This window comes from Humulus lupulus, chromosome 7, assembly GCF_963169125.1.
Source record: "Humulus lupulus chromosome 7, drHumLupu1.1, whole genome shotgun sequence".
In the NCBI taxonomy this organism is placed as follows: domain Eukaryota; kingdom Viridiplantae; phylum Streptophyta; class Magnoliopsida; order Rosales; family Cannabaceae; genus Humulus; species Humulus lupulus.
The window spans coordinates 208,554,904-208,699,082 of NC_084799.1; the positions used below are offsets into that span (position 1 = coordinate 208,554,904).

At 35.5% G+C, this 144,179-nt stretch overlaps 10 protein-coding genes, 2 long non-coding RNA genes and 1 pseudogene across 13 annotated transcripts; 7 read left to right on the forward strand and 6 right to left on the reverse strand.

Annotated features, from left to right (window-relative positions):
• Positions 1 to 14,001: 14,001 nt before the first annotated feature.
• On the reverse strand, positions 14,002 to 16,604 carry LOC133789340 (glutamate decarboxylase 5-like). The gene is made up of 5 exons (XM_062227195.1): positions 16,203 to 16,604; positions 15,623 to 15,826; positions 14,989 to 15,457; positions 14,809 to 14,861; positions 14,002 to 14,670 (listed from the first exon to the last, which is right to left on the reverse strand). The coding sequence occupies exons 1-5, from the start codon at positions 16,497 to 16,499 to the stop codon at positions 14,305 to 14,307; spliced, it is 1,389 nt and encodes a 462-aa protein (XP_062083179.1). The 5' UTR covers positions 16,500 to 16,604; the 3' UTR covers positions 14,002 to 14,304.
• A 2,618-nt stretch (positions 16,605 to 19,222) lies between these two features.
• On the reverse strand, positions 19,223 to 28,284 carry LOC133790182 (mannose/glucose-specific lectin-like). Its single transcript, XM_062227716.1, has 3 exons — positions 28,175 to 28,284; positions 28,016 to 28,094; positions 19,223 to 19,732 (listed from the first exon to the last, which is right to left on the reverse strand). The coding sequence occupies exons 1-3, from the start codon at positions 28,175 to 28,177 to the stop codon at positions 19,254 to 19,256; spliced, it is 561 nt and encodes a 186-aa protein (XP_062083700.1). The 5' UTR covers positions 28,178 to 28,284; the 3' UTR covers positions 19,223 to 19,253.
• Positions 20,418 to 22,139, forward strand: LOC133790181 (uncharacterized). The gene is made up of 3 exons (XR_009873944.1): positions 20,418 to 20,531; positions 21,127 to 21,878; positions 21,969 to 22,139. It is a non-coding gene; the product is annotated as an uncharacterized LOC133790181 (long non-coding RNA).
• Positions 28,285 to 38,259: 9,975 nt separating the features above from the next.
• On the forward strand, positions 38,260 to 41,881 carry LOC133790183 (ribonuclease 1-like). The gene is made up of 4 exons (XM_062227717.1): positions 38,260 to 38,409; positions 38,543 to 38,671; positions 40,233 to 40,425; positions 41,473 to 41,881. The coding sequence occupies exons 1-4, from the start codon at positions 38,305 to 38,307 to the stop codon at positions 41,871 to 41,873; spliced, it is 828 nt and encodes a 275-aa protein (XP_062083701.1). The 5' UTR covers positions 38,260 to 38,304; the 3' UTR covers positions 41,874 to 41,881.
• Positions 41,882 to 47,884: 6,003 nt separating this feature from the next.
• LOC133789341 (ribosome-inactivating protein gelonin-like) lies at positions 47,885 to 50,431 on the reverse strand. The gene is made up of 2 exons (XM_062227196.1): positions 50,324 to 50,431; positions 47,885 to 48,866 (listed from the first exon to the last, which is right to left on the reverse strand). Exon 2 carries the CDS (start codon positions 48,839 to 48,841, stop codon positions 48,050 to 48,052), a length of 792 nt encoding a protein of 263 aa, XP_062083180.1. The 5' UTR covers positions 48,842 to 48,866; positions 50,324 to 50,431; the 3' UTR covers positions 47,885 to 48,049.
• A 4,023-nt stretch (positions 50,432 to 54,454) lies between these two features.
• On the forward strand, positions 54,455 to 55,396 carry LOC133792695 (ribosome-inactivating protein gelonin-like). The gene has a single exon (XM_062230599.1). It carries the CDS (start codon positions 54,455 to 54,457, stop codon positions 55,394 to 55,396), a length of 942 nt encoding a protein of 313 aa, XP_062086583.1.
• A 1,540-nt stretch (positions 55,397 to 56,936) lies between these two features.
• On the forward strand, positions 56,937 to 58,115 carry LOC133790185 (kinesin-like protein KIN-UC). Of its 2 annotated transcripts, none has more exons than XM_062227719.1 (2): positions 56,937 to 57,183; positions 57,709 to 58,115. In XM_062227719.1, exons 1-2 carry the CDS (start codon positions 57,088 to 57,090, stop codon positions 57,868 to 57,870), a joined length of 258 nt encoding a protein of 85 aa, XP_062083703.1. In that variant the 5' UTR covers positions 56,937 to 57,087; the 3' UTR covers positions 57,871 to 58,115. The 2 variants fall into 2 exon arrangements, with proteins under 2 accessions (XP_062083703.1, XP_062083702.1); XM_062227718.1 differs by lacking the exon at positions 56,937 to 57,183 and adding an exon at positions 57,191 to 57,419 and having other exon boundaries at positions 57,709 to 57,885.
• A 19,957-nt stretch (positions 58,116 to 78,072) lies between these two features.
• LOC133792696 (uncharacterized) lies at positions 78,073 to 79,670 on the reverse strand. The gene is made up of 4 exons (XM_062230600.1): positions 79,140 to 79,670; positions 78,845 to 79,060; positions 78,680 to 78,772; positions 78,073 to 78,594 (listed from the first exon to the last, which is right to left on the reverse strand). The coding sequence occupies exons 2-4, from the start codon at positions 78,893 to 78,895 to the stop codon at positions 78,073 to 78,075; spliced, it is 666 nt and encodes a 221-aa protein (XP_062086584.1). The 5' UTR covers positions 78,896 to 79,060; positions 79,140 to 79,670.
• A 3,100-nt stretch (positions 79,671 to 82,770) lies between these two features.
• LOC133792697 (psbP domain-containing protein 3, chloroplastic-like) lies at positions 82,771 to 84,049 on the forward strand (annotated as a pseudogene).
• A 466-nt stretch (positions 84,050 to 84,515) lies between these two features.
• On the forward strand, positions 84,516 to 85,067 carry LOC133790186 (uncharacterized). Its single transcript, XR_009873945.1, has 3 exons — positions 84,516 to 84,678; positions 84,764 to 84,863; positions 84,945 to 85,067. It is a non-coding gene; the product is annotated as an uncharacterized LOC133790186 (long non-coding RNA).
• Positions 85,068 to 90,778: 5,711 nt separating this feature from the next.
• On the forward strand, positions 90,779 to 98,772 carry LOC133792698 (probable linoleate 9S-lipoxygenase 5). The gene is made up of 8 exons (XM_062230601.1): positions 90,779 to 90,793; positions 95,630 to 95,870; positions 96,124 to 96,489; positions 96,577 to 96,662; positions 96,749 to 96,856; positions 96,967 to 97,358; positions 97,461 to 97,724; positions 97,893 to 98,772. The coding sequence occupies exons 1-8, from the start codon at positions 90,779 to 90,781 to the stop codon at positions 98,644 to 98,646; spliced, it is 2,226 nt and encodes a 741-aa protein (XP_062086585.1). The 3' UTR covers positions 98,647 to 98,772.
• Positions 98,773 to 104,998: 6,226 nt separating this feature from the next.
• Positions 104,999 to 106,165, reverse strand: LOC133792699 (uncharacterized). Its single transcript, XM_062230602.1, has one exon. The coding sequence runs from the start codon at positions 106,163 to 106,165 to the stop codon at positions 104,999 to 105,001; it is 1,167 nt and encodes a 388-aa protein (XP_062086586.1).
• A 6,839-nt stretch (positions 106,166 to 113,004) lies between these two features.
• LOC133789342 (agglutinin-1-like) lies at positions 113,005 to 115,306 on the reverse strand. Its single transcript, XM_062227197.1, has 2 exons — positions 115,224 to 115,306; positions 113,005 to 113,983 (listed from the first exon to the last, which is right to left on the reverse strand). The coding sequence occupies exon 2, from the start codon at positions 113,956 to 113,958 to the stop codon at positions 113,167 to 113,169; it is 792 nt and encodes a 263-aa protein (XP_062083181.1). The 5' UTR covers positions 113,959 to 113,983; positions 115,224 to 115,306; the 3' UTR covers positions 113,005 to 113,166.
• Between the last annotated feature and the right edge of the window lie 28,873 nt (positions 115,307 to 144,179).

Consider the following 144,179-nt stretch of genomic DNA (forward strand, 5'->3'; position numbering starts at 1 on the left):
TCACCTATCAACATTAACATTGAAAGTTAGTTTTGGATTGATTAAGTGGGGTTTCATAAAAGAATTGACTAATATACATACTCTTTCTTTGAACCACTGTGGAAAATCAGTTTCTTGTTAAACTTCAAGATTTGAGCCCCCCCGTCTTCTTAATTCATCCATATGCTCACTACAAATGAACAAAAAAAATTATGATTTTGGCATTTACTCGGTATATAAATCAAACATCATTATTGAAAAAATACTAGAAAACACACCGAAGGTACTCCTTAATTTCGGCACAATTGTTCAAGATATACCACTCAGCCTTTTGCTTTAACTGCGGATTGAGGAGCATACTTGATTTCTTACCAAATGGACGACCAACATCCTTATAAATAGAATATTCCCGATTTGGTTGGGATTCAACGCGATCGTCATTCCTCTCAGGTCGATTGAATCGAGTCTCAACCCCCCGCAGGTACATTGAGCAAAAGGTTAAAGCCTCGTTCACCACCTAAGCTTCTGCGATTGAACCTTCCGGACGTGCACGATTTCTTACATACTGTTTATAAACTCCCATCGAACGTTCAATGGGATACATCCACCTAAAGTGCACGGGACCGCCAAGAATTGCCTCTTTCGGAAGATGCAAAACCAAATGCACCATAATGTCGAAAAATGCAGGAGGAAATATCATTTCCAACTTGCATAAAATGGTGATAATGTCTGTCTCCATCTTCTCAAGGTCTTTCACATTCAAAGTCCGTGCACAAAGTTTTTTGAAAAAACCGCACAACTCAATAATTGGCTTCCGAACTTTCGGAACCAAAAACGACCTAATTGCTACGGGCAACAATTGCTGAAACAACACGTGGCAATCGTGTGATTTCAACCCAGTTATCTTGCCATCATTGACATTGACATTCTTCGAAAGGTTTGCAGCAAAACCGTCCGGGAATTCAACTGACTTCACAAATTCACAGAAAACTCGACGCTCCGGGACACTGAGGGTGTAACTGGCGTGCAGTTTCTTCCACTTGTTTCCCTCTTTGCGGAGGTGGAGTTTTTCCCTAATTTTCATGTCTGCTAGATCAAGTCTTGCCTTGTCAGTGTCTTTAGATTTTCCCTCTAAGTTCAACAAAGTTCCCAAGAAACTGTCGCAAACATTCTTCTCAATGTGCATTACGTCCAAATTATGCCTCAACAATAACTCCTTCCAATAATCAAGCTCGAAAAATATGCTCTTCTTCGACCAATTAAGTTCAATCGGAGCCCTTTTGCATTTCACACCACCAAATTCTTTGTGTTTCCCAGGATGTCTAATCAGCAAATTCTCTAATTGCTTCAACACATCATCACCGTAGTAATGTTTTGGTGGTGGCCTGAGTTCCTTGTTACCGTCGAATAGTGCTCGTTTGCTCCTCCATTCATGATCCATATCAAGAAATATCCTATGGCCAATGTATGCAATTTTACTTCTAATCCCTACAGAGGGAGTTTCTTCATTGCATGTGGGACACGCCTTGTACCCTTTTGTGCTCCACCCAGACATCATAGCATAAGCTGGGTAGTCGTTAATGGTCCACAAGATTGCTGCACGCATATTGAACAAGGTACTATTGTATGCATCTCTTGTCTCGACACCATTCATCCATAACTCCTTCAAATCGTCACCCAAATGTCTCATATAGACATCGATATCTTTTCGAGGCGAAGAAGGACCTGGAATAAGAATAGACAACATTAATGGCTGTGGTTTCATGCACTTCCACGGCGGCAAGTTGTATGGGACAAGTATCACAGGCCACATGCTGTAAGAGTTGCTCATGTTCCCAAAAGGATTGAAACCATCTGTAGCCAACCCAAGCCTAACATTTCGAGGTTCGGCTGCGAAAGATGGGTACAACTCATCAAGGTGCTTCCACGCCTTACTGTCAGCGGGGTGCCTCATCACACCATCTTCCCTTGGCCTTTTAGAATAGTGCCATCTCATATCCTCTGCAGTATATCTGGAACTGTACAGCCTTTTCAATCTCGGCGTCAACGGAAAGTACCGCATGACCTTATGGGCCACTTTCTTCCCGTTCCCACGATTATCTTGCCAGCGACACTCACCACAAACTGGACAGAATTCCAAATTCACATTCTCCTTCCAAAACAGTACACAGTCATGCTTGCAAGCATCGATGGACTCATATCCCAATACAATACTCGGCAACTTTGCCTTCGCCTCATAGTTAGACTTAGGTAAAATTGTTCCGTCAGGCATAGCGTCGACTAACAATTCCAGCAAACCATCAAAGTAATGATTGCTGCACTTGTCAATTACTTTGAGATGCATCAGCTTCACCAAGAAGTTCAACGCGGAATACTTTCGGCAACCCGGGTACATTTCACTTGACATCTCCTTAAATAAATTTTCATACTTGTCGCGATGTTGAGGACCATCTTGGGGAGGATCATTATAGTTTCCAGCGGGAACGTCATCTTCAGCGTAAACATCCTCCAGGATATCCGCTATCTCATCTCTATCATGATCTCGTACCACAGCTGGTGGCGACGGCAGCGCCTCTCCATGGTAATGCCACACTTTGTAGGACTGTACGATGCCATTGTTGAATAAATGCATCGAAATTGCATTTATAGGCTGGAACTTAACATTTCCACATTTCTTGCAAGGACATCGAACCAAACCCCGATCGTTCAACTAATTTTTGGCGATATCGAAGAACTCCTTAACACCATTTCTATACTCCAGAGACCAACGATTCCTCGCACTCATCCAGCTCCTGTAGCTCGCCATCTTTAAGCGAAATAATTAAGAAAATATTAATGATTGTCTTAAAATGAGGGAAATGATAGTCAAAGTATTTCATGACTGTTTATCTCCCTAATTATCACTAACTGATAATAATATCCTATCTCTGGAAAAAATAATTATTTATAGAGATATTTCCGGCTAAATTACTCAAACTTACAACTTACTAACACTTAAATGACACGTGGCACCACATGATTGGTACACATTATTATTATTTGAAATAATTTTTCATAAAAAAATGATTTTATATTTTTTAAAAAATCCAATTTATTGTTTTCCAATTTAAAGGTAACAAAAAATAATTTTTTTTTTCATTTTTTACAAAAAAAAAAAAATCAAATTTGCTGCTTTTAGTCAATTATTTAGGATTAAGTAAAAAAAATATTTAATCTTAAATTATTGCTTAGATTTTAAACAAAATTACTTAATCTTTAATTGCAAACAAGTAGACAAAATGATAAACAGGAAGATTTTAATAATAATAATAATAATAATAATAATAAATTAAAAAATTTGAGGATATTAACAATATAAAATTAAATTTAAAAAAAAAATGTATTTTTCATACTTAATCTTAAGTTGAAAAAAATTTTGAATTTTTTTTTAAAAAATGTAAATTTTATTTTTTTGTTAAATTAAAAAATATTTTAAGAATAATAACAATGTAGATCAATCATGTACTGTCACGTGTCCGTTGACTAGTCTACTTTAACATTTACTTATTTATTACTTTTAATTTAAAATTAATTTAATTATACATTATTCTTCATTTTGTAATTTTTTATTAAATTCTTCAATTTGTATTGGATTATTTACTTAATCAATAATAATTTTATTATATTTATATTTTATTAAATCATTTATATTTTTAACTTTTTCAATTACAAAACATCTAATATTAATGTTAAAATTAATTATTAATTATTATGATTGGTAATTTTATTTTATTTAAATTATAGTTAAAAATTATTTTTTTGATGAATTTTAATTATACTTAAATTTTTATTTAATTAATTATTAAACTTTTATTAATTTTACTAACTCCAACAAAATTTGGGCAGCATAACGACTATATTTCAAACTATCCCAAAAATTGAAAAACCTACAAATTAAACACATATATAACCAGAATATTCCCAGAGCAATATACAGAACATTCTCATAACATGCACAACATAAACCAAGATTAATAACATATATCAAATCTTTTTATATCATTTTATATCAGTAACATCAAAACAATTTATTTAATAAATATTTATAAACAAGTAATATTTAATATAAAAAATATAATATATATTTTTTTAATATACATAATCTAATCTATTTTTTAATATACATAAGCATTAAAATTAAAATATATACATACTCAAATCAAATTTTTTTTAATAAATACTAAAATCATATTTTCTTTTTCATTATTAATCTCATTTTTATAAAACTACACATATTTATTTATTTTTTTAACAGAAAAATATAATTATAATACCAAATATCACACACATACATTTATATTAATCAATTTTCTAAAAAAATTTAACATTAAATAAACATATATACACACACATTTACACATATACATAAACATATATACACACATATTTACACATATACATAAACATATATACACACATATACTGAAATGCATATATATATATTCGGATATATAAATATATACATATACTCGGATATATAAATATAAACATATACTCATATATATAAATATATACATGTATATATAAACTGATAAATATAAATTAATATATATATAATCAGATATATATAAATATATATATATAAAACGAAATAAATATATATATAAACCGAAATATATATATAAACATATATAAATATATATATAAACTAACCATTTTAGACTTGTTTTACCGAGAGTAGTTACACACCTGTTTATATAGGGAGAGAATAACAAAAAAAAATACAATTACAAAACAAAATATAGAGAAAAAAATCCAAAAATGTTAAAAAATCCCGAATACTAACTTGAGAGAGAAGCTTCACTAACCTTGAGAGAGAAGCTACGGTGGGATAATGGCTCACGGTGGTCGGAGAGTATATCACATAGGAGAGAGAGAGAGAGAAGCTTTGATTTTTAGAGAGAGAACTGAAATGAGGAAGAAGGAGGATCGGGCGGCTGGGTATATCGTTATAACTTTTTCCGGCGCGTTTCGTTGCGCCGGCAAAAGTATTTTACTAAACCCTACACTCAAACGACGTCGTTTTAATTATTTCAACTTTTGCCGGCGCAACTAAACGCGCCGAAAAAAGTATACTCACCTACCTTCTTTGAAACGTGTGAAAATTTAAAAAAAACATGTTTGACTTTTGCCAGTGCGTTAGGTGAAATGCGCCGGCAAAAGTTTGTATGTTTATTTTAAAAATCTGGTGGTACTTTTGCCGACGCAATTCGAGGTTGCGCCGGCAAAAGTGATTACATTTTTTAACACGATACCTTTGCCGGCGCAACCCCGAATTGCGCCGGCAAAAGTCACCTTTCCCGGCGTAAAATTGCGCCGATAAATGGGTTGATTTTTGCCGGCGCAATTCACGAATTGCGCCGGCAAAGACCTTATTTCTTGTAGTGATAGCTGCGATATATCAACATACGCTGATATTTCATACACGATTTTGCACATTTCAGGATAATTTGAAATTGATTAAAATTACTTTGACTAAGTAAAACGTGATCCTAACAGATAATGGAATGTTCTATAGCTTCTAAATCTTTCTTTTAATTAATTTAATCTTCCAAAAATACTTAAATCCTTAATAAACATGCTTGTGACAAGTGTCACATCCTTATTTAATCTATCGAAACCTTAGGTTATATATAATATTTCTAAAACCAGCAATATTAATAAAATATTATGTTATGGCTTTGACTAAAATTCTACTACTGTCTAGCTAAGTAAAATTCCGTCCTCAAATTCAGGGATCATGACAACCATGCATATTTCGAGCTTACACCTAACGTGCCCAGATTTCGGGATCATAACTTCTCATGTTCGAAATCTAGGTGTAACATTCACAATGAACATATTATTAATCAAATTCAAATACTAACACATCATACAATTTTATACACACATTCGCAATCATAACACTAAAAGTTATACTAAACAACAGTATTTAAATATTCTTTTAAAAAATATTGAATGTGTTAAAAAATTACTTTGTAAAGAAATAATAATACATGGTAGAAAACCCACTTTCTACTTCGGTTTTTACATAATAACCAAAGTAGAAACCCCCCCTTTTTTTAATAATTATTTCTAATTATTTTTAAATGACCCAATTCTATTTTTATATATAATTTTTTGCCCTAATTTTTTTAAATAGTCTAATTATATGAATTTATAGTTATATATATATTTTTACAATTCTAATTGGTTTATTTTCATTTAATTTATAACAGAAATAAAAATCACAAAATTTATACACTTAGAATTAAAATTCTTATAAAATTAAATATTTATACATTCACATAATTGTTAAGTAGAATGACCTAATCATTCATATATACATCCACATAATTGTAATTAAGTAAAATAGCCTAAACATTTATATATACATTCACATAAAACTAAAGGTATGTATAAACAAAATAGCCTTACTAATAAATTTAAGTCATCAGTCGGCTTAACTATTCTTGTTGCATTGGCAAGATGTCCTCCCGACCCTTGGCGACAATTTGGCTACTAGTAACTTTGTCATTTAGTTCATTCTACGAAACAAGCCAATGATAGATTAAATTAGTAACTTATAACAACACTTAAAAAAAATTCCTACTTTGCTTTAAATCACTTACAACTCTTTCTTCAATTTTTTTGTCCAAATTATCTTCGACAAGAGTCTTCTTCGTTTCTCGCACTCTTATCTAAATTTCATATCCCTCTACATCTTCCACTCCTAGTTCTTTTTTCTAGGACATCCAACATAATTGAAGTTTAATTATTAAATTTTCCTATGTCTAACAAAATTTCGGCAGCATAACAACTGCATTTTAACATCTCCAAAAATTTAAAAACATGTAAATAACACACAAAATATCTCGACATAGTGTGTGAGTCGAAAAAGGGAAACAATTAATAATATCTATAAAAAATTGGTAGAGTTTCCTTTTTTTTTTGTAACATATCCCAATTTTATAATTATATATAAATTCAACACAAACAAACAGAAAATTAACACACATAATTCCATCCTTATATCACCGCCAACAACAAATTTCCCAAAACCTCTACTTCACTAAAGTAAAACAAATATTTTATAAATAAATATTGCAATAGTAATAAATAAAATTTAAAGATTACTCACCTCCAATATTACTCTTGAAGTCACCCAAAATCAATACCAAATTGACAACTAAATCAACAACCCTACTAAAAAGCTTAAACAAAAACAAATAAAAATCAATTACATAATTAATTAAACCAGTTACATAATCATCAGACAACATATCAAGCTAGCTAGTTATAGAAAATAAAAAACAAATGTCACTATTAATCCAAACATTTCAAGTTCTGACATTGGCAAACAATATTACCTATCGAAGCTATGTTTAGAAATTTAAATAGCATGTCACAACAATTTTTAAATTTTACTAATATATATAATTAATAACATTATATAAAATAACAAAATAAATAAAAAAATATAACACAAATATACTAAAAAATAATTATTAAATTTGGAATAATATAAAAAAAAAATTAACACAAACAAAGTTTTAAGGTAACAAGCCTTCTTTGATGCTCAAAATAACCTCTAAATAAATATTAGCAGCTCTAAAACCTATATATAATAAACACATATCTATAAGAAAAAAGAATCTTAAAATAATATAGAAAATAAAAAAAATCATACAAACAAAGATTTAGTGATTCATACATTTTTCGAAGCTCAAGAACACATTTTAATGTAAGAAAACCAGTCAAAGTCTAATAACAATATCCATTTTCGAATCCTAAAAATACCCACACCCAAAGTCTTTATTTTCTCCCTCAAAAATAAAAATGGAACTAATATTTCTGTTTTTAAGTAAGAAAAATGGTTTCAAATTAACTATAATAAACTTTAGGGTTATTTAATATATTTTAGGACTAATCACGAGTTTGTGATTTATTATTTCAAACGGATTATTGTCTTTCTTCAATCTATATCTTTCAATATATTTATATATGTGTCAGTAAATTTATATTTGAAGTTGCAATATTTTGGGTATATATAAAGACGTAACAAATAAAACAATCAATCTCACATTGCATCACATAAACTCAGATATATCATCAGTCAGTATAAACAAGTATTCCACATGCTAGGCATATCAGTTCATAACATACACAGTTCACAAATGATAACTAGGGCTAGCGCCCTCGGGCTGCTCCCTCTGTTATCTCGTTGTTCTTGGCTACCAATGGCCAATCTGCGCCCTGTGCGCTAATATCATGTACGGTACTCTTAGACCGCTTTTACATATCCCATGGCATAATACCAACATTGACATGACACAATTCCCGGGAGCACTTAGTCCCATCTCAATCATACAACCGGGTGCAGTTTTCTTACCTTTCAATACACTAGTTTCTGATGCCACGAAGCCGCGAGCACGGTCCTCTACCCCAAGCCTCTCCAAAGACCTAGTCACAATGCAAATGAAACATCCTTTGTCACTAATCAATCCAAAACTACTTCCCGGAATCAATCCCACACTCTCGAAACTCCCAAATCCCTAAAACAATGCACCAAAGGCATCCCCCGAACCCCCGGAGCAAAGGCTCAAAATTGCAAAATCCCATGTCCTGAAATAGGCTTAGCGCCGCGTCGCCCAGCAAGTCAGAGAGCTTGCTCTGCCCAGAAACAACCTCGCGTCGCGGCGCCCAAGAACAGGGCCGCGACGCTCCTTCGCGAACCCAGATTTCTGGGTTTTCCCTTACGTTTTTCTCGAACCCAAATCATTCCAAACCATCCTAAATTCATACCTAAGCCCCAAAACCAACTCAAAACCCCTAGTAGACCACACAACAACCTAAAAACGTCATCCCCTAGCTCAATTACACAATTATTCCTAAAATTCACTCTTGAGTTCCATGCCTTAGTAACTCAAACCAGAAAGTTGAAAGCTTAAAACTAAACTCAAACCACACTTCAAATTCCCTAATTCACAACAGAAATAAGCTTTACAATTACACAGAATCCTTACCTTGAATGGAGATTCCAACCTCTAGCTTCAAACCACCTTCTCTTTTGATTATTCCAACTCTGAATTCATACAAAACCAGCCACCAACTTGTTTCAATTCATGCTTATCCTCTATAAACCAGACTTGAAACTTAAACAAATCTTTGATAAATCCTTACCTCTAAGTATTCTTGGCCTAGGCTTGATTTAATAACTCTAAACCCCTTGATTCTCCTTCCAAGAGCCAAATTCAGCTTCCTTCTTCTCTTTTTCTCTTACTCTATCTCTAGGTCTCCAAAATTCAGCATAAACCAATTTTCCCAAAGTGTTAGAAGTAATTGTATTTTCCTTCAGCTGAAACTCACCTATTCACTGCCAAACGACCACTATATCCCTTTCTAACTAAACCTCAAGGGCACACTTGTCCTTTTACTAACATTACAATTCTACCACTTTTCCAATAAAACCTGTTACTCTCTATGGTTACTAATAGTTACGCAGGTTACCAAATCACCAGTTACCATTATCTAGCTTTCTAGGACCGTCTCAGCACGTGCACCACACTGATACCACCACACCCACGTGGTACAAATCACATAGCATAATTATCACATAACATAATACACATAGTCATATAACATGCTTAAAATCATAATCATGCATCTTAATCATTAAAACCACACATAATTCCCATTATGCCCTCCAGGCACACACCCGCCTCTAATAATTTATTATTACCGGCGGACAGTAGCGGCCGAGCCCGCCGCTAATACTTGTATCAAAACCCACATTATTAGTCGCGGGGTCCGCCGCTAATAATATTTTTATTATATATTTTTAAATAACTTAATATTTATTAAATTTAAATCTTTTTAAAAATATAATTCATAATAAATTTGAACAAAATAACCAATTAATTAATTTAAACATAACTAACATTAAAATTAATATTTATCAAACTTACTAATATTGCTATTGCCATTAAAAGTAAATACACTATTAATTTAATCAAAATACATAAATTAATAACTAAATATTATCATTAAGGTCAATATTGTAATTATCCTCATCTTCAACATTTTGATGTGGGAGTGACAGTTGCGGTGGTTGTGTCTATGGCGGTGACCACCCATACATACTAAAGGTAGAAATATATATCTTTCATAGGTACTTGTTTGTTATTATTATTAATTTGTAATAAAAAATTGAAGAAGACATTTCGATATTATTTTAATACAACAATATTGAAATAAATGGTGTCCACTTCCTTGTGCAAGAATAGCCAAAAGGACACGTGTCCAACACTCTATTAATATAAAGATTTATAGGGATGACAATTTTACACAGAAACACATTTACCCGTGGGTATACTTCCTGATGCACAGGGAATTATCGGATAAATTTGGGTTTAGGGTATGGTGAGGATATGAAAGCATATATCTGGTACGGGTTTAGGGTAAGTACAGGTATAGGAGTACCCAACTTACCTTACCCTACCCGATTAAATATATATATTTTGGCTTAATTTGCATGTATATTTAAATATATTCATTTGAGTATGTTTTTAATGTATTATATTTCTTAAAATTTATATGGTAAATTAAAAGATATATACGAATATTAGTATATCTTTCACAGAAAAAATAATTATTATACATACTAAAGGAAGCAACCGCAAGAGCAGAAGTATGGTCAGTTTGTGAGTTCGTCGCAGCAGCAGCAGAGATATAGTCAGTTTGAGAGTTTATTACATCAGTCTCCCTCAACATGGCCACATACTCGACAATTTGTGGACTCGTATGGATCATCTTCAAAGCAATCTCCACAAGCTTATTACCCTTCACCACTAGCACCACAGTTTGCTTCACCACCATTTTCGCGCCCTAACATTGGTGAAGATATTGACCTGAATGTGAATGAATATTTCTCTCCCGGTAGGCTCGGTCCAAACAATAATAATTATGTTACGTCTTTTTATTAAATTAAGACAATTAATATTTTATTATGTTTATTTTATGATTAGCTTATTTGAAATTTTGTTTGATGAATATTAATTGTGTCATTAATAATTAATATTAATATATGTTAAATTTTATTATCTTTAAATAATTATTATATATTTATTTATTATTAAATAAATTCAAACGAATGATTATATTTTTAAAAAATTATTAATTAATTACCGGCGGATTATTAAGAGCGGGACTCGCGCAGTATTAAATGAGTCAAATACGATGTTGACTACTTCATACACCTATGAAGTTTGCCCCTAATAATCCGCCGGTATTAATATATTACCGGCAGGGTGTTAGTCCGCCGGTAATAATTAACCATAATTATCGACCTACTATTACCAGTGTGGTCCCGCCGGTAATGGTCATTGCCGGCGAATTCTAGTATTATTACCGGCGGAAGGCTCCGCTGGTCATAACCTGTTTTGTTGTTGAGCTTTATATAAGAATTTTTTTTTGGCAAGTATATGATTCACTTGTTAAAGTATATCATTATCAAGGGCGACTATTACAATGTCGCCCCTAATATTTTTTTAGAATATTAAGGGTGATTATTGATGTGTCACCCCTGATTTCTTGAATATTAGAGGCGACACATAGTCGTCCCTGATAAAGTCGTCTCTAAAACCATTATTTCTGGTAGTGTGACTCAAGTCCAAAGGCTACATGTTGTAAAACCTAATTACCGGCAAGATTCTCATTAGTTGTAATGTAGAGCTCGATGAAGAAGATTCTTGGGATTGGAACACACAAGAAGACAAGTATAATTTTCTTCCTTACTTTGAGGAAGAAGAAGAAGTGGAACAACCAAGGATGAAAGAAGAACCTCAAGAGCGTACTACTCCACTGATCTCACAAACCGGAAACTTACATGAAGATTAATTAGGAGAATGTTCGAATGAGAAGACACCACACTTCAGAAGACTACAAGAGCTTTACGCGGTAACTAAAATCGAAAATGACATCTCTCTTATGTGTCTATTTGGTGATTGTGAACCTCTAAGCTACCAAGAAGCATCAGAAAGAAAGAAGTGGAGAGACTTCATGGATGAAGAAATCAATTTAATCATGAAGAACAACACATTGGAGCTATACAAGCTTCCACAAAGACACAAGGCGATTAGAGTAAAATGGGTGTACAAGACAAAAAGGAACACCAAGGGAGACGTGGAAAGATAAAAAGCAAGATTGATTGCAAAAGAGTATAGTCAAAGAGAAGGCATTAACTATGATGAGATATTTGCTCCTGTTGCTCATCTTGAAACTGTTAGATTAATTATTTCCTTTGCAGCCCAAAATAGATGGAAGATATACCAAATGGATGTAAAGTCTGATTTCTTGAATGGTTTCCTCGAAGAAGAAGTCTACATTGAGCAACCATTGGGCTATGAAGTAAACGGACATGAAGATAAAGTATTGAAGTTAAAGAAGGCTTTGTATTGACTAAAGCAAGCGTCGAGAGCCTGGAATACACGAATTGACAAGTACTTTCAAGACAAGAATTTTTTAAAATGTCCATATTGTATGCTTGTATGCAGATGACTTGATCTTTACAGGTAGCAACCCGAGTATGTTTGAGGATTTCAAGAAAGACATGAGGAAAGAGTTTGAGATGACAGACATTGGGCTAATGTCTTATTACCTCGGCATTGAAGTGAAGCAAGAAGACAAATGCATTTTCATCACTCAAGAAGACTATGCTAGAGAAGTGCTTAATAAATTCAAGATGGATGACTCTAATCCAGTTGGCACACCGATGGAATGTGGAATCAAGTTGTCAAAGCATGACGAAGGAGAAAAGGTGGATCAAACTCTCTACAAAAGCCTTGTTGGAAGTTTGCGCTACCTAACTTGTATGAGGCCGGATATTCTCTATGTTGTTGGAATCATTAGTCGCTATATGGAAGCTCCAACAACTCATTTCAAGATTGCAAAAAGAGAATGCTTCGGTATATCAAAGGTACAACCAACCATGGCTTGTTTTATTCATCTTCTAATAATTATGAGATAGTTGGAAATAGTGATAGCGATTTGACTGGAGACTTGGATGATAGAAAGTGCACCACCGGATTTGTGTTTTTCACGGGAAACACTGCTTTTACTTGGATGTCAAAGAATCAACCAATCGTCACGCTATCAACTTGTGAAGCTGAATATGTTGCTGCAACTTCATGTGTTTGCAATGCTATTTGGCTAAGAAACTTGCTGAAAGATTTGAATGTGCCACAAAAGGAGCCTATCGAGATTCGTGTTGACAGCAAATCAGCACTTGCACTAGCAAAGAATCGTCTTTCACGAAAGAAGCAAGCACATCGACAAACGTTATGATTATATACGAGAATGCATTGGAAGAAAAGAAGTGAGGTTGGAGTATGTGAAGTCTCAAGATCAAGTGGCAGACATCTTCACCAAGCCACTCAAGGGAGAAATGTTCGCCAAGTTATGAAGCATTCTTGGAGTCACAAATCAAGTTTAAGGGAGGATGTTGAAATATTAAACTTTATTTATTATATTGTTAGTTTCTAGAATTTTCATGAATTTAGAGTTTATAGAGTTTCCATGTATTTATTAGAGTTTCTAGTGTCTTCATGTATTTACTAGAGGTTGTTGAGTCTTTAGCATTCTAGAACTCTCATTTCTTAGTTAGTAGATGAGAATTATCTAGAATAATCTACTGGCTAATAATTTAATTGTGTTTCTAGAAAAGTCCATAGAATCTATGAATAGAGATGCAGTCCCACCATTTTAGATCAAACCAAAAACACAAGTTGTGTTCTATAAAATAAAAAAAATTAAAAAAAAACCCCCCTTCCATCGTAATATTACCTCCCATATAAACATTATAGTTTTCACCCAATTTTTAAAGAATTCTTCCAAATTCATCTTAATTTTCACCATATATATCATTTCCTATTAAGATTGGGGTTGTCCATTTCTATGTTCAGCACACATGTATATAAAAATTCCAATAACAAACAATACAACTACTAACACACAATACAAACACATATATATTGACAATCCCATAATTTATACACACTGGTACCATATCATATGGGGTTTGAGTAGTTCTCAATTCAAAATATGGTAACACCACACACTCAGCTTTTTTTTTTTTCTTTGGGTTCGTCTTATTTCATTTTATTTTATTTCTCTCATTACGTATTTCTATTGCATTCGTGTACTACACACAATGCACAAACACACACATACACACATTAAAAATCCCATAGTACCATATCATATGATTTTAGTACGTAGTTCTTTCTTAGCACTAATAGTTTTGGAAGCTTAGCATACTCCCGTAGAACACAACGCAGGGTCATCAATTCTCCCGTTCAATTTATTCAAGACTTCTTTAAGGTCAGAGATAAACTTGTCAACCAAGCCGCGGCTGAAGTCCTCCCTGATCACCAACCGAAGAACCTTGATGGTTTCCAAATCTCCCGGCATAGCGTAGGCTGGCACAATCCATCCAAACATTCTCAAGTTGTCGGATATGTCGGATTCCGTGTATTCTCTTGCCACACTAAGGGAGAATGCCACCAAGGGCACCCCTATGTCCCTTGAGAGTGTGAAAAAGTGCCCTGTTTCTTCTATTTCTGTTCTGAGTGCTCTTGCATTATCCATACAGTTTGTCATTACTTTCGTGTAGCCCTTTTGAGATTATAACATGTTTAGTGTTAGGACATATGAAACTTTGTGACAGAAGGAGACAATAAGTACATAGAATAAGGCTTTTAATAATGCTCAACAAAAGGATATTTTAGATTTTCTTGAACAAGAAAAGCCTACCTCAATCCCTAACCGCATGAACTGATAGTACTGAGCAATTATTTGACTAGAGCCTGCCAATAAAATATTAGAAAATAACACAGCAGTTATCAATGTTGAGAATAATCCATTTAAATTTGGATTATGAAAGTTGTGTGATGATAAGTTCATTGGTTTGCTTATTTGGATTATGAATAGTACCTTTGGAGAAGTTAAGGGTGAAAGAAGGTTGTTTAGTTCCAAGGTAATTGACCTCGAAGATAAGATCTGTAGGTAAGTCATTCTGAGTCCTCCACACAACCCATCCAACACCAGGATACACAAGTCCATACTTATGGCCACTCACATTGATACTTTTCACCAGAGGCAATTTGAAATCCCACTCAATATCTGGATAAAGGAACGGCGCAACGAACCCGCCACTGGCAGCATCAACATGAATTGGGGTGTCCCAGCCTGTCTTCTTGTTCTTCTCAGTGAGGAGCTCATTGAGACTCCTTACATCCTCAAACTCACCGGTCAATGTGGAGCCGAGAATCGCTACAACACAAATGGTGTTCTGATCCACCATCTCAACTGCCCGCTTAGGATCCATCACATAATATCCCACTTTTAGGTCAACCTTTCTAAGTTCAACCTCAAAGTAATTTGCAAACTTCTCCCAACATACCTATTCATTCTCCCACCACCTCAATCAGTCAGCAACATGCCAAAAAGAAAAGGGGAGAGAGAGAGAGAGAGAGAGAGAGAGAGAGAGAGTATTTTATAATAAGTGTTACTAACAACACCGTTTTTAGACAGTTGGTTGATTATTGAGATTGGAGAATGAGATCACCTGAAGGTTGGCACCAATGACTATATTAGGTTTTCCATTTCCTTCTCCCTTGTGCTGCCATTTTCTCTTGAAAGCTAGACCAGCCAGCATTGCGGCCTCTGATGATCCAATGGTTCCCACGCCAGCAGCAGGCTCTGTATTATTACCTTCTTCCACAACACTAGGAGCGTTGAAAAGGCGGGCAATCATGTTCACACAACGTTCCTAATTAAACAATCATCAGTTAGTGATAATTATTAAAAAGAGAAGGTACCAAGTGAGAATTTTGACGAAACAAAATAGGAAGAGGAGAAGAAGAAGAAGAAGAAGATGATGATGATGATGATAGTTAACATTCAATTTCCCCTTGAGAAAAAAATAATGAAGATTTCATTTTAATTATTACTCTAAAATTTTATTATTAATACTAATAGTGTATAATAGGTTCTGAGTAAAGAAATAAGATTGTTTCTCAATAAATAAATAAATAAATAAGATTGTTATTAATATATATATATATATATAGACAGTTGGTTGATATTTATAACGATCATAAAGATAGTAACTAAGAGCTGATGAAAAGAAAAAGATGATGGGAGACCTGGAGTTCGGTGGTGACAGGATTCTGAATCATGTTGACGAAGTTCATGTTGAGGGAGGCCATGATGAGTTTATCGCACTCAGGCTCCATCGAAGTGTTGATAAAGGAGCCCACGTCGAGGAGTGGAGTGCCGTCCAACTTGAGCTCGTCACTTATGAACTGGTACACCACTTCCTTTGGCATAGTCTCATCCGGAATCCTCCACTTCGGTAGCTGCCGCAGGTCGTACCGAGACGCGTATGGCACATCCATGAGATCGTCCATGCCATCACCACTCTGTGTTATTGATAGCACCATCCTGATATCTCTGTATTCTTTTCTTAGATATTTTCTATATGATGATAATTATACATATATCACACATCTATATATACCCGCACAAATGATAAATGAGATAAATGATTATTTTTACGTAGAGTGTGAAAAAAAGTACTATAGTAATTGGCCTGGTCATTGATGGTCTTTTGTCCCAACAGGAACATGTGTTTTGTATCGATAGGGTGACCACCCCTACATACTAAAGGTAGAAATATTTATCTTTCGTAGGTACTTGTTAGTTATTATTATTTATTTGTAATAAAAAAAAATGAAGAAGACATTTCGATATTATTTTAATACAACAATATTGAAATAAATGGTGTCCGCTTCCTTGTCCAAGAATAGCCAAAATGAAATAAATGACATTTCGAACTTAATTTGACTATATATTTATATATATATATAAATATATATTCATTTGAGTATGTTTTAAATTTATTCTATTTTTTCAAATTTATATGATAAATTAAAAGATATATACGAATATTAGTATATCTTTTACACAAAAAATAATTATTATACGTTTTGAATTATAAATTATAAACTAAAAAGTAAATACTTCTGAACTTAACATGGCCCTCAACACGGCCACATACTCGACAATTTGTGGACTCATTTGGATCATCTTCGTAGGAGTCTCTACAAACTTATTACCCTTCGCCACCAGCACCACAGTTTGCTTCACCACCATTTTTTCGCGCCCAAACAATAATAATTACGTTGCGTTTTTTAATTAAATTAAAACAACTGATATTTTATTATGTTTATTTTATGATTAGTTTATATGTAATTTTGTTTGATGAATATTAATTGTGTCATTAATAATTAATTTTAATTTACGTTAAATTTTATTATCTTTAAATAATTATTATATATTTATTTATTATTAAATAAATTCAAACAAATTATTATATTTATTTAAAAATTATTAATTAATTACCGACGGATTATTAAGGACGGGACTCGCACGGTATTAAATGAGTCAAATACAATATTGACTACTTCATACACCAATGAAGTTTTCCCCTAAGAATTCGTTGGTATTAATATATTATCGGCAGGGTGTCAGTCCGCCAGTAATAATTAACCATAATTATCGACCTACTATTACCGGTGGGGTCCCGCCGGCAATGGTCCTTACCGGCGAATTCCAGTGTTATTACCGGCCAATGGCTCCGCCGATCATAACTTGTTTTGTTGTTGTGCTTTATATAAGCAATTTTTTTGGCAAGTATATGCATAGGAGTAAGACTTAATATACTCCATGTATAAGTTAATATATATATATATTAAGTAGCGTTGAAACTAAAAACAACAAACTCCTCGTAAAATAAGTCGTAGATTTGAAAGAAAAAATTTCTGAATATACATTAATAAAAAAAACTTTAAATGTGCGTATGTATGATATGTATGAAAAAAAAACTGTCATAAATATAATAATGAAAAAAGCCCTATAATTAAGTATGCAACTAAGTAGATCGAAATGGTGACTTCATCCATGCAAAACACATGTTCACAAAATACAATTATTCTATTGTTAATTTTTTATTTCTAGGGATCATGTAATAATTAATGTCACTGATAGATGGCGATGTGCGATGTGCATGTTCCAAGATATGAAACGTTGAGAAATATTTTCTTTTTGTTCACATTGCAAAACACGACATTTTAAGAGTCTATATCCTAAATTTAATTTTTGAAAATTAATCTTCCATCCAGGCCCGGCTTAAGGGTAGGGCAAGAGAGGGGCATAAGCCCAAGGCCCTCAGCTTGAGGAGGCCCCAAAATTAATATATATATATTCAATAAAATTAAAAAATATATAATATATAATTATTTAGTCGTCTAAATACCATTATAGTTAAGTCAGCACAAATGGTGAGAAGAGTATTCTTTCTATACGCACATACAAGGTTCGGCCTGTAAATGTCAATAATTATTTAGTCATTTTGTATATTTTTTTATTTAATGAAATAGTATATATATATTTAGTTAATTAAATAACACTTAACTAGTTAGTGTAAGTGTCGAGAAAAGTTCTATTTTGCACATACATTATGGATTCGAACCATTATTGAGTTTAAATTTTCGTTATGTTAAATCTTTTTTCTTAAAAAAGTCCTATTTTTTAATTTTGCCCCAGGCCCCATGTAGATAGATTTGTGCCTTTCTAGTTGTCACTGTCCATTTTATTAATTACAACCAAAAATAAAATACAATGATTTTATTAATTACTTTTTAATAAATAAATACTTTCTATCATGACTAAGTCATCAATTTGGGACTAAAAAATATTCTTATCTTTTCTGGAATTTTAGTAAAAAAAAATTAGATTATGACTAAAGCTACATTAACTAATGACAATTTGTTATAAATATTATTTTTTTAGTCACAAGTAAATTTTTGTTCAGGCTGAAAAATTATCGCAAAATAATATTTTTCATGTAGTACCTAACGTACGTGATATTTAACAATCATATTTGAAAGATCTCGTTAATAATAGTATGTGTAGTGAAAATGAAAATTTGAAGAATTGAATAAAGGAAAATATATTGATTTAAGTGACATGCCTTGCAAAAAAAAAAAAAAGAAAACAGATTATTCCTAATATGTACTCAATTTGATGGCGCAAATGTGTGTATTTTATAAAATTCATGATAAGTTTAACAGTTAATTATATATCTTTCGTTGTATACAAGATGTAGGAGTAGCAAATGTACAAGGAAGTGATTCTTATTTAATGATGTTTCTGTCTACAAATGTGATAAACTTACCTACAACAAGATTGGGCAACACATATATACCAATAGCATCAAGATAGTCTGTTTCGGAGGTGGCGAAAGGCGTACCAACAGCTGTTCCAAAAGGTCCATATACTTGGAAATTTGTGGTAAAAGAGATTGAAGTGATAACATCAGGCGCCCCATTGTAGTTACCATACGTTCCACTTATTGCAGTTAAATACTCCAAAGGCCAATTGATAGGAATCTTCAATACATATATTGAGATTTGAGATGAGAAAAAAAAAGAGGAATAATCAATTAAGTAGTTGGTACGTACATTATTAATTATAAAAGAATAAGTTACCTTTATCTCACGACCAATTTCCGTAGGATCAGGGCTCCTGCCACCGAATGTCCCAGAGATGACGCCATCAACGTCCTTGAAGGAAATGGACTTGATATTACCACCTACATTGATGGTTATCTCACCTATGGGAAACATCATTGTTAAAATTGGTAAAAATGCTCAAGACTTAAGTGGCTAATCTTTTTGGACAAATAACAGAAATAACAGTTTTTCTGTTATTTTCAGTTGGTACTCGACTTATCTTTAGAGGTCTTTCTTCTTGGTACACCAAGCTATATATAAGGCTTCATTTCCTCATCTCATTATTCTATTCAATTCACACTACAACAAATTTGATATACAATGACTCCCTACAATGTCTTACACCATTGGTGTAAGACATTAAAACTTATCAGGGGTTTTAAATGTCTAATGGTGTAAGACATTGAAAGTTTTTATTAGTGACTACAATTGGAAGACATTAAAAATGGTGGAAGACGTTGGAAATAGATTGAGAAGTGGCCAGGGGGACATCTAATGTCTCCCACTGGGAGACGTGGGACACGTGGCACGTCTCCCACTGGAAGACATTGAATGTATAGAGGGGTACATCCAACGTCTCCCACTGGGAGACGTGGGACACGTGGCACGTCTCCTACTGGGAGACATTGAATGTATAGAGGGGTACATCCAACGTCTCCCACTGGGAGACGTGGGACACGTGGCACGTCTCCCAATGGGAGACGTTGGATGTACCCCTCTATACATTCAATGTCTCCCAGTGGGAGACGTGCCACGTGTCCCACGTCTCCCAGTGGGAGACGTTGGATGTTCCCCTGGCCATTTAATGAATTTTGGGTCTTCTTCTTCCTCATAACACCAAACAGAGAGAGCACACCAAACAGAGAGCACGAAAGGGGCTGCGATTTTAGGGTTTTCAAGGTTAGTTTTTTTTAATTTTTATGAATTTTAGTTAATTATTTTGATAAAAAATCATAGGTTTAGCATTAGGATGAGTAATATACATGATTTTGTGTTAGTTTTACATTTTTATGCTTTTTTTTCTATACATTGTTAGATTTATTTGTTTTTCCATGGAGGTTTTTTATAGATTTAAGATTTCATAGTTTTTTTTAATTTAACCTATCACATTGTATATATTTCATTATAATATATATGTTCATGATTTTTTTTAATTTTTATCATTATTTATTTCGAAATTTAGATATATTTTTGTATGTATATTTAAACTTTTTTTTTTTTAAATTCTAATTATTTTGTTATATATATATATAGTTATTATGTAAAAATAAATTTATTAAATAATTTTAAAAATATAAATATATAAAAAAAATTTATGTTTTTGTTGATTATTGAGATTTTAGGTTATGAAATTTTTTATTGATTTTTTGTTTAGGTTATAATTAGTGGCTCATTGGAGTTTTTTTTTTTATTTGTATACCAATCAATTACTTATTAGGAATTTAGTGATATTTGTTTAGTAATGTTTAACATATTAATTAATTTAATTTCGTAGGTTGTGATTTTGGTGGTGAGATTTTAGAGAGTACTTTGCATCAAAACTTCTATATCTATCAATCACACATTTGAGGTAATTAAGTTTCTAAAATTATAATAATAAGTTATATATTGCTAGATATTTAGTGATATTTTATTTATTATTTATTAATTTATTTAAATTGGTTTGTGGATTTAATAGCGAATTCGATTACTACTTGAAGTAATTTTGCTAGCTTTTGAATTATTAATTGCAAGAGGTAAATATATATTCTCTTACTTCTACTTTTAATATTATTAAACAAATGTTAGAAGAGTTTGAATATCTTAAATATTCATCCATAGTGAAGTAGGTTCTGAGATTAAAATTGTGTGCTGCGGTGATAACGGAAGGTTGAGAACTTGTGTGTATTAGTGAAGTAGGTTCTGAGAAATTTGACTGTGTGCTGCGGAGCTATAAGGAAGAAACTTATTGTATGTTGTTTGAATTGTTTGTTTTGCTATTCACATGTAGATGGTTAGGTCACTATTATAGGGGAAATGCTGCCCGATTTTATCTAGGATAATAAACAATTAATTTTATGTAGGCATTCTATAAGGAAGAAACTTATTGTATGTTGTTTGAATTGTTTGTTTTGTTATTCACAAGCAGATGGTTAGGTCACTATTATAGGGGAAATGCTGCCCGATATTATTTAGGATAATAAACGATTAGTTGAGAACGGGCATTACTTGATTGAACATGCGAGTCCCGGGCATTACTTGAGAACGGTATTATTAATTAAAATTTACAAATTATTTTTGAAACTATAAATGTAATCAAATAATTAATTAATATATTTTATTTTATATTTCTTGCAGCTAACAAGCACATCATATACAGAGGCACAAATTGATGAGTTGCGACAAGAATCGGCGACATATATGTTGCCGATAATCCAAAGTTACCGACCTCGTTGATAGGTTTTTTTTTTAATTTTTTAACTCTTTCTTTATACACAATGCAATATTTGTTCATTTTGAATATTTCTAACAAATATTGTATTTCTTGTATATATCTAACAAATATATTTTTTTCTTTCAATTTAAATTAATATTATTTCAATTTAATTAATTTAAATTTAGATTAAAATAATTTCAATTTAAATTAATATTATTTCAATTTAATTAATTATTAAATTAATTTCAATTTAGATTAAAATAATTTCAATTTAAATTAAAATAATTTCAATTTAAATTAATATTATCTCAATTTAATTAATTATTAAATCAAATTAAAATAATATTAATTATAAATTTATTTAATTTATTTTTTTTAAATGTGGGAGACTTTCAATGTCTCCCATTGGGAGAGGTGGGAGACTTCCCACGTCTCCCAATGGGAGAGGTGGAAAGTCAAACGTTGACTTTCCACCTCTCCCATTGGGAGACGTGGGAAGTGACTCACCTCTCCCAATGGGAGACGTGGGATGTCTCCTAGGGACTTCATACGTCTCCCATTGGGAGATGTAAGTCACTTCCCACGTCTCCCAATGGGAGAGGTGGAAAGTCAACGTTTGACTTTCCACCTCTCCCAGTGGGAGACGTGGGAAGTGAGGCACGTCTCCCAATGGGAGACGTGGGATATATACCTACAATGACCCTAGCAACAACGTCTCACTAAGTGGAAGACATTGTAGACTTCCAATGTCTCCCAATTAAAGTCATAAAACCTCTATTTTGTTGTAGTGTCAATTCTTTTCTTACTGTAAATACTAGTGAGAGAAACAGAGAGAGAGCCTTCTTGAGTGAACTTTGTACCATCATTGAGATTGTAATGGAGCTAGTCTCCTCAGTTGTACAGACTTGAAATTCAGTTTCAATAACAGAGATCTAAAAGCCCTTGTGGCTGGTTTGGCCGTGGAGTAGAGTAGTGTCTAGCCAACACTATCTTGAACCACGTATGTGAATTGTGTTATTGTTATTTTCATTTTCTGTTTTTGTGAATTATATTGCATCCTTGGTTGAACCAGATTAAGTTTTATGCTTATTGATTAGATTCTAATCACTAGTGCTCTGGTTTTGTGTGTTGTGTTCTGTTCTTGTTTGAGGTTGTTCTACAACAAGTGGCATCAGAGCCAGGTTCCGAGGGACATCAAGAACAGCACCAAGGATTCAAGAAAGATCAAGATTTGATCTCAAATGGCTTCCGCGAAGTTTGAAGTGGACAAGTTCACAGGAGCTAATGACTTTGGCCTATGGAGAATTAAAATGAAGGCTTTGCTTGTTCATCAAGGGATTTCTGAAGCAATTGACAGAGAAGAGCTGAAGGGTCTCGGGGATGACAAGAAGAAGATGAAGGAAACAGAATCAAAGGCACACAGTGCCATACTTCTCAGTCTTGGAGATGAAGTCTTGAGAGAAGTATCGAGTGAAGAAACTGCTGTTGGACTTTGGGAGAAATTGGCAGAAATTTATATGAAGAAATCGCTTGCCAATAAACTGTATCTCAAGAAGAAACTCTACACCCTCAAGATGGATGAAAGCAAGGAACTCAGAAAGCATCTAGACGAATTCAACAAGATCATCCTGGATCTCAATAACATTGGGGTCAAGATTGAAGATGAGGATCAAGGTATTCTCTTACTCAGTTCTTTACCAAAAGCTTATGAACATTTTGTAGATACTATATTGTATGGAAAAGATACATTAACAATGTCAGAGGTAAAAGCTGCTCTGAATTCTAAAGAAATTCAGAAAAGATCAGAGGTTAAGAATGAGGGTAGTGGTGAAGGTTTGTTCGCTCGAGGCAGATCAGAAAACAGAGACTCAAAGTCTGGTGGGAACAAGAGCAACAGTGGAAACTACAAAGGGAATAACAACAGCAAGAACAGTCATCATGGACAGAAGTCCAAACCAAAATCCAAGGCAGGAAAACAGTGTTACTATTGCAAGAAAGAGGGTCACTTCAGGGATGAATGCAGGGCATTGCAGGCAAAACTGAAAAGAGATAAAGGGAAAGAAAAAGGAGATGCTGGTGTTGCATCAGATGGTTACGATTCAGCTGACGTTTTAGTGGTCTCAAGTCAAGAAACTGGCCAAGAATGGATCCTTGACTCAGGGTGTTCTTTCCATATGACTCCTCACAGGGAATTCTTTTGTGAATTCAAGGCTCAGACTGGTGGTTCAGTACTGCTTGGAGATAACAAAGCTTGCAGGGTTGAAGGCATGGGATCAGTGGTGATCAGAATGCATGATGGAGTGTCCAGAATAGTCACAGATGTCAGATATGTACCTGCTCTTAAGAGAAATCTGTTATCTGTTGGGGTTTTAATTTCAAAAGGCTGTTCTATTAAGATTGAAAGCTCACTCAAGGTTCTGAAGGGTTCTATGGTTGTCATGAAAGGTGAGCTTAAGAATGGTATTTACGTTCTGGTTGGAAAGACAGATAGCAGCAAGACTGCAAACACTGCAGAAGGCAGTGTTGATTCTGTAGTTGGAAGAGCTGGTGTTGACAACACTAAGCTTTGGCACATGAGGTTGGGTCATGTTAGTGAGAGAGGTCTGATTGAATTAAATAAGCAAGGTCTCTTGAAAGAGAAATTGGATGGCAAACTCAAATTTTGTGAAGAATGTGTCATGGGGAAAAGCTGCAGGGTAAAATTTTCTGTTGGAATGCACACAACCAAGGAACCATTGGCCTATGTACATTCAGATCTATGGGGTGCTTCAAGAGTACAATCTCTAGGTGGTGCTAGCTACTTCTTAAGCATTATAGATGACTTTTCAAGAAAAGTTTGGGTGTTTTTATTAAAAACAAAAGATGAGGCTTTTGAAACTTTTGTAAAATGGAAGAAACTTGTTGAGACTCAAACAGGCAAGAAGGTCAAAAAATTAAGAACAGATAATGGTCTTGAATTCTGTTCTGGTTTATTCAATGCTTACTGTGACAAGAAGGGTATTGCAAGACACAAAACAGTCCCTAAAACCCCTCAGCAAAATGGCCTTGCTGAGAGGATGAACAGAACACTTATTGAGAGGGTCAGGTGCTTGCTGAAGGGTGCTAATTTGGAGAGAAAATACTGGGGTGAAGCAGTTAAGACAGCCTGTTATCTCATAAACAGGTGTCCATCCACTGCAATTAATCTGAAAACACCACAAGAATTGTGGACAGGAAGTGCACCTAAGCTTGACCATCTAAGAGTATTTGGTTGTCTTGCCTATGTTCACATAAGGCAAGACAAACTCCAACCAAGGGCTCTGAAATGCATGTTTTTGGGTTATCCTGATGGAGTCAAGGGATACAGATTATGGTGTTTAGAAGAGGGACACAAGAAGTGTATCATTAGCAGGGATGTTGTATTCAAAGAGGATCAGATGGCCATGCTACCAGTGAATACAACAAGCGTTGACAAGACTAGTGACACCAGGGTACAGGAAAACTTACCAATACAGCTTGAAGACGCCACTGCAACAGGTCACACAGAAGAAAATGAAGATGAAGATCAGATTGTCACTAGTGAAGACACAGGTCAGACTGAGCTAGACAGCTACCAATTGGCTAGAGACAGAGCCAGAAGAGAGATTAGACCTCCAGACAGATTTGGATATGCAGATTACACAGCGTTTGCCTTGAACACTGCAGAAGAAATTTTAGGTGCTGAACCAGCTACCTTCCAAGAGGCTATGAACAGCAGTGATAGTGACAAATGGAATCAAGCTGTCAATGAAGAAATGGCATCATTGATTAAGAACGAAACATGGGTCAAAGTGAGAAAACCACCAGGACAGAAATTGATAGGGTGTAAATGGATTTTCAGGCACAAAGAGGGACTACCAGGAGAACCAATCAGGTACAAGGCAAGGCTTGTTGCCAAGGGGTTCAATCAGAGAGAAGGTATAGACTTCACAGATATTTTCTCACCAGTTGTGAAACAAACATCCATTCGAGTTATAATGGCCAAGGTTGCCAAGTATGATCTAGAGATGGATCAAATGGATGTCAAGACAGCCTTCTTGCATGGAAGGCTTGAGGAGAAAATATACATGGCTGAACGAGAAGGGTTCAAAAGCAAGAGTTCAAATCAGGTGTGCCTTTTGCAAAAATCCTTGTATGGTCTCAAGCAAGCACCAAGACAATGGAACCTAAGGTTCAATGAGTTTATGACTCACATAGGCTATACAAGGAGCAATTATGATCCATGTGTCTACTATAACAGTTTCCTATACCTACTGTTATATGTAGATGACATTTTGATCATAGGCAAAGATAGATCAGAAATTGACAAACTCAAAGGACAATTGAGTTCAGAATTTGAGATGAAAGATTTAGGTGTTGCAAAGAGAATTCTGGGAATTGAAATTATAAGATCAAGACCAAGGCACTTATTCTTATCTCAGAAAAATTACCTTGAAAAGGTACTGAATAGATTCAATATGACAGATGCGAAAACAGTTACAACACCTTTAGCACCACACTTCAAGCTCTCACAACAACAGGCACCTAATACTGAAGAAGACAGAGAAGAAATGGACAAGATACCCTATGCTTCATGTGTTGGAAGTTTAATGTACTCAATGGTCTGCACGAGACCAGATTTGGCATATGCACTTAGTATAACAAGCAGATTCATCTCAGACCCTGGAATTGAACATTGGAAGGCACTGAAATGGATAATGAGGTATGTAAAGGGGACCCTGGATCTTGGACTAATGTATAGTGCAGATACAAGTTACAGAACAGAGATAGAAGGGTATGTGGACTCAGATTTTGCAGGGAGTTTGGACACAAGGAGATCCTTGACAGGTTATGCATTTACAGCATTAGGTGGATGCATTAGTTGGAAATCAAATCTCCAAAAGGTGGTGGCATTGTCAAGCACAGAGGCAGAGTATATGGCTGCTACAGAAGCGATAAAAGAAGCCATATGGTTAAGAGGATTCTCTGGAGAATTGGGATATAATTCAGAGGACATCACTGTGCTTTGTGACAATCAGAGTGCCTTGCACTTAATGAAAAATCCTATGTTCCATGAAAGGTCGAAACACATAGACATCAAACTTCATTTCATTAGAGATATCATTGGAAGAAATGAAGTTCAGGTGAAGAAGGTGGGAACAAAGGATAATGCAGCAGATATGTTAACTAAGTATGTTCCCTACAGCAAGTTCAGACACTGCCTAAGCTTGCTGAACATACTCAGCTGCTGATTTGCCAAATGAAAACCAGCTCAAGGTGATGATCTCAAGCATATTTACCAAGGTGGATGATTGTTAAAATTGGTAAAAATGCTCAAGACTTAAGTGGCTAATCTTTTTGGACAAATAACAGAAATAACAGTTTTTCTGTTATTTTCAGTTGGTACTCGACTTATCTTTAGAGGTCCTTCTTCTTGGTACACCAAGCTATATATAAGGCTTCATTTCCTCATCTCATTATTCTATTCAATTCAATTCTTTTCTTACTGTAAATACTAGTGAGAGAAACAGAGAGAGAGCCTTCTTGAGTGAACTTTGTACCATCATTGAGATTGTAATGGAGCTAGTCTCCTCAGTTGTACAGACTTGAAATTCAGTTTCAATAACAGAGATCTAAAAGCCCTTGTGGCTGGTTTGGCCGTGGAGTAGAGTAGTGTCTAGCCAACACTATCTTGAACCACGTATGTGAATTGTGTTATTGTTATTTTCATTTTCTGTTTTTGTGAATTATATTGCATCCTTGGTTGAACCAGATTAAGTTTTATGCTTATTGATTAGATTCTAATCACTAGTGCTCTGGTTTTGTGTGTTGTGTTCTGTTCTTGTTTGAGGTTGTTCTACAACAATCATTAAATAAGAATCACTTCCTTGTACATTTGTAGACAGAAACATCATTAAATAAGAATCACTTCCTTGTACATTTGCTACTCCTACATCTTGTATATACCCACCTATGGGAAAGGTGGGTATGTAGCTCCAAGGATCGCCGCCTGTATCACTCCCCCATTGTCGCAACGGAATGATTTTCGCCTAGATCAGCAGATACGAATAAACATTATATATATATATATCATATACTTATCATATAGTACTTGAGATTATTGTCATACCATTTGCTTCGATCGATATGATAGATTTGTTGAATGGTGATGACAAAAGATAAGCTCCCTTATACACAATCAGCTGTGGTAATCGTGAAGGTTTATATATACATATAATATAAGGGGTTTCTACTAATAAAGAAAGACTCTTCTTAATATTCTTTGTCATGGCTTTTAATTATGCATTTATTTGCTGATCCATTTGTCTTCTTCTTTCCTCTCCTAATAAACACCCAACTACATTGACAATATGCAACACACATATCATTACCATGCAAAACACATTGTCAAGAATAGTAAACATGAGTAGTTAATATATGTGGGGATACAAAAACAGATGAGAGATGAGTTTTGTCTCGAAGTGACAATGTGTTTTGCATGGTACTGAGGTGGCCAAATGTGTTTTGAAATAGTGATTCCCATTGTAAAATAGGTTAATCTTAAGCTTTTAATGACCCTTACACGTCGGAAGTTCGAGTAGAGTAATGCGGGATTTGTCTTATATAAGAGGTCAACTATGTGAGGGAGAGAAGTGGGGCCGCTTCGAAGGCGAATTGTAGGGGCTCAATTCTCTAAAACCTTTCACAGATGTTCACGACCAAAATGAACAAAACCATGAGAGCTGAAACTATGCTAGAAAGATATATGTGTGAGATATATCATCGTTTACACAAATGACTGAACAGTTCAAAGACACCGCGTCTATTGATCAGTTAGTAAAGTAAATATATTCTCACAAGAGAAGGTTCAAAGGTTAACACCCACCTATCCTACACATGTTTCAATCATAGAACTCCATCACCTTGTTGTGTTATGTTGTGTCGAGTCATTGTTTCTTAATGTTGATCAATTTCATTCATGTGGGGGATTGTTAGAAAAATTGAATAAATGGGAAATTGATGCCTAAAATGGTAACGATTAAGCAGATCACTTTGATTAAAGATGAGATTATTATAATACTGTGTGATTTATTCTTATTGGTTTTAGCAAATAGCTTTGTCAAAACTGAGATTATCAGAATATTGTGTGATTAATTCTTATTGATTTTCAGAAAATCACTTTGGGTAACAACTGATATTACTAGAATAAGTGTGATTAATTCTAATTGATTTTTCAGAAATTATGATCCCAGATTTGTGGGATATTTGAGCATTAATAACTTGATTCACACATATTTTCAACTCTCCATGAAGCCTATAAAAAGGAGGTTTCTCCTCTCATTTTAGGACACACAGATACAGAGTATCACACACAATAGTCTTGGTCTCTTTCTCTCTTTTCTATTTGTAGTATTTTCTCGTGATAGATGAAAGGTTTGTTTCGAGTTCGCATAAGTAGACGCAGTGGTGTTTTCCTCCTGCTTGATAGCTATTGTATCCTGGACAGTGGTTGCTCACGAATCCTCTAGCACCGTTCAAGTAAAGGTAGCAAATGTGCTTTAAGGAAAGTATGCTTTGCGTGTCTTTGCTTTGGTTTATTATTTGTGCTGTATTTTTGTGTTTTTATACTTTAATTAAATATATATCTTGTTCTTCTCCACTATATTATTCAATCAGAAATTTCTATCAAAATTGATGAATAAGATTTGGATTTCTAGAACTAGTAAATCTGATAAATGAAGTATGGTTTTCCTATCATGTGTTGTTTGCATTTTATTGACAAAATATTATATTTTGTGACTAGTAAAAAAAGAATGTAACTAATGTTGTCCCCATATCAGGGAGTTTGTGGGCTAAAGTAATTTGTTCATGAAAATCCATATCTAAATCGAAAACATGCAAATATAGTTTGTACGCCCTGATTTTCCCACGGGCTGATTAGCAAGCCGAGCTACGGACTAATAATGATTATCTCATGGACGCCCCCAAGACCGGAGCTTCTGTCGTAAGGTCGTGCCTTATTAGCTCGAGGAAGCCCCAATGGCTCACATTCATTGCCCAAGACTGGAGCAGGGACTCTGAAGGCCGAAGGTAAAGTTAAGTATGAAGCTCGTGGTACGAGCTGGATATGGAGGCTATGACCCCTTTTGTGAAGTCAACACACGCAAGGTAAACGTGCATATATAAGACATCATGTGTCTGATATCCCCCTGACTTCTCGGACACGCAGCAGGAACGTGCGTATTTAGACACCCACAACTGGGTTGGGCCGTGCAGCCCATTATCTCCTTACCTATCGATTTGACCACACTTATGTGTCAGGTTTAGGAATTAATCATGAATGTCGCAGAATGGATATGACAAGTTAGAAGGTCACGGGATGACCTTCTTACCAACTTCCAGGTGCCTTCTCCTATAAATATGGAGACCCTGGGAATTGATAAGGGGTTGGTTGAATGATCTCTTGTAAGAAATACTCTGTAATCAAATACCCAGTATATATCAATAATATTGACTAGTGGAGTAGAAGGATTTTAACCTTTGAACCACTTAAAAAACGTGTCTTGGGTCACCTCTTTCATTCTCTAAGATCATATATCTGTTACGGTTATACATTTAGCACGAATCCATTTCTCTTCTTCTCTTAATTACCTGTTGGCGAAGAACAGCGTCAACATAGTTGATGTATATGTTTAGAGACGTAAATTCCCCATTAATGGAGTTAACTGCACTTACTGTATATATTAACAACATCTTCATGATTTTGATTTAGATATGGATTTTCATGATCAAATTTACTTTAGCCCACTTGCTCCCTGATACGGGAACAAAACTAATTACATTAATGATAGGATGTTGGCAGATAGATAATAAAGTTATATTTTATATGCTGTTATATTAAAAATTTATAAGTTAGGTTTTCAAATAATGTTATATTGGAATTCGAGATACGTTCTTTTTATTGTACAGACTGAGGTGATCGAGCGTCGAGCATCGCAAAGTACGGCCCCTGTATCATCTGCTGCTTCTTGTGTTGGCGATAATGTCGACGGTCAGTTCCCGCCTGATATGGATATTGTCACGGATGTCCTTGGACCCCGCTTGCGTTATAAGAAATGGTTTGGGGAGTTTCCTAGGTTGAAGGCAATTGGCGCAAAGAGGGCAGCATCTTCGTCAACTTCTCAAATGTCCGGGCAATTGCCACCTGAAGTGGACACCATTTTGCAGCAAAATCAGGACAATATGCTAGAAAATCATAACCTAAAAAAGCATACGACTAAACTTTAGAGTCGTCAACGACGTCAAGATTTCCTGCTCAGTGCTTTGTTGAAGCAGGTTAGTGAATTGGCTCCTGGTTTTACTGTCGACTTACCAGAACAGGATCCGGACGAGGACGATGATGCTGACGGGGGCAGGGATGATGAGGCGGGCAGTACTCATTTCTAGAACTTTTATTTATTTATTTAAAGTTTAATTTATTAGACATTTAATTTACTAAACTACTTTTATATTTTCATGTTTGGCGGAGACAATAAATATTAATAGTTGTAATTTTTTTTTAATATAATTTTAATTTTATTTCTAATTAAATAATATTACTAAAATATAAAATAATTATTAATTTATTAAAATCAAAATTTAATAATTAATATTAATATATTGAAAATAAAATTAGTAATATAATCAAAAAAAATTATTTAAAAAATACTTTTACCGGAGCAAAATTACGTCGGCAAAAGTCTCAACCCTCACTACATATATACACCTTTCTCGGCGCAAAAACGCTCCACTAAAAGAGTCATATTTTGCCAGTGCATTTTTGCACCACTAAAAGTGTTTTCCACAACAACGCGACAAAAATTTTTACCGGCGCATTTTTTCGTCGCCGAAAGATACCATTGCCGGCGCATTATGTTATGCGTCGGCAAAATTTCAATTAGCGATGGGGTACGTCGCGGACTTTTGACGGCACAAATTTGCTTCGGCAAAAGCCATAGGGCTTTTGCCAATGCAAATTTGCGCCAGCAAAACCTTACTTTTGTCAGTGCAAATTTGCGCTAGCAAAAGTTAGGTATTTTGTAGTGTGATATCACCGTTTGAATGTACCGATGCCATGAGTGAAAGAATGGATTGGTCGGAGTTGGTTGTGGAAGGGAACCGTTGAGGAACGCTTCTTTGTTCTTTGCCCCAATCGAGATGATGAAATCACGCTGCCATTGTTGAAAGTACTTATCCGTAAGTGGAGGGGACGCAAGAATGAGGCCTAGGTGATCTGCTGTGCCTTAAAAATAGGGATTGTTGTCATCTTGGGCAGGTTGATCTGAAGGGGCGAATGAATCTAATCGATTGACATAGGGATGCTGCTACGGTCGCCGGTTTGGTGCAGTGGAGTTTCCTCTAGCTATACAATCACCTCGAAAAAAGTTCTTGACTTTGTGGTGAAGAATATAATTTGCATATATGGAATACCAAGGAAGACAGTCTTGAACAATAGTATCCAGTTCTACAGCGAGCTCTTCACACAATTTTGCGAGAAGAACAAGATTATCAAAAGCTTATCTTCAGTGCCCATCCACAAGCAAATGGTTAGGTCAAAGTCGTAAACAAAACCCTCAAGAGTTCTACAAAGAAAAGGCTCAAAGAGGCTAAAGGTAGATGGCCAGAAGAATTACCACAAGTCTTTCGGGCTTACAGAATTACCAAGACATCATGATAAAGTCATCAATTTATTGTGACTAAAAATTATTCTAAAGAATGTGGCTAAAAGTATTATTGGCAACCAATTACAACTCTAATTTGTGACTAATACTTGTTGTGACTAAATGTAATTTTAGTTGCAATTTTTTGTGATTAAATGGAATTTTTGTAAAAATAAATTTTAGGTTATAACTAAAGCTACATCAACTAATGATAATTTGTGATCAAATATTATTTTTTTTAGTCACAAGCAATCTTTTGTTGTGACTGAAAAATTGTCTCAATATAATAGTTTTCTTGTAGTAACTAACGAGATATTTAACAATCACATTTGAAAGAATTCGTTAATAATAGTATGCGTAGTGAAAATGAAATTTTTGAGGACTTGAATGAAGAATTTTTATTTTTAGATTTAAGTGACATGTCTTATAAAAAAATAAATTAAGTAGAAGATTATTCCTGATATATACTCAATTTGATTATACAAATGTGTGTTATTCATGAAATTCGTGATAATTTAAACAGTTAATTATATCCTTTTGAAGAAACCAAAAAAAAAAAAACAATTGACTTTATACAAGAGCTAGGAGTAAGGTGTTTCTGTCTCTACGGAGATAAGGTGTTCTGCATGGGTGTGTGTGACCATCTGTACTAAAAGTAAAAATATTTATTTCTATATTACATTCTGTTCTACATATTAAATTGGATCTTTAGAAAAAGAACAAGACTATTCCATAAACTTAATGCAAGGTCACTATATAGCATTGTTATAGTGATAGTAGTGAATATGAATTAGTTTTTTTCTCAAGACTTGATCTTTCTAAAAGTCTAGTCTTCCTTCACACATTGGATCTTTGGGTGAAATTATTACGGTTATGTTGACAACTCAACTAATATGATACCGACTTTGTTCTCATCACCAGTCATCAATTCTACTAATAAATTTTCCAAACAAACTTCAGTACAGTTTTATAAATAAAAAGTGATATTTTAGCACAAATATTCTTATAACACCGTTTTCCTTAATATATCAAAAAGTGTTATGGTATATATTTGATAATACTTTTTCGGTCTTCTTAAAAGTATTTTTTCTTGTAGTGGTTACATTTACCATGCAAAACACATTGTCAAGACAAAATTCATCTCATCTGTTTTTGTAAACCCACAAGTATTAGCTACTTATAATGTTTAATATTCTTAAATTCTTTTATTTAAATTTTCTAATACACCGTCTAATTACATTATGTATACCTAATACTAATTAATATAAATTTTGATATTATATTTGAAAGTTCCAATATTTTAATTTAATAATCTTAATACATATCGATACTAAAGAGTATAAATAAATGGCCGAATAAAACAGAGGAGGATAAAAAAAATTGATATATCTTATTTTATTTACTCAAAATATTTATAATGACTATTTAGTTAATTTCCGAAACTAATTTTAATATCAATGACAGATAAAAAGTCTTGAAATAATTCATTTTTATATTCTATATATATATATATATATATAGAAATAGATATCAAATATATATTTTACTTATCTAATTCTTTAAGTAATTAATAACACAATCTTTCTCATAATTATATAGTTTTCAGAAACTTAATTGTATCCTATAATATTAGTACTGTCTTTTACTCTGTGTAGTACTTATATAGTAAGATGCTAAAATTCAAATTCATTGTTTCTTTACTAATATCAGAATTTAAGGTACAATTAATTCTTAACAGATTTTCTCTATTATATAGTACGTAAGAAATTGTTATATCTATTTTTCGACCTAATTTCAGATATTCAGATGAAAAGCGAGGATTCCTCATTAGTTGAGATTGATAAATGTCTCGAATTAGTAGATGCTTTTTATAACACTTTGAAAATTGTAGGCCTCTTTTATATTAAGATTATTAAATTAAATATTAGAACTTTCACATATAGTTATAATTTATATTAATATTAGGTATGCATAGAGTAATTAGAGGGTGTATAAGAAAAGTCATATAAAAGAATTTATGAATATTAAACATGAGCAGTTAATATTTGTGGGGGGACAAATACAGATGAGAGATGAGTTTTGTCTCGAAGTGACAATGTGTTTTGCATGGTACTGAGGTGGCCAAATATTGAACTATCGATATGTCTTACATAATGTCTATATGTGTGTAGTTGGGTGTTTATTACCAAAGGAAAGAAGAAGACATTTCAATCAAAAAGGGATGGCAAAAAAATCCGGTGAATCAGGGTGGGTTGGAGCCCCGACCTGATAAGGCGACCTATGATCCAGATAGAAGTGGGTTGGGTCGAATCTCGACCCACCCCAGATGTTGTTATTTTTTTTTTTTTTTGTAATAAAGAAATTTTTTAAACAACTATTTAAGGTGATCCACAATCTAAATATATATATATAAGACAAATTATATTTAGGAGAGATAGTGGAGAAAATTGATGTTTGGCTATGAAGTACATTAAATTTTATTTTATTTTAGTATGCAAGATCATTTATAAAAAATATTTAGCCAACTCATTTATGTCTAGTAGGACATATTTTTTTGCCATTTATTTTTATATTGTAACATTTAAAAAAAATAGTATTTCTTTTATTATTAAAGAAAAAAAAAAACTAACTGGGTCAGGTCTAACTCGCTCCATCACATCCGGGGCGGGTCTGACCTGACCAGTATCAAGAGCCTTAACGGGGCGGTCGGGTCGGGTCAGGGCAGAAGCTTAGCGGGTCGAGTCAGATCTTTAGCGGGGCGGGGCCGACTCTCCCTATTTACATCCCTAAATCAAATAAATGCATGGGTCATCCATAATATGTATATGTAGATATAATGATATTGAAGTATATATTTATTTATAGCATTTCATAATCAAAATGTCATCCTTAAGAATTGTAATTGTAAGAATTGAATGACATCTATATTTAACAACATGGGAAGGGCATTAATTAATTTTTCCATATTGTTCAAAATTCTCTGTTTATTTTAAGAATCAATTTATTTTTACAAAGAGACTATATATAGAGTAGGAATTTCTATTATTATCATTATTATTACTCGATAAAGAAGTTAAATTTAACTTTTTAATATGCATACCCTATGATGATTAGAGACTCAATGATGAATTTTGATATCAATACAAGATGGTGATTGACGATTAAATCATCGAGATAAGGGATAATAAATGAATGAATTGAAATAATAACTACTTTCCTCCAAACACATTAATTCTATATGTTAAATCATATATATGACCTTGAAAAAGGCAAAACATAAAAGAAAAAAATTGTTATCATACAAGGCCAAAGGTTCACAGTCATGCCATGAGCAACACAGTAATTAAAAACCACAAACTACAATATCATCACACTAAAGCCACAACTAGATTGCCTTCAATTCTGCTTTGGATTATAACCGAACTTGTTGTATGTGAATATATATACGCAGAAAATATTGCTTAGTTAAATATATAGTATAACAACTGTATTAAACAAACAAAATAATCTATCAACTTATATAGATGATATTTTATATTATATATATGATAAAAATTTGTGCATTTAAATATAATCTATCACAAGAAGAGGTACTAACCCAGCCGTTGTCCGAGACCAGACCCGAGAACCCCCAGCCGCAAGCCCAGCCTTTGCGCTGTCGAGCCCAAACCTGAGACCCCCTCACCCGTCGTCGAGCCCTAACCTCAAGCCACCAGTTGTTGCCGTTGAGCCCAGCCCCAACCCCCTGCCGTCGTACATCCCAGACCCGAGACCCCCCACCAGCTGTCGAGCCCAGCCCCTTAGCCACCAGCTGTTGCCGTCGAGCCCAGCCTCGAATCCCCTGCTGCCGTCAACCACCATGTTCTGAGCCCTTGCCGCCGTACAACCTTGAGCTTTCTCCCTTTCTTCATCTTGTGGTTTTGTGCGGCTGAGAAAATGAAACCTAATTAGGATTGATAAGCTACCTGGGGTCAAGGAAAAAAAATAAAATTGGCATACCTATATAAATATTTTTATATTCATTAGTTGTTCAATAAGGTGTGTTGGTGTAGTGTTAGAGAGTACTTAACTTGATTTGGAGGGTGGGGTTCTAAACTAATTTGGAGGGTGTGTTGGTGTTCATTTTTATATTGCTTGAAATATCCCCTCCAGATCAGACTTTCGATCTCAAATTTTAATTTCCTGCATTCATCTTGTATGTTCCCTCGAGATCAGACCTTCGATCTCACCCCGCGAACGTCTCCCTTCATTGTCAAAGTACATATACCAAGGACATGGTCTCGGTGTTTTGTCCTCGGTACTACCTGCTTTTTTTGTAGTGTTGTCATTTTTAATTCCCTCAAGCTTGCAAGTTATAAATAAATCAATTTGGCACATCACACCAACAACACGTGACATTGAATAATGGGCCAGGGAAGAGAACTTTGGTAACATATAGAATAAAATATATTGATCTACCGATAGTGTATATGGTAGTGTCATTGATGAACTCAAGTCAACCAATGTATATGTTTGCTCATAAACATCGAGAGGAAGCAAGCAAAACATTATCATGTTTCCACTAATAAGTAAAAAGTTGTATGCTTTATGTCATCCCTAAAAAATAGCTTGGTTTCATGTCACTTTATTATAAAAGAACAATGATTTTTTATGTGATTCAGTAGTTAAATTTACCTAGTCCACGAGTCACTTTTATCCAGATAGTCTGGGTTAGAGCTTTGAAAGTAATTTCACTGAGTTTGAGTACAAAATTTGTGTATGTCCCATAAATGACTATGATTCAAGCTATTTATAGACATGGTTTACAATAAAATACTATTGATTACAATCATTATTCAATTATGAAATATACTTTCTAATTGTGTAAAATTCAATTAGATTTTTTAATCAATTAATGTGAACGGACAAAATCTGTTTAGAATAAGTAAGATACATAGATGCCTAAAACTTATTAATTAGTTGGATATATGGGCCTCCTATTAACATATATATTTTCCATGCACTTAGTATCACAACGATTTATAACTATACTAATAGTGACTGATATATATATATCCCTCTTTTGTCCTCAACAATTAATAAGATTCATTATTTTGAGTATTGTGTGTTACACGTGAATGTGTGTATGGAGGTTGATATCTTTTCACTCAAATGTCCGTTTTAGATAATTTTTTTAAAAAAAATTTGGTATATTTTTTAGATTTATAAGATTAGATCATGTGAAATCTTAAAATTTATATGTGGAATATACAATTTAGATAGAGAAATGGAGGATGTTATAGGAGGGGCAATCAATTCCAATAATTATAATTAAAATGACATATTTTGGAAATAGGTAATTATAGGGCATATATAATAATTATTAGTAGGTATTATTATGCATAATATGTGATATTTTCCAAATATTAATTCCTCTGATTGCTAAGGTTTTAATAGTGTGGACCCCTTCCATTTTTCACTATAAATAGAACTATACTCTAGCAGAACCACATGTAGACCTTAGAAAAAATATTAGGAGAGTTTAAGTTATATATATATATATATATATATTGAGATAATAATGAAGTCCTATAGTTTTATTTTATTCAAGCTTCTCGTACTACTGGGACATCTGTCACTTGCTACTGCTTGTGCCTGTTACGACTTCTTCTACTTTGTACAAACGGTACCTATAATGGATTTTATCTCTCATTTATTTGGGATTTTTTTTTCATTGCCAAATTGTTATTATTTTGTTTTTTTGTTATCTCTTCACATGTTCATTATATTATTTTATGTTTTATTTGAAAATATTACAGTGGCCGGGTTCATTTCCATTTCAAAAGAATGAGGCCGAAGAAAACTTTGGGATTCATGGTCTTTGGCCTATGCGCAACGATGGCTCCTACCCCTCTGATTGTTGTAATGACGAGTTAGATATGACAACTGTTAGTATTCATCTGCATATATATATATATATATAAATATATATATATATATTATAAATATGAGTTTAAATTTAATTAACACTTTTTTTAGTTATTTTCTAATGTCATTAATTGTAAAGTTAGTAAATAAATTAACAAAAAAAAAGTAATAAAATCATTTAAATAAGGTAAATAAATTGAAAATAAATTAATAATAAATGAGCCATAATAATACATATTTTATAATTTTATATAAATATATTTAAATTACTTTTATAATTATGTTCTCAAAACTATAACTGAAAAGTATTTATGTGTTTAAATTTATTATTTTCTTCCTTTTATTAATTATTTAATTTGTCATTTGATTTATTTTGATTTTCGAAACATATATGTAATAATAAATTAATACATAAATAACTCTAGAATGCACCATATATTCATCTCTTCTATATAATAAGTGTGTAGATAACGAACTTTTTTTGTTTTAATGGTTTTTTTATTTTTTTAATGTTAATTTTAATGGAATATTTTTATATTTAACGGTAGTTTGTAAATTCTTAAACTTAAATAAAATAAAATAAATAATCAAAAAAAATTAAAATATGATATTTTTGAGATATTTTACAATAATAATTATTTAAAAATAATAAATAATTAAACAAATTAAAATATGATATTTTTCAGATATTTTACAATGATAATTATTTTAAAATAATAAATAATTAAAAAAAATTAAAATATGATATTTTTCAGATATTTTACAATAATAATTATTTTAAAATAATAAATAATTAAACAAATTAAAATATGATATTTTTTAGACATTTTACAATAATAATTATTTTAAAATAACAAAATCATATATTTTATAACTTAAATAAAATTTAATTAAACTTAAACTCACTTATTAGAATAATATCATATTAAACATATAATATAATTTACTGTGAATTATCAACTAATTATTTAAAAAAAATAGCAAGAAACTTAAATTTAAAATCTACATATAATATTTAATATTATATTAAATATATAATATATAATCTCTTGTTGTCACCCCCAAATTCAAAAACTAGAACAAACATAAACTTAAATTAAAATAAATAACTAACTTAATTAAAATAGGATATTTATTTTAAAATTTATATGACATTAATATAAATTTAATAAAAAATTAATAAATTTTATAAATAAAACTAAGCAAACGTACATATTGCACGTTGCTTGTATCTAGTATATAAAAAAATGTGTTTCTAACAAATTCTTGGTTTAACAAACACGTCAGAATATTTAGTATATCACCAATATATTAAGAATTTTATCATTTTTCTTTAATGTGTATGTTTTTTTAATAATTAATTAATGTTATATGTTTGTATGTAATAATGACACGTGTTAATTTATATAGATTGACAGTTACATATATTAACAATTAGATTTTTATTCTATAATTATGAATGAAAGAGATTAATTTTGATAACATATTTTATAAATTGCAAGAACTCAACATATGAAATTAATAATGAGATGGCATTAATTTTTTTTTTTAAAAAGAAGGCAATCACCTTTATATGTGTAGATACAAGAACTGAAGGAGAAATTGGACAAGGAGTGGCCAGCACTAAGCAGTCTTACAAACGAGGCTTTCTGGAATCACGAGTGGAAGAAACATGGAACTTGCTCAAAGAAAGAACTTGGCCGATTTAAATATTTTGATACATGTCTTAGGCTAAAAGACCAAACCAATATTCTCAAAAAACTTGAATTAAAAAGTATGTCCTTTAATTTTATTTTTGGATAGTTAGTTTTTTATTAATTATTTTTATTAAATTTGTATCATTAATATATAAATTGAGAATAAATAAACAATATTATATATAAAAGAATGACATAAACATATTAAATAAAAAATTAAACGAAAACATTATTTATAATTTTTTTTAAATATATATAATATGATATGTTTTAATTATATATAAATAATAATTTTTTTAATAAAAATTAAGATTACGTATTATATATTATAATTATAATGATATTTTATAATATGTAAATTTATATTAATATAAGTATTGAATATCAAGTCTTGTATTATATAATATAATTTTATAATACAAAACTAGATATTTAATAATTATATAAATTTAAATTTAAATGTTGTATAATTTTATTATTATAATAAGATTTAATACAAATAATTATATTAATATAAATTCAAACGTTATAAGATTTTATTATAATAATATATAATACATAATACTATTTTTTTATTAAAAAACTTATATTTAAAAACAAAGCATCTTACTTTTTTTTATTACTTAATCTAGGTTATATATATATTTATATTAAATAACAACAAATATTATAAATATATTATATATAAGTGTTGTGTGTACAAATAATATGGTTGTGTTACTACATAAGTAACTAGAATAACATTTCTTCTATTAAAGATCGTTGAAGTGTGATTTGGATAATATCATGAATGTTTTATACATCGATTAGGATAGTTTGTGATCTAAAAAATTATCATATTATTATATTTTAAAAAAAAATCATCGACAATGTTTTAATTTAAAAAAATATATATATATGTTTATGTTATTATTTTATATATAATATTATGTATTTATTTAAAATTTATATGGCAACATAAAAACATAATAATAATTAATAATTTTTTTAATAAAAAGACTTAGTACGCGCATTGTACTTTACTTGAGCTGGTTATCATTAAAGATGTGAGTTCTTTTTTATTTGATTATGTTATTGTTGTGAATGGATTTTTATATATTTTTAAATTGCATCTAATAATACAGATATTATAGCTAATGGGAGTGAATACAAAAAAAATGACATTGAAAAAGCTCTACGGCAGGGTGACGCGATTCCACAACTGAAATGCAATAATGCTGCTGGTTATGTTCAACTTGAAGAGGTTATGTTCTGTGTGAGCAAGAAAAAACGAAAGCTCATTCACTGTCCAATCAAAATAGAGGAGACCAACATAACTGGCGAGATTAAGATTCCATGCACAAAAGATATTAAGTTCCCACCTTATACACAGAAGAAACCTCCTAATAATGAGAATATTATTATAAGTATCATATTAAGTGGTAAAGTATATGTTGTGTTAGCTGTGCTTATGTTTTACATTATTATTCGTCTCTATAGGACTCCCAGAACCCAAGACTCTCGATCAAATAAAAAAATTAATTAAAATTATTAAAAATATATATGTATTTTATGTAAGTTTGTTAGTGTATTTGTACGGTTCAATATATGCATATCATATGTATGTTATTTTAAAAGTTTTTAACATCATTACTTTCTAAGTTATGTGTCCATTTGTCACACTACAACAATAATATAAGATTTCTATGACTTTATTCGGAAGATATTAAAAGTCTACAATGTACCTACACATCTCACGTCTTCCAGTGAAAGGCATTGAAAGGTGTCAAAAAACGAAGACTTTCAATATCTCCTACTGCCAGGAGACGTGGGATGCCTCTCACTTCTCTTAGTGGGAACATTAATCAAAGTCCATGCAGGAAGACTTTTCTATCAACATTTATATTAATCGGTTTATTTTTATTTAAAAAATTATATATGTTCTATCGACCAAATCCTGATTATTAATTTCTTCCTTTAGTGCAATGGAAAAATTAATAAATTCTATAAATAAAAAAAACATGAAGTATCTAATATATATCGGTAAATTTATATTTGAAGTTGCAATATTTTGGCTATGTATAAATACGTAACAAACAAAACAAAGAATACATTAATAAGTGAATCATAAACTAGTGGGCCTCGTCCTAGCATATATATTTTTCATTCTGTTAGCTAGTGTGTCATCAAAAAGTATTTATTATCCTATTTATTATATACCTATTCTAATAGTGACATTTGATAAGATTCATTTGGAGTACTGTTGTGTTGCACATGGAAGTATAGCTTTGGTTATCTGCACACAAAGTCTATGAATTCACACTTAAGACATATATAAATACCCAAGTTACCTACCGTACGCAATCGGCCCAGCTGTACCGTTCGTACGAAAAAGTGATGGCTTATTGTCAAATTGGTAAAAAATATGTTCTCTTTTTGATTAATTCACCCTTAGGGTAACATATACAACCTTATGTAATAAGATTAAGCCTAAGCCCATATTAAACATACACAAAATTAGCCCATATACAAGAATTTCCTAATACTCCCTCAAGTAGAGCATGGAGATCACAAATGCACAACTTATGAAGTAAATACAAAAAATTGTGCTTGCCTAAAGCTTTTCGTGAGGATGTCGGGAAGCTAATCATTAATGGAAACATGTGTGGTAGAAATAATGCCATCACGAACATAATGACTATCAACTTTAATATGCTTCGTGTGCTCATGAAAGACAGGATTCTGAGTAATGTATAGGGCTGATTGACTATCATAGTATAAGAGCTTGGATGGCGGATGTGTGACACCCAGACTCGCAAGCAAGACTTTGAGCCACTTTAACTCTGAAGTGACACCCGCCATAGAACGGTATTCGACCTAAGCAGAAGACTGAGAAACCGTATGTTGTTTCTTAGTCTTTTCCAAGAAATCAGGGAAAAGCCAAGAAACACAATCCAACCAGTAAGAGACCGACAATTCAAATGACAGGTGACCTAATTAGAATCACACCAACCTGTCAGAAATAACTCACAATTAGTGCGAAGAAGCATTCCTTGACCCGGACGCCCTTTTAAGTAGCGAATTTACGAAGCACCGCATCCCAATGATCTTGACGAGGTTTTTGCAACTACAACAAAAAAGGTCACTTGCGTCAGTTTTAACTGCCATAATTGGGTTTTTGCGTCATTTTTATATGTGATGCGGAATCCTATGATGCAAACCAGGTTGGTGTTTGCATCAGTGGGGCACTGCTACAAATGTCAATTTGTGACAGTGCCCACCTGACGCAAATGCTAGCATGGCTTGCATCAGTGAGGCATTGCCACAAATGTTAGAAAACAAGTATTTTTTGCGTCAGTTGGGAATTGTCACATAAATTATTAACTAGGAAAATTGCAAATGTTTATGCCAATTTTCCTGACCTATTTTGTTAAAAGAAAAACAACAACGAAAACAAAAAATAGCAGCAGAAACCGAAAAATAGCAGTATAATAGAAAAACAACAGTATATATTTTTTAAAACATTTATCTAAAGTTAACATTTATGATCAAACCTACAAAAGTAATTCATATTTCAAAGTTAATCTATGTATATAGGTACTCTTGTGTTCTAAAATTTCTAAGTATTAAACTCACTTAAACTAAAATTTCTTCACCAACTTGCTCATTTGCCAACTGAGATACGCCATAATTGATTCAGTCCACTTATCCTGTATCTCGTTGATTTCGTGAATCGAATATGGTGTCGTATTTGTAAACTAATTATAAAATATTTAAAATTATAAGTTAGAAATCATCTAAATAAAATCATGCACAATAGTGTAAATTAAAATTAAAAGGTAAAACAATACCTCATTTTTTAAGTAGGTTTTTGGTCTAGGCTGTGAAACCAACTCTCTAGCAAACTTCATAATGTAAAAGCCACACTCGGTTGGCCCATTTTGTTTATGACACTATTACAACATAGTTATCCAAATTTAAGTATTATATTTAGCAAGTTATTATAATATGACAAAAACTTTAATACGATAAGTAATATAATTTACTTACCTTAGGAACACAAACTTTTAGATTGATTGAATCTTTTTATCTTCGGTGTGTATCATATTGATCCAATGCCGTGTAGAAAATATTAATATTTACCCAGTTATGAGTTTGAAATGAAATCGTAAATTAATTAAGTAATATGTATAACTTACATGATAATCATCTCCTTGATTTTCGGACGAAAATGTGAGTTTACAGGATCCAAAAAAGCTACTGAATGACTGTGTGGCTAAATTATTATTAACATCCAATGATAGCTACAATAAAAAAACTTGTGTAAGATATTTATCAATAAATAAAATATATGAATATAAAATTAAATTGATTTGACTTGTTGTTCCAAGGACAAATTAGAAACTGTGTCTCTAGCTTCATCTGTAGAAACCGATCGAAGAGATTTTTAGCACGTATAGACTTCGTGACAGGATTACCACGAATGAATAAGCAACATGACTTAGCTTGGGTTGTGGTAGATAGACTCGCCAAGTCAGCTCACTTCCTGCTTGTCAAGACTACGTACACTACAGACCAGTACGCAAACATTTATGTTCAAGAAATAGTACGACTGCATGGAATCCCTAAGACCATAGTATCTGATAGAGGATCAGTGTTTGCTCAACTGAAATGCAATAATGCTGGTCCATCCAAGAAAAAAAAAAGGATGTCCAACTTGAGGAGATTATGTTCTGTATGAGCAAGACAACACAAGAGTTCATTCACTGTCCAATCAAAATAGAGGAGACCGACATAACCGGCAAGATTAAGATTCCATGCACAAAAGAAATTAGGTTCCCACCTTATGAAAAGTAGACACCTCCTAATGAGATTATTATTATAAGTAGCATATTAAGTGGTAAAGTATATGTTATGTTAGCTGGGTTTATGTTTTACATTATTATTCGTCTCTATAGGACTCCCACAACCCAAGACTCTCGATCTAATAAAAAAATAAATTACAACTATTAAAAAAATTATGTAAGTTTGTTAGTGGATCTCTAATATGCATTCAAATGACTGTTAGGGAAAATTCTCGCTTTTCTTCTTTTTTATTAGCGGCAAACCCTCGTTGCTAATATTTTTTTGTCTGCCGCTAATGTTTTTTTTAAATAAAAAAATTAAAAAAACTTTATTAGCGGCCGACTGCTGGGTTCGCTGCTAATAGCCCTCTTATTGGAGGCGGATTCAAGTCTGCCTCTAATTCATCCACCCCTGGCCTAATATTGACATTTCTTCTAGTGATTGCAACAACCTTGTTGTACTTCTCTTTTTTAATCTTGTTTTGTTGAAACACTGACTCTGGTCTTGAACTCCCTTTAAAGGTTAGCGAGTGCTCTTCTCCTCTCATAGTGAGTCTTGGATAAACATCTTCCCGACTCCTTTAGGTTCAACCTCGCTCTTACCCACATTATGCTCCAATTCAAAATTTGTGTGCTTGTGAGTTGATATAAGTATATAAAACATACCTGCTTTTGGATCTATCAAATGTCCCATTTTCTTAAGACAATTCATACGTCCAGTGTTCACCTATGGGAGTTTGACTATTGAATAAATTTTTTGTTGCCTTTTTTATGAATTATGTATAAGCCATGGTCGATACCTCATCAACTGTGAAATCGATAACCGATGGTACTTGGAGTTCGTAGAATCATATTTTGGAGAAAGAGATGTATTTGAGATCACCCTGGCTGGGCCATAAGGAAGATTTATTTTTTCAAAATAGAGTCCCTTTAATTATAACGATAAATATTGGCATTGCACTTACGGTATAACTGGATCGTTCCCGATAGCTCTGATGAAATTAACAACTCACTTTTCCTTATTGAGCCACTACTCCGTGACCAGGCCAATAATTTGGTGCATTTTTTTTCCTGGCTTGCCACTACCAGATTCTGAATGAGGACGGACAAGTCCCGGATTGTCTCATTGTCAATAATTGAGCAGAATAAGGCCCATGCCGTGGTGCTGGACATGGTGCCCATACAAGTATAAAATAGTTTGAAAAGATAAAAAAATAAAATTAATGGCTGAAAAAATAACTATTGATGAACCAAGACTTTTGTTATGTATAATTCTTTGGAATACAGAGTAAAACAAATTTTTGTTATGACAACTGTATAAAAGTTGTACAAATGAAATTTTACGAAAGGAATAAAACATAAAAGAAGAATAATTTTGTAACAGAAAAGTTTCTTCGCATTGTGGTGTCATCAATGTTCCTCACGCATGGAAATCAAATTTGGTATGCAGGGAAATTCACCAGCTTTCTCAACACGCCCCCTCAAGCTAATGTAGGGAGTTGACACCACGAGCAGCTTGTCCTTGAGAAAGGTATGTTGCGATATGGAGAGGGCCTTGGTCAATATATCAGTTGTTTGATGATCCGTTGGAATGTATCTGATATCTAATTCTTTGTTTTCAACTTTGTCCCTTAAAAAATGAACATCCAACTCTATGTGCTTGGTTCTAGCATGAAAAATATGATTGTTAGCTAATTGTTTTGCCCCTGAATTATCACACTAGATAATAGGCACTCCTTGAGTCTTGACATCAACCTCGGTGCATAAGGATTGAAGCCAAGCAATTTCAGTTATGCTTTGTTCTAGTGCACGGTACTTAGCTTCTGTACTTGATATTGCAATTCCCTTTTGTTTTTTTTGAACACCAAGAAATCAGATTTCCTCCAAAATAGACTGCATACCCAGTTGTAGACCTGCAATCATTGAGTGACTAAGTGCCCAATGTGAGTCACAAAATACTTCCAAGCTAATTGTTGAGTTGGTTTCAACACTAACCCATGGTTGATGGTCCCTTTAATGTACCTCAAGATTCTTTTGCAAGCAGACCAATGATTCTAAGTAGGAGAGTGCGTAAATTGGCTTAGTTTATTGACTAAAAAGGCAATATCAAATCTGCTTAGAGTAAGATATTGAAGACCTCCAATAACACTCTTTCAAATGGGTCGTTGTCTTGAAGAGATAATTTTGCCCCTTGGCACATTGGTGTAGGAATTGGTTTGCAATTTATCATGTTTCTTCGTCTAAGGAGATCTAGTGTGTATTTGGTTTAAGATAGATGTAGCTCTTTTTGCCCCCTCACTATCTCAAAACTAAGAAAGTAGGTGACAGAACCAAGACTTTTGAGAGCAAATTTGTCATAGAGGGCAGCAATAACTTTGGCAACTTCAGATTGATAACTAACAATCAAGAGAATGTCGTTGACATAGACAGACAGCGGAACCATGCTTGTAAACGAACAAGGAGGAGTCGGCAAGGGCTACTCATTAGGGCTTAATTAGCCGCTCCTTGTGCGTTCTTAATAATACAAGTAATGCTGAAAGTTTTTGCTAAAATTAAAAAGGAACAAAAAAATTGCAAGATTGATCTTATATATTATTTTTCGATCGATTTGGAAATTGGAAATTTGTTTGCAGTTGAACAAAAGATTGTTTAGTAAGGGAATTATCATGCAAGAAATAATTAATTAGAAAGAGACTTGTGTTGTGTACCCAACTTATTATTATAAAACAGGATGATTTTATTCCTCATATTAAAACATTATTAGAAACATATATATATATATATATATAGTAGGAAGATGATAAAAGGGAAACATTATGATTAAAATATCATACAGTACATCCTGATAAGGTCTTCATTAGTAAGTAGCAGTTGAAACTCACTCGATCAAGATCAATGTGGCCACATTCAGCAAGAGTCCCATGTCGTTTTTCACTTCTGCAACCGTGGACACATTGCGTGGACTATAGTCTTCGTTTTGTAATTGAATTGTTGCAGGAAATTTTCCATCTTTAGACTTCTGGATTGCTCTGGAAAGATCTTCCCATTTATTCTCATAGCTAATAATATCACCTTTTGGGAAAAAGCCTGAATCAAACCCATTCCATTCCAGTTTCTGCTGAATATATTTGAATCTTGTAGCCTCTGCAACCATTTGGATAACAACTAGAAGATTTTGACGAAGCTCGTTTGTGGGATCCTTGCTATCAAATTTGTGAAAAGCTTCGAGGGATTTGTCTAATGCCTTGAATCCCAAAACTGTTTTCTCTCTGTTTCCTAAGCTGACATAATTAGTTGCCAGATTAACATCGACCCTTTTGGTACATTGTTGGAAAAGTAATTTTTTCGATTCGGGAGGAGCTTCTTTGAAGAAGTAGCAACGTTTTTCTTTGTCAACTTGATATGCTATCACATATGAGTTGAGAGCAGATATTGCAAATGTGATGGAGACAGTTTTGTTGAAGAGTCTTACATAGACAAACTGTTTGTCTTTGACCGCTTCGGATTTTTTACGCAACAATGGAATGCCATTGCTCTCGGTTCCACTAGACAGCTCTCTTCTTAGAGATCCCATGAACATCTGGTATGATCCCACACTCACATCTTTGAATTCAGTGTTGAAACTCACAGTTTTGTAGCTTGCTGTTTGAGGGAACAAACTTGCTTCCATTTTCAAAGTGATGAGACTTTATACCCTAGATTAAGTATATACAATGTTATATAACTTTATAATATGATCAAGTAATTATAAAACAATTAATTGTGACACTACTTCATTTAGAATAAACAAGAAATTGGCCATATATATATATTTACTTAGAATAATTAAATTTTAACTTGTATGTGATATAATCAATTTATTAATTATCTTACTATTCTTATTAAAATAATTTGAATATCACACTAATAATATTCTATTTATGTCATATAAATGTATCGACTTGTAAATACTACATGACGTACGTTTCACTATAGAGCTTGACTAGGATGAGAACTATATACCTAGTCCAGAATTTTATAGTCTGACCAAACTTATAGATCAAAACTCGACTATACATAATAAAAATTTTAAAGCCTTGACGGACTTGTAGTATAGAGCTTGACTGGCATGAGTAAAGCTCAACTATACACGATCGATATTTTAAAGATTGAATGGAATTATAGTCTAGAGCTCCACTGGTGATCATATTTGAAACCTGTAGTATAAAGCTTGACTGACATGTTCTTTAACTATACATAATCGAGATTTTATAGATTGAACGGACTTGTTGTATAAAGCTCAACTATACATAGTAGAGTTCGACTATCATGAGTTGAACTTGTAGTATAAAGCTCCACTATACATAGCCGAGATTTTAAAGACTGAGTGAATTTGTAGTATGGAGATCAACTATACATAGTAGAGTTCGACTAGCATGAGTAGAACTTGTAGTATAAAGCTCCACTATACATAGTCGAGATTTTAAAGACTGAGCGAACTTGTATTATGGAGATCAACTATACATAGTAGAGTTCGACTAGCATGAGTAGAACTTGTAGTATAAAGCTCCGCTATACATAGTCGAGATTTTAAAGACTGAGCGAACTTGTTGTATGGAGACCAACTATACATAGTAGAGTTCGACTAGCATGAGTAGAACTTGTAGTCTAAAGCTCCACTATACATAGTCGAGATTTTTAAAGACTGAGCGAACTTGTAGTATAGAGATCAACTATACATAGGAGAGCTTGACTGGTATGAGTAGAACTTGTAGTATAGAGCTCGACTATACATACTCAAGATTTTAAGGATTGAACGAACTTGTAGTATGGACTATATACATCCTCAGTATTTATAGGTCATTTTAGAAAGCTCTTTCAGAACTAAATGAAATGATAAAGTTATTTACACATAGATTCATATTTAGTGTAGAAATAAATAGAGATTTTGAAATTTTAACTCGTAGATAAGATAATTTTTAGGAGAAAGCTTCATTGACCGGAAGAGAAGTACATGGAAGTATGAAATACAAGCTAAATAAACGAAACAAGATTTTTCTAATGTGCAATATTATTAAGCTAGGTTTACATATATATAGACTGGGTTTCTAACAAACATATTTAATAATATATATATATATATATATACATTTAAATATAGTTCTTTGCTTACCTTAATTAGACGAAAACTTGATGTCTTTCTTCACAGGCCTCTCTCCTTGATATCCACGTCGGATCTGTTATTGAGGAAATGAGAGTGCTATTTATTGTAGTATGTTTGCATATATATACTATCTTGTTGATAAGGGTAGGGGAATCTATCTTTATACTAGGAAGAATTAGAGATAGCTTAATTGACTTGATTCCCTTCTCCACTATATATATACCTTTAATAAAGTTGTAGATTATTCGATTGAGAATTTACACTGAAGACAAAAATTACAAATAAAGAGGCATCTCTAGTCACTCTTAAAGATTCCCATTATTGATCTGACTTCACTTGCTTTTCCTTATTATATGATAAAAAATCACTTATGAAACACATGCCGATTAGCATGCAATATACTCCTTGCTTTTATTAAAGTGGTTACTTACTCCACTAGGTGACTGATCATTTTTCGATTGCTTCCTAACACAGCTAATTTCGAATACTAGTTTACATCCATCTTTTGATACCCAGTTGCATCCACCTGGTCCCCACCACTCGTGCATGTACTCACCCAAACACATACCTAACTCTCGTTGAATGATATTTATGAAATCTTGTGAACGGAGAAAAAAACTTCACCTTCACCTTTCTCAGAATTGCGAATTCCCTTATACATATTAGGAAAGCATTAGTTGAAACTACTATAGGCTTTTTTTATTTTTTTTTTCAACCATCAATAAGAAGTGCACAGAAAATATTTGGATGACTCTCAAATATCATATTTAATATCTGCCTAAAAAAAATATTATGCTATTGTGGTTTAAAAAAACACAGTGTAAAATGGTAGGAGTGGGGAGGCATAGACTTTTCTCAGTAATTTTTTCAAAATAATTGCGGAGAAAAATCTCATTCCCTTTATTTAGATAATAATTTATAAAATTACTTGTATATAAGAATATCTTATAAGTTATATTATTATATAAATTTATTTATAAAAAATATGGTATTTTATATTAAAAACTTTAAATATAATTTTGTATTGAATATAGTATCAATAATATAATTTTATTGATATTAAAAAAATTAATCTGAAATTAAATTATATATGAAAAGAAAAAAAATAATTATATATTAAAAAAACTCTTTCTCTGATGATTTTGTTTTAAAAAACCGTAGAGAAAAGAGCTAATTGTTTTAAAAAAATTATACAGGGGTTGGGGTAGTTAATACTAATCATTTGTAATTAATACACATTTTTCCCGCTATTGGGGGATTAATACCACTTTAATGCATTGGGCTGCTTTGAATAGAGACCGCAACCTAAGTTAGATCCATGGGGCCCACTGTAGAAAGTTGCCTACTTTATGGGGAATATGCCCCAGGTACTGTCAGGGCGTGCTGCGTGTATCTCTGTGCCAGACGACGTAGTAGGAGTATGAATTTTCGAGTGGTACACTCAACAACAATGTAGACGTATTACCAAAAGGTTGTCAGATGATCTTCTGACACTGCAAACATGCATTGATTGACACCTGGCTAGTCCTCTAGGTCCCGAGGACAAGATCCTTAACCTAGAGGATAAATGCTTGTAAAGAACTCAATGACTACTAACTGGTTCTCAGAGCATGGCCTCAGGCAGATGTTCGAACCCTGTCTTTATCCGAGGGACGTGACCCTTCTTTGGAGACGTCCACCCCTCATTCTCGGGGCATGGCCTCACTTAGAGAGACACGTGTCTCTGCCACGTGCCCTGCTCACATTGGTTTTCGATTGCCACATGTCCTCTGGTGAAAACCCGAACAATAAATGTCATCCCTGTTTGGTAATATATTCTTTTGAGAAATATTCTTTTGGCAATCAATCAAGTCGAAGAGCCCCATTTGATCAAAGGAACTCATGTGATGTGAACATTTATTTATTACTTACCGGCCACTTGAATCCTAATCCACAATTAAAAGAGATGTAATATAATTCCAATTGTATTTTTCTATTGAGACGACTTAAATTTTTTTGATCAATATTAACTACAGCAGCACATGGAAAGTGGAAACACCTTCTAATTAAGCATATATATATATATATATAAAAGACCTGTATACATTAAAAAAAAATAAAGTTTGTAGAATTAAAAAAAAAAAAGAAAAACTTTGACCTAGGACATTAAAAGGTTGAGCATTTTAAGGTTTAGCGGTGGGTGAGGTCATATGGCAACCGTACTCCCCACATACGTCATTAAATTCCTTTTAAAAATACATGTACGTCCACTAGCTAGATTGCTCCAGATTGGATCCAATCTAACCTCCTCGTTCTTCGTCTTCTTCTTCTTATTATTATTTTAAAATTGTGTCCATAAGTTGTAGCTCTATAAATAGACAATCTCTTATACCAAGTAAAAATATATGTTTACTATAACATTTGAAAAATGAAGCATTATCATAAACTGATTATGTATTACACTAAAATAAACAATATTATTATAATTATAATCTAACTAGTAATTATAATTAATCTACCTAACATATATAATTAACAATTATAATAACAAAAGAGTTGAGAAAATTAACTGTTTGTTAAAAAAATTATAATTATTTATCTTAGACAATGTTAAGAACTTTTGGTCCTTGTGCTGCTGAGACACAGCTGCCCAAGAATCATAATATTCAAGAGCCCTTGAACTCACCGTAGTGCCAATGAGGCGAACAAAATGGTCTTCCTCATCTCCCGCAACTTTGTATGAGCGAGGGTCAAACACTATGGGCAGTGGTGCACTATGTTCTCGCCTTTTCTTATCTAGATCTTTCCCCAGTAGCAGTCCCACGACCACGAGTCTTCTTTGGTCGTGTGAATTCTCATCACCGTGGTGGCAGTAAATAACAAAGAATCTTCAAGATTATTAAGTGAAATAGTTAGTGTTGTGGTGGCAGAACGATAGCTTGGGGTATAGGGGAGGTGGGGGCAGTGGTTAGGGTTTGGGGTCAAGAGTGAAAAGAAATAATTTTGGTGAATGCCAAAATATTTCTTGCGATGATTATCTTAGTATTATTGTTAAAAATGTCGTTGCTATAGAATTTTTTATTTTTTTTAAGTAATGGGTCTCTTGCTGTATGAATAATCAGCATCTACCCCATTATGATCCATGTGTATTACTATTCATAATCTAATAGATATAACCAATTAGTCATTATCAAATTATCGATAATGCCTGTTAGTTTAGTTGACATTAAATTGAGTTGCAAATAATTATTATTCTACTCCACATAAAATTTTTAAACATTTTTCAATTAATATGTGTTCCCATTGTGTATTTTTATTGAGATATATAACTTCCAAAATTTGAACAATCATTAATAGCAAACAAATCGTGGGGAACACGCGATTTCAGTTCTAAGCCTAAGTTTTATTTCTTTTCTAATTAGTCAACTAAAAAGGCCATTGAAAATCAGTAAAATAATATATAGTATTAAAGTTTGTGGATGTAATATAATGATCCATTATTTAGCAACTTGAGTTACTCGATCGATAATGTAATTAAATATATTTGAAAAAAATGCAAGTAGTTATAGATTAAATTTATGCCTTGAATGAAAGAACAGTATATATGTATGCAGGCCTATATTTAATATATGTTTATAAGCCACAAATTGAGAACGTTATGCTGAAATTAAACTTTAAAATTATTTTTAACATTTTTTCTTAGTATTTTTTTTTTACTTTTTTATTTTATCCTATTTTCATAACTTTTTCAAATAATGTATAATTTTTTTAAGAAAAAAACTCTTCCTTTATTAAGATGCTATTAGATTCCATGAGCCATTACATGTGCATCCAATATGTACACAAACATTACACACAATATTGTGACTGATTTTTCAACCAATCACATTTATCTAAACTACATCTCATATTGCTTTAAAATGTAGTGTCTAATATCCTCTATTTATTATTGAAAATTCTTGTTATTATAGAAGTAAAATGGAAGTTGACCTGTACTAATTAATTATTATAATATATTCGAAGCAATTATAGCAGTACTCCTATCATGAATTAATTATGTTATAAAAAGAGCTTTGGTCCTATCTTGGTTTGACACACCAACAAGCTATAGCAGCCCACAAAAAAAAAAAAAAAAAACATATGATGAAACGGCCAAACGTGATGGTGCAGATTGTGGTGGCAACATGGCTATGCATCTGGTCGAGCAGTAGTATTATTGCATTTGGATTGGGATTGGGAATTAACTACAGCAATGTGAGTTTCAACACGGAATATTCGGAGAATATTACTGAGCAACGTTACGAGAGTTTCATTAAATCTCTACGAGAAAAATTGAAGAGTGAAACCGAGAATAATCGAAGCCGTGGCATTCCAGTGTTGCGCACTGCATCCGAAGCGATCGGCAACAAAAAATTTGTGTATGCGACACTTCACAATGATGCAGGCGTCAGCATCACATTTGCACTAAATGCTGTCGACGCATATGTGGTGGCCTATCAAGTTAACGGTGGACAAAATCGTTGCAACTTCTTTAAGGAATTTCCTGCCGATTCGGAAGCCTTGGTTTTCCATAAATGTCTTAAAACTGGTGCTGGTCTCCCATCTAGTTATGGCGAATTAGGAAGCAGAGAAAAAACCCAGTTGGGATTCGTGCCATTATCCCTATGCCTAAATAGTTTTGAAAATTTTGATGGCACAGGGAATACTAAAGATGTTCGTAAATGTCTTCTAGTTGTCATACAAATGGTTGCAGAGGCTGCAAGATTCAAATATATTCAGGGAAAAATGGTTGCAGAGGGACTTTTCCCAGGAGAAGATATTACACTCCTTGAGAATGCATGGAGCCTTCTTTCCACAGCAATCCAGAATTCTAAAGATGGAACGTTTAGTCCAATTCAATTGAGAGACGAAAAGTACGTGCTCCAATCTGTGACCATGGTTGACGAGGTCAAAGACCGCATGGGACTCTTGCTCGCACTGAAAACCCCGTTGGAAAAGCCGTCCAAAAACCCGTCAAAAAACCCGTTGGAAAAGCCGTCCAAAAACCCGTCGAAAAACCCGTTGGAAAAGCCGTCGAAGAAGTTGCCAAAAGATGAATTTTGAAATCAATATAATCCATCTCTCGTTGCCCTACACAACAATTAATAATAAAGTGGGTGTTCTTTTTTCATTTTTTTTAATAATAATGTTTCGCTTTTTATCATCTTATTTTCTACTATTATAGGATATCTGTAATAGTGTTTTAATATTATGAGCAATTAATATAATCACCCTATGCCACTTTTTATTATCATCTTATTATTTTCTAATTAATTTGAACGTAACTCCATTACTAATTAACAAGCTTAATTGTGTTCAAAAGTCAACAAATTTCCACATCCAAAAAAATAAATTAATAACAACTAATTAATAAATTCATCATAACTCCTCTATGGGTACTTTGTCTAAATTTAGTTCCTGATACAACTTTTCTCTTATAAAAAACAGCCTCATTATTATAAATATAGGCTTTAACTTCAATTTTTACACATGGTATTGTAGGAAAATACATGAAAAATGATTAAAGCTTTTAATGGGCTTTTAACTTCACACTACTACAAAATACCATTTACGGGACACCTTTTTAGGACACACACATAAATGAAAGTCTTTAAAAATATTTATGGAGTTTTTAGGACACTCGTTGAGAGTCCTGAAAAAACACAATTTAGGACTCGCAATGAGTGTCCTCAAAAAATATGTGAGTCCTAAAAAAATCTGGGCTAAAAAATGAGTGTTTTACTTAACAGTTTTAAGGACTTGCTTTGTGAGTCTTTAATACTCTTTAAGGACTCGCTTTGCGAGTCCTAAAAACACCTGGGCTGAAAAATTATGAATGATGACTTTTAAAGACTCGCTTTGCGAGTCCTAAAAGAGTATTAAGAACTTTCAAAGCAAGTCCTTAAAATTGTTCTTTAACATATTTATAAAACTTGTATTAGTTAAAACAAAGTTTTTTATTAATTGGAAAAATCTTGTAAAATTTTTAATAAATAGTATAATTTTTAAAATAAACTAAATTATGTAAATATATATTTATAAAAAAGATGTATTTATTAAAAACTTTTAAAATTAGATTTTTTTGTTTCTAAATTTTTATATTATTAACTTTTGTATTTATAATAATTTTTATATTAAAATTTAAATTTAATAATATAATGAGATAATAGATGGATTTATGCCTCAAATTATGTATTATTTTTTGAAATGATTAATAAATGACATTAAAATTTAGAAATGGAGAATAGATTGAATTTAAAAAGTTTTACTTTTGTTAATTTAAATTATTATTTATTGCTAAGTAAATAATAAGAAATCTTTAAATTTGATAAATGAGATTCATCTAGAATTAAATATTTATATTTAAATTATGAGAATTAAAATAAATAAAAATTTGATCAACCCATTGGTATATTATTATTTGAAATAAATATCAAGATGCTTATAATAATATTTTTTTAATTAATAACTTAATGAGATAAAAAATTATAATTCTATTACAAAATTATTTATTAAGATTATCATATATTTTTAATTTTTTTGGAGTAATAAATTTTTTAATTGTTTTTAAATGTGTAGTTGACCCAGAAGTAAACAAAAAAAAAATCCTTTCCCAAAACAAAATATCTGAAAACCCTATCTCTTTTCTTTCCAAGCCACTCTCCCCTCTCACACTTCCCCGATCCATCTCCTTCTCTCTCTCCTGCTCAAAACACCAGCAGCTGGGGGCTTCAACTACGACGGCGAGGGGCCATATGAGGCTTCAACAACGGTGGAGGTCGACGGGGCTGACAGAGGCTCAACGGGACTGCTGGAGGCTTGACGACGCGGACTCGGATTCGTTGGTGCAGGTAACGATCTCTCTCTCTCTCTCTCTCTCTCTCTCTCTCTCTCTCTCTCTGTAGTTGACCGACGACTGGGTTGCATGGGCTGGAGATGGTGGTGCGACGGGGTGCCATGGGTGTTCAGTCCACGGCTCTGTGTGGTGTTGTCTTCTCCAAAGCCGACCACACTCCTCCAGTCGATGGTACACCGACGCTCCTCGAGCCGTGCGAAGCCACCGCTCGCCACCGTTATTGGCCCCAAGGTTTCTCATTCTATTTTACTTATTTTTAGTGCCATTCCTAATTTTTTATTGTTTATTTGATAAACTACTTTCATGGTTAATGATTATACAGTTATAAAAAAAAAAGACATTTTTGGTTTCAATTGATTGTAGATTCTTTTTTCTTCTTTCTAAAACAGTGCATTCATTTTTTCCAATATATCTGTTTATGTTTCTCCCAAAGGGCAAATCAGCTAAGCCTTACTTATCTTACCTCAACCACAGGAATGTTTAGAGTAGCACCATAATTCTATATTTTTCTCTTATGCAGCTGAAGAGACTGAAGTTGAGAAAAAACAACTGGAGCTCGGAATCTTATAGATTTGATGAAGTTTTTACAGACACTGCCTCCCAAAGGCGAGTTTACGAAGCGGTTGCCAAGCCTATAGTTGAGGTAACTCATCAAGAGACTAATGACTTCTACAATAATTAATGAAGTATTGATTAATTTTGCAATTGGTGCTGAAATTAGCATAACAAAACAAGTTCTAAAATAGTGATTCTAGTATGTGTATGTGTTTATGCTTTGCATTTTGTCCCCCATCTGTTTGTTTTTCTAGTTATTTTTCAAATGGTTAGTTTGGAGAGTGTACATTGAGACTGGTTGTTGATCTCAAATTTTGTTTCATGGAAATTCTGTAACTTATGGATATTTTGTTTTTGTTTTGTATGAATTTTTCGCAGAGTGTCTTGAATGGATATTGTTTACCGAGTTTTTCGGAAACGAATAACTAACGGAATAATAAAAAGATAAGAACTGTAGAAATGCTGAAATGTAACTAAACAAACAGCGTTTTTACGTGGTTCAGGCGTTAACAAGCCCTAGTCCACGAGTCGATGTTATTATACTTGAAAAAGGTTACAGTAAGATGGCTGGTGCACAAGAACTTCACACACTCACAGTGTTTCTCTCGGGTTCTCTTGAAGAAGATGAAGCTAGAGAGATTTTAGTAGAGTTTTTGCTATATCCTTTTTTCGTCCCCCTTCTTGTAAAATGAAAGGGTCTTTATAGCTAGGGTTTTGGATTAGGGTTTTTCTCTACGTACATGAGTCTTAATTACACCAGCCATAAATAGGGATACAATTACTGTAGTAGCATGGCTACAAGACTCTATGTGGGTATATTTACGTGAAAGTATGGGGAACACACAAAGTCAGCCGTCTTTTCCAAGTTGTCAGCGGAACAGTAGGCGAAAAGGTACCCTTAGGCGTGCTGGGATGTGTGCGGCTTTGACCTGACGGGCGTGTCAGGCGGGATCCTGTGTCAGGCAGATATCATTCCAAATATGCCTCCTCCAGGACTCGACCGTTTGGCTTTGTTCCGTGCGAGGCACGGAACTGCTTCCGCGGAGACCACTCGAAGAGCTTCTCCTGGAAGGAGCTTCCCCGGAGGATACCCCTTCGGGAGTCCGGGAGAGTTGACGAGTTTCCGTATTGTGTTTGCTTGGAAGAGTAATCCGGACACCAAGCGGGAGAGGTGAAGCCTTTCTGTATATCCGCGAGCTCTGGTCACCTATCGTGAAAGACATCGATAATTCTGCTTCCCCGAGGCCATCAATCTAAACGCTATCCGGAAATCTGGATAACATTTACCCCCCAAGGTCACGGAGCTTTGAGAGATCCGGGAGCTTGTACAATCGGTTTCTTAGACTAGGCGAGGGGGCACCTTCTGTGTTCCCGGAAGGGTTCCTTTTTCCCGCCTGAGTATTAGTATGAAAGAGAAAAAGGAATTTCTTCTGTTTGAGATCAAGTACTCAAGTGCGGCAAGGATCACGTGTCATTCTGGGAATGGTTCTGCGACCAAGACGTGTGCGTGAGGCGACTGGTTGAGGATGCGTGCGCCAGTCATCTGACTATTTGACGGTTTTTAATGGTACTCAGGGCCCGAGGTGGTGTAATGATGGGAAATAAATACTTTATTCCCATCCGAGGAGTCATAAATAGGATCGTCGCTTCCTCTCCAGCCGTTGGATCTGACGCACATGGAATGGGAAGATCGGGACCGTCCACTCGAGGAATTCGAAACGGCTTCTTCCCTGCTATAAAAACGAGGGAAAGGACCTTTCTTCCTCTTTATGCTTTCAGATTCTCCATTTTTAGGATTTTCAGATTTCCAAACCTTCGAACTCTCAGGCTTCCCAGCTTACGTTCCTCCGAACTTGCCATTTCTTTTGGTAAGTATCTGGAAACTTTTCTTTTTGATTTGGCAGTGGGTTTATTCCCCGAAGTTCCTGGTTTGAATCGCCGTTCATCTTTGCAGCTTTTACTTCTCGCGATCGTGCTGTGCAGTGATCCAGTTACTCCTTCAACCTCCACCTACCCGAATATCAGTAAGTATTTCTACTTTGCTCTTTCCTCCCAAACCTTAGGTTGTTGGTAGTTGTTAGAGTAGAGGTTTCTGCCATTATTGCTTATGTGCATGTGTGAATAGGGCTTTGGTAGGCATGTGATTGATTGTGAGTCGATAAGTAGCCTTTTCTTCGTGTTTTGGCGATTTGCGTTTGGAAAGTCGTCCCTTGTTTTGCTGTTTTAGGGCATAAGCATGAACGCCTTTAGGGTGTCTTTCTCTGGAAAAACACTTCTTTTGGTGGGCTTAGGCTCGGGGTCTGAGTCTGGTTCCTTGCTGTCCTCCGGGTGGCATGGTGCCAATCCCTCGGCAAGCTCGGTGGGAGCCTCTCCAAGCAGATTTCGGGGAGGGTCTCCCCGACGCCTTTGATACCACTAGGGTATGACAAGGGTGCTGACTGCTTAGAGTGTTTTCTTCTTTCTTTTCTTTTGTCCAGTGACGAACATCTCGAAGGAACAACTCCTTGCTGCGGGGGAGGCTGAATCTGCCCAAGAGAAGGGCTCTCCTATCGCTGGTGGAAAGGGGAAAGGAAAGGCGAAAGCGGTCGCGGCTAGCCCACCAACCTCCAATAGTTCCATCTGGGAGATGGACCAAAAACCGAACCTTTTCAGGAATTATGGCATGCTGGAGCTGTATTCCTCTGAGGCAGGCCTGAAGAACATCTCAGGTCTGATGTGGCACCGTCTGTCGGTGCTGGGCGAGTCAGCTAGCCAGAGCCACGAGGGCTTTGGTGCCTGGAGTTGGGCACACATAGTGTGCGGAGCGCACTTGCCCCTAAGGAGTTACTTCGCCAATTTCTGTGTGAAGGCGGGGATTGCCCCCTTCCAGTTAATTCCTCCCAGCTACAAGCTCTTAGCGGGGTGGTTCATCTTTTGCAAGTCCCGGAGACTGGAAGCTCCTACCCCGGAGGAGGTGCTGTACTTTTATGGGTTGAAGTCTCAGCCTATGAGGGGTCACTCAGACAAGGTGGGGTTTTACAGGCTAGAAAGGCACCCGGATGTGATGTGCCCCACTTGTCATACCGCGAGGGTTCCAGACCTCCGGGAATACTGGTTCCTGACGACTGGCTTCCCGCTGAAGAGGGTGCCAGCTCTATCTTTGGATTTCAAAATCCCTGGTAAGTGTTTCCTCTTTTCCTTTTCAACTTTGTTTCTTTGTGTTTGATTTGCCTTTTGGGAGGATCTCTAACGCTTGTATTTGATTTTTGCAGAAGTCGTTCCGCGGACACCTCGCTGCGCGGAGATGATAAGGAGGTCCAAGTTCTACGAAGGGCTTTCCGAGGAAGAGTTGAGAGTGGAGGGACTTGTGACCTCCGAATCGTTGAGGGAGTATGGGTTACTCGCCTCCTTCCAAAATATTGAGCCAGTAAGTGGTAGGGGGCAGACTCAGGTGTCGGCTGACATCCGGGAGCAGATTGCCCTGGAGCTGTCTAAGGTGATCACCCAAGCCGCTCGGGACGAAAATACTCTATCTCCTAGTTGGGCGGAGAGGTTCCCCGACCCCCAGCCGGAGGGAGAGGAGATCGAGGCTCGCCACGCCGCGGCTTACCCTAACGAAGGGGCTCCGGGGGCTAGTTCCTCCGGGAGAGGTAAGACTAGTTTTCGATTGATCCACACCCCCAGCCTGTCTGAAGTTTCCCAAACCTCTCAGATGGGGTTTGATCCTCGTTTCCTTAGGCTAGATCCGCGTAGGATACCTTTCGACAGGTACTGTGATAGGGTAGATGAGCTCCTCTGGTGTCTGAGTGATGGTAGTCTGCCAGAAGGTGTCATCATGGTTGACCCTTCTTCTCTCAGCATGTTCTTCCCGGACTTCAAGGAGTACGGGAGCTTCCTGGAGCAGGAAGCGATGTTTTGTTTTGCTCGGGGAAGGCCATCCACGTTTCTCGTGCATGGTCGTCCCTTTCAAACTTTTCTTTTTCTTGTTTCTTGTTCCCTGCTGGCGGGCTTGCTTGTACTTTTATGTTGCTGATTGTCTTGTCTTCCGCTTATCTTCTTTCTCATTTCTTGTTGGTTCGTTAACCTTGCTTTGTACGTTTCTTGCAGAGTATCCCGAAGCCAAGATGTTGGGGAGGGTTACTTTGCTTATTAAGAAGGCTGCCACCAGCCAAGACCCGCCCACGGGGAAAGGACGGAAGACCAAGGCTGGTAGGGGAGGTAAGGCTGCCTCCCCCAAGAAGACAAGTGGCGAGGCGCAAGCGTCTCCGAGGGTAGAGAAGTCCCCTGCTGAAGGGCCTTCCGAGACTATGATGGTCTCGAGTAGCAGTAGCGACGGGGAAGGGCTTGTGTTCCCCGTGAGGACAACTGGGGTGAGCAAGCGTCCCGGAGGAGATGCTGAGGGTGCTAAGAACAAACGCCTTAGACACTCTTCTCCCGGTCGAAGGCAACAACAACAGCAACGACAGCAATCACAACTACAACAACAGCAGCAACAGGAACAAGAGAGACAATCACCAACGCCGCAGCAGCAGCAACAGCAACATCCAAACCAGCAGCAGCAACAAGGGCAATTACTTCTGCTACCGCAGCAGCAAAAGCAACAGACCGGGGCCTTAATACCCCGGCTGCCTCCTCCTCCAGTCCAAAGGGGGTCCACCCTTCCGGGGTCTCCGTCTTCTCAGACAACCAATCTTCCCCTGCCTGGCCTGAAGTTCCACTTTCCGCGGAAGCCGACCAGTTTTCCCGCTGCCCTCCTGGAGGGTGTAAGACGGGCCGATAGTTTTTTGAAGAGGCGGCTAGAGGCGGAGAAGGCCGTTACTCAGGGAAGGGCAGATAACTTGTCTGCCGTGAAGAGGGCTGAGCTGGCCGAGGGGGTGAGATCTCCTCACCCGGCCGGAGCGGTTCTGGATGGTCCAGCCTTGGAGAAGAGGCTGGTGCCTAGGCTCGGACGTGCATTGGCGCCGTTCGGAGCTGAGATGATGGAGGACATGGCCCTGAGCTTATGCGAGCTCAATTCTGAGAAATGGGCCATCAGCAGCAGCAAGGATCCGCTGTTGCTGACACACGCTGTGAAGCAGCAACTGTCCGGGGTAAGCCGTCAGTTGTTATTTTTTTTTTTTTTTGGGACCATCTGTCTTTTGGTCCTGCTTTAGCTCATTCTGTTGTCTTTCCTTGCAGGCCTCTATGATCGCGGAACGCTCGTTCCGGGAGGTTGGTGCAGCTCTGGTTCAGCTGGAGGAGAGCCAACTGGCTCGCCAGGCCTTGGAAGCGGAGAAACAGAAACTGACCCAACAGGCCTTGGGGGCTTCGGAGAAGATTGATCAGGCCCGGCGCACGGCTGAAGAAGAGGCGGAGAAGAAATATCTTGCCAAATATCAAGAGTACCGGGCCAAGGCAGAGAATGAGTTTAGACAGCGGTCGGATGGGATTAAGACCGAAAACTCCAAGCTCCGGGAAGAGCTGTCCCAAGCCAAGGTGGAGAAAGATACCCTGGAAGCCCGCTTGCAATCAAAGAACGATCTCCTCCTTAAGCGGCAAGAGGAATATTCCACTCTTCAGAGTAAGCTGCACGACGAGGAGCAACTCCATAAGAGGAGTAGGGATCTCGTGTCTATGCTTCAGTTGGGGCTCGCCGAGAAGGATAAAGAGATCGGGGCTTTGCAATTCACTGCCAGGGGGCATGTGACCGAGAAGCAATCCGTGCTGAACCAAAATAGGGAGCAGCGCAAGGCGATTGATTCTCTTAAGGGGGAGCGGGATGCCTCCAAGGCCGAAATGGAAAAATTGAGGGCCCAACTAACTGCCGCGGAAGCACAGCTGGCAACCTCCGAGGCGGAGCGGTTGAAGGAGAAGGAGGATGCTGAGGTGATACTGAACAGGACTATTAATATATCGCATGTGGTCCTCATGCATCAACTCTGGAAAGTGAACCCGGAGGTGTTAGGCTATCTGGGAGATGATGCCGAAGCCATGAGGGAGAAGCTACTCGTGTGGGATCAGGGCCCAGAGGCGTACGTCCAAACTTATAACATTGACGATCGTGCTGAAGCTCCTGAGGCGGGAGATCCCGGAGAGGCGGGGACCTCTGAACCTTCTCATGACCAAATTCCTCCTTCCAATGAGCCGACTCCGTCAGCCTCAGCTGAAACAGATGCCCCCGAAGCTGCGGTCGTGGACGCTGTAGTTACCCCCAATGCTTGAAGGGGTTTTATCTTTAATTGTTTTTCATTTTGAGTTTTTCATTGCGGACAATTTTGCCATAATCATAGCATTCTCCTTTCTTTTTCTGCCGAGTTCTTTATTTATCTTTGCGCTTAGGGTAGACATTTATACGGTAGAAACTGTTGTAGGGGCGTATGGGGTTTTGGTTCCAACGGCCAAAACTTATGCACTTCCCAGTTGAAGCTTTAACGGATGATGTCTTTCCCCACGTAGTTTCTAGGTTACGAAGGTTTTCTGGTTCCAACGGCCAGGCTCCTTTCACCGTACTTTATCTTTCCTGAGGCAAATAGCCAATCCCGGGACTTGTAGTTATACTGTTCGCTGGGATTGCTAAGGTGAGTCGTTCCATTGTTTGGAACGGGAGTTCTTTTGGTGAGCGTCGCTAGACTTAAGGTTAGATCTTTGCGAAGCAAAACTAACTGTTGTTGCGAACCTCATTGTGGCTGACTTCAGGGACCTGGCATGGAGCCCTGCGAGGCAAGGCTTATTGCTGTTGGGGAAATCGCCACGCCCACCAGGTGTGATCCTGGAGCAGGGGCTTTGCGAAGCAAAGCCGGCTGTGAGTGGGGGGATCAAGCATGTCTGCTTCTGGAGCTGAAACTTGCAATGGCCATGGAGCTTGCCATGCATTATTTTGTGAGATCCGGAGTTGGAGCCTGCGAAGCAAGGCTTACAACGGTCGCGGATCCTGCCATCTTTCGCCTCGCTGGACCCGGAGCTGGAGCTTGCGAAGCAACGCTCTACAGCGCTCGCGGATCTTGGCAACTTTCGCCTTGCGGGACCCGGAGCTGGAGCTTGCGAAGCAAAGCTCTACAGCGCTCGCGGATCTTGCCATCTTTCGCCTTGCGGGATCCGGAGCTGGAGCTTGCGAAGCAAAGCTCTACAGCGCTCGCGGATCTTGCCATCTTTCTCCTTGCGGGACCCAGAGCTGGAGCTTGCGAAGCAAAGCTCTACAGCGCTCGCGGATCTTGCCATCTTTCGCCTTGCGGGATCCGGAGCTGGAGCTTTGCGAAGCAAAGCTCTACAGCGCTCGCGGATCTTGCCATCTTTCGCCTTGCGGGACCCGGAGCTGGAGCTTGCGAAGCAAAGCTCTACAGAGCTCGCGGAGAATTCTGCAAAGGACTTGTCAAGGAGCTGGGGGTGTTTTGGCGTAGCTCTATGAACGTGCATTAACCCCCAGTCCTGTCCATCGCTGGGCTACACAAGAGATAATTCTCATGATACATAATGGCAGGCATTTCTGTGGCAATTTTCACTTAAGCACATAATGCACATATGACACGTAATGCAAGCATGTTCATGGCAACAAATAAACCTAAGCTTAACAATTAGAGCAAAACAATTTAAAAACTTCAAACACAATGCTAGCACATAAGTGGTGTTCTGTGTACGTTTTGTTCAAGGGGCGTATGGCTAAGCCTTAACCATGTATACCCCCCAAGTGAGCGTGGGGTCCGGACGTCTCCGGACCGCGTGGTCACTTGTTAAAACGCAGCTTTGAACATAGGGATAAAAAGTGCGGTAAAAGCGGAGTGAATCCCTCCGTGTTTCGTTAAAATAGCCTGCTAGGCGTTAGTTTTACAACAGGGAGGATTATTTCCACATTTTTCACTTTTGTTATTTTCACCAAGGACTTCCGACTGGATGGTCCGGGGCCTACTGGTAGTAACGGCGGAGGTGCTCCGCGTTCCAGGCGCGCGGGACTTTAGATCCGTCGAGTCTCTTTAAGTGATACGTCCCATGGCCCACTTTTTCTTGGACTTCGTAGGGGCCCTCCCAGTTGGGTCCGAGGACTCCTACTCCCGGATCCTGCGTAGCAGGAAATACTCTCCGTAGGACAAGGTCCCCAACTTCGAATGCACGGCTCTGGACTCTCGTGTTAAAGTGTCGGGCTATCTTGCCTTGGTACATTTTTAGTTGGACCTGCGACTGCTCCCGGAGCTCTTCGATCATGTCTAAGGACTCCTGGAGGAGGGCATGGTTCCGGGTAGGATCGTAGGTGTCTTGCCTGTGAGAGGGGATCATAGTTTCTACTGGGATGACGGCCTCGCAACCGAAGGTCATGGAATAAGGCGTGTGCCCCGTCGAAGTTCTCTCTGTTGTGCGATAAGCCCAAAGTACTCGCGGAAGTTCTTCCGGCCAGTGAGCCTTGCATGCTTGGAGTTTTTTCTTCAACGTGGTCTTTAATATTTTGTTTACAGCTTCCACTTGTCCATTAGCCTGGGGTCTGGCGACTGCGGAAAAGCTTTTGATAATTCCATGCGAAGCACAGAAGTTCGTGAAGTGTTCACTGTCAAACTGCTTTCCGTTGTCGGACACAATTTTCCGTGGAAGCCCAAAACGACACACTATATTCCTGATGACAAAATCCAGTGCTTTTTTAGATGTGACCGTGTTCATAGGTTCAGCTTCAGCCCATTTGGTGAAGTAGTCTACCGCGACTATGGCGTACTTCACTCCACCCTTTCCAGTGGGGAGGGAACCTACTAGGTCAATGCCCCAAACGGCGAACGGCCAGGGGCTGGTCATTAGGGTAATTTCCGTAGGCGGCGCTCGCGGAACCTTGGCGTACCTCTGGCACTGCTCACACTTCCTGACATAATCCACACAATCCTTCTTCATGGTGGGCCAGAAGTATCCTTGTCGAAGGATTTTTTTGGAGAGGCTCAGCCCGGAGGTATGATCGCCACAGAAGCCTCCGTGAATCTCATGGATGACGGTGCTGACTTCGGTTCCGGCAACACACCTAAGGAAGGGTATGGACAACCCCCTGCGGTAAAGCTTTCCATCCATAACCACGTAGCGGGGAGCTTGATACTGGAGCTTCCTTGCGTCAGCTTTATCGGTGGGGAGTTCTCCGGTGGTGAGAAATCTGAGGATGGGTCCTATCCAGGAGTGGGAATGGTCGATGATGGCGTTTATCCTTCGCGTCTCAGTACTGGGGGCTTCTAAGTGCCCGATGGGGACTAAGCCATACTGTTCAATCTCCGGGTCCGTTGCAAGCTTGGCCAGCGTGTCCGCAAGTGAGTTCTGGTCCCGGGGGACCTGGCGGATTTTGTAGCCTTTGAAATGCTGCAGTAGGTCGCGGGAGAGAGACACGTAGGCAGCCATCCTTTCGCCTTTCGTCTGGTATTCCCCGGATATTTGGTTTACCACAAGTAGGGAGTCGCTGTACACTTCGATTTTTTGGGCTCCGACTTCTCTGGCCAGTCGTAACCCAGCTAACATGGCTTCGTGTTCTGCCTCGTTGTTGGATGCTGGGAATGCGAAACGGAGGGCGCTCTGGAGCTGATGCCCTTGGGGAGATATTAGGATAACCCCCGCTCCAGCTCCTTTTTCATTTGAGGCTCCGTCTACGTAGACCTTCCAGGTGGGAAGTTCCGGGACAGGATCTTCTGGGAGGTCATTCATTCCCGAGCACTCCACAATAAAGTCCGCGAGAGCTTGACCTTTTATGGAAACACGCGGTTGGTAGTGGACGTCGAACTGGCTTAGTTCCATGGCCCACTTAAGCAATCTGCCAGAAGACTCCGGCTTCTGCAGGACTTGTCGGAGAGGGTGGTTGGTGAGTACTTTGATGGTGTGCGCCTGGAAATATGGCCTCAGCTTCCGTGAAGCGATCAGCAAGCAGAGGGAGAGTTTCTCGATCATCGAATATCTGGACTCGGCGTCCAATAACCTCTTGCTTACGTAATACACAGGGAGCTGGATACGGCCATCTTCCCGGACGAGAGCGGCACTTACTGCGTGCTCAGTCACAGCTAGGTATAAGAACAACGCCTCTCCTTCGACCGGCTTGGACAGAATGGGGGCTCGGGTTAAATGTTCTTTGAGGTGTTGGAAGGCCGCTTCGCATTCGGGGGTCCACTCGAACTTCTTGTTCCCTCGCAGAACATTGAAGAAGGGGATACACTTGTCGGTGGCCTTGGATACGAAGCGACTGAGAGCAGCTATCCTTCCGGTAACGCTCTGGACATCCTTATGCTTCCGGGGGGAAGGCATATCTATGAACGCCTTTATTTTTTCAGGATTGGCTTCCACGCCGCGGGAGCTGACAATAAAACCGAGGAACTTCCCAGACGAGACCCCGAAAGTACATTTCTTTGGATTTAGTTTCATTCCGTACTTTCGGATCACGGCGAAAGCTTCCTCAAGGTCGTTACTGTGGTCCCCGGAGGTCTTGGACTTTACCAACATGTCGTCCACGTACACCTCCATGTTCCTCCCCAGTTGGTCCTTGAACATTCTGTTTACCAGACGCTGGTAAGTCGCCCCAGCATTCTTCAAACCGAAAGGCATGACCACGTAACAGTAGACACCCTTATCCGTGAGGAAGCTGGTGTGTTCCTGGTCCGCGACATGCATCTTGATCTGGTTGTATCCGGAGTACGCATCCATGAAGGATAAGAGTTCGTACCCGGAAGTAGCGTCCACCATCTGATCGATTCGCGGGAGAGGGAAACAATCTTTCGGGCAGGCCCTGTTTAGGTCCGTGAAGTCAATGCACATTCTCCAGGACCCATCGGGTTTCGGGACCAGAACTGGGTTGGCCAACCACACGGGATAGTGCGACTCCTGGAGAAAGCCTATGGACATCAATTTGTCCACTTCAGCTTTGACGGCTTCGGCTCTCACTGGGTCCAGCGGCCTCCTCTTTTGGCGAATTGGAGTTGCAGCTGGGTCTATGTTGAGTGCGTGGCACGCAACATTGGGATTAATCCCCGTCATATCAGCGTGGCACCATGCCAGGATATCCTGATTATCCTTCACAGTGGCCACGATCTTATCTCGAACGGCCGACGGCAGGTTTTTCCCCACCTGAATGACCTTGGTGGGTTCTCCCGGATTGAGGATCACCTCTTCGACTTCCTCCATCGGCTCTATTGCTTTCTCGATTCCCACTCTTGGGTCGAGTTCGTCAAAGTATGCCTCCTGAGCATCCCTAGTTTCTGGCAATACTTCCGCCAAAGGAATGGCAGCAAACGTCTCTCGGACCGTGTAGACGGCTCGGACGGAGACGTTATAACAGCTCCGTGCACTTCTCTGGTCTCCTCGGAGGGTGCCAATACGCCCATCGTCGCAGGGAAACTTCAAGCATAAGTGACGTATCGAGGTTATGGCCCCACAATCGATCAGGACCGGTCGGCCTAAGATGGCATTATACGCCGTGGGGCAGTCGACCACCACGAATGTGCTATGCTTGAAGGCACAAGCGTCGCTTTCTCCTCTGAGGGTGACCGGAAGTTGAATTTTGCCTAATGGCATGAGTGCGTCCCCATTGAAACCTTGAAGCTGGATGGGGCATGGGGCCAGGTCCGTCTCGGTCAATCCGATCGCGTGGAAGGCCGCTTTGAAGAGGATGTTCACGGAGCTTCCATTATCGATCAAGATCCGTGAGACCTTCTTATTGGCAATCTGGGCTTCCACTACGAGGGGATCGTTGTGGGGGAAGTGCACATGTCGAGCATCTTCCTCCGTGAAGGTGATGGGAAGATCCATCATTCGGGGACGTTGAGCAGGTGATTGGACCAAAGCGCACATCTCCTCGGCGTGCTCTAACTCCTTCAAGTACCTCTTCTGGGAGTTGCGGGTACTTCCGGCAAGGTGTGGTCCTCCGGAAATGGTGGCGACGTGTCCGTCAACGGGTGGCGGAGCAAGGCCGGGTGGATATGGGTTGCCTGGTCCTGGAGCCAACAAGGCAATGGGCGCCGGAGCGGGTGGAGCAGGAAGTGCTGGGAACTGAGACCCGGGAGCTTGGGGGTGGCCGGCTCCAGGAGCGCTAGCGGCCCCCCTCTGTCCCGGGGAATATGCAGCTCCGTGAACTACCCCCTGTTCGGGATAGATAATGGGTATCCTCACCCACTGACCGAGGTGTCCCGCTCTTGCCAGGGACTCGATCTCATCCTTCAGCTGAAGGCACTCATTCGTGGTGTGCCCCACGTCTCCGTGAAACTCACACCTCTTATTGGAGTCTCGCGGACGCCTTCCTCCGTGAGACACTTTCGGGGGCTTCCTGTAGTTGACCATATTACAGGTCGCCCGATAGACATTCTCTCGCGAGTCTATCAAACTGGTATATTCCGTGAACTTGGGCTCATAGTCCTTTCGGGGTTTCTTTGAATGGTCTCCCCGGTTGGAGTTTCTTCCGCTTCGTTTGCTCCGCGATTGGCTCAAATTTTGTTCTGGGGCTTCCGCTTGCGGCTGCGGCATGCCAGGAGCGATACTACATCCGGTTTGTACTGCTCCGTACCCAGAGAAATGGGTTTGACTCGGCGTCTGAGCAGACGCGGAAGGCCCATACACACTTGGAGTGAATCGGGCTCCTGGAAGCGTGAGGGCTGGTGCGGGAGCTTGCGAAGCAAAGCTCGGCGCAGTCACGGAAGGGGTTGGAGCCGGAGGAACTCCAAAGGCCTGCTGGTAGGCATCCTCAAGGTTGATGATTCCCTGAGCTTTTGACATGAATTCGGACAGTGTTTCTGCCCGTCTCCTTTGCATTTCCCCCCATAGCAGGGAGCCGACAGTAAGGCCCGATTGAAGGGCGATCAGCTTCATGTCATCGCTGACCTTGGTTTTTGCAGCAGCTTCCATCATTCTCTGAATGAAAGCTTTGAGGTTCTCAGTGGGTTGCTGCTTGATGTTGGTTAAGGAACTAACCTCCATGTCGTGGTCGCGGGCAGCAATAAACTGCCTCCTAAACACGGACTGTAGCTCCTTCCAACTGTGGATTGATCCGGGAGCTAATCTTTTCCACCAGTCCTCCGCGGACTTGGTAAGGGTGAGTGAGAAGCACATGCATTTGGCGTCCTCACTGACACGCGCCACTTGCATCATTTTATTGTATTTAGCTAGGTGGGTACGCGGGTCTGTCCTCCCATCATATAATTCTATGTGAGGCATTTTGAAGTTATCCGGGAGGGACGTTTCCGCGATCCTCCTAATACATGGTTCCGGGTCTTCCTCCTCAGAATCTGACAGGGCCCCACTTTGCTTCCGGACCAGCTTGGTCAAGGCAGCAATCTGTTCCTCGAGCCTCTTCGTATCACTTTCCGGGAGGTCACGTCCCCGGAGCTTGTCATTAATATGATTTCGGAGGTCATCTCCGCGAGGCCGGGCCTTTTCCCCTTTGGCCTTTTCATACTTGGCCTCCAACCTTCTTCTTAGGTCCACCGTGGACCAGCTATCTTCGGAGTGCGAGTTCGCAGCCCGACCGTCCTGATTGACGGAATCACTGGGGCGGTTGTTCCTTCCCCTAGGCCTGGGTGCCTTAGCACCAGGCCCTTTAGGCACAGAGTGCCCCCTTGGGGCTGAAGGACGTCTGGGCTTAGGAGCGCCAGAGACCTTCTGCGCGCGGGGGGGGCAGTCGGCCTGGTGATTCACGCCTTTAGGAGGTGCAGGGGCGTCAGCGCGCACAGGCTCTCCAACTTTTTCTTTGCCCTTGTTAGGGGCGGCTTTGGATGGTCCATCAGCGGCTGGATCCGGCATGGGGGCATCAGCACCACCTAGAACAGAGGCATCCTCGTCCGAGTCGCCTAGATCTCCGAACTTACTTTGGAGGCGTTCCATCATGCGTTGCATTCTTTCGGAGACGCGCTCCTGCTCAGCAAGCTTGGCCTTAGTGGCCACCAGTTCTTCGGCTACTTGGACCAGTTCTGGGTCCTTCTCATAGTAGCAGCCGTCCTTGTAATAACCGTCTTGGACATACTCTTCTTCGTCTTCTAAGTATGTTGTATCTTCGGTACTGACCTGATCCTGGCGGGATGTCGGGTCTTCACCTTGGTAGTCTAAGGGTTCGCTTTGCACCACATCTTCCATCACGGTATCGGGGTTGACCGTAGCATTTTTGTCAACAGCGGATTTTCTCGTAGTCACCATCTCTTTAGCACGAAGTGAATACAAAAAACGTACACAGAAAAAGAGCTGACTAACAACTTCCTACAGCTCTCAATGAAAGCACCAAAATGTTTACCGAGTTTTTCGGAAACGAATAACTAACGGAATAATTAAAAGATAAGAACTGTAGAAATGCTGAAATGTAACTAAACAAACAGCGTTTTTACGTGGTTCAGGCGTTAACAAGCCCTAGTCCACGAGTCGATGTTATTATAATTGAAAAAGGTTACAGTAAGATGGCTGGTGCACAAGAACTTCACACACTCACAGTGTTTCTCTCGGGTTCTCTTGAAGAAGATGAAGCTAGAGAGATTTTAGTAGAGTTTTTGCTATATCCTTTTTTCGTCCCCCTTCTTGTAAAATGAAAGGGTCTTTATAGCTAGGGTTTTGGATTAGGGTTTTTCTCTACGTACATGAGTCTTAATTACACCAGCCATAAATAGGGATACAATTACTGTAGTAGCATGGCTACAAGACTCTATGTGGGTATATTTACGTGAAAGTATGGGGAACACACAAAGTCAGCCGTCTTTTCCAAGTTGTCAGCGGAACAGTAGGCGAAAAGGTACCCTTAGGCGTGCTGGGATGTGTGCGGCTTTGACCTGACGGGCGTGTCAGGCGGGATCCTGTGTCAGGCGGATATCATTCCAAATATGCCTCCTCCAGGACTCGACCGTTTGGCTTTGTTCCGTGCGAGGCACGGAACTGCTTCCGCGGAGACCACTCGAAGAGCTTCTCCTGGAAGGAGCTTCCCCGGAGGATACCCCTTCGGGAGTCCGGGAGAGTTGACGAGTTTCCGTATTGTGTTTGCTTGGAAGAGTAATCCGGACACCAAGCGGGAGAGGTGAAGCCTTTCTGTATATCCGCGAGCTCTGGTCACCTATCGTGAAAGACATCGATAATTCTGCTTCCCCGAGGCCATCAATCTAAACGCTATCCGGAAATCTGGATAACAGATATAATGGAACAGTTATGGCTTACTTGATTTGTTGTATATATGTGATGAATATAGGTTTATTTAAATTTTGGGAAATATGATAGAAATAGGGGAAATGCTGCCCAATTTTTTGTAAGATTTAGTAATTTGAGAATTATGAATGTTTGATTGATTAATTGGTTTGTTGTGTTCATGTGATGAATATATGTTTATTTAAATTTTGAGAAATATGATAGAAATAGGGGAAATGCTGGTCAATTTTTTTTAGGATTTAGTAATTTGAGAATTATGCATGTTTGATTGATTAGTTGGATATTTTTGTGTATACCATGTGCTATATAGATGCACATTTTAAATTTGGGAAATGTGATAGAAATAGGGGAAATGCTGCCCAATTTTTTATGGACATGTTGTTTCCTTTATTTACTTGTCAATTAAGTAATCCACGAACTTAATTGTTAATATTTGTTGCTTTGATTGTTTATTTTTTTTGTTGTGTGAAGTTTGACAATGGATAGAGATTGGATGTCAGCGGATAGGTTATCCATGAAATATAGGAATGGAGTTGAGTTTTTCTTGGAATTTTGTGCAAGAAATACTCAATCTCCTAATAGTATTCCTTGTCCATGTGTTAAGTGTGGTAACGTTGTGAGGATGCTAATTTTTAAAATAAAAGACCACTTATTTAGGAATGGAATCGACAAAAGTTATAAAGTATGGTTTTTGCACGGTAAAAGAATGAAAGGGACTGATGAGGGACTATCTAAGAATAATAAGTATTTTGATGTTTATTATGAAGTTGATGATGTTGCAGAGATGATTGATGATGCACAATATGAATCACATGTGGATGCAATTAAATTTCATTCAATCTTAGAAGATGCTGAGAAACCTATTTTCCCTAATTGTACAAGGTTCACTAAATTATTAGCACTGCTTATGTTGTATAACTTAAAAGCCAAACATGGGTGGAGTGATAAGGGAATGACAGAGTTGTTAACATTTTTAGGAGAATTATTACCCGAAGGTACGGGATGAATGGGCTGAATTAGTTTTGGCATGTCTTGCTTAGCAAATGAGCAAGTTGGTGAGGAAATTTTAGTTAAATGAGGTTTTATACGTAGAGATTTAGAACACAAGTCTCCCTATATACATAGATTAACATTGAAATATGAATTACTTTTGTAGATTTGAACAGAAAAGTTAACTTTAGATAAATGTTTAAAAAATTTATACAGTTGTTTTTCTGTTTCTGCTGCTTTTTTTCTATTTTTGCTGCTGTTTTTTTAATAAGAATAGGCCAGGGAAATTGGCATAAACATTTGCAATTTCCCTGGTTAATACTTTATGTGACAGTTCCCAACTGATGCAAAAAATACTCGTTTTTAACATTTGTGGCAGTGGGCCATTGACGCAAAACGCCAGGCATTTGCGTCAGTTGAGGGAGAAGAAAAAATAAAGAAAAGAAGAAGACAAATTTTTTTTTTTTTGATGAAAGTGTGGTTTATAGAGCAATCCTGCGACCGCAGGAATCACCTTCTGCGGCCGTAGGACCAAAGAGTTGGGAAAAATGGGTGAAATCCTGCGATCGCATGAAGAGCATGTTGCGGCCGCAGGATCAGAGATCTAGGCGAAAGTAGAGCAATCCTGCGACCGCAGGAAGAGTGTTCTGCGGCCGCAGGTCCATAGGTATATTGAGGACAAATGCCTGGCATTTGCGTCAGTGGGGCACTGCCACAAACGCCAGATTTGTGACAGTGCCCCACTGACGCAAATGTCTGGCGTTTGCGTCAGTGGGGCACTGCCACAAATACCAGATTTGTGACAGTGCCCAACTGACGCAAATGCTACTCTGGTTTGCGTCATGGGCAATTGCGTCACATATTAAACTGACGCAAAAACTCAATCGTGATAGTTATAAACTGATGCAAATTGCCTTTTTTGTTGTAGTGAGGGAAACAAACAATTCCGAAAATTATAATAAACGGAAACAACTAATTCAACCAATTTATCTTTTAAGAAAAAGATATTTCTATAAAAATGTCAATTATAAGATTTACAGTATGTAATCGTTTGGTACTTTGTGTTTTGATCGAGTACAAATTTGGTACCCTCTATTACAAATATTTATCATCAGGTACTCTGTAATTGTAAAATAAATAAAAAATTTTGCTTGACTTTGGACATAAATTTTTCATAATACCTTAATGACATCTACTATAAATCCTTAACTAATTAGAATATATAGGGAATATGCGTATTTGGTACCCTATGATAGTTTTTTTTTAATCACGTACTATAATGTTTATTTGATCAAATTTTAATTATTGAATTTAAAAAATCTTAATGCCAACAAAAAAATTATTTATAGATATATTATTAAATTAATGGTTCGAACAATTAAAATAAATAATTTCTCATTTTAAAAGAAAACTAAATAGCAAAATAAGAAAAAATATATATATTTATATCATATTTTATTATTACATATATATATATTTGAAAAAACAAAATACTTTAAATGACAAAGTAAATAATTTATAAAAAATAAAAAAATAAATTTAAGCACATAAATATTTTTAGTGCATAGTTTTGCAAACATAATTGACGACTTTTTTAGATCACTTCATTATTATATAAGAGAACATTTAAGTTTTGTCAATAATGTAAATTTAGACTAATTAAATTTAATCCTTAAATCGAAAATGTAAGATATTTGTATATATATATAATGTAGACATACATTTTAATATATAATGCAATAGTAATTAAACATATATATAATTCAAATAAAAAAATTATTTATAAAACCTTCAATCGAGTGTGTGCATGATAAATTGGAATGTTGGAACATGTATATTAAGGTTTAGCGGTGACATGTGCATTAATTACTTATATACATTTTTTTAAAGTGAAGTCACATTCCCAACTGCCCACATATACCTCATTAATTTCCTTTTAAATCTACCTAGTTTTAATATATTAAAAAAAAAGTCGTCACTGTCTTTAGGGGACAATGGATAATTGATCACTAAAAATAATAATAATTTATTTTAATTTTATATAGAAGAATAATTGAAAAATAAGTTTAATTGCCAAGAATGAACACAAGTTGTATATTATATAACAGATCGAAGACTAAAGTTGGTTTCTCAATTATAATGTGAAGCAAGACTAATTTTCTATTTTTAAAAAAAATTCGATAATTCGAACATTTTAAGGTTTAAAACCTTAAAACGAGTGCATGTGTGGCTAAGTTTTTTTACATGTTTATAAAACGCAAAGTGAGGAAAAAGAACTGGACAATTCGAACATTTTAAGGTTTACCCTACGTCATCAAATTTCCTTTTAATTAAATCGCCTGTATCTGTATTCTTTTGGGAACAATTAGTGGATAATATCCCTTTTAAATTAAATAATGTTGTGAATATTTTGGTTATAATTAATAGAAAGATGTTTAACTTTAAATACTAAAATATGATCCAATACACACCTACCTAGACAGCCACTAAATTATATATATAATTCATGTATATGTGTACGTCCACTAAAGTATTACTAAAGTATTCTAATTCATTACTACTGAATTGGATCCATTCTTATTTTAAAATTGAGTGAGTAGTTGTAAGTACGAAGCTCTATAAATACATAATCTGTCCTATATCTATATATATATATTATAAATATGAATTTATATCAATGAAAAAAAGAAGATAAAAATAAATTAATATAATTTTTAAATAAAATTAAGTAAACGTTAATTTATATATATATATATATATATATATACGGACATGGTGTAAGTGTCGTGTGTTGTCCTCCATCTAATATAATTATATATTTTTAAAAAAAAAAAGGACTTTTAGCCGGCATACACTTGGAGACAAGCTTTTTCACAGTGATTTTATGACGTTTTTTTTGTGTGAGATAGAAAAGTGGTTTTGAGTAGATTGTGGATTTATGGGGTTTATTTTGAGAAAGAGAAAACAGTGAGTTTGAGTTTGTTTTTGAAGATTGGAAGTTCACATTTTTTAGTTGCCTTTAGGCGTTTTAGATATATAAGAAAGTGAGTTTGAATTATTAATTTTTGGCATTAGTTTAAGGGAATGACATCTATTTTCTAGTGGGTTTTTTCTAGATAGTGAAAAGTGGGTTTCATTTATGAAGTTGTCGATGTTCATGGTAGTTCGACAACCATTTTTGGGTAGTTGTGGAGGCTGTGTTTTGGTATTTTGTCGGTCCTGTTAGGCGGATATCGCAGGGGGTAAGATAATTGTTTTTCTTTTATCTTTTTGAGAGATTGAAAAGTGGGTTTGAGTCATGAAGTTTTGGTAGTGACTTCTGGGTATGACAACTACTTTTCCATGGTTGTAGAGATTGATGTTTGCTCTTTTCGAGTTTCTGTTTGGCGGATAAGTTAGGCAGATTAGATAGGGAGTGAAATTTTGTTAATAAATTTTGTAAAGGAGGAATTCATTCGGGCTTGGGACGTGTAGAGATACCTCTTGCAGTGGTCTGGTTTTGTTGTAAACCGACAACATCTCAATCTACAAAATTAGTAGAGTACGTTATTGGAATAATTCAAAGAGGTGACTTTTATAATGCCTAGTTAAGTCATTTCCTTTTAAATATACTCAATTTTAATATAATACTAATAAAAATAAATAAAAAGTCGTCTCTCTGTTTTGGGGACTATAGGTTAATTTAATTAAGCCAATATTATTTTGATTAATAAAATGTTTAACTTCACTACAAAAAAAAGGGGTTTTAGCGACGACTTAAGTCGTTGCTAATTCCCAAAATATCGTCGCTAATACCTTTAGCGACCACACATTCGTCGCTAATTGTCGTCGTTATATGCTGGTCGCTAATTGTTTTTAATTAGCGACGAACTTTCTAATGTCGTCGCTATTTCTTATAGCGACGACAAGTTGTCGCTAAAAGTTCTATATTTTCGTCGCCATTAGTTTGAAATTACCTTTTACCATTGGAATATTGTTGGGAATTAGCGACAACATGTTGTTGCTAAAAGTCCATATACATATATATTTTTTAATTTTTTTTTTTAAAATTTTTAAAATTTTTTTTTTTAATTTTTTTTTTTTGGTAATCATTAAAGCACTATTATATATACTTAAAAAAAAAATTCATTAGTCAATATATATACTAACACATTTTTTTTGCTAAAAGATTTGAAATAGACATAAATTTAATTATGCACAAAATTATATTTTTACTATAAATATTCTTATGACAAAGTAACTATCATAGTAAAATTAAAATACATAAATATAAATGTTTTTAACTAGGTGTTGTAGGATCGACACCATGACCTTGCTGAGAAGATCCAGATCCCGAGACTCCACCAATCCTAGCCAAGTGCTCCTCTATGGCTCGGAGTCGCTCCCTCACCTCTTGCATGTCTTGTGCGGTAGGAGGTGGTTGGGCTGGTTGAGGTACATCAGCCGCTTCACAATTCGCCCTCGTGCGAATCCTACGACCAAGGCCCGGCTGATAACCTCGACGACGTCCAAAGATAGTCTCAACAAGAATAACGTCATCCTCTTCTCTCGGGATAGTACTTGAAGCAGAGGCGCTCGTAGATGATTTTGACTGCAGAGTGTCACGTATCTCCATCATCTTTTCCTGTATCACACAATTTTCAAGAATATTAGAACACAATAAAGTAAGAAAATCATAAAATATAAATTTACTTACATAGTTATCCTTTGCTGCCTTGCTCACCCAACCTTCCCCGTCTATGTACTTAGTCGACATCCAAATCTCTGGAACCCCAGCAAGACACCCAGTTTGTAAATCACGCTACAATACAAGAAGTTTGAAAAAAATTAAGAAAAAAAATCATTATAAAAAAACATAAATAACAATTATGTAAAAAAGAAAGTACCTTCTTGTAACGAAGGGCTGGCGTAGACCGTGAACCCTGCACGCTTCTCTGTTTTTGTTTTGCACGGTTCGCAGAGTTAGTCTCAGAACGCTTCTGCAAAGAACTTGTGTTAACCATATGTTAAATTAACAAAAATAAATTAAAAAATAATATTTTTGTGAATACCTTCACTTCAGGGCGATCAAAATACTGGAGTGCCTTCTGCCATTTCTCCATGCCCAAACCATCAGGAGGATGTGCTCGACCATTCTTTTTTAAATGAGTGGACAAGTCATTCTTCCACTCCGAGTAACGATCAGCGCACGACCGTTGAATGCCCAAAAGAATGCCGGGGAGGTTCTCTGAGGCATATCGACTTCGACCAATGTCGAATAAATCACCCTGAATCAAAAAAATAAAATAAATTAGCTAGATTTAATACTAAAGTGAACCCAATAAAAAAATTATAGAAATAAATTACCTCTAGACGAGGAAGTATGCGATCCCTAACTTCGCTGGGTAATTTATCCCATCGGTCGTAGTCGGGATCGGCATATTGTCGAATGAGAATGCCGATCTCTCTAGAGAAATGTTGGGAATAATCACCAATTTCTTTGTAAGTCTTCCCTCGAACATCCCACTCCAGTGGTAGTGGTCTACCTAATGCAACTCTAGCTTCTCGAGTTGAAAACCCTTTGTTGATGCCGCGCCTTTTCGTTTTAGTCGTCACTATTATTTCTCAAATACATATAATTATTATATACACATAAATAAATTAATTCAATATATTCATCCAAAAAAATAATAATTGCATGTGATACCTCTCTCACAATCAGCCTGGATCTGCATTGGATCTGGAGGAGGATCTACCCCACCATCACCTTCGTGATGTTGCATAGCCGCAGAAGACATATCTAAGCCTCTGATCAAAAACACAACTCCATAACCAAACATAAGGCTTCAAAACAATGGGTCATCATTAATATTTCATAATAGTGGGGATTTACTCAACATGACTTGTAATAATATACCTTAAAGTCACCAAGTCAAATTGTTCGAAACACTCAAAGCCACCAATCCACCAAATCAATCAATCTAAAACAATCAAATTTGAAACAAAATTAATACTATAAATAGATTAGAAACCAAGTTCAAACATGTATACATTTCTAACTAAAAATCTCAACACACCAACTAATAACACTCTTTAAAATAAACCATAAATCATACTCTACACAGGATAAGAATTTGATTTAAGCACACATATACACAAAACAGAACAAGCAAGAACACAAAACCAGCAAGTCCAAGTGTTTTTATTATTATAGTTCCAAAAGGAAATACCAAACCGAATACAATAATAGATTTTTGTTTAGAAAGTCCACACCATCTATAACTATAACATATAGAAAATATGACACCAAATAGCTATAACAATATAGAAAATATTGTTTACTGAGCATTCCCTATTTATTGTCAACAATTAAATCACCAAATAGCTAAACACACAACCCTACAATCAAAATTCTCAAGCAACACTCGTTTTGGAACAACACACTAATGTATAATTTCTTGCAACGGACTGTTTGAGAGAAATGAATTGAGCTTCAATAAGTAGAAACTAGGATCATTAACCAAACTGTCCTAATCACTTAAGTGATTAATAAAAACCATTCATAATCCTTGTTCGAGCTAAAGCCCACATAGAGCATGAATGGGGTTTCAATCAAATAGAAAGAAAAAAAAAGCATGATTTAATGGTGAAAAACAATGACAATCATGCCTAACCATACTTGTTATCACTAGATCCAAACAACATCAAACCTCTCAAGTTGCGCCATGCCGTGCTAGCCAATCCATGCCTAATATTACGTCGAAGTCCTTGATCATTAGCTCTATCAGGACTCCTTCTAGTTCTATATCCTCAATCTTGATCGGTACGCCTCATACTATTCGTGATGATAGAACTACTTTGCCCGAAGGCAACTCGGTTACAAACCTAGTTCTAAATCTTTCACTAGGTCTGTCTAGTTTTTCTATCATTCCTAACGAGATATACAAGTGAGTGGCTCCTGAATCAAATAATACATAGCATAAATTATTGAGGATAGAAACCTGACCTATGACCACCTTGTTGCTAGCATCAGCCTCTCCTTGGGTTAAAGCAAAAACCCTAGCAGGAACCATCTTTTCATCCTTCTTCCCTTCTGGATTTTGCTGAGGACAGTCTCTTTTACGATGCCCTTCTTGACCACAGTTGAAACACTCCTTGGTGTTGGCGTGGCATTCTCCAGGATGCTTCTTCTGACATTTGGCACATGGCGGGTATTCCACGTCGCCCGACCTATTTCCCCCATTATTTTCTCGTGCCCTTTTATTGCTGTCAGATTGCTTGTTGTCAGGATGCCGTCTTTTCTGGCCGTTACCGTTGTTGCCTGATTGACTGTTGCTGGATTGATTATTTCCATTATGGTTGTTGTTGTTCCGACTGGCCTGAGGTTGGCTCTGCTGTCTAGGTTCCGGCTTGCTGGCTTCTTCTTTGCTTAGATTGGCCTGCAACCTTTCTACTTCGATTGCCGTCTCAAGCACGTCAGCATATGTTGTGTTTCCTGGGTTTGCTAGTTTAACCCCCATCTCGATCTTCGGGCGAAGTCCTCTAACAAACTTGTTCACCCTCAGATAATCGGTTGGAACCATCTCTGCCGCGAACTTTGCTAAGCGGTCGAAGTGACGAGCATATTCCGCCACTGTTAAAGTACCCTGCTTCAAGTTGGTGAACTCCTCAACCCTCGTAGCAAGTACAGCCGAATTGTAGTACTTTTTGTGGAACAACTCCACAAATCGGGTCCACGTCATGGTGGCAGCATCATGGGATTGCTGGACCAAGTCCCACCATATCCTGGCATCTTTCTTGAGCAAAGATGAGACGCAGGATATGCGGTCTGCATTACTGAGGTTCATGTGGGCCAGAATCGGCTCCACATTCCTTAGCCACTCTTCTGCCTCAAAGGGTTCTGTAGTCCCTTCGAAGTTTGGAGCGTGCTGCTTGCGGAACCTCTCATACACTGGCTCCATGTGCAGTACTGGATATGGAGCGTAGTTCTTCATAGGCCATCCCCCATACTGACCAACTTGTTGGGGTGCTGGGGCCATTTGCTGTGGCTGCGGCTGTGGCTGTGGCGGAGGCTGAGGCTGAGATTGAGCCTGTTGGCGTTGTTGCTGCAGAAGTTCCTCGACTTGCTGTCGCAGTCTGGCAATCTCCGCAGTGTTGTCAGCTGGCGGTGCCGGCGCGTTGCGACGAGCAGTAGCACGTACTCCCCTTCGGCGAACTCGAGGGACTTCATTGGTCGCTGGAACATCGTTGGAGGCGTTTCCGTTGGTGCGTGCAGATCTTCAGAGCGACATCGTAGCAGAGTTCTAACAGTTGAAAGAAACATGTTAGAACTTTACCTAATAGGCTCTAAGGCAAAAACTTATTCTAAAACAAACATAACTCGGACCTATTTAATATGACTTTTTATGAAAAGTTATATAAGTCTTTATTTACACTACAACAAATTTTCTCAAATATTACATTAAAATATAGCATAATTTTAGAAGTGCTATTGATATTGATAGGGAGACTTGGAGAAAAAAAGACCCGGTGAAAAAAAAATTAGGCGGCAAACACTTTTTGCCGCCTGAAATTGACAAAAGAGAACAGAAAAAAAAACTTATCCCTAATCTTTCAGTGCCTCTCTCTCTCTCAAATCCCTAATCTCTACCAGCGTGCCTCTCTCTCGCTCTCTCTCTACCAGCGTCAAATCCCTAATCTCTACCAGAAATCTCTACCAGTCTTTCTCTCATTGCATTCAGTCTTAAATCCCTAATCTCTAAGTGCATTCAGTCTTTCTCTCATTCGCTCTCCCTTGCTCTTTCTCTCATTCGCTCTCTCACATTCTCTCGGCTTTCTAACCCTCCCGCCGTTGAACCACACCACAACCACACCTTGCTGAAGCCTCCCTCACGCCGGTACTCACGCAACTGAAGCATTTGTGAGAAATGGGCTTCTTTCTTTCTATCTCTAATTATTATTAACTCTAACTGTTTTTTTTTTCTTATTGGCAGTTTCCAAAATAGGAGGCAAATTTTGGTTGGCATGACCATGAGTTTTGCTGGGTTTTCGTGTAATCCAATTTTGTCCAATGCATTTGCAGAGACCGGTATCATTGCCTTCCCTTCTTCAAAGTTACCATTTTTAGTTCTTATTCTAAAGTGGGTATTGGGTTATTCTTACAGAAGTGGCAGAGGGTTTTCGTATCTACACTGATGATGTAAACAAGTTCAAGATATCTGTACCAAAAGGTGAGCTGAAAATGGCTGCTTTTTCAGTTCAGCTTGTGTTGTGTATAATTTCAATTATTTGCTTTTTGTAGGGTGGTCATTGGCTGCAGGTGAGCCTGATGGGTTCAAATCCGTCACTGCTTTCTACCCAGAAGGGAACACTAGCTCCAACGGTATGAATTGTAGTTTTCTTCCTTCATCAACTGATTGATCTCTATGTGTTTGATAAAATGCCTCAATGGGGTTTGGTTTGGTTTCATTTTTCACCACTACCAGTGAGCGTTGTGATTACGGGGCTTGGTCCGGATTTCACCAAGATAGAATCATTCGGCCAAGTTGATGAGTTGCTGAGACTCTGGTGGGCATCCTCAAATTCTGCCAAGTAGTTACATTTTATTATTATTATTATTATTTATTTTCCTTTCTTAAACTCAATTCGTAATCTTTACGAACAGGTGAGTGGATTGGACAGGAGCTGGCAAAGACCACCAGGTGTGAAGCCAAACTTATCAACAGTAAATCTTCCAATGGTAAGACTTTATATAATCCAGCATTCTAGTCTTGGTTTTAGCAAACTCTGGTATGGACTATGTGGTATAATTTGAACTGAATCATGTCAGGTTTCTACTACATCGAGTACACCCTGCAAAGACCAGGGGAGACTCACAGATACTTGTTCTCAGCGCTTGGAATGGCATCCAATGGTTGGATCAACAGGCTATACACCATCACTGGACAGGTATTTATAAATGCTCAAGATTTTGTGTTAATTAGGTGGGGTTCGGGTGGGGAAAGGGTGCGTGTATGTACGTGTGAGATTTAGATAACTGCTTGGTGCATATGTGTTTTTCTGTTTAACTAAGCGTTCAGCTGTAAATTTTGTATAGTCGACTTTCAAATGTGAAGAGCGTAGAAAGAAGTTCTAGGCCATTTGTAATGCGTGTTCTCGATGATGAGGTGGATGACATTGACAATACATATGAGGAAGCTCAAGATAGAAGCTCCCTTTCCGCTAGTAGGTGTAATTTTAACGACCTTTATGTTAGGTATGCATTTAACTGGCCTTGATTGTTTTCCTTTACTTATATTCCATTTATCAATTCAAGTTTTGCATCCCTATTCTGTCATCAAAAGCTTTATTCGGCTGTTGTGTATTAATGTATAAAAATGTGGGAAATGCCCCTCAAGTGGTTGTTCTTTTGGTTCACCAATCTTGAATTAGATCTTTAGTTCTTTTTTTCGAATAGAAAAGGAAATAGCACTGCAGAAGTATGCCTTATTATTTTTTGAGCAAAGTATATCCCAAGAGAACAGTATTTCGACTCTTTCCTATTTTGTTTATAACATTAGTTTTTTGTATGTTAACTGTTCATGCCTACTTGTCACTTAAAAAAAAATACTTTGCTGCCAACAAATAAGTTCTCTTCAGTTGTAACTATCCTAATTTATAAGATATTTTTGCTTTTGTTTTGCTCAAGCAATATTCATCTTCAATATATAAACTGTGTGTTATTCCTGTGATTGGAGGGAGGCAGATTTTTTTTTGTTTTCCTGTTCTACATTTACTTGGCTGAGACTGTTCCTATTGTTACTTATCTAAGTTTTACAATTTATTCAATTTTTAGCTTGAGAAGCTGAGTGACATACAGTGCCAACCTGAGTCACAGCTAAAGTTCATAACAGAGGCCTGGCTTCAGGTAAGATAATTTAACTTTTATTTCAAGGTATAGTTTCTTCACTCGAAGAAATGAAATAATGTTTTCCTTACCATTTTTTTTTCAGATCGTTGAGTGCAGGCGTGTTTTGAAATGGACATATGCTTATGGATATTATTTACCAGAGCATGAACATGCCAAGAGACAGTTCTTTGAGTACTTGCAAGGTTAGTAGTATTATTGAGCTTGATTCTAAACTTATCTTTGTTTTGCTCTCTTTCAAGTTTTAACTTTGGCTTTTTGTGCAGGTGAGGCAGAGTCTAGGTTGGAAAGACTTCATCAATGTGCAGAAAAGGAGCTACATGTTTACCTTAATGCAGAAGGCCAATCAAAAGACTTCAATGAGTTTCGCACAAAACTTGCTGGACTGACCAGGTAGTTGCCAAACCAAAAATTTACTTGGCTTTTTTCTTTGAATCAGAAGGTCTTGTGCAACATGCATATTAATATTAATTTTTCTATGTGTGTGAATAAATATCTATCTATATATATAGGGAGCTAGTTCAGTAGGGGTGTTTTCCCTATTGGCAGGGGTTAATTTTTTGTATGAAAAATGGTATTTGTTATTTATTTGACATTGATGCTTTATCGATAAAGTGATTTATTATGACTGTTAGATTTAAATAAAATGGTCAAAATTGGTTTTCCTATTAATAGTGATAAAATAAAATTTCAATATGTAATGATTCCATATGTTTGTCTTTATTCATTGAAGAAGGCTTCTTTTGAGAAACTTGGTTGGAAGTGAATAATTACTGTACATTTTAGTTCAAGTAAAAATGTAATTTGGAGTTCTTCTTTACAAGTATATATTCTGAATTGAATACTTGTTCAATCATCTTCGACAGTACATAGCAGAGATTTCTTCATCAAAATGACTGGTTTATGGTTTTCGGTTTTCATTTCTTGTTGTTCCTCTAGTGTCTTTACTCGTTCTTCCAGATGTTTTACATAATTGATGGCATCTCCCAGAACAGAAGTCCTGTCCATCTGTTAAGAGTTTACCATCATTTACAAATTTGAGAAATATTAATGGCTTTACATATATACAATGTAGTATTGAGATCCCATAAAAAGAAACTTATAGGATTATATAGTCATATCATGCTGAATTAATTGGCATAAAACTAGCAGTAAGTACCTTCTTTAGACCTGGAACCACAGCGGAAAGAGCCACTACAAGAATTTTACCATTTAATTACATTAAATAATAACATGTTTTAAAAAACGTAACTAACTCATATTAATATACATTTATTATTTAGTAATAACCTTGATATATTTGTCAAAAAAATATAATACTAACATTCCATTTTGTCTCTCTCTCCATCTCTGTCTCTCTCATCCATTTCTCCTGTCACTCTCTTCGATTTCTGGCGATCACTCTCTCAATCTCAAGCTCTCATCGGCATGGGTATGTACTTCGAATCTTCACTTTTGCGATCTCCACTCATATTTTTTCCCAATTATAACCCTAATTCTCACTCTACTTATCATCTTTCCTTCAATTTCTCTTTCTGTTTTGTTTATCACTGAATCATTGATTTCGTTTCATTAGTTTTATCATTGCAAATATGATAATAATAATATGTGATATGGTGTGTTTCAGAATAAAAATGAGTAGGCTATTGATATTGTGGTTTGAGTATTTATTTTTTTATTTGAGCAGTAATCTAATTTGATTTGAATCAATAATTTTTGTGCTCTGTCTTGTTACATTGCCTTATTTAAGCTCTGTTTTCTTATAATCATAATTCTGTTTCATCAGCTTTTTTATGTGATATGGTGTGCTTAACCTATGCATAATAACTGTTTTGATTTCTTATTATTTTTCTTGACCCTGTTATTATTTTTGTTACCTTTTGGGGAACTGAGGCATTTATAAAGGGATCTTATATTTTCATCTCAGCTAGGTTTGGTTCATTTGGCTATTTTTTCACTTTCAAGGTATTCATTATTGTAGAGAAAATGCTCAAGATAGAACAAACTTTCATGGATTCTTTCTATGTGTGTTGTGTCTGCTTTTCTTTTTATTGTTGGTTTTATTTCAAACTGTTGCATTATTGTTGGCCTTTGCTATTAGTTTTTTTGCTTCTTTTGCTGCCTCTTGTCGTTGTATTTAAGATTTTTGTTGTTCTTTTTATATTGTGAGCTCTAGTTTCCAAGGACTCTATAGTGGGTTTGGATAGTTTCTTGGTTGTAAGAGTTGTAATTTTTTTTAATGATGACTCCTAATTAAAGGTCGAATGATGTTGATAGTTTATTAATTGGTATGTAATTTTTCTTTCATTTTAGTGGCTTCATTGGATTTCAAATTGGAGGGAACTTTATTTGCAGCATTTTGCAAGAGGTATGTTATCTTTTATTTTTGTTAAAATACTTTGCAAATGTTAGAGGAGTTTGAATATCTTAGATATTCATCCATAGTGAAGTAGGTTCTGAGATTATTATTATTGTGTGCTGCGGTGATAACGGAAGGTTGAGAACTTGTGTGTATTAGTGAAGTAGGTTCTGAGAAATTTGTGTGCTGCGGTGAGATAAGGAAGAAAACTTGTGTGTTGTTTGAATATTTTGAATTGATAATGATTGATGGTTGATTAATAAATATGGTTGGAATGTTTTCTGATTTTCTGTTAGTTATTTGATGTATATCTAATAAACTTCAAAAGATTAGTATCCCTTTTGTATACACCTATAAAAGATTAGAGGATCAATATTATTACCCTATGTTAATTATCCATTTTCTTAAACCTCTGTAAACATGAAAGATTTAATGTAATATGCTTCATAAGATGTAATGTAATAACCAATATTCACGAGTTCATGAGTAGGTGACAAGCCAAAAACATCAAACAGTGCAAATAAATCTTCTAAAGTACCTGTATACGTAGTTTATCAACTTCAATCATTAACAGAGATCCTAAATTCCCAGTGAGAATTTCTAAAGCATCCACATACTTTGCTTGTTGCTCCAATATAGAAATGTATACCATCGTAAAAGCAATGTATGATCTCCCTCATTCTACAACTATTTCGTTGATCAATAAATGTTGTGTTTGTGTCCTAGGTAGGCATGTTCATTCCTCAAATACATATTGCTGGATACATGCATATATGGACTTTGTGTTGAAAACATATACCCACAAATACAAATACTTTACATTTATAGCACATTCCTAAAGGTGTTTGATATACAAATGTATGCCTTTTTGGGCAAAAGATAGTCCTCCTCAGTGGCCGCTTGAACCTCTGGTCCTTCATATTGCTCATCAAAGTCTTCATAATCAATAACATCTTCAGCCTTCTCATCATAATCTATGTGTGAGATAAACACAATGAACATAATCAGAAAGTTTGACAAAATGAAATGAGCTAAACCATAGACTTTAGAAAACATATTATTTATACATTATTTTATTTTGTTTAATAAGAACTAGACCCTACTATTGTCAAAAACAAAATATAAAGGAGATGAAAAGTCCATTGAAATCCAAATAACAAAAAATGCTCAATCTCTTGATAAACCAAAAATACAATTCCTGAATTCTTTTTAAACAAATCACTGAGATGCCTACTTTAGCCCAAATAATATCAATCTCTTTTTCAATATTAAAAAATTTATCTTGTCCCTTTCTAAGCACAATGACCAACAAATAGCCATCACAGCAGAATCCCACAGCTACTTTCTATTTTTGTTACCCACTCCTAAAAATTGAAACTTAACAAATTTACAGAGTACTGTAAAGTAATCCAAAAAGCCTCCAACTATAAATAGTTTTACATTTATCCACAATCTTTCAGAAAAAGGCAATGAATAAATAAATGATTGACTGTCTCATTGCTGGTTTTGTGCAAAACACCAGCTTTGAGATAGAGCTGAATGATCCTTTCCAATAGACATAGTGAGTTCCATTCATGTAGAAAGTAAACAGCTAAAATCTTAGAATTTAAAGTTGTCCTTTAAAAGTACTTCCTCAATTTCACAATCGTCCCAAAATCCAAGTCTTTCTTCTATTTCTATCTTAACCCTCACCTGAATATGCAAATATTGTACAGTGAAGAATCATGTTGCTTCTAGGTTCTCCAAGCAAGAGTTTTCTATGACAGCTATTGTGATGTAATACTAGTGATCTACTTATGGGTTCAAATCAAACCATTACACTAAAGAAACTGAGAAATGCCAGGGTCCTCCAAAAGTATAAAGAAACTCTTCAAGAGGAGTATAGCAATTTGGCATTCTATACTTGTTAGATATACACTTATAGGAACCAAAAATTCTACAAAGAAGTACATAGGATATGTAAAGCTACCTCACATATATATATATATATATTCTCTTAGTCACTAAGTAGACTAAGTGATGGCACTAAGAATATTCTCTTAGTTAACATATGTCTTTTATTTATTTATTTTTTGCTGGTAGTGGCTACTAAAACAGTCGTATGTAATGTAAAAATTCTACATTTTTATGGAGTGGAAAAAGTAAATATAAAATAATATGAGGATAAAACTGGCAAAAATGGACCAAGAGATGCTTATTCGCTCTTTTACTATTAGTATGACACTTTGAATTTTTATTTCTTTGATGCCAAGAATGACTGTTTATTTCTGACTTTTATTATAAGTTTTTTTTGTGATAATTGATAATATGTTGTTATATATGATTTTTGTAACTCATCAAAATTCGTACTAATTATAGAAACGGTTGATCAGAAACTAGTCAAAGAGTTTGCCAAGTACAAGATATGTCATCTCCATCTACAAAAGGAAAGAGGCCAAAACACATATCTACAGGAAAATTAGTTAAACTCAATGAAAGGAGGAAGAGCTTTAGACTAAATTTGGAAATGGATAAGGTTGTCGAAGAGAGATATGGAGCAAGTGCACAGAGGATGATGAATTGAAGGATGGAGCAAGTTTCACGCATGGTTTACTTTTGTGTATCTTGTAATTTTTCTATTTTTCATTTTTGAAGTAAAAATTGTTCAAGATTATAAAACTTTATTATATTATGCTTTCAAACTTAAGTTAGAACTAAGATCTCGTGAAGTAGACACATTCATGGTTTGAATTAGTTATTGTTTAATGTAATACTTATGGTTTATCAATCTATTGAGAATTACATTTTATGATTAATTTTAAAATTTTTTTTATCAAAATACAATAATGAAAATCTTTTAATTAAAAAAAAAACCATATAAGTATACTTATCAAAATAAAATTTAAAATTTTATTACTATATGTTATGATTTAAAAACATATTATAAGCGTAAAAAATCGTTATGGTTTATATAATATAACAAACTAAAAATGTTATCAAAACAATCAAATGTAACAGTTGAAAAGTGTTATGAAAAAAGTACAAGATTAAATTTCAAATTTATAACCAAAAACTCTATCTAAATGTTATTATTTGAATATTATAGCACCTAAAAATGTGTCATTGAATAGTTTAAGATAACACCGAACATAACATTCAAAAACTGTTATAGAAAAGACTGGACTTTTAATAACAGGGGCTATGTTAGCATTTTCAAAAGTGCTATCAATAGTCCCGGTTAGCAGTTTTTAAGTGTTATGAATACTGTTTTTTCTTGTAGTGTTATATTTTATAGTGGGTTTCTATACTTAGAAAAACAAGTCATCTTTATTTTCTAAGTGTGTTTCTAATCATCCTATATGACTTAATTCTCAGGCTTGAAACTTATCTTTGTTCCAAAGTTAACCATATTGAGGGAGGGCTGGGATTAGTAAAATCGTTCCCACTACTATGGCCCACTAACTCTCAATAAGGAAACTTGGTTCATTGATTTGTATCCACCCTCACCGAACTTAGTCATTATTCATTTTATTTATTACTTATTATGATTGCGAAAAATAGAATCAAACTCATACATGAAAATAAAATAGCATGTTATTCATTTGGAAAAAAAACAATTTTCACTTATTACAATCATAAAAAGAGTAAATAAAACAAACAATAAAAACTATTAATCTAAAAATCAGGATCTTCTACATCCGATCCATCATCTAACATATCATCATCTATCTCCTCATAATCATCATTATCATGAGCATCAAAATGCCCTCTAGGAAGGTTTGTAAGAATTCTATGGTTTTGCTCATTTGTGAACTGAAACTCGAATTTTGCGGTGAACCTAACTAAGAGGAAATAATATCTCATTGCAAATGGTAGTCCATCTTCATCATTCATATTTTCCCATATTTCTTCTAAGGCTGCTATTACAGTATGAAAATCTTTAAATAGCCTTATTACTAGTACATATTGTTCCGTTGATCTTAACATTATTTGCTTAGCCTCTTGAAGGCCACCTATCTCTTGGTGAAACAAGAGCAATCTTCGAGTGCTCCTACGGTGTTTCTTGGCTCCCTTATTCTTTTTAAGGCCTTAATGGCTCGGATATCTTGGTAGGTTAAAGCTCCGTTCATACTTAACTGAAAACATAAACACTAAGGTTGTTAGCTATACACATAAGCAAAATAACTTGTAACTTAAACACTTACTTGGCGGTTAGATTCGGAGCTTTGAGCGTGTGTATCTAGGAGAACTTCATGCGAAGGAACCGTTTTCTCTGATACCAACTGTAATGACCCACTACTCTAGACTCTTGGACCATTAACGAAACTATAAATACAAATTCTTGCTAAAACTTACATTTGCGAGAATACCATAGTTTTATTAGAAAACTTATAGAAAATGAGAGTTACTTACAAAATAAATACCAAGAAGGATATGGGATCCCATTGTCTTAAAAACAAAACATAATTTAAAATAAAAAGACATTACATAAATAGTGCGGAAAATACATGTAAAAAGACATAAACAAAACTACATCCTCGAATCGAATAACGCTCGGCTCCTTGACTTCATTCACCATCGATACACAATCCCAAGCATCCACGAACCTGATCGCCTCTAAAGCTATTTTCCTGCACATAAAACAAAAAGGAATGAGCCTAATGCCCAGCAAGGAAAATCTAACACATAGTCATAAACATAAATTTCATAATAAACATAAAGACATATCATAACACTTATTACATACACTTATTATAATGGCCATTATTACTTGGGGTCCCATAGACTAAACAAGTCATATGCCCAAGAGATTAATGGGGTCCTACTAGCTAAGTAGGTCATATGCCCATAATCTATTTGGGGTCTTGTTAGCCTTATGGGTCATATGCCCAAGCCTACAAACATACATATTCATAACATATTTCATAACATAACACATAAGATAACATAAGCATAAAACATATAGATTCTATCCTATTTTCCTTACCAAAGTTACCGGGATAAGAGGACAGCGTTGGGACTTTTTGGAACACTCCTAAAACCATATATAACAGGGTGAGTCTAATGAAGAAAAAGAGATGAAATGAAAGGAATGGAAAGACTAAACCATTGAAAGTCACAATTACCAAAACTTATGTGCTCAAGAACTTAGATTCCCTAACCAAAATAAGAATGAGGTTAGAAGACTGAGTAGAAGACTAAGAGAAGGGAAACATAACATTAAACCAATGAACTAGAGTGTTTTGAATACCTTGAGGACTTGTAGATCAATCTAACCCTCGAACCGAAATACTATGAAATCTTACTTCCCAAAGTGTTTGATAAGCTTAAGATGATTAAGCTTATGATTTCCCCACCCAAGTGTTTAACTCTCACACTCTCCTAGCACTTGCAGCTTCTGAAGTTAGAGTAAAAGGTGAATAATGGCTGGGTACTAGGTCCTATTTATAGAGTTTGGGAATGAAGGAATCTTAATTTTACTTGAATAAAAATAATAGCTTTTTAGGTGAAAATAATTTGAATAATCGTTCAGCAGAGGCTGAAGACTCGTTCAAAAGATGTTGGATTTATGAAGAAGTTGAATGGCTGAAAGGAAAAAGAATTCAAAAACATTTGAATTATGCTGAAGGAGGTGATATATCGCCCCCTGTAGGCGATATATCGCCTGAGCCAGTATGCCCGAGGCGACCGTTCATCGTTTCGTGTTTTCCGTATCTACGTGCTGCGATATATCGGCACACGCTGAATATTTGAACACGAAATTACACATTTTTAGCTAAGTTTGAATGGAGTAAACAGCCTTGACTAAGCCCTCAGCGTATTCAAAGCTGTTGACTGACCCTATTGCATTCAAACTTTACTCCTTATTAAATTAAATCCTCAAAATACTTAATCCTTAATCACCCATTCATAACATGTGCTTAAAATCCTATTGGTCCTCATCTAAACCTTATAGTATAACAAATATTATCCTTAATATCAGTCATATAATCAAACCTTAGGTTATACTTAATATTCTTAAACTATAGGTTAAACTTAGAAAATCTATAAGTACTACTATGAGTGTCCAAATAATTCTCGGTCTGAACCAAAAATCCACAGTTACCAAGATAACACTATACATACTATAATACTACTAAATAATTAGCTAAGTAAAGTTCTTGGACTCTACAGTCACCGTCGGAGCGCCGGCGAGAGCTTTGGCTACCACTAAATTTTCTAAAAATTAAAAACAAAACTTTTCAGGACTCACAATGCGGGCTCTAAAATCATTCTTTTAGGGCTCGCAACGTGATTCCTAAAAATCCTATTTGTCAAGCTCTAAAATAGAGAGCTCACGCCTCACGAGTCCTAAAACTTTGCGAGCCCTAAAAAAACATTTTTTGTAGTAGTGAGTGAGACTCTGTGAAAACATTGAACATTTTCGCCACCAAAATCCCAAATAATAATAATAGTCGTCTCTACCCTTTATGAACTAATAATATAGAACTGCGCCAAGGTTATGCGATATTTTTTTTATTTTAGTTTGTATACCGAGAACACTATACCCTATACCAACATGTTTTCGGTATAAGTCGTCAACATAATTAAAAAAGCTGAACCTTCTTCTTCCTCCAGCAAAAACGAAAAATACCCACTTCTCTCTAAAAAACTCCATTTTCTCCAACTTTTCTCTAAAACTCTCCCACTCTACCATTATAAATAACCAATTTAAGCCCGATTTATGCTCTCCCATGAGTTGATTTTGAGTCTCCACATCTGTTTTTGAGGTATTTTTGTATTTTCCATGGTATTTATTTTTTAATTTTTTGGGTTTAGTTTAATCCGAAATTATTGTTTTTTTTTTCTATGAAGATCTTGGCTTGATTTAGTGTCTAGAAGCATATATTTGAGGTTACACAGCTTCTATTTGTAAGTTTTTTATTTTTTTCTATTTTACCCATTTTTTTAAATGGGTTTTCCTCCATTTTTGTAGCTGCCATAGCCTTAACCGCCCTTCTGCTCACCTTAGCCTCGATTCCGTTGGTGTCTCTATTGCTCGGTATATATATGTATGATGGCCATTGTAATAGATGTTTTTGTAGCCATATGTTTTATAGTGTATGCTTATGATATATGCTATATGTTTTAGATAGTCTTATGTTCTTTTATAGTATTTGATATAGTCTTATGCTTATGTTTACGATGTACATTTTTTTTTAGTAGATTTTCCTTGCTGAGCATTAGGCTCATTCCTTTATTTTAGTGTGATGCAGGAAAATGATTATGGAGGCGGAAGGATTCTTGGTAGCATGACATGTGTGTTGAGGATGAATGGAATGGATGGACTGCGTGTCGATCAAGGATGACATTTATTTTAGTCTTTTGAAATATGTCTCTTTTGTAATTCCGCATTCAATTTTTTTTTAACTTGTTTTTAAAGATATGTCTTATGTTTTGTAAACAATGGGATCCTTGTTGGGGTTTTATGCCCTAATTAAAACCCAAATTCTTTGTAATCTCATTTTATTATCAATAAAAGAATAGAAATCATTTTTTGACTTGGTCAATCACTTTGCTCACATGTTTTATTTTCATGATTATTTGTTTAATATAAACTTCTATTAAATCCCGAGCATATAGCTGATCTTATTTATAGTGACGTAATCATAGTGGAATATAAATATGATTATATGTTCAAAATAAGTTAGTCCTAAGATTAGTCAGTGCACAGGATTTACACTGACTTGCCAATCTAAGATATGATCTACTTACACATTATAGTATTATGTTATTTCCAGAATATTAGAAAAGTAGATAAGATCGGATGTATATGTTACATCGGACTAGACCGATATTGACAGTTGATAAGATAAGTAAACATACTATTATTATCTATTCTAGTCATATCATATAGTTTACCATAGGTCAATTCAATCTCAATTCTGAGTGGTTAGTATTCTAACTGATTGTATTATTTGAGTTCTTTGACTTGTTCGTTACCAGCTTACCCTACAGACTAGCCCATACTTACATCTTGGGAACTCGGTAATATAATTGAGTGGGAGTGTTAATCATAGATATGAACATCTATAGCTTCTGATGAAGAAGTGAAACGATGGTTTCCTTTTAGTTTGGTTCAAGGTGTTAAATGATAGAGATCTCATTTTAGTAATTAAATTAGTTTACTGAAATATCATTTACAAGGAACTAAGTGTTTTAAGGATAAAATACAATGAGGGGTAAAACAGTATTTTAGTCCTATCTCATTGTAGACCGTCTATAGAGGATTGATTGAAAATTATGGTTGTAACAATGGATAATTAATAGCGTATCTATATTTGTTATAGAGCGTTCTATGAATTCAAGAGTGCAATTCTGAGTCTATAGTGGAGTCACGAGGAATTAATAAGTTAATAAATTTATTTGTTAGATTTATGATAACTTATTGGAGCTCGATTTCATAGGCCCATGGTCCCCATTGTACCTTGGATAAAATCATCTAGATAGTCTCAATTAATTGATTTAATCATCAATTAGAATTATCAAAGTTGATCAGGTACCCTGTAATTTGAAATTGTACACATTTGGTAGTAAATCACCTTCAAATTTGATTGGGATTATGCTTTGTAGTCATATCTTCCAAGTGAAACACCAGCACCATTGCTTAAGTACAGAAGGGAAGAGCTTGAGAATTTGAGAGGAAATGGAAAAGGAGAGCGGAATGAGTGGGACAGAGTTTATGACTATGATGTCTACAACGATTTGGGCGAACCTGACAGAGGCTTGTCCTTTGCTCGTAAAATTCTCGGAAGGAATAGTGAATTCCCTTACCCTCGCAGAGGAAGAACTGGTAGACCACCCACCAAAACAGGTGATGATGCATTTGTGTTTGTAAGCTATGTACTTACGATTTGTTCACTTGAAGACGTGAAACTCGTTTTGATCAGACTCAAAACGAGTTTCACAACTTCAAAGACATACGTGATTTGTATGAAAGAGGATTAAAGCTACCAGCACTAGTAGTTGATGATGCTATGTACTTACGAATTGCAGATTTGGGATTTAGGGTCTTCTCTTTCAAACACTAATTATTTTTTTTTTCTTTCTTAAATTATGCTTCATAGATTCTAGAAGTGAGAGTAGGCTGAAAAAAGTGAATCTTTCGAAACCACTGGATCTTGTCGAATCTTTAGACATTTACGTTCCACGAGATGAACGATTTGGTCACTTGAAGAAGTCAGATTTTGTTGGGTATGCAATTAAGTCTTTATCTCATGCCGTATTACCTGCTCTACAAATATTCTTTGATCAGACTCAAAGAGAGTTTCACAAGTTCAAAGAAATACATGATTTGTATGAAAGAGGATTAAAGCTACCAGCACTAGCAGTTGATTTTATCAGAAAAGTTGTTCCTAACGACATTTTAAAGGAAATATTCCGATTAGACGGTGAAAAATTCGTTCGATTCCCCAAACCAGATGTTATTAAAGGTATTGGACATATTTTATCAAACAATCATACAGTAACTATTTTATTACATTTAATATCTTCATATATTTTATTTTAATGACTTGTAGATAATAAATCTGCATGGAGGACTGATGAAGAATTCGGAAGAGAAATGGTCGCTGGTGTTCATCCTATCCTCATTCGTCGCCTCCAAGTAATTTTGTTATTCTTGTAAGTGATATCAAATAAATAATTTTGTTTCATCTTTACTCATATAGTTTGGCCTAATTTTGACTATAGGAATTCCCACCGGCCAGTAAGCTAGACCCTAAATTGTATGGTGATCAAACTAGCAAAATTACTGAAGAGCACATTCAAAAAAACCTGGAGGGGCTGGATGTTGTTATGGTAAGGTTCTTTGCAAGATTATGTTTTATACAATAAGACTACAAATGTTTTATAAATTAATATATCTTCTGAACTAATTTTATATATATGTTGAACAACCTCATATATAGGCAGTCAATCAAAAGAAATTATTTATATTGGATCACCATGATTCATTTATGCCATACCTAAGGAGGATAAACGAAACTGATGCAAACGAAGTCAATAAAAATAAATCATTCTTATTGGAAATCAAAGATTCAATTGCACAACGCCTGAAGAAGATAAAAGCACCTGATAGAAAGGCATATGCAACTCGAACTCTCCTGTTTTTGACTAATGACGGCAGTTTGAAGCCTGTTGCCATCGAATTAAGCCTACCCCATCCAGATGGTGATGAGTATGGTGCAGTTAGTAAAGTATATACTCCAGCTGAAGAAGGTGTTGAAGGAACCATTTGGCAACTGGCTAAAGCTTATGTAGCTGTAAATGATTCTGGCTACCACCAGGTCAATAGTCATTGGTATGAAACTATAAAAGATTTTTACTCAAATAATTATGCTTGATTCATTTTAAAGTATATATGTTCATAATAATAATGCCTTGAATTTCGGTTTTTCTAAAGGTTGAATACACATGCTGTGATGGAGCCTTTTGTGATAGCAACAAACAGGCAGCTAAGTGTACTCCACCCAATTTACAAGCTTTTGCAGCCCCATTATCGTGATACTATGAACATTAATGCACTTGCTAGGCAGACTCTTGTGAATGTTGATGGCCTTATAGAGCAAACATTTTTTCAAGGAAAGTATGCTTTGGAATCATCATCATTAATTTATAAGGATTGGGTTTTTACTGAGCAAGCACTCCCAGAAGATCTCCTTAAAAGGCAAGTATATTTAGCATAGGACGTTGAGAAAATTGTTTTAATTTGACATAATGGGAAAGATATTAAGTTGGTTCAAGAGTAGTTTAGAAAATGTTTTTTGATAATCAAACATTATTGTGATACATTCATTTATTTTAGAAGTATAATATTCTATGGCTCTATATGTAGAGGAGTAGCAGAAAAAGATCAGAATTCTCCTCACGGGCTTCGATTGCTGATAGAGGACTATCCTTATGCTGTTGATGGACTAGACATCTGGTCTGCAATTAATTCCTGGGTTGAAGAATACTGCTCTTTCTATTACAAGACTGACGCCACCGTCCAAAATGATACAGAGCTTCAAGCATGGTGGAAGGAAGTTAGGGAAGTGGGTCATGGTGACAAGAAAGACGAAGCTTGGTGGCCGAAAATGCAAACTTGCGAGGAGCTAGTTGAATCATGCGCCATAATCATATGGATATCTTCTGCACTTCATGCAGCTGTCAACTTTGGCCAATACTCTTTTGCAGGATACCCTCTAAACCGCCCCACAATCAGCCGACGGTTCATGCCAGAAAAGGGTACCCCAGAATATGAGCAGCTTGAATCTGATCCTGAAAAGGGTTTCTTATTGACTATCACTCCAGAATTGCAGAGTCTTATTGGAATTTCCCTTGTTGAAATTTTGTCTAGACATGCTTCTGATGAGATCTATCTTGGTCAAAGAGAAAATCCTGACTGGACATCAGATTCGGAGCCCTTGCTGGCTTTCGAAAGATTTGGAAGAAAACTTGCTCAAATTGAAGACAAAATTACAAGTAGGAATAAAGATAAGAATAGGAGGAACCGTGTTGGGCCGGTCAATTTCCCATATTCTTTCCTCATGCCTACGGGGGAAAAAGGGCTCGCTGCCAGGGGAATTCCAAACAGCATCTCAATCTAAAACATATTTCATTGTGTTGTTGCTTTTCTAGTCTTTTTGTCTTTTATTTCCCGTCTTTCCTAGAATTGTGTGACCAATTGTCTTGTATTTGTGTGTTCGTATGAAATAATTTTTTAGCATAGTGTCTCTTCTTGGACGGAGGAATTAATTGTTGGTAGCAGGGCTTTGTGAATTTATAGCACTAACTCCGAATTAAATATGTTAGACAATTGGATATATACTATATTATATAATATAATATTCTCCCACTTAAATTAAATAATTACTTTTTTAATACTTATTTAGTTAATCAAACATTATATTAAAATATAATATTAAAAATTGATATAATATTAATAAAATAATTAAGAGAAGATACGTACATACCTCTGTCAATGCTCGATAATGTACAACAAGTCAATCCACAACCTAAATTAATATTAAATTCAATACCAAAACATGCATATCAGTCACTATTAATATTGTTATAGTGGTAGTAGTGCATGGAGAATATATGGCAGCTATCTTAAATAAAATTTAATTAAATTTAATCTCACTTATTAGAATAATATAATATTAAACATATAATATAATTTATTGTGAATTAACAACAATTTTAAAAAAAAAAAAAAACTAGTAAAAACTTAAATATAAAATCTACTTACAATATTTAATATTACATCAAATATGTAATATATAATCTCTTGTTGTCACTCCTAAATTAAAAAACTAAAACAAACATAAATTTAAACAAAAATAAATAAATTATTTATTTAAGATAAAATATTTATTTAAAAAATTATATGATATTCATATAAATTTAATAAAATTAATTAATATATTCTATAAATAAAAAAACATGCAGTATCTAGTATATATATATATATATCTGTCACTAAATTTATATTTGAAGTTGCAATATTTTTGCTATAAATAAATACGTAACAAACAAATACATTAATAAGTGAATCAAGAATATATTTTTCATTCACGTGTAGTAGTTGAAATGTGTTCAGGATGATGTGAGAAATAGATCATTCTGTTGGTGTCTTCAAAAAGTATTTATTATCCTATTTATTATATACCTATATTCTAATAGTGACATTTGATAAGATTCATTTGCAGTACTGTTGTGTTGCACATGGAAGTATAGCTTTCGTTATCTGCACAGAAAGTCTATGGATCCACACTTAATACATATATATATATATATATATATATAAATAAATATCCAAGCTACCTACCGTACGCAATGGGCCCAGCTGTACCGTTCGTACGAAAAAGTGATGGTTTATTGTCAAATTGGTAAAAAATATGTTTTCTCTTTTGGATTAATTCAACCTTAGGGTAACATATACAACCTTATGTAATAAGATTAGGGCCTAAGTCCATATTAAACATATACAAAATTAGCCCATATACAAGTATTTCTTAATACTCCCTCAAGTTGGAGCATGGAGATCACAAATGCTCAACTTGCGAAGTAAATACAAAAACTTGTACTTTCCTAACACTACAGGAAAAACAGTTATTACCGGCGGAGAAAATCGCCGGCAATAGTCAGGAAAGTCGCCGGTAATACTTTTACCGGCGGGCTTCGCCAGCAAAAATCCGCTGGTAAAATCCGGTCGGTAAAGGTCGTTATTGCTGGCGAAACTAGCCTCCCGCCGGCAATAATATTATTACCGGCGGATAATTACCGGTAGAGCCCGCCGGCAATAATTTGGTCAGGATTCACGTCTGACACATTATTACCGGCGGTTTCCACCGGTAATAATCCGTCGGTAATTGTAAAACATATTTAAAAAAATAATTAATTTTTATAAATTATATATAATTAATATTAAATAACTAAACTTATAATTAAAAAAAACATTAATAAAATTTAGAAATAAAATCAATATTATTTAAATTAATATCCAAATTAAAAATACAACTTTAAAATACTAAAATTGTCTTTTCAAAATAAAAAAACATACACTTAAATTTAATAATAAATAATAAAACCAAAACTAATTATTATTGTCTTCATCAAAAGATTCATTTAAAAAATCTTCAACATTCGTGCTTCGACTCAAACCTTCATGAGACTGTGGTACTGGCGGCGAAGGATAATATGGCCGAGGCTGTGGGCGAATCAAAGGAGACTGCTGCTGTTATTGATTCGGAGAAGTGTAGTACTGCTGATTATAAACGGGTTGCTGTGTCGATCCTCCATAATGAGGATATACCGGTTGTTGCTGCATGAACGGCCCAAATTGACCATACATAGTTTGTTGTTGTTGCTGCTGCGGTAATCCTCCAAACTGACTTCCCATAGGTTGTGTCTGAGGAAACTAGGAAGAAAGTCCAAACATATAATTAAAAAGTGGCGACTGAGAGGAACCACCAGATATGTTTTGAGAATTTTGTTGTGGTGGTTGTGGCATCGACGACGTCCCCGGGCTTTGATTAGATGTACTACCTTGTTGTTGAGAAGGTAAGAACTGCTGCAATAAACTTTCATAGCGTGGGTCATGGAGGGAAGAATCAGTCTGAAAATTTCCTGACTCAACCTTATCACGCATCTTAACCCACATCTCAGCCAAAACTCCCATCATCTCTGGAGTCACATTAGTAAGAACTTGTGACTGAGTTTGGCTTGGACTTTGACTTGTGGAGCTAGATGCTGATTTCTTCCCTTTGCATTTAGGCCTGTATCCCACTCCTATTTGATAATCAGACCTCGAGCCAAGAACTTTATCCATAACCTGATACTGTATTGATTTAGCAGTAGAACTTTCACTAGAAGCAGATTCAGAACCTGACCGACTACTTTGAATATTTTGCCTCTCCATCTCTTGGGTCATTTGATCCTGCCAAAAGAAAATGTTAAAAACCCAATATTACTATAATTTAAGATCAATAAAGAAAGAAAAAACTTTAACTTACATGTAGTTCTTTGCAAGTTTCGCTAACCCAAGTCTTCGTAGATTTTTTTATATGAGTATCTCTCCAAGCATCAATAGCATGCTCATCAGGTTCATCATACAAAATAATAGTGTTAGTTTAATTAATAATATAATAATATCAAATAAAGTTAAGTATTTTACTTACATATTCGTTACGGATTGCTGCCATTGATTTAGAGCCTTGCGTCGACAAATACTTCATTTCCTTTCTATTTTTCTTGTTCTGCATGGATCGCGCTATAAACTTTGGGCTCAGAAACAAATCAACGATTTCTTTCCTGCTCTCCTTCGAGCACAAGTCAGGAATAGCATTGAGAGCACTATCCAAATCATTCGGATTTCCAGAATAATATTTTAGGAAATGAGTATGCCTAATATTCTTTCTCTCTGAATATCTTTTGCGCATCTCCGTATATAGAGTTCCCATAACTCTTTCAGGTTCTAGATGCCCATCGATATTATAGTAATGATAAAAAAAAATTGTTAGTTTATATTTTTATAGACTAAAATGTATAATATAAAAAAATTAGATATTTTTTTTACCTTCATCTTTTGAACGACCTGGTCCTTATATTGCTGAGGAACATCTTTAAAATCTAAATAATGTCCCGGCAATAGTAATGTAACTTCAGTACTCAATTGACGAACAAAAGCTTGGTGCTCAGTACCAACCACTTTGTCTGTCGCCGGATCAAGTTGCAATTCAAGTGGTTTGCCAGCATCCTGCCTTTGTTTTTCAATATTAATATTACTGGCAGGGCCACGTCCCCTCCTTACAGGACGATCTATTAATTTGTTTAATACATAAAAATAAAAATATTAGTAAATCTTAAACATTTAAATAGATTACGATTAAAATATATCACATAACTAAAATTTAGATATTAACCTGACTCGCAAGTTGAGGGTATCCTGCTAGGATCTGTGGGGTCTTGACCACCACCATCTCCACCGTGATATGATACTATATCAGCTGACATTTCTCTTGTATTCATAAATATTTAAGATTTAATAATAAGAATAGAAATCCAATTTAAGATTTAATACCATCAAATTTAATTAAGTAATGAAATAATATTAAACAAAATCAATATCAACATAAATTGGAAAATACAAATCAAATTCAAATTTTTGTGTTTGTTACAAAGGTAATCATTACATAAAACTAATAATCACTATCACTTTCATCATTAACTAAATTAGCATTAACATCATCTTCACAAAAATCAATTAATAAATCATCTTCTTCATCTAATTCTTCATCTGCTTCTTCATCGCCTAACTCGTGATCCTCTTGACTAACATTTAAATTTTGTACTGTACTAATGTCAATTGAATTTTGAGTAGGTAGCATAACCAACTCGCCGAGATCCACAGTCAGCACAAAATTTGATGAGCTAATATCATGTACCACATCAACGTCTGAATTAGCTTCACAGTTCTCGACGTCCCAAATTTGTCGATGGTTTACACCCTCAACAACTTTCCACTGATTTCCTCTAAGTAAATCATCGAGATAAAATACTTGATTCGCTTGATTTGCAAGTAGATATGGGTCATCCTTGTACCATTCCCCGCTAGTGTTTATACTAGTAATATTATTCTCTATAATTATTTTTTTCCTTCTTGGATCTGTATTAAACCACTTACACTTGAACAATGTCACAGAATATGAGCCAGTAAATGTTAACTTTAATACTTCTTCAAGTATTCCATAATAGTTAAAATCTTCTGTTCCAGCAACAAATACTCCACTGTTTTGAGTGCTCCTCTTTAAATCTCGTTTGGTTGACATAAATCGAACACCATTCAATATACAACCTTCGTAATAAGCTCCTAAATGATCTGATCCAGGTGCTAAAGCTAGCAACTCGTCACCATTATCTAACGATCCAAGCTTATGTAAGTCGTATATCTAAAAGAATAAATAAAATTATTAGAGAATTGAAAACAATACTTAAAAGGATGAAAGAATATAGGGTAGGTTTTTTTTTTCACCTTCTTATGAAACCATCGCTGAAAATATTTCTTATGTAAAATGTTATGATCTCCATCCTGATATTTCTGTTTGATTTCTTCTAGTGTTCACTATAAATAAGAACAAAAATTTTGAATCAGTTGAAAGCATTTTCAATGAAATAAAAGCAACTTTTTGGGAAGAAACTTACTCCAAATATTTCTGAATTTCAGGTGAATTGTTGTATATGTACCACTCTGCTTGTTCACGAGTCGCACGATCAAGAGGCTTTAGAGTTTCTTTTGTTATAGGTCAACATTGCGATTGAAATACAAAAAGATTTCTTGGTGTCACCTCATCCTCATTGCGATCAAGACAATTAAATCTTGTTTCAACACCTTTGAAATACATCGAACAAAATGTCAAAGCCTCATCTGCAACATAACCCTCGACTATCGACCCTTCAGGACGAGCTTTATTACCAACGTAATTCTTCAATTTTTTCATGTATCTTTCAAAAGGATACATCCAACGCATAAATACCGGTCCACCCAGAATTGCTTCTTCAGACAAATGTAAAATCAAATGCACCATTATATCAAAAAAGGCTGGAGGAAATATGAGTTCCATTTTACATAATATTAGAATAAGATATTTTTGTGCTTCCTCCATATCGCTAATCTTTATAGTTCTTGCACAAATTTGCCTGAAAAAGTTACATAACTCAGAAATGGTAGTCGATATACTCTTTGAAAGAAACTTGTGAACACCCACTGATAGTAATCGTTGCATTATTACATGACTGTCGTGGGACTTTAAACCGCTGATATTTGTTAAATCAGCATTTACTTTCTTCTTTAAATTGGAACAAAATTATTTGGAAATTTCACATCTCGAATAAATTTACAAAACTGCATTCTTTGATCAGATGTGAGAACATAAGGGGCATGAGGCTTCATTAACTTTCTGCTGTCATCTTCATATATCCAAACAATTCCCTTACTCCAAACTTTTTCAAATCATGTCTTGCATTAGTGGTGTCCTTGGATTTATCATTATCCAAAATTGTGCCTAACAAACTATCACACACATTCTTCTCCACATGCATGACATCAATGTTGTATTTTAAAGTGTTCGAAGACCAATAATCAAGCTCATAAAATATGCTTTTCTTCCTCCAATTTTGATCTTCTGCAATACACCTACGTTTGACACCTCCAAACATCTCGTGTTTTCCAGGAACTTGTGGTACAAGTTTGTTTACTTGTTCTAATATTTCCTCACAAGTAAAACGTCTTGGTGGACGTCTTCTCTCGATTTGTCTGTCAAACTGAGTGTCTCTTCTCATTCGATGGTTACTTGGAAGGAATCTTCTATGACCAATGTAGGATGTCTTACCGATCACTCGAACAGAAGTTGTGTCTTCATTACACGTCGGACAAGCTTTGTATCCCTGACCACTCCATCAAGATAAATAGCTACGAGCAGGAAAATCGTTAATTGTCCACAATAAGGCTGCACGCAACTTGAACATAGTGTTGGTTATACTATCTCTTGTATCGACACCATTTACCCACAACTCCTTTAACTCATCCACTAATGGTCTCAAGAATATATCCATGTCCTTTCCCGGTGATTTTGGTCCAGGAATAAGAATGGGTAATATGAAATTATTATCTTTCATACACATCCAAGGTGGAAGATTGTAGTTAGCCAACACCACAGGCCACATACTATATGCTTGACTCATGTTGCCAAACGGATTGAAACTATCTGCAGCTAAACCTAAACGAACATTCCGAGGTTCACTAGCAAAATCAGGATGTTTGGCATCGAAATCCTTCCACGCTAACCCATCCACTGGGTGTCTCATTATCCCATCGTCTTTTGATTTCCCAGTATAGTGCCATAACATTTGCTTTGCTGTAAGTCTTGAACTGTACAGTCTTTTTAATCGAGGAGTTAATGGAAAGTAACACATCACCTTATGTGGTACCTTTTTTCCATCAGTTTTTTCAGGAGAAATCCATCTACTACTTCCGCAAATTGGACAAGTCTCTTTAGTTGAATGCTCTTTGTAAAACAAACAACAATCATGTTCACATACATGAATTGACTCGTACCCTAACCCTAATTTCTGTAATCTTTTTTTAGCCTCGTAGTACATTGATGGAATTTTATTTCCCTTCGGAAATGCAAACTTTAGTAATTTCAGTAATTCATCGAAGATTTTATTGGGAATCTTGCCTCTAACTTTCAAATGCAATAATTTTGCTAAAAAGTTAAGAGAAGATATCCAATTACAACCAGGATATAACTCAACCTCAATCTCGTCAAACAGATCATCATAAAATTGTCCCGCCGCAGGATTATTTTCTACTTCTTCGGTTGTAGGTAGAAGGAAGTCTTCGACCATCGGAATCATCTCATCAACATCATCATCGTTGGTGTCCACCACATTGGCAACATCTGCTTCTGCTTCACCGTGATATATCCACTTCTCATAACCTCGATGAAAACCCCAATCGAATACGTGTGCTTTCACCATAGGTAAAGTTTCAATCCTATTATTTATGCATCTAACACACGGACACCTAATTCTACCAGAGGAATCCTTATATTCCGACGCCATCATCAAAAAAGCTTGTAGACCGTTCCAATATTCTCGACAAGCACGATTTCTCAATGTCGCCCAAGTCTTGTCGATCGCCTTCTAAAGTCTTATAAAAGTATATAAGTTTACGATATGAGAATAGTCTTATATTTTAAAATGATTTATAATATAATTGTTATATCATATTATAAACATTTAATAGTTTTAAACTACTTTAAAATGTTTTATAATATAAACAATTATAATTGTTATATTATATCATAAAACATTTAATAGTTTTATGCTACTTTATAATGCTTTTATAATATAATTGTTATATTATATTATAAAACATTTAATAATTTTATATTATATTATAACACATTTAATAATTTTATGCTATTTTATGTTTTATCATAATATTTTATGCTATTTTATCTAATTTATCCTAAAATTATTTATTTGTTTATTTAATTAGTAAATAATTAATTATTTAATTAAGTACTTATCTATCATCTAATTTTTCCTTTACTAAAATATTAATTATTTAATTAATACTTAATTGTTTATTTATTTATTTAATTATTTATCATATTATTAATTTAAATGTTTACTTATTATTTAATTAATTAGTTAATTATTATCTAATTTTTCCTTTATTTAAATAAATTATTAAATTAAGTTCTTTTAGTCGTTGAAAAAACCAATTAAGTTCTTTTAAGCCAATTTTTTGACAAAATTCTAAATTTTTATGTATATTTTTCACCTTTAAAGAATTTTACACGTATAATGAAATATATAAAAAAACTAAATTAGTGAAGATATTTAAGAATTTTTAGGGACTGGATTATTAAATAGGAAAAAGCTCAAGAAATATTTATACTAAACATTATTTTTAGTATTATTATTGTTGTTTTGTTATTTATTATTGTAATTTAATTTAAGTGTATGTACGGACATTATGAATGTAAATTTCAATTATTATTCTTTAAAACTAAATGAACAAAATAAAAATGTATGAAATAGAAAATTAATTACCTGCAGTACAACAATAGCAAGATTCAGTACTCCCAATGAAAGCCCTGAAATATATACATATATATATTAGTTATAAATTAATGGAATAATTAAATTCAATATATAATTAAGAAAATAAATATTACCTTGGCCAGCACCAGAAGTGCTCGAAAATATGGATGCCAAAGCGAAGGGGATACTGTAAGTAACCTATACATAAAAAGATAAATTGTTCATAACCAAATATTAACTCAACCGTACATATCAGAACCAAACCTTCTTATTATATATGTATTTGATGAAAAATACTGTTAGCAAAGAAATTATGAAAAGAAATAGATGAATTTATTCATGAAACAGAGCATGATAGTAGAAACATGATGCATAGAAGAACAAAGATTATAATCAGAACCCAACTCTAAAATATAACTCAAACAACAATCCCATCAGAAAAAACTAATTGATTACAACAAAAATAGATCAACAATTGTATATTATATATTTATATTAGCATATAACTACATACCCAAAAACTGGTTTTGATGAAACAAAGTTGACTACCGGCCCAGAAAGCTTTTGAAAAGTGACTAAATATTATTGCGTCTGGTTTGCGTGAGGGAGATTTGGACATGAACGGTCGCGCAAGGGAGAAGAGGAATGGGGTTGAAGATATAGATTATTATTGCCGGTGGAGGTCCGCCGGTAATAGTATATAACGGTTATATTTAATTATTATTACCAGCAGAGCCCCCCGGTAATAATCGAAATATTAATTGGGCGGCAACTCTGCCGCGTTAATAAATTCTGATTATTACCGGCAGTTTATCCGCCGGTAATAATAGATTTCCCGCCGGTAATAATTAAATAATTTTAAAAAATAAAAATAAAAATAAGATTAATACCGGCGGACTTTGTTTTCCGCCGGTAAAGATGGTATTATTACCGGCGGACTGTCTTCGCCGGTAAAAAACATTTTTTTTGTGGTGTAAAGCTTTGCAGAGGATGTCAGGAAGCGAATCATTAATGGAAACATGTGGTAGAAATAATGCCATCACGAACATAATGACTAACAACTTCAATATGCTTCGTGCGCTCATGAAAGACAGGGTTCTGAGCAATGTATAGGACTGATTGACTATCACAGTATAAGCGCATGGATGGCGGATGTGTGACACCCAGACTCGTAAGCAAGACTTTGAGCCACTTTAACTCCGAAGTGACACACGCCATAGAATGGTATTTGACCTAAGCAGAAGACTGAGAAACCGTATGTTGTTTCTTAGTCTTTTCCAAGAAATCAGGGAAAAGCCAAGAAACACAATCCAACTAGTAAGAGACCGACGAGTCAAATGACAGGTGACCTAATCAGAATCACACCAACCTATCAGAAATAACTTACAATTAGTCCGAAGAAGCATTCCTTGACCCAGACATCCTTTTAAGTAGCGAATTTACGAAGCGCTGCATCCCAAATGATCTTGACGAGGTTGTTGCCACTACAACAAAAAAGGTCATTTGCGTCAGTTTCTAACTGCCACAATTGGGTTTTTGCGTCAGTTTTATATGTGACGCGGAATCCCATGACGCAAACCAGGCTGGCGTTTGCATCAGTGGGGCACTGCCACAAATGCCAATTTGTGACAGTGCCCCCCTTTTGCAAATGCTAGCATGGCTTGCATCAGTGTGGCATTGCCACAAATGTTAGAAAACAAGTATTTTTTGCGTCAGTTGGGAACTGTCACATAAGGTATTAACTAGGGAAATTGCAAATGTTTATGCCAATTTCCCTGGCCTATTTTGATAAAAGAAAAACAACAACAGAAATAGAAAAATAGCAGCAGAAACAGAAAAACAGCAGTATAAACAGAAAAACAACAGTATATATTTTTTAAACATTTATCTAAAGTTAACATTTATGATCAAACCTACAAAAGTAATTCAGATTTCAAAGTTAATCTATGTATATAGGTACTCTTGTGTTCTAAAATTTCTAAGTGTTAAACCTACTTAAACTAAATTTTCTTCACCAACTTGCTCATTTGCTAACTGAGATACGCTATAATTGATTCAGTCCACTCATCCTGTATCTCGTTGATTTCGTGAGCCGAATATGGTGTCGTATTCGTAAACTAATTAGAAAATATGTAAAATAATATGTTAGAAATCTTGTGAATAAAATCATGAACGATAGTGTAAATTAAAATTAAAAGGTAAAACAATACCTCGTTTTTCAACTCTCTAGCAAACTTCATAATGTAAAAGCCACACTTGGTTGGCCCAGTTTGTTTTTTACACTATTACAACATAGTTATCCAAATTTAAGTATTATATTTAGCAAGTTATTATAATATGACAAAAACTTGAATACGATAAGTAATATAATTTACTTACCTTTGGAACACAAACTTTTAGATTGATTGAATCTTTTTATCTTCGGTGTGTATCATATTGATCCAATGCCATGCAGAAAATATTAATATTTACCGAGTTATGAGTTTGAAATGAAATCATGAATTAATTAAGTAATATGTATAACTTACATGATAATTATCTCCTTGATTTCTGGACGAAAATGTGAGTTTACATGATCCAAAAAAGCTACCGAATGACTGTGTGGATGAATTATTACTAACATCCAATGATATCTATAATAAAAAAACTTGTGTAAGATATTTATCAATAAACAAAATATATTAATATAAAATTAAATTGACTTGTTGTTCCAATGACAAATTAGAAACTGTGTCTCTAGCTCCATCTGTAGAAACCGATCGAAGAGATTTTTAGCACACATTTCATTGGTTCTTGCATTAGTGGACACTAAAGTGGGATGCTTGAAAGTGGAGGGGCACGGGTGTGGAGGGCTCGGGTGGAGGGGCTCTGATGGGGGTGTCTTGGGTTTGGAGGGGCTCGGGAGAGGGGTACCGTGGGTGTGGAGGGGCTCGGGTGGGGGGGTTTCATGGATGTGGAGGTGCTCAGGTGTAAGAGGGTGGGTAGATGATGGAGAATGGGGAGAAGAACAGGGACTCGGGGGCAGAGAAGACAGAGAGAAATGGAAGAAATGGGAAAAGGGAAACTGATGAAAAAAGTGTCGAGATCTTTTATATAGAAGATTATTAGAGGCGGGGGTCCGCCGCTAATAATGGGTTCCCCCCGCTATTAAAAAAATGGTCAGAATTACACATTATTAGTAGCGGAAAGTCTGCCGCTAATAATGTGTTGGACCCTCCGTTTTAATGTATTAGTGGCGGGCAGTCCGCCGGTAATAATTTGGGGGTCCACCGCTAATACGCATTCAAATGAATGCCAGGGAAAATTGCCGCACTTTTCTTCTTTTTTATAAGTGGTGGACCCTCCGCTGCTAATATTTTTTTGTCTGCCGCTAATGCTTTTTTTAAATAAAAAAAATTAAAAAAAACTTTATTAGCGGTCGACTACTGGGTCCGCTGCTAATAGCCCTCTTATTGGAGGCGGATTCAGGCCCGCCTCTAATTCATCCACCCCTGGCCTAATATTGACATTTCTTGTAGTGATTGCAACAACCTTGTTGTACTTCTCTTTTTTAATCTTGTTTTGTTGAAACACTGACTTTGGTCTTGAACTCCCTTTAAAGGTTAGTCAGTGCTCTTCTCTTCTCATAGTGAGTCTTGGATAAATATCTTCTCGACTCCTTTGGGTTTAACTTCGCTCTTACACACATTATGCTCCAATTCAAATTTTGTGTGCTTGTGAGTTGATATAAGTATATAAAACATACCCGCTTTTGGATCTATCAGATGTCCCAATTTCTTAAGACAATTCATACGTCCAGCGTTCACCTATGGGAGTTTGACTATTGAATAAATTTTTTGTTGCCTTTTTTATGAATTATGTATAAGCCATGGTCGATACCTCATAAACTGTGAAATCGATAACCGATGGTACTTGGTGTTCGTCGAATCATATGCTGGCGAAAGAGATGTATTTGAGATCACCCTGGTTGGGCCATAAGGAAGATTTATTTTTTCAAAATAGAGTCCCTTTAATTATAACGATAAATATTGGCATCGCACTTATGTTATAACTGGATCGTTCCCAATAGCTCTGATGAAATTAACAACTCACTTTTCCTTATTGAGCCACTACTCCGTGACCAGGCCAATTATTTGGTGCAGTTATTTTCTTGGCTTTCCACTACCAGATTTCGAATGAGGATGGACAAGTCCCGGATTATCTAATTTCCAATGATTGAGCAGAATAAGGCCCATGCCGTGGTGCTGGACATGGTGCCCATACAAGTATGAAACAGTTTGAAAAGATAAAAAAATAAAATTAAAGGCTGAAAAAATAACTATTGATGAATATTACATTTTCCTGTTCACCAAAATGAAGAGCAAGGCCTATTGTATTAATATTACAATGTAGAATTCTTTGGAATACAGAGTAAAACAAAATTTTGTTATGACAGCTGTATAAAAGTTGTACAAACGAAATTTTACGAAAGGAGTAATACATAAAAAAGGAATAATTTTGTAACAGAAAAGTTTCTTCGCATTGTGGTGTCATCAATGTTCCTCATGCATGGAAATCAAATTTGGTATGCAGGGAAATTCACCACATTTCTCAACATGCCCCCTCAAGCTGATGTGGGGAGTTGACACCACGAGCAGCTTGTCCTTGAGAAAGGTATGTTGCGATATGGAGACGGCATTGGTCAATATATCAGTTGTTTGATGATCCGTTGGAATGTATCTGATATCTAATTCTTTGTTTTCAACTTTGTCCCTTAAAAAATGAACATCCAACTCTATGTGCTTGGTTCTGGCATGAAAAACATGATTGTTAGCTAATTGTTTTGCCCCTAAATTATCACACCAGATAATAGGCACTCCTTGAGTTTTGACATCAACCTTGGTGCATAAGGATTGAAGCCAAGCAATTTCAGCTGCGCTTTGTTTTAGTGCACGGTACTTAGCTTCTGTACTTGATATTGCAATTCCCTTTTGTTTTTTTTTAACACCAAGAAATCAGATTTCCTCCAAAATAGACTGCATACCCAGTTTTAGACCTGCGATCATTGAGTGGCTAAGTGCCCAATCTGAGTCACAAAATACTTCCAAAGCTAATTGTTGAGCTGGTTTGAGCACTAACCCATGGTTGATGATCCCCTTAATGTACCTCAAGATTCTTTTGCAAGCAGACCAATGATTCTGAGTAGGAGCGTGCATAAATTGGCTTAGTTTATTGACTGAAAAGGCAATATCAAATCTACTTAGAGTAAGATATTGAAGACCTCCAATAACACTCTGAAATAGAATAGTGTTTTCAAATGGGTCGCTGTCTTGAAGAGATAATTTTGCCCCTTGGCACATTGGTGTAGGAGTTGGTTTGCAATCTATCATGTTTCTTCATCTAAGGAGATCTAGTGTGTATTTGGTTTAAGATAGATATAGCTCTTGTTGCCCCCTCACTATCTCAAAACCAAGAAAGTAGGAGACAGAACCAAGACTTTTGAGAACAAATTTGTGAGAGGGCAGCAATAAATTTGGCAACTTCAGATTGATGATACCAGTCAAGAGAATGTCGTTGACATAGACAAATAGCAGAACCATGCTTGTAAACGAACAAGGAGGAGTCGGCAAGGGCTACTCATTAGGGCTTAATTAGCCGCTCCTTGTGCGTTCTTAACAATACAAGTAATGCTGAAAGTTTTTGCTAAAATTAAAAAGGAACAAAAAAATTGCAAGATTTATCTTATATATTATTTTTCCATCGATTTGGAAATTGGAAATTTGTTTACTGTTGAACAAAAGATTGTTTAGTAAGGGAGTTATCATGCAAGAAATAATTAATTAGAAAGAGACTTGTGTTGTGTACCCAACTTATTATATTATAAAACAGGATGATTTTATTCCTCATATTAAAACACTGTTACAAACATATATATATTTATAGTAGGAAGATGATAAAAGGGAAACATTATGATTAAAATATCATATAGTACATCCTGATAAGGTCTTCATTAGTAAGTAGCAGTTGATAACTCACTCGATCAAGATCAATGTGGCCACATTCAGCAAGAGTCCCATGTCGTTTTTCACTTCTGCAACCGTGGACACATTGCGTGGACTATAGTCTTCGTTTTGTAATTGAATTGTTGCAGGAAATTTTCCATGTTGAGACTTCTGGATTGCTCTGGAAAGATCTTCCCATTTATTCTCATAGCTAATAATATCACCTCTTGGGAGAAAGCCTGAATCAAACCCATTCCATTCCATTTTTTGCTGAATATATTTGAATCTTGTAGCCTCTGCAACCATTTGGATAACAACTAGAAGATTTTGACGAAGCTCGTTTGTGGGATCCTTGCTATCAAATTTGTGAAAAGATTCGAGGGATTTGTCTAATGCCTTGAATCCCAAAACTGTTTTCTCTCTGTTTCCTAAGCTGACATAATTAGTTGACAGATTAACATCGACCCTTTTAGTGCATTGTATGAAAAGTAAAGTTTTCGATTCGGGAGGAGCTTCTTTGAAGAAGTAGCAACGCTTTTCTTTGTCAACTTGATATGCTATCACATATGAGTTGAGAGCAGATATTGCAAATGTAATGGAGACAGTTTTGTTGAAAAGTCTTACATAGACAAACTGTTTGTCTTTGACCGCTGTGGATTTTGTACGCAACACTGGAATGCCATGGCTCTCGGTTCCACTAGACAGCTCTCTTCGTAGAGATCCCATGAACATCTGGTATGATCCCACACTCACATCTTTGAATTCAGTGTTGAAAATCACTGTCTTGTAGCTTGCTGTTTGAGGGAACAAACTTGCTTCCATTTTCAAAGTGATGAGACTTTATACCCTAGATTAAGTATATACAATGTTATATAAATTTATAAATAGGATCAAATAATTATAAAACAATTAATTGTGACACTACTTCATTTAGAATAAACAAGAAATTGGCCATATATAAATATATTTACTTAGAATAATTAAATTTTAACTTGTATGTAATGATATAATCAATTTATTAATTATCTTACTATTCTTATTAAAATAATTTGAAATATCACACTAACAATATTCTATTTATGTCATAAATATGTATCGACTTGTAAATACTACATGCCGTTTCACTATAGAGCTTGACTAGCATGAGTAGTGATCTACTATATACCAAGTCCAGAATTTTATAGTCTGAACAAACTTATAGATCAAAACTCGACTATACATAATAAAAATTTTAAAGCCTTAACGGACTTGTAGTATAAAGCTCGACTGGCATGAGTAAAGCTCAACTATACACCGTCGATATTTTAAAGATTGAATGGAATTATAGTCTAGAGCTCCAGTGGTGATCATATACGAAACCTGTAGTGTAAAGCTTGACTGACATGATCTTAACTATACATAATCGAGATTTTAAAGACTGAACGGACTCGTAGAATAAAGCTCAACCATACAGAGTAGAGTTTGACTGGCATGAGTAGAACTTGTAGTATAAAGCTCGACTATACATAGTTGAGATTTTAAAGACTAAGCGAACTTGTAGTATGGAGATCAACTATACATTGTAGAGTTCGACTAGCATGAGTAGAACTTGTAGTATAAAGATCCACTATACATAGTCGAGATTTTAAAGATTGAGCGAACTTGTAGTACAGAGATCAACTATACATAGGAGAGCTTGACTGGTATGAGTAGAACTTGTAGTATAGAGCTCGACTATACATACTCAAGATTTTAAGGATTAAACGAACTTGTAGTATGGACTATACATCCTCGGTATTTATAGGTCATTTTAGAAAGCTCTTTTAGAACTAAATGAAATGTTAAAGTTATTTACACATAGATTCATATTTAGTGTAGAAATAAATAGAGATGTTGAAATTTTAACTCCTAGATAAGATAATTTTTAGGAGAAAGCTTCATTGACCAGAAGAGAAGTACATGGAAGTATGAAATACAAGCTAAATAAACGAAACAAGATTTTTCTAATGTGCAATATTATAAAGCTAGGTTTACATATATATAGACTGGGTTTCTAACAAACATATTTAATAATATATATATATATTTAAATATAGTACTTTGCTTACCTTAATTAGACGAAAACTTGATGTTTTTCTTCACAGGCCTCTCTCCTTATCCACGTCGGATCTGTTATTGAGGAAATGAGAGTGCTATTTATTGTAGTATGTTTGCATATATATACTATCTTGTTGATAAGGGTAGGGGAATCTATCTTTATACTAGGAAGAATTAGAGATAGCTTAATTGACTTGATTCCCTTCTCCACTATATATATACCTTTAGTAAAGTTGTAGATTATTCGATTGAGAATTTACACTGAAGACAAAAATTACAAATAAAGAGGCACCTCTAGTCACTTAAAGATTCCCATTTTTTATCTGAATTCACTTGCTTTTCCTTATTATATGGTAAAAATTCACATATGAAACATATGCCGATTAGCATGCAATATACTCCTTGCTTTTATTAAAGTGGTTACTTACTCCACTAGGTGACTGATCATTTTTCGATTGCTTCCTAACAAAGCTAATTTCGAATACTAGTATATATCCATCTTTTGATACCCAATTTCATCCACCTGGGTCCCCACCACTCGTGCATGTACTCACCCAAACACATACCTAACTCTCGTTGAATGATATTTATGAAATCTTGTAATTGGAGAAAAAAACTTCACCTTCACCTTTCTCACAGTTGCGAATTCCCTTATACATATTAGGAAAACAATTTTTTTTTCAAAATCTTAAATAAAAAACGGAGAGAAAATATTTGGATCACTCTCAAATATTACATTTAATATCCGCCTAAACAAATATTATGCTATTACGGATTAAAAAAAAATGCAATGTAAAGTAATAAGTGTGGGGGAGACAAAACAATTTCTTAGTGGTTTTTTCAAAATAACCGCGGAGAAAAGTCCCCTTCCCTATGTACTCGACTCCGACCCTTCACTCTCCTCATTTCCCTCAATCCAGCCGCGCGCCAGAACAGAAAATTCATCGTTCCCAACCACGGTAATCACTATCTCCACCCTTTTTATGTGTTTTTTTTACATTTTTTTCCACATTAATACTTTAAATCGTGTATATATTCATAAAAATGATTTATTTTGAAGTTTTACAGCAAAAATGAAAAAAATTTGAGTGAGTTTAATGAGATTTTAATGAATGTTTATAGATTGGATTTATTTTTTGTTGCAATTTTTGGATGTTTCTGAATGTTTGTGGAGGATTAGAAGACATTTTCATGCTTTAACTTGACTTTGTTTTTTTTTTTTAATTATTTGGATTTTGGGATATTAATACCTAATGTATTTTTTTTTTTAATAATGTTACATAATTTTTTATATTATAATATTATTTTTTACATAACTTTTTATATTATTTACATAATGAATTTTTTTCAAGTTGATTTTTATTAATAATTTTAGGAATCAAAATTTATTATTAATTCATCACTAATTTGTAATTATGGTTTAGTAAATTTAATTTTAGTGGTTTAACTAATTTATTAGAAAGTTACTAGTTAAAATTTGAGTTCACTTGTTTTAATTTAATAAATAATTTTGAATACTCTATATCATACCAATTACCATATTTACTAATCATTGTTTAAATGTTTATTTGAAGGAAATACTTGTTTGAATTTGAATTGTATGTGTTGAAATTGTTGAAGATTAATTTTGAAGGTGAGTAAAAATTACTACTTAATATTTTAATTTTTCTTTTTGATGTTATATAAACTATTGTTAGAAGAGTTTTAATATATTAGATATCATCCATAGTGAAGTAGATTCTGAGATAAAATTATGTGTTACAGAGAGAACAGAAGGTTGAAAACATGTGTGTCTCAGTGAAGTAGCAAGTTCTGCGAATTCTTTGTGCAGCGGTGGTTTATGGATGTAATTATGCATGTGGATTGTTGTGTTTGTTTGAATTGAATTTATAGGTAGTAATAATTTGGGATATGCTATAGAAACAGATGAAACTCTGCCCATTTTTTTAAAGCTTAATATAATTATTGAAATTATGCGTGACAGTTTTAAGAAAGAAGTCTTTAACTTAAAAGTTGTGTTGTTGTGGACTATTAATGATTTCCCGAATATGGTATTCTGTTAGGGTTAAACATAAAATGTTACCAGGGATGTCCAATATGTTGCACTAACACATGGGCTCGTCGTCAGCTGAATGTGCACAAAATGTGTTGAATGGGTCATAGACGATACTTGCCCCTAGATCATCGTTATAGGAAAAAAAACCATGAATGTGGATTTTATGTATTAAGATACATTTATGATCTCGTAATTGAATCAAATTCGGTAGAAGTTATCAAGAAAAAGGTATGCTATATTTTATACTTTTTTTTATTTAAGAAAAACTATATATATATATATATAGAACTTAATCATTTAATCTATATTTATTTGTCAATTTTGTAGTGGTTTGACAAAAACGTATTTAGTGTAAAGGGCGACTTACTCCCACTACAAACCGACTGGTTAGCAAAATTGATGTCATTTATTTATGAATTCTAATTTTTCTTATGTGTAACTTACTAACTTGATTCGTATGTTCTTGTTAATTTTTCTTATGTATGTATATTGAACTACTTATGTATTATATACATGACATCTATTAATTAGTAATGATATGTGAATATTTTTCTTAATTTTAATTTATACATTATGTTTATTTAGATAATAATTTATAAAATTACATGTATATAAGAATATGTTATATGTTATATTATTATATAAATTTATTTATAAAAATATGGTATTTTATATTAAAAATTTTAAATATAATTTTGTATTGAATATAGTATTAATAATATAATTTTATTGGGTTTTTAAAAAATTAATCTGAAATCAAATTATATACGAAAAGAACACAAAACTAATTATATATTAAAAAAAACATTTCTCTCAGGATTTTGTTTTAAAATAGTGTATAGAAAAGTGTTAACTGTTTTAAAAAAATTATATAGAGGGTGGGGTAATTAATACTAATCATTTTTAATTAATACACATGTTTCCCGTTGTTGGGGGACTAATATCACTTTAATGTATTGGGCTGCTTTGAATAGAGACCACAACCCAAGTTAGATCTATGGGGCCCACTGTAAAAAGTTGCCTAGTTTATGGGGAACATGCCCCAGGTACTGTCAGAGTGTGCTGCATGTATTTCTATGACAAACACTCTGGGCAAGAAAAAAGAGTGACCTCCCCATATAATAATGTTGAGCCAGCTCCCCCGGTATGCTGGTGAGCAGCACCATACACAACATATCCACCTTTTGGTATGCTGACCCTTGTGCTTTTGGTGTCAATGCATCTGTCACTAGTCATACTAGTGCCCTTGCATGACTCCACAACTTCATATGTCACCTAACACACAAGAAATTTTGGTTAAGCTGATCAAAATGGGGGCAAAATTGATCAATTCTTATAACTACTGCACATCATAGTTAGTATATGAGCCTTTTTAGAATCAAGTGCCCAGTTGACTCCATATTATTATGTACTTGTGTAGTGTCATATGCACAGATATATATTAAGTACCTGGTAGTGCAAATGTACTAAAGTTTTTCTTAATGTTTCATTCCAAAGAGTTAGATCAGCACATTATAGGGTCAGAAAGACCCCAAGGAAAATTATATTACTTAACGAATTCATTCTGTTTCAATTTTCTATTACTCTTTCTCACATTTTCTATTACTCTCTCTCTCTCTATCTCTATGCATATATGTGTTTATGTATTTTATTTTAATTTCTGTTTTGTTTTACTGATTATTTTATTTGGTGAAAAGTCTCTCAATCAAGTATATATATATATTTATTTTATAAACATATTTCAATTTTCTTCTCTACTAATTTTGCGCTCTGTTTTGTGTGTGTGTGAAAGGGGAAGACTTTATGGGTTTGTTGTGTGCTCACCTTAGGTCTCTCTCGGCATTCTAAATATTGTGATATCTATGTGTTTTTTTTATTTTTTTTTATTTATATTATTGTTTTAGAATGTATGTATGTACGTTTATATGTTTAACCTTATATGACATATTATTTGTGGTTTGAGATTTCTCAAATAATTTGATGGTGAATATGGTTATGGAGGATTAACGGTTGACCTATACTATGGTGGTTTTGGAAGCGATCATGGTTATTGGGTCAAGATTGTGCAAGTGGGAGTTTGTTGGGGTTTTATGCCCTAATTAAAACCCAAATTCTTTGTAATCTCATTTTATTATCAATAAAAGAATAGAAATCATTTTTTTGACTTGGTCAATCACTTTGCTCACATGTTTTATATTCATGATTATTTTTTTAATATAAACTTCTATTAAATCCCGAGCATATAGCTAATCTTATTTATAGTGACGTAATCACAGTGGAATATAAATATGATTATATGTTCAAAATAAGTTAGTCCTAAGATTAGTCAGTGCACCGGATTTACACTGACTTGCCAATCTACGATATGATCTACTTACACATTACAGTGTTATGTTCTTTCCAGAACATTAGCAAAGTAGATAAGATCGGATGTATTTGTTACATCGGACAGGACCGATATTGACAGTTGATAAGATAAGTAAACATACCGTTATTATCTATTCTAGTCATATCATATAGTTGACCATAGGTCAATTCAATCTCAATTCTGAGTGGTTAGTATTCTAAGTGATTGTATTATTTGAGTTCTTTGACTTGTTCGTTACCAACTTACCCTACGGACTAGCCCATACTTACATCTTGGGAACTCGGTAGTATAATTGAGTGGGAGTGTTAATCATAGATATGAACATCTATAGCTTCTGATGAAGAAGTGAAACGATGGTTTCCTTTTAGTTTGGTTCAAGGTGTTAAATGATAGAGATCTCATTTCAGTAATTAAATTAGTTTACTGAAATATCATTTACAAGGAACTAAGTGTTTTAAGGATAAAATACAATGAGGGGTAAAACGGTATTTTAGTCCTATCTCATTGTAGACCGTCTATAGAGGATTGAGTGACAATTATGGTTGTAACAATGGATAATTAATAGCATATCTATATTTGTTATAGAGCGTTCTATGAATTCAAGAGTGCAATTCCAAGTCTATAGTGGAGTCACGAGGAATTAATAAGTTAGTAAATTTATTTGTTAGATTTATGATAACTTATTGGAGCTTGATTTCATAGGCCCATGGTCCCCATTGTACCTTGGATAAAATCATCTAGATAGTCTCAATTAATTGATTTAATCATCAATTAGAATTATCAAAGTTGACCAGGTCAATTTTGGATAGTTTCACAGAGTTGTGTAATTTTGAGAAGAAAAGAGAAATTATGGCAGATTTATTAATTAAGATAAATTGGTATCTAAATTAATAAATAAGTTTAAATCAAGGTTCAAATTATAAATAATTAATTTGATAAAGGATTTAAATAATTATTTAATTAATTAAATCAATAGAAAATAATACATGCCTTGATTTTAAGTCCAATGGACTTATAATCAAATGGGAAATTTCACGGGCCTATAGCCCATGATAATTTCGACCTAGGGCTTCAAAATGGCTGTTATTTTATTGATTTTTTAATTAAATTAAATGGCCTAATTGAGTCTATAAAAGGAGTGCTTATAGAGAAGTCTAAAAAGGGTTTTTTGATAAGTCAGATTTTCTGATAGTTTTATATTCTCTCTAAACACAAGTCCTTTTCTAAACCTCTTTGTTATTTTCTTTTCTTCTCTCTATATCTATCTCATGTGTTGAGAATTGCCCACACTAGTCTAGGTGGTTCTAAGGATACATTGGAAGATCGTGAAGAAAATAGAAGATCGGTTCAGTTTCTTGATAATACTCTGCGACAGAAAGGATACAAGAGTTAGAGAAACTGAAGGAAGGACTCTTAATTCCGCTGCGTATACTGTAAGTATTATATTATTTGTTTCTCTTTGAATTCAATTTTAGAAATATGTTTTAGGCTATCTCGTATTAATTTGTTTAATATTAGATATACATGAAAATAAATAAAGATCCTGTATAAGCTTTTTCCAACAACTCGCCTCAGAGCCTTTGGTTATCTTTATTTTCATGCATGAACATGTTTAAAATTGGATGGTTTTTCATGTTTTTATGAACATATTGATTTTATGTGAATTTTAGCAATTTTTAGGTTATTTTGTTGTATTTTCTATGCTATTAATTTTTATATATGCTTTATTTTGTGTAAAACATAGTATAAATTAATTAGAAAATCGTTTTGGTTTGAAAAATTGTTTAAAAAAAAAATTTGGAAAATTTTTGGCCTGGCTGCCTTGCGCGCGCGCACGCCCGCGCGCCTCCGCGCGCCACCCGCGCGCACACCCGCGCGCGCCGCCGCGTTCCCCGCACCACGCGCGCGCGCCCACACACACCAGCCACCAGCGATGAACAGTACCCGTGAACAGTACCGCGGGTACTATTCATCAATTTTTTTTTTTAAATAAATAAAATTAAAATTGTAGAAATTTATTATGTATAATCAAAACTAAAAATATCTTTTTTGTTTTATCATTTAATTTATTTATTAAAAAAAAAGATATTTTTGTTAGTTGAGATTTAAATAATTAGATATTTTCTACAAACATTCAAATTCAAATTTAAAAATAGACTAACAACTTAATTTTAAATCTTTTAATATATTAAAATATTAGAATTATAATATCAGATATTTAAGATATTTTCATTTAAATTCTTGATTTTGTTTTATTAAATCTTTATTTGAAAATATAAATATCTTTTTATTCTATAGTTTTTAATATTTAAATTATTTGAAATTTGAACATTGTTAGTTAGATATTTTTATGGTTATTTGAATTTGTTTAACTATTTAAGATATTTTAGGCTTGTTATAACTATTTGTATTTTATTATTTTTAAATGGTTAAAATATTAGATAATAGTTGTAACAACACAAGATATTTTTTGAAAATAGTTTAGATATTGATTTTAAAATTTAAAATTGGTTAAATTTTGAAAAATATCATTTTTTTTTCAGCCAATTAATAAAATATATTTTTTTAATAAATGGGATTTAAATTAACTTTGGATAATTGTTGATAAATCCTATTTAAATTAAATTAATATTTTTTTCTTCAAATTAACCTAAAACCAAGTTGATTGTTGATAAATGAAATTTAAATTAACTATTATTAATTGTTGATAAATTTCATTTAAATTGACTTATTTTTTAAAAAATTTAATTAATTTGAATCTTTTTTGATAAATTCTAGATAATTAATTGTGATATTTTTGCAAATGAAATAAATTGTGGTATTTTTGCATAAATTCATAGAATTGCTCATATAGTAACATGATTAGGCCCATCTAATTATAACATGTCTGTTTGCACTATATGTGGTATTTTTGCAATTGGGCTTAGATGCATATAGTGGCCCATATGTTTGTTAGATATATGATATTTTGCCAAATAAAATATTCATAAAATGATAGGTTTTATTTGGGCCCATTAGAAAATGTAAAGTTTAAATTCCTCTCTTGTGGGTGATTCCACTTGTGAAGGCCCATTTGCTTTGCATGACTATAATGGGCCTAATCAATTAATAACAATTAATAAAATGAAGGTTTAAATTCCTGTCTTTTGGACCTTGTATGGAAGATAGGGGGCCTTTGTAGTGGGAACGACATACTGGACCCAGCCCTCCTCCATACAAGCCCAATTGTTAAGGCCCATTTACCTGAGTTGGACTTAATTGTATAGGTTCATTATATTAGTTAAACCTAAATATTGATTAGCAACAAATTAATTCTAAATTAATTGAATTTGTTTCAATGTGACACTTTAGAATTAATAAGAAATTATAGGACTTTGGTTTTAAAAAAATTTAATCTGTTTAATTTTTTTTGGAAAACCATAGTCATTAATTTTCTAAAAATAAATAATAAAAATACTAATTTTAATTTTATAATGAGCTTATTTTAAGAATTTTATTCGATCTCCACCGTTGGTTTAACATAGTCAATAGCTTAATGGGGCCTCGAGGCGCTTTGATTCGTCCCCCTACGGAAGGTGTTCATTAGTTATTTTGACAAGGTTAGATTTCGAAAGATAGATAATTATAGGTCAAATTCTACTAGACTCACCCCTACGGTGACTACTAGAACTAAATCTATGATTATTGAAACTGTGGGTCTAGCTCATAAAATAAGAGATTTTGTTTTCTTATTTTGATCGAATAGTAGGTTGTTAATAATGGTGTCCATTATTAAATGAGTTTACACCTTTTTTTAACTAGTGGTATTTTTTACTCTCGCCAACCGGGACAAGGATATTATAGAATAGTTAAAAACCTAAAGAAATAGAGATATGATTGTTTTGGTATTGTAGAGTCCAAGAACTTTACTTAGCTAATTGTTTAGTAGTATTATAGTATGTTTAGTGTTATCTTTGTTACTATGGATTTTTGGTTCAGACCGGGAATTATTTGGACACTCATAGTAGTACTTATAGATTTTCTAAGTTTAACCTATAGTTTAAGAATATTAAGTATAACCTAAGATTTGATTAATGTGACTCATATTAAGGGTTATATTTATTATATTATAAGGTTTAGACATCAACCAATAGGATTTTAAGCACATGTTATGAATGGTAATTAAGGATTAAGTATTTTTGAGGATTAAATTAAATAAGGGTAAAGTTTGAATGTTATAAGGTCAGTCAGCAGCTTTGAGTACGTTAAAGGCTTAGTCAAGGCTGTTTACTCCATTCAAACTTAGCTAAAAATGTGTAAATTCGTGTTTAAATATTCAGCATGTGCCGATATATCGCAGCTATAGGGGGCGATATATCGCAGCACGTAGATACGGAAAACACGAATCGATGCACGGTCGCCTCGGGAACAATGGTCCAGGCGATATATCGCCTATAGGGGGCGATATATCGCCTCCTCCAACATGTTTTCAAATACTTTTGAATTCTTTTCCTTTCAGCCAGTCAAACTCCTCCATAAGTCCAGCATCTTCTGAACGAGTCTTCAGCCTCTGCTGAACGATTATTCAAATGATTTTCACCTAAAAAGCCATTATTTTTATTCAAGTAAAATCAAGATACTTTCATTCCCAAACTCTATAAATAGGACCTAGTACCCAGCCATTATTCACCATTTGCTCTAAGTTCAGAAGCTGCTAGTGTTAAGTGAGTGTGAGAGTGTAAACACCTGGTTTGGGCAAAAACTATAAGCTTAAACATCATAAGCTTATCAAACACTTTGGGAAGTGAGTTCTATAGTATTTCGGTGGAGGTTAGATTGATCTTGCAAATCTTTGAGGTAACCAAAACTTTAGTTCCTTTCTGTATTATGTTTCCTTTCTCTTAGTCTTCTACTCAATTTCCTAACCTCATTCTTATTTTGGTTAGGGAAACCAAGTTCTTAAGCACTTAAGTTGTGGTAAGCATATTTTCTTTTAATGGTTTAGTCTTCCTATTCTCTTTCATTTCATCTCCTTTCTTTAGACTCACTCTTGTTCATTATGGTTTTAGGAGTGTTCCAAAAAGTCCCAACTCAGTCCATTTTATCCCGGTAACTTTGGTAAGGAAAATAGGCTAGAATCTATATGTTTATGTTTATGTTATCTTATGTGTTATGTTATGATATGTTATGAATGTGTTATGAATTTGTTATGCATGTGTTTGTTGTAGGCTTGGGCTTATGCCCTATTTGACTAACAAGACCCCAAAAAGATTGTGGGCATATGCCTATTTAGCTGGTAGGACCCCACTAATCTCATGGGCATAAGCTTGTTTAGTCTATGGGACCCCAAGTAATAATGGCCATTATAATAAGTGAATTATGTGTTATGATATGTCTTTACGTTATTATGAAATTATGTTTATGTTTATGACTATGTGTTAGATTTTTCCTTGCTGGGCATTAGGCTCATTCCTTTCTGTTTATGTGCAGGAAATAAGCTTTAGTGGTGGAAAGATTCGTGACGCTTGGAGGATGTGTATCGATGATGGATGGAGTCAAGGGGCCGAGCGTTATTCGATTCGAGGATGTAGTCTCCTTTTAATTTTTTTATGATTTTATGTGTATTTTCCGCACCAAATATGTAATGTCTTTTATTTTTAAATCATCTTTTGTTTTAAAAACAATGGGATCCCATAATCCTTCTTAGTATTCTGTTTATTTGTAAATAACTCTTATTTTGCAAGTTATTCAATAAATTATGGTATTTTCGTAAAAATGTACGTTTTATGTATAGTTTCGTTAATGGTCCAAATAGTCTAGATTAGTGGGTCATTATAGTTGGTATCAGAGAAAACGGTCCCTTCGCATGAAGTTCTCCTCGATACACATGCTCAAAGCTCCGAATCGGACCACCAAGTAAGTGTTTAAGTTACAAGTTACAAGTTACTTTGTCTATGTGTATAGCTAACAACTTTAGTGTTTATGTTTCAGTTAAGAATGAACGGAGCCTTAACCTACCAAGATATCCGAGCCATTAAGGCCTTAAAAAGAATAAGGGAGCCAAGAAACACCGTAGGAGCCCTAGAAAGGATTACTCGAAGGTTGCTTTTGTTTCACCAAGCGATAGGTGGCCTTCAAGAGGCTAAACAAATAATGCTAAGATCAAGCGAGCAATATGTATTAGTAATTAGGTTGTTTAAGGATTTTCATTCTGTAATAGCAGCCTTAGAAGAAATATGGGAAGAAATGCGTGAGGAGGATGAATTGCCTTTAGCAATGAGATATTATTTCCTCTTAGTTAGGTTTACCGCGAAATCTGAGTTTCAATTCACCAATGAGCAAAAGAATAGGATTCTCACCAACCTACCTATAGGACATTTCGATGCTCATGATAATGATGATTATGAGCAAATAGATGATGATATGCTAGATGACGGATCGGATGTAGAAGATCCCGATTTTTAGATTAGTAGTTTTTATTTGTTTTATTTATATTTGATTGTAATAAGTGAAATTGTTTTTTTTCCAAATGAATAAACATGCTATTTGAATATCATGTGTGAGTTTGATTTTTTTTTTTTTTTCACAATCATAATAAATACTAAATAAAATGAATAATGACTGAGTTCGGTGAGGGTGGATACGAATCAATGAACCTGGTTTCCTTATTGAGAGTTAGGGGGCCTTAGTAGTGGGAACGATTTTACTGATCCCAGCCCTCCCTCAATATGGTTAACTTTGGAACAAAGATAAGTTTCGAGCCTGAGAATTAAGTCATATAGGATGATTAGAAACACACTTAGAAAATAAAGATGACTTGTTTTTCTAAGTATAGAAACCCGCTCTAATAATAAATAAAGACCTATATAATTTTTTCATAAGAAGTCATAATAAATAGGTCCGAGATATGTTTGTTTAGAATAAGTTTTTGCCTTAGAGCCTATTAGGAAAAGTTCTCACATGTTTCTTTCAACTGTTAGAACTCTGCTACGATGTCTCTCCGAAGATCCGCACGCACCAACGGAAACACCTCCAACGATGTTCCAGCGACCAATGCGGTCCCTACCGTTCGCCGAAGGAGAGTGCGTGTTACTGCTCGCCGCAACGCACCGGCACAGCCAGCTGACAACACTGCAGAGATTGCCAGACTGCGACAGCAAGTCGAGGAACTTCTGCAGCAACAACGCCAACAGGCTCAATCTCAGCCTCAGCCTCCGCCACAGCCACAGCCGCAACCACAGCCAATGGCCCCAGCACCCCAACAAGTTGGTCCATATGGGAGATGGCCTATGAAGAACTACGCTCCTTATCCTGTACAGCACATGGAGCCAGTGTACGAGAGGTTCCGCAAGCAGCACGCTCCGAACTTCGAAGGGACTACGGACCCCTTTGAAGCAGAAGAATGGCTAAGGAATGTGGAGCCGATCCTAGCCCACATGAACCTCAGTAATGCTGACCGCATATCCTGCGTCTCGTCTTTACTCAAGAAAGATGCCAGGATATGGTGGGATTTGGTCCAGCAATCCCACGATGCTGCCACCATGACGTGGACCCGATTTGTGGAGCTCTTCCACAAGAAGTACTACAATTCAGCGGTACTTGCTACGAGAGTTGAGGAGTTCACCAATCTGAAGCAAGGGAATTTAACAGTGGCGGAATATGCTCGTCAGTTTGATCGCTTAGCCAAGTTCGCGGCAGAGTTAGTTCCGACCGATTATCTGAGGGTGAACAAATTCGTGAGAGGACTCCGACCAAAGATCGAGATGGGGGTGAAGTTAGCAAACCCGGGAAACACTTCATATGCCGACGTTCTTGAGACGGCAATCGAAGTAGAAAGGCTGCAGGCCAATATAAGCAAAGAAGAAGCCAGCAAGACAGAACCCAGATAGCAGAGCCAACCTCAGGCCAGTCGGAACAACAATCAGTCCAGCAACAGTCAGTCCAACAACAACGGTAACGGACAGAAGAGAAGGCATCTTGACAACAAGCAAGCCGACAACAATAAAAAGGCACGACCAAATAATGGGGGAAATAGGTCGGGCTACGTGGAATACCCGCCATGTGCCAAATGTCAGAAAAAGCATCCTGGAGAATGCCGCGCCAACACCAAGGAGTGTTTCAACTGTGGTCAAGAAGGGCATCGTAAAAGAGATTGTCCTCAGCAAAAGCCAGAAGGGAAGAAGGACGAAAAGATGGTTCCTGCTCGTGTTTTTGCTTTAACCCAAGGAGAGGCGGATGCTAGCAACAAGGTGGTCACAGGTCAGGTTTCCATCCTCAATAAATTATGTCATGTATTATTTGATTCGGGAGCCACTCATTCGTATATTTCGTTAGGAATGATAGATAAACTAGACAAACCTAGTGAAAGATTTAGAACTAGGTTTGTAACCGAGTTGCCTTCGGGCAAAGTAGTTCTATCATCACGAATTGTACGAGGCGTACCAATCAAGATTGAGGACAAGGAGCTAGAAGGAGACCTGATAGAGCTGGTGATCAAAGACTTCGACGTCATACTAGGCATGGATTAGCTAGCACGGCATGGCGCAACTACCGACTGCAGACGCAAGAAGGTGATGTTCGAGACTCCTGACGGCCAGAAACTGTGCTTCATGGGACAAGCTTCAGGACTACACACACCGTTAGTATCATCTCTCAAAGCTCAGAGAATGATGGAGAAAGGATACCAAGCGTTCTTAGCCAGCATCACGAATGTGGAGAAGGAGACATCACTCAAAGTTGGAGATGTTCGAGTCATACAAGATTTTCCAGAAGTTTTCCCCGATGACTTGCCAGGATTGCCGCCAACTAGAGAAATAGACTTCACGATAGAATTAGTACCGGGCACCGAGCCTATCTCTAAGGCACCATACCGGATGGCACCTACGGAACTCAAGGAGTTAAAGACACAGCTACAAGAACTCCTAGACTTGGGTTTCATTAGGCCAAGCCATTCACCATGGGGAGCTCCGGTACTATTCGTGAAGAAGAAGGACGGAAGTATGCGCATGTGCATAGACTACCGTGAGCTGAATAAAGTAACGATTAAGAACAAATACCCGCTACCTCGGATTGACGATTTGTTCGATCAACTCCGAGGCGCGACTGTATTTTCTAAGATCGATCTACGGTCCGGGTATCATCAGCTCAAGGTAAAGGGAGAAGATATCCCTAAGACAGCCTTTAGGACTCGTTATGGACATTACGAGTTCTTGGTTATGTCTTTTGGTCTTACTAACGCGCCAGCCGCGTTTATGGACTTAATGAATAGGGTCTTCAAAGACTACTTGGATAAATTCGTCATTGTGTTCATCGACGACATTTTAATTTACTCCAAGGATGAAGTGGAGCACGAGGAACACTTGAGGATGATTTTGACGCAATTGAAGGAGCACCAACTTTACGCGAAGTTCAAGAAATGCGAGTTTTGGCTTTCACAAGTGGCGTTCCTCGGGCACATCATATCAAAAGACGGAGTTGCAGTAGATCCATCGAAGGTAGAGGCCGTGAAGGATTGGCCTAGACCAAAGAACGCGTCGGAAGTAAGAAGCTTCTTAGGGCTAGCAGGTTACTATAGAAAGTTTGTAGAGGGCTTTTCTAAGATAGCCACTCCACTCACCAACCTGACCCGGAAGCAACAAAAGTTTAACTGGAACGATAAGTGTGAGGAAAGTTTCCAGTTACTTAAGGATAAGCTTTGCTCAACACCAGTACTTAGTGTCCCAACACCCAACGATAAGTTCGTTGTCTACTGCGATGCATCAAAGTTAGGATTGGGATGCGTACTGATGCAGAATGACAAGGTGATAGCCTACGCCTCACGTCAGTTAAAGGAGTATGAACAACGCTATCCAACTCACGATATGGAGTTGGCAGCGGTGGTCTTTGCGTTAAAAATTTGGCGCCATTATCTTTACGGAGAACGGTGCGAGATTTATACGGACCACAAAAGTTTAAAATACTTCTTTACTCAGAAGGAGCTTAACATGAGGCAGCGCCGGTGGTTGGAATTAGTAAAGGATTACGACTGCGAAATCCTATACCACCCGGGGAACGCAAACGTAGTTGCCGATGCACTTAGCCGAAAAAGTTATGGGAACTTAGCAGCCTTATCCAGAATAGAAAAGCTGCTTCAGCAGGAGCTGATCAGTGCCGGAATCGAAATGGTTGTAGGCAAGCTGGCTAACTTGTCTATCCAATCAAATCTGCTAGAAGACATACGTAATGGTCAGAGACATGATGGCACACTAGCAACACACATGGATGCAGTCAGAGAAGGCAAGACTACAGATTTCTCAATATCCAGTCAAGGTTTATTGAGATATAAGGATCGGGTATGCGTGCCAGACGATCAGAGTATTAAGAAGACGATCCTAGAAGAAGCGCACAGCACCCCGGACTCAGTTCATCCAGGGTCTACCAAGATGACTCATGACATCAAGGCAGTCTATTGGTGGCCTGGGATGAAGAAAGATATAGCGGAGTATGTATCCAAGTGTCTGGTATGCCAGCAAGTGAAAGCAGAGCATCAGCGGCCTGCTGGATTATTGCAACCGCTTAGCATACCGGAATGGAAGTGGGCGATATAGCCATGGACTTCGTGACGGGTCTGCCAAAGACGAATAAGCAGCATGATTCTGCTTGGATAGTCATAGATAGACTAACCAAGTCGGCTCGTTTTCTGCCTGTTAAGACTTCTTATACGGCAGACCAATATGCAGACATCTACATCCAAGAGATTGTACGATTGCATGGAATCCCCAAGACGATAGTGTCAGATAGAGGATCAGTGTTTACATCAAGATTTTGGAGAAGCTTACAGCAAGCCATGGGTACTAAGTTAAGTCTTAGTACAGCTTTCCATCCTCAGACAGATGGGCAGTCCGAGCGTACGATTCAGATTTTAGAGGATATGCTACGCGCTTGTGTACTTGATTTCGGAGGATCGTGGAACAAGTATTTACCGCTGATCGAGTTCTCGTACAACAATAGCTACCAGTCGACGATCGAGATGGCACCTTATGAGTTGCTATATGGAAGAAGGTGCCGATCACCGTTGCACTGGGACGAGGTAGGAGAAAGGCAGCTTCTAGGGCCCGAAGCTGTTAGACAAGCTCAAGAAGCAATAGCGCTTATTAGACAGCGTATGCTTGCTGCTCAAAGCCGTCAGAAAAGCTATGCGGATACCAAGCGACGCGATGTGGAGTTCCAAGTTGGAGATCAAGTATTCCTGAAGATATCTCCTATGAAGGGTGTCAAGCGGTTCGGGAAGAAAGGCAAGCTCAGTCCCCGATTCATAGGTCCTTTTGAGATATTGGACAAAGTGGGACCAGTTGCATATAGACTAGCCCTACCGCCAGCACTAGCCGATAGTCACAACGTCTTCCACATTTTGATGCTACGCAAATATGTGTCAGACCCATCTCACGTCCTCAAGTACGATACCATAGCGCTCCAGAAAGACTTAAGTTACGAGGAACGACCGGTTAGCATCCTAGATAGGGGGATGAAGCAGTTACGGTCCAAGAGCTTTCCTATAGTTAAAGTCCTATGGAGCAATAGTTCTGAACGCGAGGCAACGTGGGAGTTGGAAGAGGACATGCAAGGCCGGTATTCGGAGTTATTTGGTAAGTAAATTTCGAGGACGAAATTCTTTTTAGTAGGGGAGAATTGTAGAGTCCAAGAACTTTACTTAGCTAATTGTTTAGTAGTATTATAGTATGTTTAGTGTTATCTTTGTTACTATGGATTTTTGGTTCAGACCGGGAATTATTTGGACACTCATAGTAGTACTTATAGATTTTCTAAGTTTAACCTATAGTTTAAGAATATTAAGTATAACCTAAGATTTGATTAATGTGACTCATATTAAGGGTTATATTTATTATATTATAAGGTTTAGACATCAACCAATAGGATTTTAAGCACATGTTATGAATGGTAATTAAGGATTAAGTATTTTTGAGGATTAAATTAAATAAGGGTAAAGTTTGAATGTTATAAGGTCAGTCAGCAGCTTTGAGTACGTTAAAGGCTTAGTCAAGGCTGTTTACTCCATTCAAACTTAGCTAAAAATGTGTAAATTCGTGTTTAAATATTCAGCATGTGCCGATATATCGCAGCTATAGGGGGCGATATATCGCAGCACGTAGATACGGAAAACACGAATCGATGCACGGTCGCCTCGGGAACAATGGTCCAGGCGATATATCGCCTATAGGGGGCGATATATCGCCTCCTCCAACATGTTTTCAAATACTTTTGAATTCTTTTCCTTTCAGCCAGTCAAACTCCTCCATAAGTCCAGCATCTTCTGAACGAGTCTTCAGCCTCTGCTGAACGATTATTCAAATGATTTTCACCTAAAAAGCCATTATTTTTATTCAAGTAAAATCAAGATACTTTCATTCCCAAACTCTATAAATAGGACCTAGTACCCAGCCATTATTCACCATTTGCTCTAAGTTCAGAAGCTGCTAGTGTTAAGTGAGTGTGAGAGTGTAAACACCTGGTTTGGGCAAAAACTATAAGCTTAAACATCATAAGCTTATCAAACACTTTGGGAAGTGAGTTCTATAGTATTTCGGTGGAGGTTAGATTGATCTTGCAAATCTTTGAGGTAACCAAAACTTTAGTTCCTTTCTGTATTATGTTTCCTTTCTCTTAGTCTTCTACTCAATTTCCTAACCTCATTCTTATTTTGGTTAGGGAAACCAAGTTCTTAAGCACTTAAGTTGTGGTAAGCATATTTTCTTTTAATGGTTTAGTCTTCCTATTCTCTTTCATTTCATCTCCTTTCTTTAGACTCACTCTTGTTCATTATGGTTTTAAGAGTGTTCCAAAAAGTCCCAACTCAGTCCATTTTATCCCGGTAACTTTGGTAAGGAAAATAGGCTAGAATCTATATGTTTATGTTTATGTTATCTTATGTGTTATGTTATGATATGTTATGAATGTGTTATGAATTTGTTATGCATGTGTTTGTTGTAGGCTTGGGCTTATGCCCTATTTGACTAACAAGACCCCAAAAAGATTGTGGGCATATGCCTATTTAGCTGGTAGGACCCCACTAATCTCATGGGCATAAGCTTGTTTAGTCTATGGGACCCCAAGTAATAATGGCCATTATAATAAGTGAATTATGTGTTATGATATGTCTTTACGTTATTATGAAATTATGTTTATGTTTATGACTATGTGTTAGATTTTTCCTTGCTGGGCATTAGGCTCATTCCTTTCTGTTTATGTGCAGGAAATAAGCTTTAGTGGTGGAAAGATTCGTGACGCTTGGAGGATGTGTATCGATGATGGATGGAGTCAAGGGGCCGAGCGTTATTCGATTCGAGGATGTAGTCTCCTTTTAATTTTTTTATGATTTTATGTGTATTTTCCGCACCAAATATGTAATGTCTTTTATTTTTAAATCATCTTTTGTTTTAAAAACAATGGGATCCCATAATCCTTCTTAGTATTCTGTTTATTTGTAAATAACTCTTATTTTGCAAGTTATTCAATAAATTATGGTATTTTCGTAAAAATGTACGTTTTATGTATAGTTTCGTTAATGGTCCAAATAGTCTAGATTAGTGGGTCATTATAGGTATTTTTTCTCATATCTTACATATTTTTGGTATATGTTGTGTTATTTCTTGAAATTTGTGTGAATAGAAGTTTTATTGAGCAAATGTGATTGATTTCTATTTTATTTGTAATTTGTAGTTTTAAGCTAAGTAGTGTCTGTGTCTACTCCCATCCTTTCTTAACTTTCGATGGAGAAACTCACTGGAGAAAACTTCCTTAATTGGAAGCAGAATATCAACATAGAGTTGATTGGTGACAACTCTGAATTCGTCTCGTCATGATTGAGGAATCCCCAGAACGAGCACCGTGTCTGCACGTTAGTGATGGCACCGTCAATGCTCGTGATGGTACCGTAAATGCTTGGATAGCACTGTCTCCACACGTACGTGATGGCACCGTGAATTCTCGGATGGCATCGTGTCTTCACGTTCGTGCTCAACTCAACTATGGTCTGACGCACTCATGAACGAGCTTCAGATTATTGAACCTGCCATGGGTGGACCTAATAAAGGAGATGAAAATAAGACTACTGATGTTGCTGCTCATCTAGCTAAGGCTGAAGCTAACCGAGCTTCGTCTTCGAAAGCTAGAAACAAGAGGAAAGGTGGACAAATAAACAACCCCAAGCCTGCAAAGACGAGTGCACAACCACGTGCACAGACGCCTAAGGGGAAGAACATGAAAAACAAGAAAGGTAAAGATAAATGTTTTCACTACAAAGAGAAGGGGCATTGGAAACGAGATTGCCCCAAGTTTCTAGCATCTAAAAACGAAGGTAATGATTATAGTTCATTTATCTTAGAAACATGTGTTTTAGAGAATGATAAATCCGTTTGGATTATTGATTCTGGATCTACCAACCATGTTTACAACTCTTTACAGCTTCTTGAATCGTGGGAGGAAGTGAACGAAGGCGGCTTAAAGCTTAGAGTTGGGAACGGAGCGTTCATTGCGGTCCAAGCTAGAGGAAGAGCTCGTCTGAAGTTCGGAAATAAATTTTTAATTTTAAAAGATGTATTTTTTATTCCGGATTTTAGTAGAAATTTAATTTCAGTTTCCATGTTGCAATTAGAACGATTTGTTATGACTTTCACAAGTTTTAATATATCTATTTCTTTCAATGGATCACAATTGTGTATTGCATGTTTGGAAAACAGGCTTTATATTCTGCGACCTAACGAACCCCTCGCTCTTAACAATGATTTATTCAAAGTAGCTAAACCTAGGACCAATAAACACCAAAAGACCGATAACAATAATATGACGTATTTATGGCACTTGAGACTAGGTCACATTGGCTATGATAGGATTCAAAGACTTACAAAGGACGGAACTTTGAGGGAACTCACCTCAGGTGAATTACCTGTCTGTGAATCTTGTCTAGAAGGCAAACTGACCAAGCGTCCATTCTCTGCAAAGGGTGATAGGGCCGAAGAACCACTTGGTCTTGTGCATTAAGATGTTTGTGGACCTTTGAATATACAAGCCAGGGGTGGTTTTGAGTATTTCGTCACTTTCATTGATGATTACTCTAGATACTCATGTCTTTACCTAATGCATAGGAAATCAGAAACATTTTCAAAGTTTCAGAATTCCTAACAATGGCTTAGAACCAATTAGGTAAAAGGTTAAAGATCTTGCGATCTGATAGGGGTGGAGAATATTTGGATATGCAGTTCCAAGATCATTTAACTGAACTTGAGATTTTATCACAACTTACTGCCCCAGGTACTCCGCAACAAAATGGTGTAGCGGAACGCCGAAACAGAACTTTATTGGAAATGGTTAGATGCATGCTTAGTTACTCAACTCTACCAACTTCGTTCTGGGGACATGCAATTGAAACCGCAAATGACATTCTCAATGTCGTGCCGTCAAAATCAATCCCCAAAACACCTTTAGAACGCTGGAATGGTCGTGAACCTAGTTTACGCCATTATAGAATCTGGGGGGTGTCCCGCTCACGTCCTGAGGAAAAAGGAGGGAAAGCTAGAACCGCGAACTGAAGTTTGCATGTTTGTTGGCTATCCTAAAGGTACTCGGGGTGGACTTTTCTACAGTCATTCAGAAAAGAAAGTGTTTACTTCTACAAATGCTACTTTTCTAGAAAATGACTATGTCCAGAACTTTAAACCTCGCAGCAAAGTAGTATTAGAGGAGATGGTTAAAGAATTGACTCCAACCAATGTTCCATCGTCATCAACGCGTGTTGATGATGAAATTCCCACTCTTCATGTACAATCGACGCAAGTCGATTTAAATGAAGAAAGTACCACTGTTCCTGAGCAAATAGTCACGGAGCCTCGTCGTAGTGGGAGGGTTTCTAGAAACCCAGTTCGCTATGGTTTGGATGGTGAAACCAATATGGTTGTTGGTGACACTAGTGATGATGATCCATTGTCTTTCAAACAGGCAATGGCTAGCCCAGAAAAGGAACTATGGCTCGAAGCCATGAAACAGGAAATGGAATCTATGTACTCAAATTCCGTCTGGGATCTTGTGGAAGCACCTAGTGACTTTAGGGCCATTGGGTGCAAGTGGATCTACAAGAAGAAACGAGGTGTTGATGGAAATATCGAGACTTATAAAGCTCGATTAGTGGCAAAGGGTTATACCCAAAGAGAAGGCATGGACTATGAGGAAACTTTTAGTCCGGTAGCCATGCTCAAATCCATTCGCATCCTCCTATCCATAGCAGCCGCTCTCGACTATGAGATTTGGCAAATGGACGTCAAAACAGCTTTTCTTAATGGAAAGCTTGATGAGGTCATTTATATGGATCAGCCGGAAGGATTTAAAGTATCTGGAAAAGAAGGAAAAGTTTGTAAGTTAAATAGGTCCATCTATGGACTTAAGCAAGCTTCTCGTTCCTGGAATCTTAGGTTTGATGAAATAATCAAAACCTATGGCTTTGAACAAAATATTGATGAGCCCTGCGTTTACCAACTGAAGGCAAATCAAATAGTGGTATTCCTGGTTCTTTATGTAGATGATGTCTTACTCATTGGAAACAATGTTAAGAAATTATCAGATGTGAAGAATTGGCTGAGCACTCAATTCTAGATGAAGGATTTGGGTGAAGCAAGTTATGTTCTAGGTATCCATATCATCAGGGATAGAAAGAACAGACTCTTAGCTCTATCTCAAGCAGCTTACATAGATAAAGTGCTTGAACGTTTCTCAATGAAAAATTCCAAGAAAGGGCGTCTATCGTCCCGCCATGGAATTCATCTTTCAAAGAAGCAGTCTCCCCAGACTCCTGAAGAGGAAGATGCAATGAGAAAAATTCCTTACGCATCTGCAGTTGGAAGTCTGATGTATGCCATGTTGTGTACTAGACCAGATATCTGCTATGCAGTGGGAGTAGTGAGCAAGTATCAGTCAAACCCAGGACCGGAACATTGGATAGCAGTTAAGCATATCCTGAAGTATTTGAGACGGACTAGGGATTATATGTTAGTCTACAAGGGTGGTGTTCTGAACCCTGTAGGCTACACCGATTCAGATTTTCAGACTGATGTCGATGACAGGAAGTCTACTTCTGGAATGGTGTTTACTCTTGGGGGTGGAGCTGTGATTTGGAGAAGCGTAAAGCAGTCTGCAATCTCAGATTCCACCATGGAGGCTGAGTACATAGCCGCGTCAGAAGCATCTAAGGAAATAGTCTGGCTAAAGAAGTTCTATTCGGATCTTGGTGTTATTCCAGAAATGGATAAACCGCTTGTGTTGTTTTGTGACAATACAGGAGCGATAGCCAACTCAAAAGAACCTCGAAGTCACAAGAGGAGTAAGCATATAGAAAGGAAGTATCACATTATTCGAGAATATGTGGCCAGGGGAGATGTGAAGGTTATGAAGATTGCAACTGAAGACAATCTTGTGGATCCGTTTACAAAGACACTACCAGAAGCTACATTTGATAAGCATATCAAGGAGATGGGATTAGTAGAATTAAGGCATTAGTTTCAATTAGTGCAAGTGGGAGTTTGTTGGGGTTTTATGCCCTAATTAAAACCCAAATTCTTTGTAATCTCATTTTATTATCAATAAAAGAATAGAAATCATTTTTTTGACTTGGTCAATCACTTTGCTCACATGTTTTATTTTCATGATTATTTTTTTAATATAAACTTCTATTAAATCCCGAGCATATAGCTAATCTTATTTATAGTGACGTAATCACAGTGGAATATAAATATGATTATATGTTCAAAATAAGTTAGTCCTAAGATTAGCCAGTGCACCGGATTTACACTGACTTGCCAATCTACGATATGATCTACTTACACATTACAGTGTTATGTTCTTTCCAGAACATTAGCAAAGTAGATAAGATCGGATGTATTTGTTACATCGGACAGGACCGATATTGACAGTTGATAAGATAAGTAAACATACCGTTATTATCTATTCTAGTCATATCATATAGTTGACCATAGGTCAATTCAATCTCAATTCTGAGTGGTTAGTATTCTAAGTGATTGTATTATTTGAGTTCTATGACTTGTTCGTTACCAACTTACCCTACGGACTAGCCCATACTTACATCTTGGGAACTCGGTAGTATAATTGAGTGGGAGTGTTAATCATAGATATGAACATCTATAGCTTCTGATGAAGAAGTGAAACGATGGTTTCCTTTTATCCGGAATAGAAAAGCCGCTACAGCAGGAGCTTATAAGTGCCGGAATAGAAGTGGTTGTAGGCAAGCTGGCTAATTTGTCTATCCAATCAAATTTGTTAGAGGATATGATGGCCATTGTAATAGATGTTTTTGTAGCCATATGTTTTATAGTGTATGCTTATGATATATGCTATATGTTTTAGATAGTCTTATGTTCTTTTATAGTATTTGATATAGTCTTATGCTTATGTTTACGATGTACATTTTGTTTTTAGTAGATTTTCCTTGCTGAGCATTAGGCTCATTCCTTTATTTTAGTGTGATGCAGGAAAATGATTATGGAGGCGGAAGGATTCTTGGTAGCATGACATGTGTGTTGAGGATGAATGGAATGGATGGACTGCGTGTCGATCAATGATGACGTTTATTTTAGTCTTTTGAAATATGTCTCTTTTGTAATTTCGCATTCAATTTTTTTTAACTTGTTTTTAAAGATATGTTTTATGTTTTGTAAACAATGGGATCCTTGTTGGGGTTTTATGCCCTAATTAAAACCCAAATTCTTTGTAATCTCATTTTATTATCAATAAAAGAATAGAAATCATTTTTTTACTTGGTCAATCACTTTGCTCACATGTTTTATTTTCATGATTATTTGTTTAATATAAACTTCTATTAAAAAATCCGAGCATATAGCTGATCTTATTTATAGTGACGTAATCATAGTGGAATATAAATATGATTATATGTTCAAAATAAGTTAGTCCTAAGATTAGTCAGTGCACGGGATTTACACTGACTTGCCAATCTAAGATATGATCTACTTACACATTATAGTATTATGTTATATCCAGAACATTAGAAAAGTAGATAAGATCGGATGTATATGTTACATCGGACTAGACCGATATTGACAGTTGATAAGATAAGTAAACATACTGGTATTATCTATTCTAGTCATATCATATAGTTTACCATAGGTCAATTCAATCTCAATTCTGAGTGGTTAGTATTCTAACTGATTGTATTATTTGAGTTCTTTGACTTGTTCGTTACCAGCTTACCCTACAGACTAGCCCATACTTACATCTTGGGAACTCGGTAGTATAATTGAGTGGGAGTGTTAATCATAGATATGAACATCTATAGCTTCAGATGAAGAAGTGAAACGATGGTTTCCTTTTAGTTTGGTTCAAGGTGTTAAATGATAGAGATCTCATTTTAGTAATTAAATTAGTTTACTGAAATATCATTTACAAGGAACTAAGTGTTTAAAGGATAAAATACAATGAGGGGTAAAATAGTATTTTAGTCCTATCTCATTGTAGACCCTCCATAGAGGATTGAGGAAAAATTATGATTGTAACAATGGATAATAAATAGCGTATCTATATTTGTTATAGAGCGTTCTATTAATTCAAGAGTGCAATTCTGAGTCTATAGTGGAGTCACGAGGAATTAATAAATTAATAAATTTATTTGTTAGATTTATGATAACTTATTTGAGCTCGATTTCATAGGCCCATGGTCCCCATTGTACCTTGGATAAAATCATATAGATAGTCTCAATTAATTGATTTAATCATCAATTAGAATTATCAAAGTTGATCAGGTACCCTGTAATTTGAAATTGTACACATTTGGTACCCTGGATTGAAATTTAATTACTTAATTGCAGATAGTTGAGGACACTTTGATCAAATTGATAAAATAATAATGTTAAAATTTCAATCTAGGATACCAAATGTTTACAATTTCAAATTACAAGGTAACAAAAGAGCATTATTGAAAACATAAGGTACCAAGTCTGCGTTTCGATAAAACACTTTATAAAATTTATTTCATACGGACTAATTTTTTTTATATTGAATCGACTTTATATATAGCATATTAATTTGACACGTCTTCCTTACCAAATAATGCCTATATAAAACTTTAACTGCCCAACTAACTTCTTTGTTATTTTTCTTACAAAATCTCACCCCACATATGACAAATACATTGTGACAATAAGACAAAGCATAATTAATAAGTATCTAGCTACTTCTATTGTTTGTATGCACTCATAAACAGAATTATCACATTTTTTTTATTAAAAAAGAGGGTTAGTCATAAAGGTACACCATACAAACAAATTATCTTTCTAAAAGTTTAGTTTTCTTTGCATGGATGCCCAATATAAGGACAAAACAATATTCCTTTTCTTAGAGTATATCTTTTCGGTAATGAGTGTTTAGAAAGGCCAAGTTTTGGGATGCGAACAAAAAAAACTAATTTGTCCCCTTTCGAATTCATTGAACACTTGCATCTTTGTAACCAACATTAATATCAGTTAAAAATAATTCTATAGGTGTTTTGTCTGAAAGTGAGAATGTGTTTTGCATGGATGAACTAAAAAAATGTATATACATAATTATAATATTAAAAATTATTATTATTTAAAATTATAATGAAAAAAATCACTAATATTACATTATAACTTTATTAGAAATAAAAGTTCAGTATTTGAATTAAGTCAATAAATAGTTACTTTACGATATTTCTCCATGAACAAACCTTATACATTTATGGTCAAAGTATAGCATAATAGTACTAATTTTGTATATCCTTATACAAATACTAAATTTTATTACAACGAGTTACAAGTTGAAATCGCTCTTTCCAATCAAGGGTTTGCTTCTCATTGTTGGGGCATCTTTAGGGACTCATTTGGTATGGTGTGTTGCCCCAACCATGATGCTTTATAGAGCTGAAATTTTGACAGAAAAATACGTGAGAAATTTTCCTACACTACAAGAAAAAACACATTTACGGGCGACATCCGTCGCCTCTAAAGACCATAAAAGTCGCCTCAGATCGGTCGCCCCTAATGTTTTCACATGTGGCATACTTTTTGGTCTATATGTTGCCCCTAATATATTAAAAGTCGCCTCTAATAGTCTATTACTAGGGGAGACATAATATTTTATTTATACTAAAATTATTAATTAAAATAGGGATATTTGCGGCGAAAATACCTAAGTTTTTCAAATTATGACACTTAAATACCTAACTCTTTTTTTTTGCGGTTAAAATACGTTTCGTCACTTTTTCTTGGCATCCGTAGGTACCTAGCCGTTAAGTGCTAGGTAAGCACCTATGTGGCGGCTCCTCATTGGTCCACATTATTTATTATTTAATTTTTAATTAAGAAATCCATTCAAATATTTAAAATAATAAAAAATAAAAAAATAAAAGAAAATACTAATTTTAATTAAATCGAAAACCAAAAATATATTAAACTACATTAACCAAAGCATTAAAATAACTAATAAAACCAAAAATTAAATTTAAAATAAATAGAAATAAAAAAAACAATTTTTTTTTCTTCTTCATCGACTTCTTCTTCATCTTCTTCACCGACTTCTTCTTCTTCTTCTTCTTCTTCTCCTTGCGACTGGGATGGGAAGGTTGTCACGCGTCTCAAATGGGGAGGTGACGACTGGAAGCAGGGGAAGGGCAGGTGATGGAATGGCTAGGACTTATGTGTGCTGGGTCTTCGTGGGCCTCTTCGACGTGGGGCTGAGATGGAGCTTTAGAAGTGGCGGTGGTTAGGCTCCAACGATTGAGGGAGGTTGGACATCTCCCGATGCTTCATCTTCTATTCAATGGGACGGATCTTCAAAGCTTTGTGATATTGATGGCTTCAAGGCGAAGCTTCGTTACAGAGGCATGGCTGGGATGTGCCTCCCTCCACATTCTTCATCATTTTTTTCCAGTTTTTGACATTGGATGTCTACCTCTGCACATCGTTGGCTTCTTCGAAACTCAAACGTCGAGGTTGCAGGCTTCGTCGAGATCTGGGGCTGGGTTCGGGGGAGGACAACTGGGTTGCTTCGAAATTGGGTTTTTATTCATACTTGGGTAATGTTTGATTGATTTTGTAATATTGTATGTACATATTTTGAGATTAGTTTTAATTCTGAAATTGATTTTTTTCATTCAAAGAATCTGAGATCTGAATTGTTTGTATGTTTGTATGAATTTTGAAATTTGTTTTGATTATTTTATTGGATTGAAATGTTAATTTTTTTATGATTTGGAAATATAGACTTTGTAATTGTTCTTGAGTTTGGGTTAGCTTGAATCTTGTAAATCTAGGTTTGTGGATAGGTTTGTGAATATGAAATGGGTTTGTAAATCTGATCTTATCAGCTTGGGTTTGTAAATCTTGGAAACAATTCATTCTTTAGTTCTTAATTGTTTTAAATTTATTTTAATTTTGATAATGTTTTAATTTTTAATTAGTTAATAATCAGATTTTTGTTTTATTTTTAATTAGATTTTTATTCTTGGGGATTTTAGTTATTAATTTATTTTTAATTTATTTAAAATATAATTTTATATAATTTTTAAGTTTTAATTAGGCTTTTGTTTAATTTTTAAATATTTTTATTTTTAGTAGACCAATGAGAAGTTGCCACGTAGGTACATTCCTGACACTTAACGGCTAGGTACCTACGGGTGCCAAGAAAGTGTGACAGAAGGTATTTTAGCCGCAAAAAAAAAAAAAGAGTTAGGTATTTAAAATATAAATCATTAATAAAAGATATGTTAAATATTCAAATTTTTTCACTAAAGATACACAAATATACATATTTTCTATATAATTAAACATAAACTAACAATAATATAGACCTAGCTAGTCTCCTAAATCAGCTGCCTTGTCCTCCATATTATCTTCTTGTTGCGATTGTGGTGGCTGCGGTGGCTGTGGTGGCATTGGCCATGAATATTGGGTAGGTAATGTGGACGTTCCTACTCCATACAGGTAGGGAAATGGCGGCTGCAACGACGGTGGAATCGGTCACGGATAACGTGATGGTTTTTCTCCATACATGTATGGAGGTGCCATGGGTTGAGACGGTGCTGCCTCGTACATGGAAGGATAGGCTGGAGCTAGAGCTGGAGGTTGAAAAGACAAACATCCATAAATATTGTTGCTATCAGGCATATGCGACATCTGAAACGTTCGGTGGAAGAAATTGGGTCAAGAAACTTGGTCAGTCAAATTCTTGACCGTATTCACCAAACTATTGTACTGTACATCAGAACGTTAAGAAGGGGCTTCAGACTCGCTAATGTGAGAACGCTGGGTAGATGATGACCCCGACCCCTTCAATTTATGGCCCACTCCTCGCTCGTGTCCACGCCTATGACCCAGTACTTTTTGTAACACCTCCACCTGGTCAACTGCTGTCAAACCATCTTCAAAATGATATTTTACGAAAACACAAGGTACCAAATGAGTAAATTCCCTATATATATTGATTTTTTTCTTAATCGCTAAAGGATATTAATTTTAAGTTTTAATATAATCATTATAATAATTTAACTGTAACAAAATGTCATCAAAATAAATATTGGATGTAATTTTTATATTATATAAAATTAGAGTAAATACTCACTTGGTACCCTAAGTTTTATCGAAACACATATTTGGTACTCTATGTTTTCAATAATGTTCATCTGGTACCCTGTAATTTAAAATTATACACTTTTGGTACCCTGGATTGAAATTTAATTACTTAATTGCAGATAGTTGAGGACACTTTGATCAAATTGATAAAATAATAATGTTAAAATTTCAATCTAGGATACCAAATGTTTACAATTTCAAATTACAAGGTAACAAAAGAGCATTATTGAAAACATAAGGTATCAAGTCTGTGTTTCGATAAAACACTTTATAAAATTTATTTCATACGGACTAATTTTTTTTATATTGAATCGACTTTATATATAGCATATTAATTTGACACGTCTTCCTTACCAAATAATGCCTATATAAAACTTTAACTGCCCAACTAACTTCTTTGTTATTTTTCTTACAAAATCTCACCCCACATATGAAAAATACATTGTGACAATAAGACAAAGCATAATTAATAAGTATCTAGCTACTTCTATTGTTTGTATGCACTCATAAACAGAATTATCACATTTTTTTTATTAAAAAAAAGGGTTAGTCATAAAGGTACACCATACAAACAAATTATCTTTCTAAAAGTTTAGTTTTCTTTGCATGGATGCCCAATATAAGGACAAAACAATATTCCTTTTCTTAGTGTATATCTTTTCGGTAATGAGTGTTTAGAAAGGCCATGTTTTGGGATGCGAACAAAAAAAACTAATTTGTCCCCTTTCGAATTCATTGAACACTTGCATATTTGTAACCAACATTAATATCAGTTAAAAATAATTCTCACTACAAGAATAAAGCCTATTAGCAGCGTAAGTATTAGTGGCGGATGAAGTCCGCCTGTAATGTACAGTATATTAGCGGCGGACTTGGGGTCCACCGCTAATAATAAGTGAGTATT

Bases quoted from the DNA above. Each gene is read 5' to 3' on its own strand.
- LOC133789340 (XM_062227195.1), bottom strand. From the start codon at position 16,499: ATGGTGCTATCAATAACACAGAGTGGTGATGGCATGGACGATCTCATG. The intron at 15,827-16,202 runs GTCTCCCATCAT...TTGTTTAATTAG, and splicing joins CTGTCACCACCGAACTCCAG to GAACGTTGTGTGAACATGAT. The intron at 14,671-14,808 runs GTAGGCTTTTCT...TAATCTCAAAAG, and splicing joins TCATGCGGTTAGGGATTGAG to GGCTACACGAAAGTAATGAC.
- LOC133790182 (XM_062227716.1), bottom strand. The intron at 19,733-28,015 runs GTGGGTATATAC...TGTTTCCCATAG, and splicing joins CATACCCACCTTTCCCATAG to GTGAGATAACCATCAATGTA.
- LOC133790183 (XM_062227717.1), top strand. From the start codon at position 38,305: ATGAAGTCCTATAGTTTTATTTTATTCAAGCTTCTCGTACTACTGGGA. The intron at 38,672-40,232 runs GTTAGTATTCAT...TTATATGTGTAG, and splicing joins ACGAGTTAGATATGACAACT to ATACAAGAACTGAAGGAGAA. The intron at 40,426-41,472 runs GTATGTCCTTTA...CTAATAATACAG, and splicing joins CAAAAAACTTGAATTAAAAA to ATATTATAGCTAATGGGAGT.
- LOC133789341 (XM_062227196.1), bottom strand. From the start codon at position 48,841: ATGGAAGCAAGTTTGTTCCCTCAAACAGCAAGCTACAAAACTGTGAGT.
- LOC133792695 (XM_062230599.1), top strand. From the start codon at position 54,455: ATGGTGCAGATTGTGGTGGCAACATGGCTATGCATCTGGTCGAGCAGT.
- LOC133790185 (XM_062227718.1), top strand. From the start codon at position 57,258: ATGGGCTGGAGATGGTGGTGCGACGGGGTGCCATGGGTGTTCAGTCCA. The intron at 57,420-57,708 runs GTTTCTCATTCT...TCTCTTATGCAG, and splicing joins CCACCGTTATTGGCCCCAAG to CTGAAGAGACTGAAGTTGAG.
- LOC133792696 (XM_062230600.1), bottom strand. From the start codon at position 78,895: ATGGAGAAATGGCAGAAGGCACTCCAGTATTTTGATCGCCCTGAAGTG. The intron at 78,773-78,844 runs GTATTCACAAAA...AGTTCTTTGCAG, and splicing joins TTGATCGCCCTGAAGTGAAG to AAGCGTTCTGAGACTAACTC. The intron at 78,595-78,679 runs GTACTTTCTTTT...CTTGTATTGTAG, and splicing joins CAGCCCTTCGTTACAAGAAG to CGTGATTTACAAACTGGGTG.
- LOC133792698 (XM_062230601.1), top strand. The intron at 95,871-96,123 runs GTGATGATGCAT...TATGCTTCATAG, and splicing joins TAGACCACCCACCAAAACAG to ATTCTAGAAGTGAGAGTAGG. The intron at 96,663-96,748 runs GTAATTTTGTTA...TTTTGACTATAG, and splicing joins TCCTCATTCGTCGCCTCCAA to GAATTCCCACCGGCCAGTAA.
- LOC133792699 (XM_062230602.1), bottom strand. From the start codon at position 106,165: ATGGCGTCGGAATATAAGGATTCCTCTGGTAGAATTAGGTGTCCGTGT.
- LOC133789342 (XM_062227197.1), bottom strand. From the start codon at position 113,958: ATGGAAGCAAGTTTGTTCCCTCAAACAGCAAGCTACAAGACAGTGATT.